The sequence below is a fragment of the Oncorhynchus mykiss genome, chromosome 4, assembly GCF_013265735.2.
Source record: "Oncorhynchus mykiss isolate Arlee chromosome 4, USDA_OmykA_1.1, whole genome shotgun sequence".
Classification (NCBI taxonomy): domain Eukaryota; kingdom Metazoa; phylum Chordata; class Actinopteri; order Salmoniformes; family Salmonidae; genus Oncorhynchus; species Oncorhynchus mykiss.
Window position 1 is genome coordinate 4,927,661 of NC_048568.1, and position 144,179 is coordinate 5,071,839.

Sequence of the window (144,179 nt, forward strand, 5' to 3'; positions counted from 1 at the left end):
TTTAAGAACAAATTGTCATCCAATAGGCTTTGATTAAATTTCCAATATCCCCGTCCGCATTGAAATTCTGTTAGAGTAATATGGAGGCCAATTAGATGGTGGTCCAATCACATTCGATCTCCTATTAATACTTTTTTTTACTTTTGATGCCAACAAGAATGAGACTAGGAAGTAACCAAGACGGTTATCTTGATTAAGCCTCCTCCATGTATATCTCACTAGGTCACGGTTTTTCAGCCTCCATATATCCACTAATTCTAATGCATCCATGATCTTCGTGATCTCCTTAAGTGCTTGAGGGTGATAGTTTGTAGAGTGATTTCCTTTACGATCCATTGAGGTACTTAAAACCGTATTATAATCCCCCACCATAATAATAGATTCATTTGTTGCTTGTGAGCTCAATAGATTATTACTGTATATACATTTTCAAAGAGGTGTGGATCATCTTGATTTGGCCCATATAGATTAATTAGTCAGATCAGTTTTTGGTCAAATAGAATATTTAAAATAATCCATCTTCCTTGAGGATCTGTTTGCACATTCTGATCAAAATTTGTATTAATCAGTATAATCACCCCGTTTACGTTTCTTTGCCCATTCTTTAATCTTTAAGGTAACCACAATCTCAAAACCTCCCAGCAACCTAAAAATGTACGTTCCCAGAACTGGCAACATTTTTACTTCCGTTCTTAGAAAGTAAAAAATGTTTTCCCTATTACCGGTCAGGAAGCTTATGGCTTCGTTCCCAGAACCAATGGGAAACATACATTTAATTACCAACGTTTCGACAGCCAAGCTGTCTTCATCAGGGTATAATGTACAACCACACATAGCACAGGTGCCCTTGATGTGAAATGACATAACACATAAGTACTAAATTACCATTCAATCAAAATGCTATTGTTTAAAGAGCAACAATTTCAACTGTTCTGCCTGCGGCTATGGAACCCTGACCTGTTCACTGGACGTGCTAACTGTCCCAGACCTGCTGTTTTCAACTCTCTGGAGACAGCAGGAGCGGTAGAGATACTCTCAATGATCAGCTATGGAATCCTGACCTGTTCACTGGACAGGCTAACTGTCCCAGACCTGCTGCTTTCAACTCTCTAGAGACAGCAGGAGCGGAAGAGATACTCCTAATGATCGACTATGAAAAGCCAACTGACATTTACTCCTGAGGTGCTGACTTGTTGCACCCTCAACAACTACTGTGATTATTATTATTTGACCATGCTGGTCATTTATGAACATTTGAACATCTTGGACATGTTGTTATAATCTCCACCCGGTACAGCCAGAAGAGGACTGGCCACCCCTCATAGCCTTGTTCCTCTCTAGGTGTCTTCCTAGGTTTTGGCCTTTCTAGGGAGTTTTTCTTAGCCACCGTGCTTCTACACCTGCATTGCTTGCTGTTTGGGGTGTTAGGCTGGGTTTCTGTACAGCACTTTGGGATATCAGCTGATGTAAGAAGGGCTATAAAAATACATTTGATTTGAAATTTGATTTGATTTAAACTTGTTACATGATTTGATTATGAACGTGTTATGTAGTCCCTTTGTAGGGAGGACTCCTCCATTACCAAAGGTTAGCAAAGGCACATACTGAAGATAAAAGCTCTGAAGTTTCCCCTAGGTACAGATCTAGGATCAGCTCCTCCGCCCCTGCCCCCATCCTAACTTTAACCGTGCAAAACTGCCCCCACATCAGTGTCTAGGGGTAACTTCACCCTACACAAAGATGATAAAAGGGCAGTACCTTGTGGAGAGCCTCCTGGCTTTAGTGTCGTATGCCTTCCTCACACTGCCACCACCACTCGTTGCCTTAGAGGGAGACATTAGTATCCATAAAGTATCTTCCCAGCAGGCAAAATTTGTTGGAATGATGTCATTACAACCAAAAACTGTCTGAAAAACTATTATGTCATTACAACCAGTTTTGCGTGCTGCTTTTGTCCTGGTTCTTACATAACAAATGACCAGGTCCTGCAGAAAGCACCTTTTTTCTGTTGTGATGACAACTTGATGATGACGACCATCCGCATCAAGCTTTTGCAGCTTGTCATGGCTGCAGGTTCCCTAACTTTTATATGTACCATTTTTCAATCCAAAAAACCCTAATATTCCTTTGTGAACAGAAGGTTCCCCGTTATCTAAACTAGCAGCGACCTGACTGAGCCCTTCTTTCAAAGAATACTGCCCATCCAACAATGTGGCCACAGCAACTGACGTGGCGCGTGTGTGAAATGTGCACAGATAGGGACTCTGTGTAGGCCGTTCGCCTGCTGTTTACAGCACTTACCTTTGACAGGGCACGAGGCTAGCGCACAGGTCACCACGGCAATCAAAAGCCACCCCATAGTTGTGTTGGTGGGGACAGCACAATGTTATGCGCGGACAGAGGGCACAGCCATTATATGAGGGCAACCTCATTATATGAGGGCAAATCTCATCCACCCAAAACAGCTGAATGACAAAGTCCGGCCCAGTTACAGCAAGCATAAAGGATCGGTCATGGAGCTAGCAGCACAAGGGAACGGACCTCTACACACAGCTTTGGTTCAAGCCATTATTATGGAAGGATATCTGTCTGTCAACAGTTTTGTTTGAATCATTGTTCAGTTCCTATAACGTTTTAGAAGTATGTCAATTCCATCCTCAGATGTTTAACCCCAAACATGAATTTGTACTGAATTCACGTATTTATTCTAAAATACAAACAACTTTATCATGCCCAACAACAAACTTTGACATTGTCCTTATTGGGGTTGGGGGGTCAATTCAGGAAGTGGATTGAAATTCAATTCAGGAATAGAATAATCCTTGTTGAAATGGAATTGACCTCAACCCTGGTCATTACACTTAGGCAGATGACTAAGGAATTCCTAAAATGGTTTACGTAACAGCTGTATATTCAATTGTCATCAACTGCCCAGTGTTTAAAACCTGTTGTCATTATTATGAGTGTTATTCAAGCCATGACAGAAAAGTCAAGTTAAGAGTCACTATAACATATACTCAGTGGCCAGTTTATTAGGTACACCCATCTAGTAACCGGTCAGATCCCCCTGTAGCCAAGGAGGGATGCACCTGGTCAGCAACAATGTTCAGATACACTGTGGCAGTCAAACGTTGCTGAATTGGTATCAAAGGACCCAACGTTCACCAGGAAAACATTCCCCACACCATTACACCACCAGCATGTACCGTTGACACGAGGCAGGATGGGGCCATGGACTCGTGCTGTTAACGCCAAATCCTGACTCTGCCATCAGCATGACGCAACAGGAACCGGAATTCATCAAACCAGGCAATGTTTTTCCGCTCCTCTATTGTCCAGTGTTGGTGATCACGTGCCCACTGGAGCTGCTTCTTCTTTTTAGCTGATAGGAGTGGTACCCGGTGTGGTCTAATCTAATGTTCAATCGAACAGTAACTGAATGCCTCGATTCCTCTTGTGAGAGAAACATTACGTATTCACCTGATTTATTTGATATTAATAGTTAACAATTAATATTTAACTACAGGTGTCTGTGTTTTTATGGTCTCCACTCTAGTTCCCTGCAGCAAATCTGGATGTATGGTTGCTAGAGATGGCTTGAGGTGACAATTTAGTTAAAGACTGCATTACATAGACAAGATGTGGTGGGTGTAACCGAGATAGCCTGCAAGAGTTTAGAATAATCCCTCATTGTCTCAAAATCATCCTTGCATCCGGGAAACTAAGCCAGGGTCGGGTTAAGACAACAACCCAATGCAGATAATGACCGGATGAACACAGAGTGGTTTATGATGCCTCTTGATCTGCATGGAAGGGGTGGAACCAGCCATGACTAAGCATTCTTAGTGTCAGCTATATAAAGAACTCTGTCTTTCTGTAAAGGTTAGGCTACTCGGCCTGACTAGTTTCATTTTTGCAATAATTAATCGATATTGAAGAAATGACAGTCTCTCTCACTTGATTAGAATATTCCACCACACTCTCTGGCTGCTTTATATAGCAAGCCACGGAACTCACTGTCTGTACGAGCTAACCATTTTTGTGAACGGGATGGTGTACCTAAAACTGGCCAGTGTATAGTGAGTGTTCAGGCCAATACAAGGTACACTACCGTTCAAAAGTTTGGGGTCACTTAGAAATGTCCTTGTTTTTGAAAGAAAAGCAATTTTTTAAAGTAACATCAAATTGATCAGAAATACAGTGTAGCCACTGTTCATGTTGTAAATGACTATTTTAAGTGGAAACAGCTGATTCTTTATGGAATATCTACATAGGCGTACTGAGGCCCATTATCAGCAACCATCAGTCCTGTGTTCCAATGACACGTTGTGTTAGCTAATCCAAGTTTATCATTTTAAAAGGTTCAATGATTATTAGAAAACCCTTTTGTAATTATGTTAGCAAAGCTGAAATCTGTGCTGATTAAAGAAGCAATAAAACTGGCCTTCTTAGACCAGTTGAGTATCTGGAGCATCAGCATTTGTGGGTTCAATTACAGGTTCAAAATGTCCAGAAACAAGAACTTTCTTCTGAAACTCATCAGTCTATTCTTGTTCTGAGAAATGAAGGCTATTCCATGCGAGAAATTGCCAAGAAACTGAAGATCTCGTACAACGCTGTGTACTACTCCCTTCACATAACAGGGTAAACTGGCTCTAACCAGAATATAAAGAGGAGTGGGAGGCCCCGGTGCGCAACTGAGCAAGAGGACAAGTGCATTAGTGTACTAGAAAGTCATCAGTAACATTTGCCCTTACTGAAAAGTAACCTTTAGAGTTAAAAAAGTATACAGCCAATGCATTTTTTTTCCTAAGATAATGACTAATGTAAATATACAATGTGCTAGACATTCTAATGTACAGTTTTCAGCTGTGCTAACATAATTGAAAAATTTTTTCAAATAATCAATTAGCCTTTTAATATGATACACTTGGATTAACAAACACAATGTGCCATTGGAACACTGGAGAGATGGTTGCTGATAATGGGCGTCTGTACGCCTACAGTTGATGTCAGAAGTTTACATACACTTAGGTTGGAGTCAATTAAACTTGTTTTTCAACCACTCCACAAATTTCTTGTTAACAAACTATAGTTTTGGAGGTGTACCTGTGGATGTATATCAAGTGCCTCTGTTTGACATCATGGGAAAATCAAAAGAAATCAGCCAAGACCTCAGAAAACAAATTGTAGACCTCCACCAGTCTGGTTCATCCTTGGGAGCAATTTCCAAACGCCTGATTTCCAAGCGCCCTAGGCGCGACCACGTTCATTTGAACAAACAATAGTACGCAAGTATAAACATCATGGGACCAGGCAGGAGTCATACCGCTCAGGAAGGAGACGCGTTCTGTCTCCTAGAGATGAACGTACTTCGGTGCGAAAAGTGTGAATCAATCCCAGAACAACAGCAAAGGACCTTGTGAAGATGCTGGAGGAAACAGGTACAAAAGTATCTATATCCACAGCAAAACGAGTCCTATATTGACATAACCTGAAAGGCCGCTCAGCAAGGAAGAAGCCACTGCTCCAAAACCGCCATAAAAAAATCAGATGACAGTTTGCAACTGCACATGGGGACAAAGATCGTACTTTTTGGAGAAATGTCCTCTGGTCTGATGAAACAAAAACAGAACTGTTTGGCCATAGTGACCATCGTTATGTTTGCAGGAAAAAGAGGGAGGCTTGCAAGCCGAAGAACACCATCCCAACCGAGAACGGGGGTGGCAGCATCATGTTGTGGGTATGTTTTGCTGAAGGAGGGACTAGTGCACTTCACAAAATAGATGGCATCATGAGGATGGAATATTATGTGGATATATTGAAACAACATCTCAAGATATCAATCAGGAAGTTAAAGCTTAGTTACAAATGGGTCTTCCAAATGGACAATGAACCCAAGCATACTTCCAAAGTTTTCGCAAAATGGCTTAAGGACAACAAAGTCAAGGTATTGGAGTTGCCATCACAAAGCCCTGACCTCAATCCTATAGAAACGTTGTGGGCAGAACTGAAAAAGCGTGTGTGAGCAAGGAGGCCTACAAACCTGACTCAGTTACACCAGCTCTAGCCGTTTCCAGCTAGTCATTTACAACATTAACAATGTCTACACTGTATTTCTGAACAATTTGAAGTTATTTTAAATGGACAAAAATTGTGCTTTTATTTAAAAAACAAGGACATTTCTGAGTGACCACAAACTTCTGAACGGTAGTGAATCTCTATAGATCATTATTCATAAACTATAAACATCGATGGTAAAATGCTGATTTTTCATCGACCTGGACCAGTATTATATTGCAGACAGAGCGAAATAGTATGTAGCCTGTTATTTTATTACTTGTGTTGATATCATATTCAAACCAAAGTGAGTACAGAGGACATCATTGTTGTGTTTTGGTGAGTGATAAATCTTATTTGAAACTTCTCATGAAAAGTCTGAATCATTCTCTTAACATCCCATTTTGTTCTTAATATACATACTGGTTCATACATTGAACGTTAGTGTATTGCTATATAAACACGTGTATTCCTCTTTACATTATGCAAAGGGTACATCCTCCGTTGGCAAATTAAATTGGGCACCAAATGGAACAAAACATACTGACACAGAGAGGGACTTGTCATATTACACATTTGTAGATATTTTAAAAACGTATTCCAGTGCGTGCTCCAATGAACACAGCCCAGGAAATAGCATATAAAGGGCGTGGATGTTCTCTTTTTACATCAGTGGTATTATACCCCACCCCATCTTGCTTAAAGTACTGTAATTATGTTTTACCTTGGCACACAGCGTTTCCCATTGCCACCTTACACTCAAATATGAAGATCTGGGGCCAAATGTGTCAAGTGTGTTAGAGTAGGAGAGCAGATCTAGGATTAGGTCCCTCCTGTTTATAATATAGTCTTATTAATTATGATCTAAAACTCTAAACTGATCCTAGATCAGCACTCCTACTCCAAAATAATTATACATACAGGCCATGAGAGTGAATCCATGTATATAACAAAGTCAATAGAAAAAGGCAATGCTTTCTCCTATTGAGTCTTCACATGACACGAAGGGTAACTGGTCCTAAAATGATAACAAAAACATTACACAGTCACCGGAGATTACGAGAGCCTCCATCTCTGTTCCTGTCGCAGTTAAACTTCTGTTTGACTTATCAAACCAAACAGTTTAAACAGGAGAAAATTAAATTAACAATGGTGCCACAAATGTACTACCAATTACTATGTACCTACAATAAGATAATCATGTGTCAATGTAGACCGACTACAAACACAGAGAATAGGCAAATTCTTAAGATATGCTACTCTTTACGGTAATATATTGTGCAGAGAGCAGTGGACAAAAAAATATACATTTCTTCTCTATGTTTGCCGTAAAAAAAAAAAAAGGCACAAAGGGTTAAAGGAACACTCAGAAAGATGACATCATCATACAAAATGGGGCAACTTCCTACTTACAGACAACAGAGAGAGTTACAAATCTGCCAAGACTGACATTATTGGCTATTCCCAATGTGTGTGTGCCACAGGGGAGGATGCAAATTGTTACGTTTGTTTAATAATGGTCATCTTGGAGGCAGATTTGAATTCTGCTGTTGCTGTTGTATAATGTCCTTCTGTTAATGATGTAATCTGCTGAGTGTACCTTTAATTCTTCAGCTGTGTGCACCACTACCAGGCACATACAGTGTAGAGACTGAAGGGTTTCTTCAACCTAGCACTTTTTCAGGATTTGGGCTGTAAGAGAGCATCTATGGTGGGGATCGGCATTCAGCAATATCCCCATAATATTTTCCTTATTATATAGATAAGCGCTCAAGAATCCAACTTTTTGCCCGACCATACCATGGCAGAGCTCAAATGACTGACAAAGTGACAACAATACCGTTCATTACTTGTTCCACTCAAACAAGAAGGCTGCCCAAAGCTCAGCTCTGTTTTGAACTGGATGTCAAATAAATTAGCAAGTTTATGTTTCCTTCATTAATTCAACATAATATGCTAACAAAACAAGTTCCTGTTTGCTAAAAAAATATTTGCACAAAAAAAGCATGCTGGAACAAAAACTTGCTTGATAAAGAATGTTTGCTTATAGAACGTGTTCCCTAACAAATAATTTCCTACAGACAAGGAGATGAAGCTAACTTAGCGTGTGGAGTTCCAATTGCTGCCAATCTCAAATCTGTTGGTTTTGCAAGGTGTGTGTATTGTTTCTGGTATCATATTTGCTGATAAGGAAAGTTGTAACCTTTAAACACCTACATAAAATCCGCAAAGAAAAATCAGAAAAAATATCTGGTAACCACTACCAGAGCACACAAAACAAGACTGTTTAATTTACAGATTGGATGATAATTAAAGGGATAGTTAGGGATTTTGGCAATGAAGTCCTTTATCTACTTCCTCAGTCAGATGAACTTGTGGACCACATTTTTATGTCTAACTTCCAGTATGCAGGAAGTTAGAGGTCATTTTGGGAGCCAAGGCTAATTAGCGTTAGCGCAATAATTGGAAGTCTACAGGAACAGCATATTAGCATATTAGCTGTTCCCATAGACTTCCAGTCATTGCTCTAATGCTAGTAGCAATTGCTCACTGCTGCTCCTCTTCAGCCTGGGGTGGGACCTCGGGCTGAACCTGGTCCTCAGGTTGGGGCTGCTCCTGGGGGGGCCTGGCTGGGGCCGGGAGAGGAGGGGGCCGCGGGGGCACAGCTGGATGCTGTCTCTGGCGGTATGCGATGACAGTGCCCAGAAGCAGGGCGATGACCGTCATGAGGTAGAGGTCCCACTCGGGGCCCAGGAGCTGGTCAAGGTCCACCTGACTGACCAGCTCAGTCATCTGGTGGAGGGGGGATGGAGCGAGGAGGGAGGGGGAGAAATTAAGAGGGAGGTCAGAGGGAGAGGGAGCAGAAAGAGAGAACATTGATTACATTTAACAAACAGTAAAATCCCATGAATCCTGTACAAATGTAGTAAACTACAACTAGCCTAAGTTTGCCTCAAACATTGAGCCTGGCCCCCACGAGTTGAAATAGAAACGACTGAGGAAACTGAATCTCCCAGAGTCACCCGGGTCCAGGAAGCGCTCTGTACTGTACACTCACGTTGAGGTCGTGCATGTACTGCAGGGTGTAGACCAGGCCCAGTTTACACAGAGCCAGGAAGACGGGCACCTGGGCGTCGGGACTGGCCTCGGCAGCCATGTCATAGAAACGCTTGGCCAGGTGGATGTCCTACACCAGGCGGAAAGATAGAGGTTTACATGGTTGTGTGCGTATATTAATGTGTGTGCATGTGTGTGTTTGCCCACCTGTTTGATGCCCAGGCCTTTCTCATGCATGTAGCCCAAGTTGAACATGGCCTGAGCACTGTGCTGCTGCTCCGAGGCCAGCCTATAGTGGATGACAGCAGTCTCGTAGTCCACATCAGTACCATAACCGTAGAAATGGTAGTCCCCAAGCTTTATTCTAGCCACAGTATAACCTAAGTAACACAGTTAGACATATAGTACCCACGTCAGTGCCGTAACCGTACACACATCAATATCATAACCGTAGAAGGGGTAGTCCCCCAGCTTTATCCTAGCCACTGTATAAACTAGGCCCAGTTTTTCAAACCAAATGCTACTCTCTGTTGTTATCATCTATGCATAGTCACTTTAATAACTCTACCTACAGTTGAAGTCGGAAGTTTACATACACCTCAGCCAAATACATTCAAATTCAGCTTTTCACAATTCCTGACATTTAATCCCAGTAAAAATTCCCTGTCTTAGGTCAGTTAAGATCACCCCTTTATTTTAAGAATGTGAAATGTCAGGTTTGTAGGCCTCCTTGCTCACACATGCTTTTTCAGATCTGCCCACAAATTTTCTATAGGATTGAGGTCAGGGCCTTGTGATGGCAACTCTAATACCTTGACATAATATTCCATCCTCATGATGCCATCTATTTTGTGAAGCTCACCAGTCCATCCTGCAGCAAAGCACCCCCCACAACATGATGCTGCCCCCCCCCCCCCCGCCCGCTTCACAGTTGGGATGGTGTTCTTCAGCTTGCAAGCCTCCCCCTTTCCCTCCAAACATAACGATGGTCATTATGGCCAAACAGTTCTATATTTGTTTCATCAGACCAGAGGACAATTCTTCAAAAAGTACGATCTTTGTCCCCATGTGCAGTTGCAAACCGTAGTCTGGCTTTTTTATGGCAGTTTTGGAGCAGTGGCTTTTTCCTTGCTGAGTGGCCATTTAGGTTATGTCAATATAGGACTCGTTTGTTGTTATTTACTGCTGCTCTTTAATTACTTGTCACTTTTATTTATTTTATTTCTTATTCTTATCCGTATTTTTTTAAACTGCACTGTTGGTTAGGGGCTTGTAAGTAAGAATTTCACTGTTTTTTTTGTATTCGGCGCATGTGACTAATACAATTTTATTTGATTTTATATTATATTTATTGTAGCATATAATGTGATATGTTGGAGATTTTCTTCCATTTTGTCACATGATCATTTTAATGTGGATTCAAATGTTTGTTTTTTAACTGGGCCCCTGGGTAACACAGTACACACGTCAGTCCCGTAACCGTAGAAGTGGTTGTCCCCCAGCTTTATCCTAGTCATTGTTTAACCACATTTGAACACACAGTACACATGTCATTACCATACGTTTTAATACCCCAGCTTTATCTTACCTATCCTTGCCAACAATAACTTAAGGGTACAAAAACAAGATGGTTGCTCAGCACAGCAATAAGAGGGGAGGGTAATTTATGAAGGAGGATAGACCAACCCTGTGCTGCTGCTCTGGTCCAATGGAGGAGGGCTCGAGGGTACGTCTCGTTCTCACTGAAGATCCGGGCCTCTGCTTAAAGTGAGAAATACAAACAAACAAAAACAAACAAAAACACACACACACACACACACACACACACACACACACACACACACACACACACACACACACACACACACACACACACACACACACACACACACACACACACACACACACACACACACACACACACACACACACACACACACACACACACACACACACACGATTATCCAATTGTTTCATTCCGAACAGAACCTCAATATTTTTTGTTCCAATAGTGCACTTTTCATATACATGGTAAAATAATGGTTAATAAACAACTCCAAGGGGGGCCCTATAAAATCAGTTTTATATTTTCCTTTTAAAACCGCAAGAATCAGACCCTTAAAAAAAAAAATCCTAAAATGACACCCAAATATAACTGCCTGCAGCTCAGGACCTGAAGCAAGGACATGCATATTCTTGATACCATTTGAGAGGAAACACTTTGAAGTTTGTGGACATTTGAAATGAATGTAGTAGAATATAACACATGAGATCTGGTAAAAGATAATACAAAGACATGTTTTTTGTTGTGTCATCATCTTTGAAATGCAAGAGAAGGGCCATTATATGACTTAAGAATCTAGGCGCAATTTAGGTTTTGGCTACAAGATGGCAGCAGTGTATGTGAAAAGTTTTAGACTGATCCAATGAACAATTGTATTTCTGTTCAAAATGTTGTATCAAGTCTGCCCAAATGTGCCTAATTAGTCAATATACATAACTGTGCACTCTCCTCAAACAATAGCATGGTATGTTTTCATTATAAAAACTAGCTACTGTAAATTGGACAGTGCAGTTCGATCAAAAATAATGTAAGAGGTTCCCAAAGAGGTTTTAATTAATGGCTTTAGAATTTTTTTGTTCATAGAGAAACAACTAAATTAGATGTTCTGAGTCAATGTCAATGCTTAAATCACAGAACACTATTTTCTTTTGGTGTGCAAAACTAACATTTGGGTTTTTAAGTGTAATTCCCCTTTAATTGAGTGTCTGGCCTTTTAATTGTGCTTCTAACAAGTGAGGAATGTGCCGTTTAAGGTGATGGTATATCAATGTATCTGTACTGCTGTTGCTCATTTCATGACAAAGTTTGCAAATAACAAATAATAGAAACAATTCTATAATTTAGGGGTCACAAACCGGTTGATCGCTAAAAGGCAATACTAGTCGATCACCAGACGTTTCTGTAGAAAAGCCATAAATAAAGGATTGTTCTCCTTTTTTATTATTCGTGTTGCGCTGTTGGCGGTATGTGCACTTGATTCAGAAGCCCTGCGCACCGGGTAGGCAAAGTGTTCCCATTTTGAAACATTTAAATGTGTCTAAAAAAAACTAACTCCGCCTGCCCGGTGGACCGGGAGATCTGTTTTTTTTCTTCTCCCTAAAGCGGAGAAGGTACGGTGGGATTCGAGATGGTCAGTGATCTGTTTGTTGACTTGGCTTTCGAAGACCTTAGATAGGCAGGGCAGGATGGATATAGGTCTGTAACAGTTTGGGTCCAAGGTGTCTCCCCCTTTGAAGAGGGGGATGACTGCGGCAGCTTTCCAATCCTTGGGGATCTCAGACGATATGAAAGAGAGGTTGAACAAGCTGGTAATAGGGGTTGCGACAATGGCGGCGGATAGTTTCAGAAATAGAGGGTCCAGATTGTCAAGCCCAGCTGATTTGTACGGGTCCAGGTTTTGCAGCTCTTTCTGAACATCTGCTATCTGGATTTGGGTAAAGGAGAAGCTGGGGAGGCTTGGGCGAGTAGCTGCGGGGAGGGGGGGGGGGGTGTATTGATAGCCCTGTGTGCCAATTTTTAGAGGAATATTTAACTATCTCTGGTCATAGGAACAACATGAATTTGTGCATAAGGCAGATGCGGGGTGACTCGAGTTTCGCCATAAGGTGGAAAACAGTGTCCTCTCTCACTGGTCAGTCTCACTGGACGAAAGGAAGGAGAGAGCCTTGATTTTAATTTAAATTTTACTGGACTGATGGTACCTGTTGCGCTCTCCCTCCCTCCGCTGAGACTAATGCTGTGTTCAAAACAACTGGGAACTTGGAAATCTCAGACATCAGTGCGTTCAAGACAACTGGGAAGTCAGTCTAGGAAAAATAGTTCAACGGTCATCCAACTCTGAATTCCAAGTCGGAAACACTAGCATCTTTTTAGAACTCTTGAATTTCCAACCTGACATCATGACCTTGTTTTTTTCCCCCGAGTTCCCAGTTGTCGTGAAAGCACCATGAACATCAAATGCAGGTATCATCAGTCTAGTAAAATAAAAATGAAAATTATTTGCAAATTATTTACATTTATGCTCAGTTATACCTCACAAGTGCTACACCAACTGATCTATTTTGTCATCAAAGCTTGAGTTTTGAAATATAATATGGTCCTGGGGGAGAAACTTTCACTAGGGACAGGGGGGACATGACCCCCCTCACATTCTGAAATGGCATTTTTGTCACCCCCAGTTTTATTATTGCACTGTGATACAAAACAAAGGACCAGTGTTTTAGGACCATGCGGACGCCTCAGGGCGGCCTGGGTAGGCTGTTTTCCAGGTTCAGCCGGCTGGATTTTAGGACTGCACGGACACCACACCACGTGCGGACAGGCTGTGTGAAGGCAAAGCTTCTGAAAGGCTGGAGTATAGGACCGGCGAGATTAACAGAGGCAGCTGCTGTCTGTGTTGCGTATTTCTCCAAGTTGTAAAAGCAAGCAGAGCAGAAACTGGATACTCTTTAGTTCACATATCTAACTAGCAAGTTAAACTGCTGTTTGACAGAAAACATTTTATTTATTCCCAGTACTGAGCTAGTAGTGTAACTGACATGTTACGTTAGCTAATGTCATGTTTAATCTCCTCTCGACTGGAGTGAATGAACTACTAGCAGCTGGTTAGCTAGCTAGTAGCCACCACAGCCAGTTCAGCTCTAGCTATCTGTCAGTAAGCAGTATCTAACAGCTGTTGTGTGTATGGAAATGTTTTCTAGCCTTTGTTTTGTCCCATTTTAACAGAAGTAAATTTGATGTACCATTAGTTAGAGCTAGCCAAAAGTTGTCCAACGTTAGCTAGCTAGCTCACTAACTAGCTAGCTCTTATTTTTGCCTCAATCACACTAGACCTGAATCAAACGATGAAACCAGCGGCCAAACGTATTGAAGACCGATATTCTGACATTTTTACAGTGCAATGTGAATTTTTATTTTTCAATATAGAAATGTAATGTTATTGATCTGTCAGTTTACCTAGGTATTTCTCTACCTTTCACACTGACACTGTATAAACAGCTCTACACGCTTCACTGTCATGGTGCACTGTTAGTACACAACACTATGCTCATCATGTCTTAGCAGGATCAGATGGTGACAGGTGTCACAGCAGGGTCAGACAGCCAGAGAAGACCAGTCTACAGAGCTCAGGTGAATTTTGCAGTATACAAAAATAATAATAAGTGAATGGATGCAAAGTTCCATCTTGAGTTGATGGGTCCAGTCTGGGATCTGGGAAAATTATCATTTAAATTATTGAACCATTGATTCTATTCTTGGATAATATAATGTATAAATGTACACCAAAGTATGGTCATGCCTCATCTGAACAGGATCAGATGGTGACAGGGATCACAGCAGGGTCGGAGAACCAGGGAAGACCCGTCTCTGACGGCGCAGAAGTGAACTTTTGCAAATACAACACTTTATTCTCTCTGTGCAGTAAACACTGGACAAGCAAGAAGCTTCAAAGACTGAAACTAATTTAAGGCAGTGTGACAAACTTCTAAAGTTGATTTCAAAACTGTATCAAGGGTTGATAGAGGCTTTTTTCGGTGACACAAAACATGTAAAACAAAAATGTGAGGAGGACCTGAGAGACGCTAATGATGATGAATGGATACAGATGTGTTAGAATGCCCAGTCATGTTCATATCATCTCAGACATAAATTACTGCAGGTTAAGACCATCCATAGAACGTACTATATGCCAGTGAAACTGAATATCATGCACTCAGAAATGTACTTCCTAATCTGGAGGTGTTAAACACATAAGGGAACATGTTTCAATATGTTATGGTCTTATGAAGGCTGGCTGAATTCTGGCAAAGAGTCTGTTCTTTTATCTCAATATGTCTACAGATTCTCCCTTTAACCTGTTTTAGTTTGGTTGGAAATGTTGATACTGGATATACTGATACTGTAACCTAGCATTTATAGCAGCTAAGAAACGCAGTGAGTTTAGCTTAAGGCTCTAGGGTAATGGCCCGTGTGCACCGATCCAGGATCAGCTTCACTTACCCTCCCTCATTACAGACCTTAGATCAGTGTTATGGGGCATCTTCATCCCATTTCTCTGGGGCAGAAGCTGATTTAGGTACTGTTGATGTAGGTAGTGTGTGTTAGAAATGTAGATGTTGGGGGTTGATTTTATTCTCTACCAAAGGAGCTGGAATTTGGTAAATGATTATGTGTTGCTGCTCCAGTTTGAACTGTTCTGCCTGCGGCTATGTTTTCAACTCTCTGGTAGAGATACTTTGAATGATCGGCTATGAAAAGCCAACGGACATTTACTCCTGAGGTGCTGACTTGCTGGTCATCTATGAACATTTTGGCCATGTTCTGTTATAATCTCCACTCGTCACAGCCAGAAGAGGACTGGCCACCCCTCATAGTATGGTTCCTCTCTTGGTTTCTTCCTAGGTTATGGCCTTTCTAGGGAGTTTTTCCTAGCCATCGTGCTTCTACACCTGCATTGCTTGCTGTTTTGGGATTTTAGGCTGGGTTTCTGTACAGCACTTTGTGACATCAGCTGATGTAAGAATGGCTTTATAAATACATTTGATTGCAATTCATTGGAAGGTTAGTTATCCTCCCACAATGGATGGAAGAAATGTCAAGTTATGTATAACTAGATTTGATTTATTACAAGATTAAGGGTATTCTGTGCAACTTTCATAATGTAACGGTCGTCGGTGGAAGAAGAGGATGACCAATGCGCAGCGTGGTAAGTGTTCATATTTTTAATAACGTAATGAACACCGAACAAAACAAAATAAAACGACAAACGAACAGTCCTGTATGGTGCTGAAAAAACACTGAACAGAAAATATATCACCCACCCCTCAAGGGTGAAAACAGGCTGCCTAAGTATGGTTCTCAATCAGGGACAACGACTGACAGCTGCCTCTGATTCAGGACCATACCAGGCCAAACACAGAAATACCAAATCATAGAAAAAAGAACATAGACTGCCCACCCAACTCACGCTCTGACCATACTAAAACAAAGACATCACAAAGGAACTAAGGTCAGAACGTGACACATAAGGTCGGGATGCCTTATGGATGCCGTATATGGAATATTGTACAACAAAAGGAGTCTATTGAAAACATGCCCACGTACATGATCAAAAGTATGTGGCACTTGCTCGTCAAACATCTCATTTCAAAACCATGAGCATTAATATGGAGTTGGTCCCCCCTTTGCTGCTATAAGTGCCTCCACTCTTCTGGATGTTGGAACATTGATTACGGGGACTTGCTAAAATTCAGCCACAAGAGCATTAGTGAGGTCGGGCACTGATGTTGGGCTATTACACCTGGCTTGCAGTCGGCGTTCCAATTCATCCCAAAGATGCTCGATTGGATTGAGGTCAGGGCTCTGTGGAGGCCAGTCAAGTTCTTACACACCGATCTTGACAAACCATTTTTGTATGGACCTCACTTTGTGCACAGGGGCATTGTCATGCTGAAACAGGAATGGGCTGCTGGAAGCACAGAATCGTCTAGAATGTCATTGTATACTGTAGCGTTAAGATTTCACTTCACTGGAACTAAGGAGCCTAGCCCGAACCATGAAAAACAGCCCCAGACCATTATTCCTCCTCCACCAAACTATAAAGTTAGCACTATGCATTGGGGCAGGTGGCGTTCTCCCGGCATCCGGCAAACCCAGAGTGAGAGGGGTAACAGGAACAATCTAAGGCGAAACAGCTATTACCTATGTCGTTGCACATTGGCCCAGTAACGATACCAGGATAATTTTACATTGTTATGGAAAAGACAGACCAGTCATATAATATAATATGGGAGTGAAGTGTTAGACTCCTTGTTGAGATACATCTAAGCCGTGTCTAAGGGTAGTGAATGCTAAAGAAATTGACACTATTTTCCAGGGATGGGGGTAGTCTTTTTCTCTCTCTTTGAAATGTTTCCTGAGGCTATGGTCTTGGGAGAGCAGTGAGTGAAATTCTGCAGTGTTGTTAGTATAAGAGCTCAATGATGTCGTGGCAGGTGGCAGCGTGGTAGGCACAGCTAGTTCAATGAATTAATCACAATGAGGATTAGCTGATAACTACGAAATAATATAGAGCAGGTATTCCCAAACGGGGGTACGCCAAATAAAAATGTGATTCACATTTTTAAAAATGGGGCTATACAATTGGGTGAGGGTATTTTCTCGCCCGAGTAGCTTCATTTCACTGCCAAAAATAAAATTAAAACATATAGTGTTCAGTGAAATAACACCACAGTGTCAAATACAGGTAGGCAATGCTGGGGGAAAAGGCCACAAAAAAACTATACAGACAATGCCTTCATCAAACAACACTGTTTCACGACGCATCAGTGACATGGCAGAAGATGTTTTGAAACAATTACTGCTTCGCATAGAAGCCAGGGCCTGGCACAGCTCCTGGTATATGTCCGTTACGTTTATGGGGGGGGGGGGGGGGGTCAATTAAGGAAGACATCCTCTTCTGCAAACCACTGGAAACATTGACAACATGAGAGGATATTTTTAAAGTACTGGACAGCTTTGTGACATCAAATGGACTTTGGTGGTCAAGATGTGTTGGTATTTGTACTGATGGCGCAAAAGCCCTGACAGGGAGACATAGTGGAGTGGTAACGCGCGAGCAAGCAGTTGCTCCCGACACCACTTGGGTACACTGCAGCATCCACTGAGAGGCTCTTGCTGCCAAGGGAATGCCTGACAACTTGAAATACGTTTTGGACACTACAGTGAAAATGGTTAACTTTGTTAAAGCAAGGCCCCTGAACTCTTGTCTTTTCTGTATTACAGTGCCTTGCGAAAGTATTCGGCCCCCTTGAACTTTGCGACCTTTTGCCACATTTCAGGCTTCAAACATAAAGATATAAAACTGTATTTTTTTGTGAAGAATCAACAACAAGTGGGACACAATCATAAAGTGGAACGACATTTATTGGATATTTCAAACTTTTTTAACAAATCAAAAACTGAAAAATTGGCCGTGCAAAATTATTCAGCCCCCTTAAGTTAATACTTTGTAGCGCCACCTTTTGCTGCGATTACAGCTGTAAGTCGCTTGGGGTATGTCTTTTTCTATTGATGCAGTATGGAACCGTGGACTTATCCTTTTTCTATTGATGCAGTGTGGAACTTTGGACTACATGGACGTAATATGGACGTAATAATAGTTGAACTTGGGTATGCCTTCCCATAAAGGAGTGCCCGGGTTTGGCTTGCACTCAGCTCTGGCACAGCCATGGCACGATACAACAGGAATACAACAGGATATAATGTGATGCCTAAGACACATTTTTACTTGGAGTCATTAACGGCCGTTAGAATCGATGTTCCTTTTTTTTGTCGGAATATAACAGTATGGTCTTGCGATATATTTACGTTGTTTTGTCTTAATTTTTTCCAAAAATGTTCAAACAATTGAATCCAATGAACTGAGCAGGATGGGCTGACATGCTTATAGCCTTGCCTTATAGCCTAAAATATTGTGTTGTTATTATTTCTATTAATATTATCTATTATTGATACTATTAAAAAAAATCTGACTGTTTTCCATGTTATTTGGTTAGTTTTCTTAAGCATCCTCATAGATATTCATGTTATCATGGGACTGCCCATATTTCCCTCTGGCCATCGGCAATTGTCGGCCAAGGGATTGCCTTAGGACTTAAAGGTGGGTCATGAGTCAGGGAGATGGTCTGATGACCTTAGTGACAACCGACCTAGATATGGGTGAAGGTTTACAGTGGTTCATCCTTAAAAAGTTGCAGCGAATTCTATGGCACGTTATTTAAGTATGAACCACTGGTACCACTAATGCTAGTTCTTGTTAATTTGACAACCAGAGGGCATCTTTGAGAAGCATTTGATAGCCTTCGATAGTGGCTGTACTAGAGAATTTAAAACCTTTTTTGTAAGAACATAGTATATGGGACTGATTTTAAGAAATATTGAATATAAATATAATTCATTTTATTAATATTATGGTGTTTCCATTCCATGAAAAACAAAAAACCCTCTGGGTTTCCGTTAGGATGGAATGGAAAATATGGCACTGTACAACGTGACGCTCGGGAGTAGGCTACAGTACTGGGCTATTTAGCTAAAGAATCCCCATGCTATGCGGAAACACGGGAGACCGGGATACAGTTCCCCGATGAGGAGGAAGGAGTAGGCTATCCTTGTAAATAAGAATTTGTTCTTAACTGATTCCATGTGTGCTATTTCATAGTTGTAATGTCTTCACTATTATTCTATAATGTGAAAAAGCCTGGATTTAGTAGGTGCGCCCAAACTTTGACTGGTACTTGCTTAATTAATTTGATTATTAGTATGGTGTCTCTATTCCAAGAAAATATTACGCTGTACAACATGACTGCCGGGAGTACTGGGCTATTTAGCTGCAGAATTCCCGTGTTGTGCAGGCACGCAGGAGACAGGGGTTCAACTTGCCGGCGGGGTGGAAGGAGTAGGCTGTCCTTGTAAGTAAGAATTTGTTCTTAACTGACTTGCCTAGTTAAATAAAGGTTACATTTCTACACCCTAATTTTCTAATTCTAGTCTAACCAATTACCAAACGGAGATTCAGTCAAAATTAAAAATCTCAATGATTTATCAAGACCAGTCCCAATGCTCGTCTCAGAGCAGCGTGAAACGGTGCTAAAATAGTTGTAGGCTATTGCTTCAAATCCTATTGCTTCTAACTTCAATATGCTCTTTAAATAAATAAGACATACACCACTTTTAACAGCACATTACACAACACTAGTGAGACTCATGTTGCCTATGGTAGGCCTAGATCGGACTTCTGTGCACGGCTCTGTGGCCCATCCCATGCCCCCCCCGTATCTTGAACTTGGATACAACTGGAGAATTGCAAGGCAATCCCATTGTGCGCCACTCGGGAGCCATGACCAATATGACCAATATACACTGCTCAAAAAAATAAAGGGAACACTAAAATAACACATCCTAGATCTGAATGAATTAAATATTCTTATTAAATACTTTTTTCTTTACATAGTTGAATGTCGAAAAGTGGAAAACCACACTACCAACTTTGATGTAATGTCCTTAAAACAAGTCAAAATGAGGCTCAGTAGTGTGTGTGGCCTCCACATGCCTGTATGACCTCCCTACAACGCCTGGGCATGCTCCTGATGAGGTGGCGGATGGTCTCCTGAGGGATCTCCTCCCAGACCTGGACTAAAGCATCCGCCAACTCCTGGACAGTCTGTGGTGCAACGTGGCGTTGGTGGATGGAGCGAGACATGATGTCCCAGATGTGCTCAATTGGATTCAGGTCTGGGGAACGGGCGGGCCAGTCCATAGCATCAATGCCTTCCTCTTGCAGGAACTGCTGACACACTCCAGCCACATGAGGTCTAGCATTGTCTTGCATTAGGAGGAACCCAGGGCCAACCGCACCAGCATATGGTCTCTCAAGGGGTCTGAAGATCTCATCTCGGTACCTAATGGCAGTCAGGCTACCTCTGGCGAGCACATGGAGGGCTGTGCGGCCCCCCAAACAAATGCCACCCCACAGCATGACTGACCCACTGCCAAACCGGTCATGCTGGAGGATGTTGCAGGCAGCAGAACGTTCTCCACGGCGTCTCCAGACTGTCACGTCTGTCACATTTGCTCAGTGTGAACCTGCTTTCATCTGTGAAGAGCACAGGGCGCCAGTGGCGAATGTGCCAATCTTGGTGTTCTCTGGCAAATGCTAAACGTCCTGCACGGTGTTGGGCTGTAAGCACAACCCCCACCTGTGGACGTCGGGCCCTCATACCACCATCATGGAGTCTGTTTCTGACCGTTTGAGCAGACACATGCACATTTGTGGCCTGCTGGAGGTCATTTTGCAGGGCTCTGGCAGTGCTCCTCCTGCTCCTCCTTGCACAAAGGCGGAGGTAGCGGTCCTGCTGCTGGGTTGTTGCCCTCCTACGGCCTCTTCCACGTCTCCTGAAGCACTGGCCTGTCTCCTGGTAGCGCCTCCATGCTCTGGACACTACGCTGACAGACACAGCAAACCTTCTTGCCACAGCTCGCATTGATGTGCCATCCTGGATGAGCTGCACTACCTGAGCCACTTGTGTGGGTTGTAGACTCCGTCTCATGCTACCACTAGAGTGAAAGCACCGCCAGCATTCAAAAGTGACCAAAACATCAGCCAGGAAGCATAGGAACTGAGAAGTGGTCTGTGGTTATCACCTGCAGAACCACTCCTTTATTGGGGGTGTCTTGCTAATTGCCTATACTTTCCACCTGTTGTCTATTCTGTGTCTCCTGACCCCTCCTGTCTCAGCCTCCAGTATTTATGCTGCAGTAGTTTATGTGTCGGGGGGCTAGGGTCAGTTTGTTATATCTGGAGTACTTCTCCTGTCCTATTCGGTGTCCTGTGTGAATCTAAGTGTGCGTTCTCTAATTCCCTCCTTCTCTCTTTCTTTCTCTCTCTCGGAGGACCTGAGCCCTAGGACCATGCCCCAGGACTACCTGACATGATGACTCCTTGCTGTCCCCAGTCCACCTGGCCGTGCTGCTGCTCCAGTTTCAACTGTTCTGCCTTATTATTATTCGACCATGCTGGTTATTTATGAACATTTGAACATCTTGGCCATGTTCTGTTATAATCTCCACCCGGCACAGCCAGGAGAGGACTGGCCATCCCACATATGCTCTCTCTAATTCTCTCTTTCTTTCTCTCTCTCGGAGGACCTGAGCCCTAGGACCATGCCCCAGGAATACCTGACATGATGACTCCTTGCTGTCCCCAGTCCACCTGACTGTGCTGCTGCTCCAGTTTCAACTCTTCTGCCTTATTATTATTCAACCATGCTGGTCATTTATGAACATTTGAACATCTTGGCCATGTTCTGTTATAATCTCCACCCGGCACAGCCAGAAGAGGACTGGCCACCCCACATAGCCTGGTTCCTCTCTAGGTTTCTTCCTAGGTTTTGGCCTTTCTAGGGAGTTTTTCCTAGCCACCGTGCTTCTACGCCTGCATTGCTTGCTGTTTGGGGTTTTAGGCTGGGTTTCTGTACAGCACTTTGAGATATCAGCTGATGTACGAAGGGCTATATAAATAAATTTGATTTGATTTGATATTCCATTTGCACAACAGCATGTGAAATGTATTGTCAATCAGTGTTGCTTCCTAAATGGACAGTTTGATTTCACAGAAGTGTGATTGACTTGGAGTTAAATTGTGTTGTTTAAGTGTTCCCTTTATTTTTTTGAGCAGTGTATATTGTCCTGCCAATAAAAGGGTTAATAATATATCTGTGAGAATATCCAACGGGCTTTTATATAATTCTAAATGAATTAATTACAATAAAAAAGAACAATATTTTGGAGATGATTTAGTTTTCAAATAACGTAAAATGAGCGAGAAAAAGGCGAGAAAAACACAGGGTGAGACATTGTTACCAATTTGTAAATAAAGCTAGTTTGTTATATAGAATTATTTATCTATGTTTTTAGAGGGAGAGAAACCAAAAACCTAGTCATCTCATGGGTCTCCCAGTCGAGGCCAGTACAGGTATTGAACCGGCATCTGTAGCAACACAGCTTACACTGCTATGCAGTTTCTTAGACTGTTGCGCCACTCAGGCACTGTACAACTTGACCGGTCGGGAGTGGCCTATAGTACTACAGTAAGAGAAAAATAATAATAAAACAACAGTTTTAGTAAGTAATACTGAAGTCGTGCACAATTATCATTTTCGATTTAGGTTTATATCGCCCATTCAATGTCAGTTAGAGACACAGTAGGACCCAAAATAATAATCAGTGCTCTAACTCCCACTTGCGCTGGTCTGGAGCAATGAAGTGGTGACGCAGGATACTGTCCTAAACCACAAATTACCTCTAAGTCCCGCAGCATAATCTCAAAACCTTAGTGGAGCAACCACTGTAGGTCAAAAGAGATTAGAATAAATAAAGGAAATAGAGGAAGTAATGGTGCAGGTAGATGGTAATGGAAACTGTACTATAGAAGCACAAAATATGTTAGAGGAAAATCAAAAGGAATTTGAGTTACTTATTCAAGAACCATCAAGTGCAATGTATTACAAGAATAAAGCGAATTGGTTGGAAAATTGTGAAAAATACACAACATTTTCTTGAATCTTCAACATAGAAATTATACCAAAAATAATTTACAGAAACTCGTTACAAAAAGAGGTAGCAAAATATTTTAAGCATATGTTTTCTTTTCAGTCTCCTCCATTTCCACTGAATGTTGTTAAATGTAAGGATTTCTTTCATAATAATAATAATAATAATAATAATGTAACATTAACACATTTATAGAAATACCTATGTGAAGGCCAATTTACAGAAGAGTAACTTTTTGAGCCAATAAAATATTTTCAGTCTGCAAAAACACCTTGCTTGGCTTGACGGTATACCAGTAGAGGTATATCAGAACTTTTTGATGTACTCAAAGATCCATTATTAGCATGTTCATTGTTAGCATCTATTATTAGCATGTTCATTGTTAGCATCCATTATTAGCATGTTCATTGTTAGCATCCATTATTAGCATGTTCATTGTTAGCATCCATTATTAGCATGTTCAAGGTTAGCATCCATTATTAGCATGTTAATTGTTAGCATCCATTATCAGCATGTTCATTGTTAGTATCCATTATTAGCATGTTCATTGTTAGCATCCATTATTAACATGTTCATTGTTAGCATCCATTATTAGCATGTTCATTGTTAGCATCCATTATTAACGTGTTCATTGTTAGCATCCATTATTAGCATGTTCAAAAATTGCCTTTTTATCTTTATATGGATTACAACTTCTCATTTCCGATTTCCGATTGAAAATGAAATGTTGTTTAAAGTTATCGCCCTTTCTTAAAGAAGCCATACAAAGCTGGTTACAATTTCAGTTTTTTCCTCCAGAAAAGATTGAACAAATATTACAAAAAATGTTATGGTTAAACTCAATGAATATAAACGGAGGAGTTATGTCACATATACAGTTATCGAAAATATATGGGAATATCTGCTCAATACAAATTTACAACCAACTGATTACAGCACTACCACAAAAATGGAGGAGGCAAGTGGAAAAGGGAGAAGGTAGGGAACTTGTTTGCCTGCCATATATTAAAGATACAAACTGGATGAAAGGAAATGGCATAAACAGGAAAATATACCAGTTTAATCTAAGGACAAAAATGACAGCTGCGCCATACAGGTTGCAAAATAAATGGGAGATTTTCGACGTACCAATTCCACGGCATATGGTTTATGGACTAGCTTGCAATTTGTGGATAATATACGATTAAAAAGGTTCAAACATTTTGTAAAATATCACAGCACAGTTGAAAGGTATATGGCACATAGAAACCGAATGAGGGTGGTCTACGGTGATAGGTGGGATGGGCTGAGAGTGCCTTAGGGTTGTGATTTAAGAGCTGAGGTCTATGGTGATAGGTGGGATGGGCTGAGACTGGCTGAGGGGTATTAACTTTCTTATCACGATTATAATTACAGATCAGTATCTCAATGCATTCTTAATCTAAATTACTATACATTTTGCAGTGTATAGACCTCCTCAATCAACCTGATATGCTAATTTTAGTTTCTACAGACGGTGTTATGGGGATGGAAATTGTTATTTCCACCATGCTGACCAATGGGATTATGATCAGTATCACCATGATGATTTTTTTCGAACTTATGGAAAATGTACTCTGATTTAGATTTAATTTCTTAACGATATTTTAATGTTTATATTATTCCCAATTATCATTTTATGTTAAGGTTAAAGGTTTAATGAACCTACGGATGGTCATTTACAATAGTGGTATACGAGTGCAAGGAAGTTTTTTTTCTATATGTTTGTTAAATTGTTGATGCCTTATTTGTTTTCTACGTGTGAATTAATGTTTTAAAATCTTGTAATTTTCTTTTAAGTTGAGAGAATTCTTAAAATGGGGGAATGTGAGAGCGAAATTACAAGATTATGTCATAATACTTCGTCTTCTGAGTTGGGCCTGTGGGGGCTTAATGCTGTCAGTGGATTTACGATGCCTTTGGTGATAAAATCTAAAGAACGCATTCCATAGCATGAGTTGGTGTTTGTGTACTGGGAGGGACCAGGGTGGAGATGGCTCAGGTATGGATAATTATGAGAGGAAGCTTGCTTTGGGGGCTAGACCCTAGTTTCCACACATTGAGAACAGTCTTTACAGCAAATACTGTCTGCTGTGAATTATTAATTTATTTCATACGACTCCTAACCTTGTGACCCATTCCACACATCTGTTGTTTGTCATGTAGACTACGGGGGTGTATCTTTGCTATAAAATATCTTGATATCCTTTGTGTGGGGGCTCTCAACGAATCATCTAAGGGTGGTTCGTCGACCGGCCATCGTTATTGCAGACCACTCACATCATTCACTTGTGTGTGTGGTGTGACATGCTTTCCTTATTAAAAAGTGAATAAAGATTTAGTTTAAGTATAACTCTGACTTGTGTGATAAGTTTGTCTCCTCATTCGATAATAAAGAAATAACCATGACAATATAAACTCAGCAAAAAAATAAACGGCGCTTTTTCAGGACCCTGTCTTTCAAAGATAATTCGTAAAAATCCAAACAACTTCACAGATCTTCATTGTAAAGGGTTTAAACATGGTTTCCCATGCTTGTTCAATGAACCATAAACAATTAATGAACATGCACCTGTGGAACGGTCGTTTTGACCCTAACAGCTTATAGACTGTAGGCAATAAAAATCACAGTTATGAAAACTTAGGACACTGAAGAGGCCTTTCTACTGACTCTAAAAAACACCCAAATAAAAATTCCCAGGGTCCCTGCTCATCTGCGTGAACGTGCCTTAGGCATGCTGCAAGGCGGCATGAGGACTGCAGATGTGGTCAGGGCAATAAATTGCAATGTCCGTACTGTGAGACGCCTAAGACAGTGCTACAGGGAGACAGGACGGACAGCTGATTGTCTTCACAGTGACAGACCACGTGTAACAACACCTGCACAGGATTGGCACATCCGAACAGCACACCTACGGGACAGGTACAGGATGGCAACAACAACTGCCCGAATTACACAAGGGACGCACAATCCCTCCATTAGTGCTGTTGTAAGGCAGGCAACAACGTTGCCCATGGGCATAAACCCACCGTTGCTGGACCAGACAGGACAGGCAAAAAGTGCTCTTCACTGACGAGTCGCAGTTTTGTCTCACCAGGGGTAATGGTCGGATTTGCGTTTATCGTTGTTACACCAAGGCCTGTACTCTGGAGCGGGATCGATTTGGAGGTGGAGGGTCAGTCATGGTCTGGGGCGGTGTGTCACAGCATCATCAGACTGAGCTTGTTGTCATTGCAGGCAATCTCAACGCTGTGCGTTACAGGGAAGACATTCTCCTCCTTCATGTGTTACCCTTCCTGCAGGCTCCTCCTGACATGACCCTCCAGCATGACAATGCCACCAGCTATACTGCTCGTTCTGTGGGTGATTTCCTGCAAGACAGGAATGTCAGTGTTCTGCCATGGCCAGTGAAGAGCCCGGATCTCAATCCCATTGTGCACATCTGGGACCTGTTGGATCAGGGTGAGGGCAAGGGCCATTCCCCCCAGAAATGTCCAGGACCTTGCAGGTGCCTTGGTGGAAGAGTGGGGTAACATCTCACAGCAAGAACTGGAAAATCTGGTACAGTCCATGAGGAGGAGATGCACTGCCGTACTTAATCCAGCTGGTGGCCACACCAGATACTGACTGTTACTTTTGATTTGACCACCCCTTTCTTTGTTCAGGGACACATTATTCTATTTCTGTTAGTCACATGTCTGTGGAACTTGTTCAGTTTATGTCTCAGTTGTTGAATCTTGCTATGTTCATACAAATATTTACACATGTTGAGTTTGCTGAAAATAAGCGCAGTTGACAGTGAGAGGACGTTTCTTTTTTTGCTGAGTTTATATTCAGTTGAAGTCGGAAGTTTACATACACCCTATCCAAATACATTTAAACTCAGATTTTCACAATTCCTGACATTTAATCCTAGTTAAAATTCCCTGTCTTAGGTCAGTTAGGATCACCACTTTATTTTAAGAACGTGAAATGTCAGAATAATAGCAGAGAGAATTATTTATTTCAGCTTTGATTTCTTTCATCACATTACCAGTGGGTCATACATTTACATACACTCAATTAGTATTTGGTAGCATTGCCTTTCAATTGATTAACTTGGGTCAAACGTTTCGGGTAGCCTTCCACAAGCTTCCCACAATAAGTTGGGTGAATTTTGGCCCAATCCTCCTGACAGAGCTGGTGTAACTGACTCAGGTTTGTAGGCCTCTTTGCTCGCACACGCTTTTCCAGTTCTGCCCACACATTTTCTAAAGGATTGAGGTCAGGGCTTTGTGATGGCTACTCCAATACCTCAACTTTGTTGTCCTTAAGCCATTTTGTCACAACTTTAGAAGTATGCTTGGGGTCATTGTCCATTTGCGACCAAGCTTTAACTTCCTGACTGATGTCTTGAGATGTTGCTTCAATATATGCACATAATTTTCTTTTCTCATGATGCCATCTATTTTGTGAAGTGCACCAGTCCCTCCTGCAGCAAAGCACCCCCACAACATGATGCTGCCACCCCCATGCTTCACGGTTCGGATGGGTGTTCTTCGGCTTGCAAGCGTTCCCCTTTTTCCTCCAAACATAACAATGGTCATTATGGCCAAACAGTTCTATTTTTGTTTCATCAGACCAGAGGACATTTCTCCAAAAAGTACGATCTTTGTCCCCATGTGCAGTTGCAAACTGTAGTCTGGCTTTTTTTGGCAGTTTTGGAGCAGTGGCTTCTTCCTTGCTGAGCGGCCTTTCAGGCTATGTCGATATATTTACTGTGGATATAGATACTTTTGTACCTGTTTCCTCCAGCGTCTTCACAAGGTCCTTTGCTGTTGTTCTGGGATTGATTTGCACTATTCGCACCAAAGTACATTCATCTCCAGAAGACAGAACACGTCTCCTTCCTGAGTAGTGTGATGGCTGCGTGGTCCCATGGTGTTTATAGTTGCGTATTATTATTTGTACAGATGAACGTTTTACCGTCAGGTATTTGGAAATTGCTCCCAAGGATGAACCAGACTTGTGGAGGTCTACAAGTTTTGTTCTGAGGTCTTGGCTGATTTATTTTGATTTTCCCATGATGTCAAGCAAAGAGGCACTGAGTTTGAAGGTAGGCCTTCAGATACATCCACAGGTACACCTCCAATTGACTCAAATTATATAAATTAGCCACCAGAAGCTTCTCAAGCCATGACATCATTTTCTGGAATTTTCCAAGCTGTTTAAAGGCACAGTCAACTCAGTGTATGTAAACGTCTGACCCACTGGAATTGTGATACAGTGAATTATAAGTGAAATAATCTGTCTGTAAACAATACTTGGAAAAATGACTTGTGTCATGCACAAAGTAGATGTCCTAACCGGCTTGCCAAAACTATAGTTCGTTAACAATAAATTTGTGGAATGGTTGAAAATGTGTTTTACTGACTCCAACCTAAGTGTATGTAAACTTGCGACTTCAACTGTATGCGCACTGTTTATGTGTTCTTACTCTGGTCCAGGATGAAGGCTACATTGCTCTGGGCCACTTCATAGCCCTGCTCGGCCAGCAGTAGGTACTGCACCAGCGACCCATCCATGTCGCCGTCCTTGAAGCTGCGGTAGGCTGCCATAAGCCTCTCCGACCAGCGCCCACGCTCACACACATTCTTGAAGAGCTGCTCACAGACACACACACACGCAATAAGACACAGACAGAATTCGAGGTAGAAGTCACCCCTAACAACAGGCTTTGGATCAGATTTCACAACCCCTGATTTTAAATTTAACCATTGGGAAGATAAAAATATATCTGACCCCAGTCGTGGATCAATGGCTAAGGTATGGATTGGCAAACAATGACTGATAGTCAGTAGCAAATGGCTAAATGCTTAGCTAATACATGGCTGAATGGCATTTAATGGATGGCAATTAACACGCTACTAAATGGCTAAACGGATGGCCATTTTTTATTCCTAGCAAGAAGACGGCTAATTGGTTTTTCATGCATAGATCTAACAGATGAAGGTTAATCTCAGGCTAACGGATGGTTTATTGATGGTTTAATGCACAGCTAACAGAAAGCTAATTGCTGGCTAATGGAAAATAATGTCTAGAGGCTAGCTCCCAGGTGGCTAGTTTGGCAGTGGTGTGTAATTAAAGGCTAATGAACTGTGACGCGCTGGGATACTGAACTAGCTAATAGCTAGCTAATGGTAAATCCTATAGCTATACAATTCCATAGCAGCTAGTTAACGGCTAGTTGATGGCTAATGCTATTATTCCACATAATGCTATTATGCTAGCCAATTCAATACAGCAGCTATAGCTAATTACTAATTAATAGATTATGCTGTAGCTAGCCAATTATGTACATCCGCTAGCTAATGGCTAACTAGCTCACCTCCACGGCGGTGTGGCAGGAGCGCATAACGCCGGTGCCCGTGGCATGCATCTGGGCCAGGTTGTAGAAGGCCAGGATGTGGCCCGCCTGCGAGGCCAGATTGAAGAACTTGAGGGCCTGCTTGTAGTCACGCTTCACCCCGATCCCATCTGGGGCGGAAGAAGGGGAATGGAGAGACAAAAGTGAGTGAGAGATCCCCAACACAGAGAAGGAGAGGGAGAGGTGGCAAGAGAAAAAAGAATGGTTGAGACTGCAGATTTGGGAGCAGAATTTTGGTGGGCAACTAACTTTTTTTTATTGCACTGTTCCCCAGGAAACCAAAGGGACAAGGCTGTTTTACACTAACCAACAGAAAAAACAGGAGGTCTCTACACACACAGGCCCACAACGCATGCGCACACACTCACTGTAGTACATTGTGCCCAGCTGAAGCTGTCCGTCTACCCAGCCCTGCTCTGCTGCCTTCTGGAAGTATTTCAGTGCCAACTCGTAATTCTGTAGGACACACACACAAAACATAACTATTGTGGAAATCATACAGAAAATACAGACAGTCTACACAGCTGCTGGATTCAATTGCCTATGCCAATCTCTACAAAAGCTCACTTTTGGAATGTAACTACAGTTTGAATCATACAGGCATGCAGCTAAACCGTATTGCATGTGCCAAATCTTTATCTCAACTAAATATGTTTTGGGAAAGGGTTAAGTAGTCGGTTGTTCGATTGAATGCATTCAACTGAAATGTGTCTTCTGCATTTAACTCAACCCCTTTGAATCAGAGAGGTGCGGGGGGCTGCCTTAATAAACATCCACGTCATTGGTGCCTGGGGAACAGTGGGTTAACTGCCTTGCTCAGGAGCAGAGCAACAGATTTTTACCTTGTCAGCTCTGGGATTTGCCAGCACCCGAAACACTCCTACCCGCCAGGCTACCTGCCAAGCTCTTGTAGTGTAGGTGCCAGGTGGCACTGGATGATGGTGGACACTTGCAGTCACTTACCACTGGAACGCCCCTCCCATACAGGTACGCCATGCCCAGTCCACTCTGCCCAACAGGGTTACCCTAGGGGACAAGAACAGTTGGAAAGGACAACAAAAAGAGAGACCCTCTTGAAAACCACATCTATACCGGTTAATTTGACTAATAATATATCCAGTTCAAGTCGGAAGTTTACATACACTTAGGTTGGAGTCATTAAAACTTGTTTTTCAACCACCCCACAAATTTCTTGTTAACAAACTATAGTTTTGGCAAGTCGGTTAGGACATCTACTTTGTGCATGATGCAAGTCATTTTTCCAACAATTGTTTACAGACAGATTATTTCACTTATAATTCACTGTATCACAATTCCAGTGGGTCAGAAGTTTACATACACTAAGTTGACTGTGCCTTTAAACAGCTTGGAAAATTCCAGAAAAGGATGTCACGGCTTTAGAAGCATCTGATAGGCTAATTGACATAATTTGAGTCAATTGTAGGTGTACCTGTGGATGCATTTCAAGGTCTACCTTCAAACTTAGTGCGTCTTTGCTTGACATCATGGGAAAATCAAAAGAAATCAGCCAAGACCTCAGAACAGAAATGGTTGACCTCCACAAGTCGGGTTCATCCTTGGGAGCAAATTCCAAACGTTTGAAGGTACCACGTTCATCTGTACAGGCAATAGTATGCAAGTATAAACATCATGGGACCACGCAGCCGTCATTACTGCTCAGGAAGGAGACGCGTTCTGTCTCCTAGAGATGAACGTACTTTGGTGCGAAAAGTGAAAATCAATCCCAGAACAGCAGCAAAGGAACTTGTGAACATGCTGGAGGAAACAGGTACAAAAGTATCTATATCCATAGTTAAACGATCAAACTTTTTGGAGAAATGTCCTCTTGTCTGATGAAACAAAAATATAACTGTTTGGCCATAATGAACATTGTTATATTTGGAGGAAAAGGGGGAAGGCTTGCAAGCCAAGGAACACCATACCAACTGTGAAGCACGGGTGTGGCAGCATCATGTTGTGGGGGTGCTTTGCTGCAGGACGGACTGGTGCACTTCACAAAATAGATGGCATCATGAGGGAGGACAATTATGTGGATATATTGAAGCAACATCTCAAGACATCAGTCAGGAAGTTAAAGCTTGGTCGCAAATGGACAATGACCCCAAGCATACTTCTAAAGTTGTGACAAAATGGCTTAAGGACAACAAAGTCAAGGTATTGGAGTAGCCATCACAAAGCCCTGACCTCAATCCTATAGAAAATGTGTGGGCAAAACTGAAAAAGCGTGTGTAAGCAAGGAAGCCTACAAACCTGACTCAGTTATACCAGCTCTGTCAGGAGGAATGGGTCAACATTCCCCCAAGTTATTCTGGGAAGCTTGTGGAAGGCTACCCAAAACATTTGACCCAAGTTAACCTTTTGCGTGTAGGGGGGCAGTATTTTAATTTTTGGCTAAAACACGTACCCATTTGAAATGGCCTATTTCTCAGCCCCAGAAACTAGAATATGCATATAATTGTCAGATTAGGAAAGAAACACTCTAAAGTTTCCAAAACTGTAAAAATATTGTCTGTGAGTATAACAGAACTGATATTGCAGGCAAAAACCTGAGGAAAATCCAATCAGGAAGTGCCTCTTATTTTGAAACATCTCTGTTCCTATGCATGCCTAACCTCCATTTAAAGGGATATCAACCAGATTCCTTTTTCTATGGCTTCCCTAAGGTGTCAACCGTCTTTAGACATAGTTTCAGGCTTTTATTTTGAAAAAATGAGTGTGAAAGATCACATTGCAGAGTGAGTTTTGCGCTACAGAGTAAAGCGGCCATTGTTCCACCCGGTGTTATTGAAAAACCTACACACCCGGTTGATATATTATCAAATATATATTTTTAAAACAACCTGAGGAATGATTATAAAAACGTTTGACATGTTTCTGTGGACATTATGGAGACTATTTGGAATTTCCGTCTGCGTTGTCGTCACCGCTCTTTCCTGTGGATTTCTAAACATAACGCGACAAACGGAGGTATTTTGGGTATAAAAATAATATTTATGGAACAAAAGGAACATTTGTTGTATAACTAGGAGTCTCGTGAGTGAAAACATCCGAAGATCATCAAAGGTAAACGGTTAATTTGATTGCTTTTCTGATTTTCGTGACCAAGCTTCCTGATGCTAAGTGTACATAATGCTATGCTAGGCTATCGATAAACTTACACAAACGCTTGGATTGCTTTCACTGTAAAGCATCATTTCAAAATCTGAGACGACAGGTGGATTAACAAAAGGCTAAGCTGTGTTTTGTAATATTGCACTTGTGATTTCATGAATATGAATATTTTTTTAGTAATATTATTTGACTGTGGCGCTATGCTATTCAGGTGTTGCAGACGAAAATGATCCCGCTAACGGGATGGGTAGCGCCAATAAGTTTTTAAACAATTTAAAGGCAATGTTACTAAATACTAATTGAGTGTATGTAAACTTCTGACCCACTGGGAATGTGATGAAAGAAATAAAAGCTGAAATAAATCATTCTCTCTACTATTATTCTGACATTTCACATTTATTTATTTTTTTTATTTTACCTTTATTTAACCAGGCAAGTCAGTTAAGAACAAATTCTTATTTTCAATGACAGCCTGGGAACAGTGGGTTAACTGCCTGTTCAGGGGCAGAACGACAGATTTGTACCTTGTCAGCTCGGGGGTTTGAACTCGCAACCTTCCGGTTACTAGTCCAACGCTCTAACCACTAGGCTACCCTGCCGCCCCATTCTCAAAATAAAGTGGTGATCTTAACCTCTCTAGGGTCCGTGGGATGGTAGCGTCCCACCTGTCAACAGCCAGTGAAACTGCAGGGCGCCAAATTCAAAACAACAGAAATCCCATAATTAAAATTCCTCAAACATACATGTATTTTACACCATTTTAAAGATACGCTTATTGTAAATCCAGCCACAGTGTCCGATTTCAAAAAGGCTTTACCACAAAAGCAAACCAAACGATTATGTTAGGTCAGAGCCAAGTCATAGAAAAACACAGCCAATTTTCCAGCCAAAGAGAGGAGTCACAAAAAGCAGAAATATAGATACAATTAATCACTAACCTTTAATGATCTTCATCAAATGACACTCATAGGACTTCATGTTACACAATACATGTATGTTTTGTTTGGTAAAGTTCATATTTATATCCAAAAATCTGAGTTTACATTGGCGCGTTATGTTCAGTAGTTCCAAAACATGCAGTGATTTTGCAGAGAGCCACATCAATTTACAGAAATACTCATAATAAACATTGATAAATGATACAAGTGTTATTCACAGTGTTATTCACAGAATTGAAGATATGCTTCTCCTTAATGCAACCGCTGTGACAGATTTCAAAAAAACTTTACGGAAAAAGCAAACCATGCAATAATCTGAGTACTCAGACGACAAATCAAGCCAGATTGATATCCGCCATGTTGGAGTGAACAGAAGTCAGAAATAGCATTATAAATACTCACTTACCTTTGAAGATCTTCATCAGAATGCACTCCCAGGAATCCCAGTTCCACAATAAATGTTTGTTTTGTTCGATAATGTCCATAATTTATGTCCAAATTCCTCCTTGTGCGTTCAGCCCAGTAATCCAAATTCATAACGCACGAGCAGACGAAAAGTCCAAAAGTTCCATTACAGTCCGTAGAAACATGTCAAACGATGTATAGAATAAATCTTTAGGATGTTTTTAACATAAATCTTCAATAATGTTCCAACCGGAGAATTCCTTTGTCTGTAGAAAAGCAATGGAACGCAGGTCGCTCTCACGTGAACGCTCGGGACTGAGCTCGTGGCTGCTGGCAGACCTCTGACTCATTCCCCTCTCATTCTGCCCCACTTCACAGTAGAAGCCTCAAACAATGTTCTAAAGACTGTTGGCATCTAGTGGAAGCCTTATGAAGTGCAACATGACCCCATAGACACTGTGTATTTGATAGGGCAAGAGTCGAAAAACTACAAACCTCAGATTTCCCACTTCCTGGTTGGATTTTTTCTCAGGTTTTTGCCTGCCATATGAGTTCTGTTATACTCACAGACATCATTCAAACAGTTTTAGAAACTGCAGAGTGTCTTCTATCCAAATATGCATATTCTAGCTTTTATGGCTGAGTAGCAAGCAGTTTAATTTGGGCACGCTTTTCATCCAAAATTCCCAATGCTGCCCCCTACCCTAGAGAAGTTAACTGACCTAAAACAGGGAATTTTTACTGGGATTAAATGTCAGGAATTGTGAAAAACTGAGTTTAAATGTATTTGGCTAAAGTGTATGCAAACTTCCAAATTCAACTGTAACTGATCGATCCTGAAAAACCATGTTGTCATTGAAAAGCGATGTATAAGAAATGTTTCTGTCCCAGCAGTTTTTGACCACTATGAACACTCTTTTATTGGTAATTCTTACAGGCATATGTACAGGCACTGTGGCCTATGTATAAGATACCCAAATAAGTGAATAGTTTGATAAAAGGACATATTAAGAAAACACAGTTATACAGATATCATTATGGATGTATAACAATCAATGGTTGGACCATAGAAATATGATGTCCACACTAGTGATTCTATTTCTAAGATTTGGACACTCACCAGGTCAGAGGCCTTCTTGAAGTACTGCAGTGCCGTCTCATTGTTCTGAGACAAGTACTCACTGCCATCCGAGTACATCTGACAGAGAGAGAGACCGAGAGTGAGCGAGAGACAGAGAGCGAGCGAGCGAGAGACAGAGAGCGAGCGAAAGACAGAGAGCGAGCGAAAGACAGAGAGCGAGCGAAAGACAGAGAGCGAGCGAAAGACAGAGAGCGGGCGAAAGACAGAGAGCGGGCGAAAGACAGAGAGCGGGCGAAAGACAGAGAGCGGGCGAAAGACAGCGAGCAAGCGAGCGAGACCGAGAGCGAGCGAAAGACAGAGAGCGAGCAAGCGAAAGACAGAGAGCGAGCAAGCGAAAGACAGAGAGCGAGCGAGAGACAGAGAGCGAGCGAGCGAGAGACAGAGCGTGAGACAGAGAGCGAGCGAGAGACAGAGAGATCGAGCGAGTGACAGAGAGCGAGCGAGCGAGCGAGAGACAGAGAGCGAGCGAGAGACAGAGAGCGAGCGAGAGACAGAGAGAGCGAGCGAGAGAGAGAGCGAAAGAGCGAGTGTGAGACAGAGAGCGACATAGCGAGTGTGAGACAGAGAGCGACATAGCGAGTGTGAGACAGAGAGAGCGAGAGACAGAGAGTGCGAGTGACAGAGAGAGCGAGTGACAGAGAGAGCGAGTGACAGAGAGAGCGAGCGAGCGAGAGACAGAGAGAGCGAGCGAGCGAGAGACAGAGCGAGCGAGAGGGAGCGAGAGACAGAGGAAAATAGAATAAAGAGAAGGGGAGACAAGGGAGCATGAGGAGAAACCACTGGAAAGTAACACAGCCACAGAGTAAGGTTTGCGTTACTTATTTCTACACAGTGCTACAGGCCTATAAGATCATGTAATAATCTTACCTTCCCAAGGAAGGCCATGGCGTGTGTGTTCCCCGCATTCGCTGCCTGGTTGAAGTAATCATACGCCCGCTGTCGACAAACAAACATTTCATTTGTGACCAACTCCACACAACAACTTCACATTGAATACAAGAGTGAGCATGACATAGAGCTAGTGTCTGAATAATTTGAAAATGGGTTAGCGAAAGTTTACCTGGTGGTTCTGCTCCACCCCCCGACCACCGTGCAGATGCAGCTGGCCCAGTCCCACCTGTTGTGGACAAAGGGTCATGGCACGAAACATGACGAATGAGTCCCAAATGGCGCCATATTCCCTATATAGTACACTAATTTTGACAGGAATCCACCCTTTCAACCATTACACGCTTACTGATTATCATACTATAGCCGTGCAAGCCAGTGCGTGCAAGCGCCAGAGAGACTTGAAAACGAATAGACTCAGAAAGTGATTTGATTACTTCCTTTAACTCCTGCAAGTGCGAGGAAGTATATAATGTCAACAAAACTAAGGAGATGATTGTGGACTTCAGGAAACAGCAGAGGGAACACCCCCCTATCCACATCGATGGAACAGTAGTTGAGAGGGTAGTAAGTTTTAAGTTCCTCGGCGTACACATCACAGACAAATTGGTCCACCCACACAGACAGCATCGTGAAGAAGGCGCAGCAGCGCCTCTTCAACCTCAGGAGGCTGAAGAAATTCGGCTTGTCACCAAAAGCACTCACAAACTTCTACAGATGCACAATCGAGAGCATCCTGTCGGGCTGTATCACCGCCTGGTACGGCAACTGCTCCGCCCACAACCGTAAGGCTCTTCAGAGGGTAGTGAGGTCTGCACAACGCATCACCGGGGGCAAACTACCTGCCCTCCAGGACACCTACACCACCCGATGTCACAGGAAGGCCATAAAGATCATCAAGGACAACAACCACCCGAGCCACTGCCTGTTCACCCCACTATCATCCAGAAGGCGAGGTCAGTACAGGTGCATCAAAGCTGGGACCGAGAGACTGAAAAACAGCTTCTATCTCAAGGCAATCAGACTGTTAAACAGCCACCACTAACATTGAGTGGCTGCTGCCAACACACTGACTCAACTCCAGCCACTTTAATAATGGGAATTGATGGGAAATGATGTAAAATATATCACTAGCCACTTTAAACAATGCTACCTAATATAATGTTTACATACCCTACATTATTCATCTCATATGTATATGTATATACTGTACTCTATATCATCTACTGCATCTTTATGTAATACATGTATCACTAGCCACTTTAACTATGCCACTTTGTTTACATACTCATCTCATATGTATATACTGCACTCAATACCATCTACTGTATCTTGCCTATGCCGCTCTGTACCATCACTCATTCATATATCTTTATGTACATATTCTTTATCCCCTTACACTTGTGTCTATAGGGTAGTAGTTTTGGAATTGTTAGCTAGATTACTTGTTGGTTATTACTGCATTGTCGGAACTAGAAGCACAAGCATTTCGCTACACTCGCATTAACATCTGCTAACCATGTGTATGTGACAAATAAAATTTGATTTGATTTGATTTAATTGGTATAATTCCTCAAATTCATCATTTATGGAATTTTCCACTTTCCCTGACTGCCTAGCTTTAACTTTGATGATTGTTAGTTCTCAAAGATTACATTATGAAACAAATACGTAAAGGTTTTTATCTTTTCTACATACTTTCAACATAGTTTTAGTGCTTCACGTTTACACTGATTGCTTTTTTCCATCGCAAAGATTTCCTATTCAAAGAAGATCACTAAGAGCAGTGTGCCCCATCTGAACCCTAACCTGGGCCTGGACATCTCCCTTCTCAGCCAGGAACTGGTAGTACTGGATCAGGTCTTCCTCCAGCATGCCGCTGGTAGAGCCTGGGTTCTCCACCTCGTCCAGCAGACGTACCCTCTGCACCGCACTGCCTCCCGTCAGGGACACGTCACTGGCCACTGGAGAGTGGGTGACAGAAAGACAATGTTTCTGCCATAAATTGCTCTGTGAATAAAATATATTTTTTTGAACACAGTTGAGTTGCAGCCTTTGCTTTTGTTTTATCAGTTTGCGGAGAATCTGGGGATTTTTCTATTAAAAGGTCAGCACCTACAAATATGCAATAGACACTTCGCAACAAGAACATCTACTTTTCAAACTCTACTGCACATGCTCGTTTAGGGCTGTTCAGATGCAGGTGTTCTCCATTCAAAACACTGACAAACTGTCATCTGAGATAGTGAAAGTGTTCAATTGGTTGGCAGCAGGTGGCTTCTTACCATGATTGGCCACCAGTCGGTAGTGCGTCAGTGCTGATTCACAGCTCTGGGGCACACCCACACCACCCCAGTATCGGTATCCCTAAAGAGAGAATGGTAGCAAAGGGAGAAAAGGTCAATCATCATACAGTATATATCCATAAGAGAGAAACGATACACATTAATAGGCTTCTCTATTCAAATCTTCAAAAAGCAGAAGTAGCTCACCAGAATCATATGAGCCACCAGGTTTCCACCCAAAGCCCCGAAGGTGTAGTAAACCAGTGCCTGGAAAAGAGTTATGCTTTACTTTACATTCCTGGTTAAGGAGGTAACTCCATATTATCTAAGAAAGCTACCTCTAAACAAATACAGTTTTTCATCAGTATATAGGGTACATGGAAAGAAGGAGAGGCTGGATGTTGGTACCTTTGCTTGACTGGAGTTCACTTCTAACCCAGCAGCGTACAAGAAACCAAGTGCCTGTTGGAAGATACCGGGTGGAGCATTAGAATACCACACAGAGATGCATGAACATAGATTAAATAGTATATGCATATATCAACTATTAGTTTTCGTCAGTCAACATTTCTATTCTAGTCATATACTTTAAAGCAAGTTTTATACGTAAGACGAAGGACATACTGTGCTTATTTTGAAGGACATTCAACTCTGTTCATCAACGGACGACTCTCATTGAAAAACCATCAACTCAATCCGTAATTTTAAGACAAAAGCTGTCTGGCTGTAGCCCTAAGCATCAACAGAGCATGTTTAAAATGTCTACCCCGGATGCATGAAGTTTAAATAGGAATGTTCCATTACCATCTGAGCTTTGGGGGAGCCCTCCAGGGCCAGCTTCTCAAACAGCTCCTTGGCCTTGGGGATGTTCTGGGTCATATAGTCTCCAAACAGCATGGCGTAGGCCACCTTCTCCATTGCCTTGTGGTGGCCTTTCCAGGCCACCTTCAATAGCTTCTCATACAACCTGGTGAGGAAAAAGATGAAGATTGAGAAGTTAAAGGTGTGTGGATGTAGCCTGGGCTGGTCTAGAGGTCTAAGCCTCTCCTCTAGAACACGTGTACTAAGTACTGCTGCAAGCAAGGGTTCCAATCCAACCCACTGACAATATCTTTCCTCCTTCCTTTCTCTCTGTCGATCCTGTCCAAGATAGATAAAGATACAAAATAAGAAAGGAGTAGGACTGCCCCAAATCGGGAAAAAGGTGTTGTGGACCAGATTAGTGACAAGACATATCAAGCATATCAAAGCTTTCAGAAAGTATTTCACACCCCTTTACAGCCTGAATTTAAAATTGCTTAAAAGTATATTTTGTGTCAGTGATCTACACAGAATACCCCATAATGTTATTTTTTTTTATTGAATATCCAAAACATACAATATACTTGCAGTGAAGCAACTTAACTATACCATTCAAGTCATCCAACAGATTCCCATTCACAGTGACACACAGAAGCATCCAGGGTCAATGCCCAGCTCAAGGGCACGTTGACCGATCTCCCACCAGGCCAAAAAACGTGAACCCGAACCCTCCAAAATCCCCCCACAGTTCCCCAATAGCTGTACCTCAACAATTCAAGACTCCTCCCACAGAACCCCCCAATGCACCAACAACCAAGAGAATGAACTAAAGAGAAAAAAGAAAGAAGAAAACGGCAAACAACAATGCAAAAAAAAAAAAAAAAGGATATCAATCATCAATCAAAATAAAATCATAACAGCAATGCCAAATGTATATGTTTGTGTGCATGTCTGGCACTATTACATGTATGTGTGTGTTCTTGTATGTGTTTATTTGAATGAGAGTGTGTGTATATGCATGTGTACAAACACCTGCAATGCATTAGCCACAGCCAACCCGGAATTAGCTGTAAAAACACTGCCCCTCAGTGTCATTCAAACATACTTTGTTGTATTTTGACTTTATTTTTTACTTTTATCTTTGACGATCATTCTCTCTCTCACACAACAACTCCACTCAAACTTGTCTCCAATTCCACATACCAACCCTCAGCCCATCCCATCAACAGTGGGGCAAAAAATTATTTAGTCAGCCACCAATTGTGCAAGTTCTCCCACTTAAAAAGATGAGAGAGGCCTGTACATTTCATTATAGGTACACTTCAACTATGACAGACAAAATTAGAAAAAAAATCCAGATAATCATATTGTAGGATTTTTAATGAATTTTTTTGCAAATTATGGTGGAAAATAAGTATTTGGTCAATAACAAAAGTTTATCTCAATACTTTGTTATATACCCTTTGTTGGCAATGACAGAGGTCAAACGTTTTCTGTAAGACTTCACAATTTTTTCACACACTGTTGCTGGTATTTTGGCCCATTCCTCCATGCATATCTCCTCTAGAGCAGTGATGTTTTGGGGCTGTTGCTGGGCAACACGGACTTTCAACTCCCTCCAAAGATTTTCTATGGGGTTGAGATCTGGAGACTGGCTAGGCCACTCCAGGACCTTGAAACGCTTCTTACGAAGCCACTCCTTCGTTGCCCGGACGGTGTGTTTGGGATCATTGTCATGCTGAAAGACCCAGCCACGTTTCATCTTCAATGCCCTTGCTGATGGAAGGAGGTTTTCACTCAAAATCTCACGATACACGGCCCCATTCATTCTTTCCTTTACACGGATCAGTCGTCCTGTTCCCTTTGCAGAAAAACAGCCCCAAAGCATGATGTTTCCACCCCCATGCTTCACAGTAGGTATGGTGTTCTTCGGATGCAACTCAGCATTCTTTGTCCTCCAAACACGACGAGTTGAGTTTTTACCAAAAAGTTATATTTTGGTTTCATCTGACCATATGACATTCTCCCAATCTTCTTCTGGATCATCCAAATGCTCTCTAGCAAACTTCAGACGGGCCTGGACATGTACTGGCTTAAGCAGGGGGACACGTCTGGCACTGCAGGATTTGAGTCCCTGGCGGCGTAGTGTGTTACTGATGGTAGGCTTTGTTACTTTGGTCCCAGCTCTCTACAGGTCATTCACTAGGTCCCCCCGTGTGGTTCTGGGATTTTTGCTCACCGTTCTTGTGATCATTTTGACCGCATGGGGTGAGATCTTGCGTGGAGCCCCAGATCGAGGGAGATTATCAGTGGTCTTGTATGTCTTCCATTTCCTAATAATTGCTCCCACAGTTGATTTATTCAAACCAAGCTGCTTAACTATTGCACATTCAGTCTTCCCAGCCTGGTGCAGGTCTACAATTTTGTTTCTGGTGTCCTTTGACAGCTCTTTGGTCTTGGCCATAGTGGAGATTGGAGTGTGACTGTTTGAGGTTGTGGACAGGTGTCTTTTATACTGATAACAAGTTCAAACAGGTGCCATTAACACAGGTAACAAGTGGAGGACAGAGGAGCCTCTTAAAGAAGAAGTTACAGGTCTGTGAGAGCCAGAAATCCTGCTTGTTTGTAGGTGACCAAATACTTATTTTCCACCATAATTTGCAAATAAATTCATTAAAAATCCTACAATGTGATTTTCTGGATTTTCTTTTCTCATTTTGTCTGTCATAGTTGAAGTGTACCTATGATGAAAATTACAGGCCTCTCTCATCTTTTTAAGTGGGAGAACTTGCACAATTGGTGGCTGACTAAATACTTTTTTGCCCCACTGTATCTCTTCTGGCCACCCACTTCGTGTTTCTACGCAACATAACATTCAACTATGCTATGATGTTTAACAAACAATTTATCTAATCTAATCGAATAGAATCTGCAGATTGCGTGTTGAAGATAAATACTTTTACTATAAGTATTAACATAATAGTAATTCACTCACCCGATCTCTCCAGATTTCCTAACAGTACTATTTCTAGGGTCAATTTTAGATCAATGCTATGCATTTTCAGCCATTCCTGAACCTGAGACCAGAAACAGGCTACCTGAGGGCAATACCAAAATAAATGGTCTATTGATTCTGTATCCTCACAACAAAATCTGCAGACCATTTATGATCTGCTGTAATCATGCTGTAATCAATTGGTTGTACTCTTGGATTGAGAAGACTTTCCCGTACAATGCTGATAACTCCATGAAGGACATAACTCTACCATTACAATTTACAAAATAATTTAAGAACAAAACACCCTTTTCAAACATCTTTCCCATAAATACAGGTTTTTTATCAGCACATTTGAGTTCAGCCATAATATTTGTTGTAATATTTGTTCTATCTTTTCAGGGGAATGAAATTGTAGACAGCTCTGAGTTTGAGTTTGAGTTTATTTTATTTTTACAGGGACAGTGCACATTAATCAACGTTTCAGTAAAAGTGCCGGTTTTAGCCAGATGGCTAATTTTCAACCGCAGTCCCTGGGCAGGTTATTAAAAACAATTACAATATAGACAATAGCAACATAGGACAAGCAAGATGTAGCATGTGTAGCACGTTAGAAGCATGTGTTTCAGACATAAGGAAGTGGATGGCTGCAAACTTTCTACTTTTAAACTCGGACAAAACAGAGATGCTTGTTCTAGGTCCCAAGAAACAAAGAGATCTTCTGTTGAATCTGACAATTAATCTTAATGGTTGTACAGTCGTCTCAAATAAAACTGTGAAGGACCTCGGCGTTACTCTGGACCCTGATCTCTCTTTTGAAGAACATATCAAGACAATTTCAAGGACAGCTTTTTCCAATCTACGTAACATTGCAAAAATCAGAAACTTTCTGTCCAAAAATGATGCAGAAAAATTAATCCATGCTTTTGTCACTTCTAGGTTAGACTACTGCAATGCTCTACTTTCCGGCTACCCGGATAAAGCACTAAATAAACTTCAGTTAGTGCTAAATACGGCTGCTAGAATCCTGACTAGAACCAAAAAATGTGATCATATTACTCCAGTGCTAGCCTCCCTACACTGGCTTCCTGTCAAGGCAAGGGCTGATTTCAAGGTTTTACTGCTAACCTACAAAGCATTACATGGGCTTGCTCCTACCTATCTCTCCGATTTGGTCCTGCCGTACATACCTACACGTACGCTACGGTCACAAGACGCAGGCCTCCTAATTGTCCCTAGAATTTCTAAGCAAACAGCTGGAGGCAGGGCTTTCTCCTATAGAGCTCCATTTTTATGGAACGGTCTGCCTACCCATGTCAGAGACGCAAAAGCAGTCTCAACCTTTAAGTCTTTACTGAAGACTCATCTCTTCAGTGGGTCATATGATTGAGTGTAGTCTGGCCTAGGAGTGGGAAGGTGAACGGAAAGGCTCTGGAGCAACGAACCGCCCTTGCTGTCTCTGCCTGGCCGGTTCCCCTCTTTCCATTGGGATTCTATTACAGGGGCTGAGTCACTGGCTTACTGGGGCTCTCTCATACCGACCCTGGGAGGGGTGCGTCACCTGAGTGGGTTGAGTCACTGATGTGGTCGTCCTGTCTGGGTTGGCGCCCCCCCTTGGATTGTGCAGTGGCAGAGATCTTTGTGGGCTTGTCTCAGGATGGTAAGTTGGTGGTTGAAGATATCCCTCTAGTGGTGTGGGGGCTGTGCTTTGGCAAAGTGGGTGGGGTTATAGTGTGGTTATATCCGTCCTGTTTGGCCCTGTCCGCAGGTGTCCTCGGATGGGGCCACAGTGTCTCCTGACCCCTCCTGTCTCAGCCTCCAGTATTTATGCTGCAGTAGTTTATGTGTCGGGGGGCTAAGGTCAGTTTGTTATATCTGGAGTACTTCTCCTGTCCTATTCGGTGTCCTGTGTGAATTTAAGTGTGCTCTCTCTAATTCTCTCTTTCTCTCTCTCGGAGGACCTGAGCCGTAGGACCATGCCTCAGGACTACCTGACATGATGACTCCTTGCTGTCCCCAGTCCACCTGGCCGTGCTGCTGCTCCAGTTTCAACTGTTCTGCCTTATTATTATTGGACCATACTGGTCATTTATGAATATTTGAACATCTTGGTCATGTTCTGTTATAATCTCCACCCGGCACAGCCAGAAGAGGACTGGCCACCCCACATAGCCTGGTTCCTCTCTAGGTTTCTTCCTAGGTTTTGGCCTTTCTAGGGAGTTTTTCCTAGCCACCGTGCTTCTACACCTGCATTGCTTGCTGTTTGGGATTTTAGGCTGGGTTTCTGTACAGCACTTTGAGATATCAGCTGATGTACGAAGGGCTATATAAATACATTTGATTTGATTTGATTTAGCATACAGACAGAGCAACATAGAACAAAAAGCAGCAAGACAAAATTCATAAAAGCAACAAAGTGTTTCCACACCAGTTACAGACAACAGACATGGAAAGCGGCAACACACAGCTAGGGATTATGTTCACAAATCTGATTGACCTTTAGCCATGTCTTCAAGCATTTTGTGAAAGTGTGATATGTGGTGCAGTTATGTGTGTCTGAAGGCAGAGTATTCCAGACATGGGAAGCTCTCACAGAGAAAACGGATTTACTAAAGGTGCTTTTCCTTAAGGGAACTATACAGTCACCTCTCAAGGCAAACCTTGTGGATCTGCTGCCATATGTTTGGGTTTTCTGTTTAACAAAAATACTGAGTGGGGGGGGGAGCCAGGCCATTTAGAATCTTGAATCCAAGACATGCATCGGTGTATTGCACAAGATTTTCCCAACTCAGGAGCTCATGCTTTCTGAGGATGTAACAGTGATGATGGCTATTGGGCTTCCTATCAAGCACTTTGAGAGCCTGTTTGTAGACAGACTGAATAGGTCTTAATGTTGTACAGCAAGCTTGGGCCCAACTAGTCAAGCAATATGTTAAGTGGGGGAGTATCATAGATTTGAAGTACAGTTTTGCTACCCCTGTAGTCAAACAATTTCGTATAAATCGGAAATTAGCTAGGTTGAATTTGGTTATTTGAATTACCTTTTTCACATGCTTTTTAAAAGAGAGGTTGGAATCAAGTATGATGCCAAGGTACTTAAAATCAGATACCACCTGGAGCTTCTCCCCTGACACATAGACATCTGGCTCAGTAGCATCTGTTGCCCTCTTTGTGAAGAACATGCAAACAGTTTTTTTCACATTGAGATGCAAACATGAGTCACTGAGCCACGTTGTAACCTGACCATTACAGTAGTGAGTTCTTGTGCAGCTTGTTGTTTGCTCTTTCCATGCACATATATCACTGTATCATCTGCATACATTTGAACTTCAGACCCAGTACAGACAGAAGGCAGATCATTAATGTACAGGCTGAACAGGAGGGGCCCCAGGATTGACCCTTGGGGCACGCCCACATCATAGCTAAGAGTGGGCGACAGCTAATTGCTCACTCTGACACACTGAGTTCTGCCTTCAAGGTATGATTTCATCCATCTCAAGGCATCAGGGGAAAAGTTGAACTTGGACAATTTTGTGATGAGAATCTCATGGTTAACAGTATCAAAAGCCTTCCTTAGGTCCAGAAACACAGCTCCAACAACGCACCCTTTGTCCATCTTGGACTTCACATTTTCCAGAAGAAAGCAGTTGGCCGTTTCTGTGGACTGTTTCGCTCTGAAGCCAAACTGCATGGAGTGTAATGTGAAGGGGCTGTTGTTGAGGTGGGCAATCAGTTGTTCTGCTACACACTTTTCAACAACCTTTGACACCACAGGTAGTATACTAATGGGCCTGTAGTTACTCACGTCAGCAGGGTCGCCTGATTTAAAGATGGCCGTTATTATGGCCGACTTCCATACCCTTGGAAACACCCCGAGACCAATAGATGTGTTGGTGACCTTAGTAATGGGGCCAATGAGTGACTCTTTGTAGTTTTTAAGAAAGGTAGAGTCCAGCCCAAACACATCTTTGGCTTTAGAGTTCTTTAGTGAGCTAATTACCTTTTTCACCTTTGACTCAGAAACCTCCCTTATGATGAAGACAGGTTGAGCATCATTTACTAGCACTGAGCCCAAGAAACCAGTGGAGGGGTTCTGTGTCAGTACCCTGACAGAGTCAATAAAGTAGGAATTGAAGGCTATTGCTATTTCGACTGCATCCTGTGTTAGATTGTTATTCACCATGATGTCTAGCCTTTTTGCAGTGTTACTATGGTCTTTCCCTGTTAACTTTCTTAGATTCTCCCAGATCAGTTTAGAATTTCCCTTTCCCTCACCAATTATGTTAATAAAAAAGTTTGCCTTAGCCTGTCTGATTTCTTTCATCACCTTATTTCTCAACATGGTAAACCTACGTCTGTCATGCTCTAATTTGGATCTTAGGGCTATTTTTAAAGCATAATCTCGTTCTTTCATCAATTTCCAGATTTCTCCATTTAGCCAAGGAAGAGTGCTCTTTTGGCCAGATTTGGATTTGATTTTCTTTAGGAAACCATTTATTGTAGTCTGGATTGTGGATAGAAAAACCTGACTATCAGCTTCCACGTCTGTATAGGACAAGAGATCATTCCAGTTCATTCCCTTAATTGCGTTTTCAAAATAGCTTAATTCACTCTTAGGTATTCTGAGTTGATTCTGCTTTCTAACAGTAGAGAGGTTAAACCTGCTCTTAGACAGCTTTCTGGCTATAAGTGTCAGATTATGATCAGACAGCCCAGTAACCATATTGAATGATTTAGTCACTCTCTCTAGTTTATTACTGAACACCAAATCAATCTGTGTTTTAGAGCAACAAGTCACCCTGGTTGGTCCTTTAACTAGCTGTGTAAGGTCAAAGGTATTAGTGATTCGTTTGAGGGTTTTCCTACTAAACTTGTCTTCTTCTAATTAATGTTAAAATCTCCTGTTAAGATTACCTCTTTCCCAAAGTCACATTCCCTAAGCATGTTATTAAACTGATCAAAAAACACACTTTTGGTGGAAGGTGGCCTATACATTCCAATACGGGTAAAAGACATTTGGGGAGACAGTGTAACGTTCAGGCCAATACATTCCAGTTCATTATCACATGACCACTCAATTTGTTTACATCGGATATGTTCTTTAATGTAAATCATCACACCCCCTCCCTCCTCTTCCTTCAATCCTGTCTCTCCTGAAAACATTGTAGCCAGGCACAATCAAAGCAGCATGTAGAGAGTTGTTATGGAGCAATGTCTCTGAGAGGCAAAGGAAGTCAAGGTTGGAGTCTGTGAGTAGATGTTGAATTTGATCACTCTTTGGAATGACACTACGAATGTTCAAGTGCCCCCTAGTAGTCCCTTGGGCTTAGCTCGTGGGTCCCAGATGACTCGAGAGTGATTGACACATTGAAAAAAGTAAAATGTTCTGTGTTTTCTGACGGCTGGGTTTAGGGTGTTTTGTTTAGTTTTGATTAGGGGCAGTTCGGTAGCGCAATTAACAATCCCTCCCGCCTGCACTGGAGGCGGGGAACTAATTAAAACAGTTGCGTACCAGAAGTAGAGTCAGGGATCGCATATAGCGACTTGGGTATGTTTGAAGAGTCAAAATCTATCCTGGAGCCGGGTGAGTCGAGAGAAACCATGGGACCATAGCACTCACCCACTTCCACAGCAGCGACGATCAGTGGACGAGGCCATCCACCGCTTTCCACTCCGGTGCGTATCGCTGGCTCGGTGATGTTGGGCCCAGGAAGGAGTTGCACATCCCCGGAGAGCAGGAGGGTAGTGAACAGGTAGTTTAACAGTTTCCGATAAATGTTGGACTTGTGTTTGTTACGCCTAAACGGTTCAGTGGAATAGGGAGCGAGATAGACTTGGCCATTATTCAGAACATTATGGTACGCTGTGTACTGTCCGCTCCTGTGGAACGGTGAACCAATGTGTTTGGTGTTGATATTCACCGGCAGTAGATTTGTGCCATCCCAGCAAGGAAGCACTGAGATTATCAGTAGAGCAGCTACATAACTGACAATCATGGCAGAGTACTGGAGATAAAACACATAATTGCGCTTTAACTCTTTGCATGAGTTACTTAGCTGGGGTCGGCGTACACCTGATGGTTTAGATCAAATTACAGCATTCGAATGAGAAGCGGCACCTGCCGCACCACCCTGTCTTCCGTCCGCCATCTTGCCACCGCCACCTTCACAATGATGTCTAACATCTTCAGCAAAGCTTGTTTGAAAAAGAGAGATACTTTTTTTCAAAGTATCATTTTTTTTATTAATCGAAAATGAGACATGGCAATCTGCACAAAGGCAAAAAGGCCATTTTTAAACAATGGATGAGCTTTTCTTAGTTATCTACTTGAGAACCATTTAGGGTTCAAGTAAAAACTTTTGAATAAGTTAAGTTTTTAGGGTGAGGCTTAGTGCTTTTATATTTAATAGGCTCAACCCAAATCCTATTCATTATATAGATAGGCTCGTTTTATTTTGTCGGGTATAGCGGCCCAGATAAAGCGAAATATTTTTGCTCATATGATTTGAAAAACGAATCATCAGGAGTAGGCAGCGCCATAACTAAGTGACTAAACTGAGATATGACTAAGGAGTTAATCAAGGCAATTTTTCCATAAATAGACAGGTATTTATCAGGTATTTATCAGGTATTTATCTCTCCATGGTTTATAAGTTTTCTATTAAAATTCATTGCGGAGAGCTTATTTATATCTTTGTGATATGAATACCAAGTATGTCTACTTCACCATCTGCCCATTTTATAGGTAAACTTCAGGGTAATGTTAAAGTGGTATTAGTTAAAGATCCAATACGTAATATTGTACACTTATCATAATTAGGTTTTAGTCCAGAGAGGATAGAAAAGTTATCTAGATCTTCAATGAGACATTGCAGGGATCTAACTTGAGGACTTCATATAAAACTTGAGTCATCAAAATCCGTTATAAATACCATTCCTGGCTTATTAGATGTTTCATAATGTTCTATTATTTCTAGTAGTTGTCACATATTATCTCCAATGTATCGTCCATGTAAAAAATCTGTCTGAGCAGGATGAAAAATACCTGGTAAAACCCTTTTAATTCTGAGAATTTTAACATTTCGCTAGTATTTTTGCATCACAACACTGAAATGTAAGGGGCCTCCAGTTTTATTTTAGATAGACTGGATCTTTATATTTGCCATCTGGGTCTTGTTTTAAAAATAGAGAAATCCGACCTTCCTGCTGAGTACCTGACAGACTTCCATTTCTATAGGAATAGTGACAAAGCCCTCCTGACAGAGCTGGTGTAACTGAGTCAGGTTTGTAGGCCTCCTTGCTCGCACACGCTTTTTCAGTTCTGCCCACAAGTTTTCTATAGGATTGAGGTCAGGGCTTTGTGATGGCTACTCCAATACCTTGACTTTGTTGTCCTTAAGCCATTTTGTCACAACTTTAGAAGTATGCTTGGGGTCATTGTCCATTTGCGACCAAGCTTTAACTTCCTGACTGATGTCTTGAGATGTTGCTTCAATATATCCACATAATTGTCCTCCCTCATGATGCCATCTATTTTGTGAAGTGCACCAGTCCGTCCTGCAGCAAAGCACCCCCACAACATGATGCTGCCACACCCGTGCTTCACAGTTGGTATGGTGTTCCTTGGCTTGCAAGCCTTCCCCCTTTTCCTCCAAATATAACAATGTTCATTATGGCCAAACAGTTATATTTTTGTTTCATCAGACAAGAGGACATTTCTCCAAAAAGTTTGATCGTTTAACTATGGATATAGATACTTTTGTACCTGTTTCCTCCAGCATGTTCACAAGTTCCTTTGCTGCTGTTCTGGGATTGATTTTCACTTTTCGCACCAAAGTACGTTCATCTCTAGGAGACAGAACGCGTCTCCTTCCTGAGCAGTAATGACGGCTGCGTGGTCCCATGATGTTTATACTTGCATACTATTGCCTGTACAGATGAACGTGGTACCTTCAAACGTTTGGAATTTGCTCCCAAGGATGAACCCGACTTGTGGAGGTCAACCATTTCTGTTCTGAGGTCTTGGCTGATTTCTTTTGATTTTCCCATGATGTCAAGCAAAGACGCACTAAGTTTGAAGGTAGACCTTGAAATGCATCCACAGGTACACCTACAATTGACTCAAATTATGTCAATTAGCCTATCAGATGCTTCTAAAGCCGTGACATCCTTTTCTGGAATTTTCCAAGCTGTTTAAAGGCACAGTCAACTTAGTGTATGTAAACTTCTGACCCACTGGAATTGTGATACAGTGAATTATAAGTGAAATAATCTGTCTGTAAACAATTGTTGGAAAAATGACTTGCATCATGCACAAAGTAGATGTCCTAACCGACTTGCCAAAACTATAGTTTGTTAACAAGAAATTTGTGGGGTGGTTGAAAAACAAGTTTTAATGACTCCAACCTAAGTGTATGTAAACTTCCGACTTGAACTGGATATATTATTAGTCAAATTAACCGGTATAGATGTGGTTTTCAAGAGGGTCTCTCTTTTTGTTGTCCTTTCCAACTGTTCTTGTCCCCTAGGGTAACCCTGTTGGGCAGAGTGGACTGGGCATGGCGTACCTGTATGGGAGGGGCGTTCCAGTGGTAAGTGACTGCAAGTGTCCACCATCATCCAGTGCCACCTGGCACCTACACTACAAGAGCTTGGCAGGTAGCCTGGCGGGTAGGAGTGTTTCGGGTGCTGGCAAATCCCAGAGCTGACAAGGTAAAAATCTGTTGCTCTGCTCCTGAGCAAGGCAGTCAATACCTTGACTTTGCTGTCCTTAAGCCATTTTGCCACAACTTTGGAAGTATGCTTGGGGTCATTGTCCATTACGAAGACCCATTGAAACCAAGCTTTAACTGATGTCTTGAGATGTTGCTCAATATATCCACATAATTTTAATTGTGAAGTGCACCAGTCCCTCCTGCAGCAAAGCATACCCAAAGCATGATGCTGCTTCACAGTTGGGATGGTGTTCTTCGGCTTGCAAGCCTCCCCCTTCTTCCTCCAAACATAACGATTGCCAAACAGTTCTATTTTTGTTTCATCAGACCAGAAGACATTTCTACAAAAAGTACGATCTTTGTCTCCATGTGCAGTTGCAAACCGTAGTCTGGCTTTATTCTGGCAGTTTTGGAGCAGTGGCTTCTTCCTTGCTGAGCGGCCTTTCAGGTTATGTCGATATAGGACTCGTTTTACTGTGGATATAGATACTTTTGTACCTGTTTCCTCCAGCATCTTCACAAGGTCCTTTGCTGTTGTTCTGGGATGGATTTGCACTTTTCGCACCAAAGTACGTTCATCTCTAGGAGATAGAACGCGTCTCCTTCCTGAGCGGTATGACTCCTGCGTGGTCCTATGGTCTTTATACTTGTGTACTATTGTTTGTACAGATGAACGTGGTGAGTGTATGTAAACCTCCGACTTCAACTGTGTGTACATTCGTGGCCAAAAGTTTTGAGAATGACACAAATATTAATTTCCACAAAGTTTGCTGCTTCAGTGTCTTTAGATATTTTTGTCAGATGTTACTATGGAGTACTGAAGTATAATTACAAGCATTTCATAAGTGTCAAAGGCTTTTATTGACAATTACATGAAGTTATAGTAAAGAGTCAATATTTGCAGTGTTGATCCTTCTTTATCAAGACCTCTGCAATTCGCCCTGGCATACTGTCAATTAACTTCTGGGCCACATCCTGACTGATGGCAGCCCATTCTTGAATAATCAATGCTTGGAGTTTGTCAGAATTTGTGGGGTTTTGTTTTTTCACCTGTCTCTGAGGATTGACCACAAGTTCTCAATGGGATTAAGGTCTGGGGAGTTTCCTGGCCATGGACCCAAAATATTGATGTCTTGTTCCCCAAGCCACTTAGTTATCACCTTTGCTTTATGGCAAGGTGCTCCATCATGCTGGAAAAGGTATTGTTCGTCACCAAACTGTTCCTGGATGGTTGGGGAAAGTTGCTCTCTGAGGATGTTTTGGTACCATTCTTTATTCATGGCTGTGTTCTTAGGCAAAATTGTGAGTGAGCCCACTCCCTTGGCTGAGAAGCAACCCCACACATGAATGGTCTCAGGATGCTTTACTGTTGGCATGACACAGTACTGATCTTAGCGCTCACCTTGTCTTCTCCGGACAATCTTATTTCCGGATGCCCCAAACATTCGGGAAGGGGATTCACCAGAGAAAATGACTTTACCCCAGTCCTCAGCAGTCCAATCCCTGTACCTTTTGCAGAATATCAGTCTGTCCCAGATGTTTTTCTGGGGAGAAGTGGCTTCTTTGTTGCCCTTCTTGACACCAGGCCATCCTCCAAAAGTCTTCGCCTCACTCTGCGTGCAGATGCACTAACACCTGCCTGCTGCCATTCCTGAGCAAGCTCTGTACTGGTGGTGCCCCGATCCTGCAGCTGAATCAACTTTAGGAGACGTCCTGGCGCTTGCTGGACTTTCTTGGGCACCCTGAAACCTTCTTCACAACAATTCAACCGCTCTCCATGAAGTTCTTGATGATCCGATAAATGGTTGATTTAGGTGCAATCTTACTGGCAGCAATATCCTTGCCTATGAAACCCTTTTTTTGCAAAGCAATGATGACGGCACGTGTTTCCTTGCAGGTAACAATGGTTGACAGAGGAAGAACAATGATCCCAAGCACCACCCTCCTTTTGAAGCTTCCAGTTTGTTATTCAAACTCAATCAGCATGGCAGAGTGATCTCCAGCATTGTCCTCATCAACACTCACACCTGTGTTAACGAGAGAATCACTGACATGATGTCAGCTGGTCCTTTTGTGGCAGGGCTGAAACACAGTGGAAATGTTTTGGGGGGATTCAGTTCATTTGCATGGCAAAGAGGGACTTTGCAATTAATTGTAATTCATCTGATCACTCTTCATAACATTCTGGAGTATATGCAAATTGCCATCATACAAACTGAGGCAACAGACTTTGTGAAAATTGATATTTGTGGCATTCTCAAAACTCTTGGCCACGACTGTATATGTATATGTATATATATATATATATATATATATATATATATATATATATATATATATACACACACATTTTAAACATGCATCCTGTTTGCAACAAGACACTTAAGAAATACTGCAAAAAATGTGGCAAAGAAATTAACTTTTTGTCCTGAATACAAAGTGTTATGTTTGGGGCAAATCCAACACAACACATCACTGAGTACCACTTTTCATATTTTCAGACATGGTGGAGGCTGCATCATGTTATGGGTATGTTTGTCATCAGCAAGGACTAGGAAGTTTTTTAGGATAAAATACATGAAATACAGCTACAAAGACGGGCAAAATCCTAGAGGAAAACCTGGTGCAATCTGCTTTCCAACAAACACTGGGAGACAAATTCACCTATCAGTAGGACAATAACCTAAAACACAAAGCCAAATATACACTGGAATTGCTTACCAAGAAGACATTGAATGTTCCTGAGTGGCCTGGTTACAGTATTGACTTAAATTGGCTTCAAAATAAGGCAAGACTTGAAAATATGCCAATATTTTGCAATCCAGGTGTGCAAAGCTCAAGAGACTTACCCAAAAAAATCTCACAGCTGTAATTGCCCCCAAAGTTGCGTCTACAAAGTATTGACTCAGGGGTGTAAATACTTATGTAAATTCGATCTTTTGTATATCACTTCCAATGAATTTGCAAACATAAAAAATAAAAAATAAATGTTCTCATTTTAGGGTATTATGGTAGGAAACAGCAGAGGGAGCACCTTGGTTTAAAACAGAGACGTGGGATTTGACTAACTCCTGCTATATGCACCTGAGCCTCATCTAGGCTACCATTTGTATAGCCACATCATGGGTTAGCACATGCTGAGATGATAGGATGGCTATTTTGTGATTTTAGTAAATAAGAATGAATATTTGTATAGGAATGTGTGTGTACATTGTGTGTGTGTACATTGCCTTCAGAAAGTATTCATACCCCTTGACTTATTCCACATTTTGTGTTACAGCCTGAATTCAAAAGGCATAAAATAATATACAAATCAAATCAAATTGTATTGGTCACACACACATTTAGCAGATGTTATTGCGGGTGTAGCGAAATGCTTGTGTTTCTAGCCCCGTCAGTGAAGTAATATCTAACAAGTAATATCTAACAATACACACAAATCTAAGTAAAGGAATTGAATTAAGAATATATAAATATATGGGCGAGCATTGTCAGAGCGGCACTAAGGTACAGTAGAATACAGTATTTATAAATGAGATGAGTAATGCAAATGTGGATACGTCAATGTGGAGGGGTTTCCCAAAACCGGTCCTAACTTTCTCTAGCAACCTAAAGACGGTCTGTCTGCATTTTAAAGTGTGTTTGGTGTTGATCGCTTAAGTGGTTTAAGCGCTAAAGCAAATAATAATAAGAGTAAGTGGAATGTCTAGAATTTTCTTGCTTTCAGCAGGCACACTTATGAACACTAAAGGAGAATGTGAGAGATTAGTGTGTAGGTGAGACAAGGAAGAGAGCTCACTCTTTCTTCTGGCTCTTCCGGTTGGTTCCGTTGATCATGCGGAGGGCAGTCTGGTACTCCTTTTCGGCCTCCTCCGCTACATGCCTCTGCTCAGCCTGCTCCTCCGCTACAATACAACACAATTTGATTTATTCACAATTTGTTTCAGCCTCGTAAGTGGTGGGTGTGTCCCTCTCTATGGGGTGTGTCCCTCTCCAACGCTCTAACTACTAACTACTACACACATCCTTGGGTCACTCGTCTTCTCAGTTCGCCGCAGCTAGCGACTGGAACTAAATGCAACAAACACTCAAACTAGACAGTTTTAGGAGGGAACGAAAAGAGACAGAAAAATTGCTGTCAGCTAAGGTTCACGCAAATGATTGGTCAGTCTAGGCCAATTCCAAATTTGTTCCTCACTGAGCTTACAAGTTTTGCAATAGCTCACAAATTAAACCAATATATTCACTCACTGAATAATATTAGAATATAACAGTAACTAACCTTTGAGTTTCCTCAAAGTCTGAAATGCCCATGTCGACTTACTCTCACAGAAACCCCATTTCTTGTCCCTGTCGTAGTCGTAGGTTGTGGCGCACCACAGGCGTTCGTCCCCCCGTCCATCGGTGGTACAGTCCGAGTACTCCTTCCCCAGGAAGAGAAAGGGGAACAGACAGGGCTCCCTATTGGCTGTGCCCCCATTCACCACAGGAACTGCATCAAACATAAATCACAAATGGGAGGGGAGTTAGTATGTTCAAGCAAAAACACATACAGAAAGCAGATGGATGATGATAACTGTGTGTGTGTTTCAAACATGAACAAAAGTACATAAAAGTAAGATCAAATACGAATCAGGGTCTTTGCCCTGGTTTGCCAAATACCTCTCTCAAATAGTGCAGTGTATAAAGTCAGAACATCTGCTGTCTCAGCCACTTATTTACAGACAACCACTGCCTGTCACCAAGGAAGTACCCCAAGGCTTAATCCTAGGCCTCATGCTCTTCTCAATTTACATCATCAACATAGCTCAGGCAGTAGGAAGCTCTCTTATCCATTTATATGCAAATGATACAGTCTGATACTCAGCTGGCCCCTCCCCGCATTTTGTGATAAACGCTCTACAACAAAGCTTTCTTAGTGTTCAGGGGCAGAATGACAGGTTTTTACTTTGTCAGCTCTGGGATTCGATCTAGCAACCTTTCGGTTACTGGCCCAACGCTCTAACTACTAGCCTACCTGCCGCACCAAAAGGTCCCTAAAGCACACACATCCTTGGGTCGTCCGTCTTTTCAGTTCGCCGCAGCTATTGGAACTAAATGCAACAAACACTCAAACTGGACAGTTTTATCTCAATCTTTTAATTCAAAGACTCAATCATGGACACTATTACTGACAGTTGTTGCTGCTTTACGGGATGAATTGTTGTCTCTACCTTCTTGCCCTTTTGTGCTGTTGTCTGTGCCTGTTTTTGCCCTGCTACCATGTTGTGCCGCTGCCACGTTGTGTTCAAATTAAATCAAAAGTTATGTCACGTGCCGAATACAGCAGGAAATGCTTACAGTGAAATGCTTACTTACAAGCCCCCAACAATGCAGTTAAGAAAAATAACAACAAAAAAGAGTAGCAATAAAATAACAATAGCGAGGCATACAGGTTGTACCAGGAACAGAGTCAATGTGCAGGGGCACCGGTTAGTCGAGGTGATTGAGGTAATATGTACATGCAGGTAGCTATTAAAGTGACAATGCATAGATAATAACAAAGTAGCAGCAGCGTAAAAGAGGGGGGGGAGGGGTGCAATGCAAATAGTCTGGGAAGCCATTTGATTAGAAGTTCAGGAGTCTTATGGATTGGGGGTAGAAGCTGTTTAGAAGCCTCTTGAACCTCGACGTGGTGCTCAGGTACCACTTGACGTGTGATAGCAGAGAGAACAGTCTGACTAGGGTGGCTGGAGTCTTTTTTAGGCCTTCCTCTTGGTCTTGATCACATTGAGGGAGAGGTTGTTGTCCTTGCACCACACGGTCAGGTCTCTGACGACCTCCCTATAGGCTGTCTCATCACTGATCAGGCCTACCACTGTTGTGTCATCGGCAAACTTAATGATGGCGTTGTCATATGTTGCTGCCATGCTATGTTGTTGTCTTACGTCTCTCTTTATGTAGCGTTGTCTCTCTTGTCGTGATGTGTGTTTTGTCCTAGTTAAATGTGTTTTCATTTCCAATGAAGGCCAACTTTTACACTGAGATTGAGTTCAAAAAGACATCACACTGTTGCTATACTACAGAGCAAGATCTACTCAGGCTTTCATAAAGATAGCCAGCTTCAGTTAGCTTCACATTCCAGCTCAGGCTTCATCCGTACTACAACGGTGGATATTGCTCGTCCACCTGCCCGCTAACTAACAGGCTTGTAACTGCACGCGCATGTCGTACATTGCTCGTCAAACGCCAAACGCCAAACAAGCACCCTTTTCCCACTCCTATCGTTCCTTCAATCTGTGGAAAATCTTGTAGCCATAGAAGGGTTTTTGGACTGTTAAACTCATGGGTACATTAGCAATGGCTGCCAGTCTTGACTTGAATGCGAACTGCCATCTATATATTAAACACAGTGTACAAAAGATTAGATACACCTTCCTAATATTGTATCCAATGCTTCCCACAGTTGTGTCAAGTTGGCTGGATGTCCTTTGGGTGGTGGACCATTCTTCATACACACGGGAAACTGTTGAGCGTGAAAAACCCAGCAGTGTTGCAGTTCAGAGGGTACTGCATACAGCCCAGTATACCACTGGGGCCAAGCTTCCTGCCATCCAGGACCTCTATACCAGGCAGTGTCAGAGGAAGGCCCTAAAATTTCTAAAGCATCCAGACACCTTAGTCATAGACTGCTCTCTCTGCTACTGCACAGCAAGCGGTACCGGAGCGCCAAGTCTAGGTCCAAAAGGCTCCTTAACAGCTTCTACACCAAAGCCATAAGATTCCTGAACAGCTAATCAAATGGCTACCTGGACTATTTGCATTGTCCCACCCCCATATTTCCATGCGTAGTCACTTTACCTCTACATGTACATATTACCTTAACTACCTCAACTAACCTGTGCCTCCCCACATTGACTCTGTACTGGTAATCCCTGTATAAAGCCTCGCTACTGTTATTTCATTGTTAACCCTTAATAATATTATTTTTTTTATTTCGGTTTATTTTTGTAAATACTTTAACACATATTATTCTTAAAACTGCATTCTTGATTAAGGGCTTGTAAGTAATCATTTCACTATAAGGTCAACACCTTTTGTATTCGGCGCATGTGACAAATAAAATTTGATTTGATTCAAGTCCAGGATCCAGTTGCAGAGGAGTTGTTAAGTCCCAGGGTCCTTAGCTTAGTGATGAGCTTTGAGGGCACCAAGGTTGTTGAACGCTGAGCTGTAGTCAATGAAAAGCATTCTCACAAAGGTGTTCCTTTTGTCTAGGAGTGAAAGGTCAGTGTGGAGTGCAATAGAGATTGCATCATCTGTGGATCTGTTGAGGCGGTATGCAAATTTGAGTGGGTCTAGGGTTTCTGGGAAAATGGTGTTGATGTCAGCCATTACCAGCCTTTCAAAGCATTTCATGGATACAGACGTGAGTGCTACGGGTTGATAGTCATTTAGGAAGGTTACCTTAGTGTTCTTGGGCAAAGGGACTATGGTGGTCTGCTTGAAATATGTTGGTATTACAGACTCAGACAGGGAGAGGTTGAAAATGTCAGTGAAGACAATTGCCAGTTGGTCAGTGTATGCCCGGAGCACACGTCCTGGTAATCCGTCCGGTCCTGCGTCCTTGTGAATGTTGACCTGTTTAAAAGGTCTTACATCGGCTGCGGAGTGTGTGATCTCACAGTCGCCCGGAACAGCTGATGCTCTCATGCATGTTTCAGTGTTACTTGCCTCGAAGTGAGCATAGAAGTAATTTAGCTCATCTGGTAGACTTGTGTCACTGGGCAGCTCTCGTCTGTGTTTCCCTTTGTAGTCTGTAATAGTTTGCAACTCCTGCCACATCCGACGAGCATCAGAGCCGGTGTAGTACAATTCAATCTTAGTCCTGTTTTGACGCTTTGCCGGTTTGATGGTTCGCCGGAGGGCATACCAGGATTTCTTATAAGCTTCCAGGTTAACCTTGGTGCGGATGTTGCCTGAAATCCATGGCTTCTGGTTGGGGTACATACGTACAGTCACTGTGGGGACGACGTCATCGATGCACTTATTGATAAAGCCTGTGACTGATGTGGTGTACTCCTCAATTCAATCGGAAGAGTCCCGGAACATATTCCAGTCAGTGCTAGCAAAACAGTCCTGTAGCTTAGCATCTGCTTCATCTGATGACTTTAATATTGACTAAGTCACTGGTGCTTCCTGCTTTAATTTTTGCTTGTAAGCAGGAATCAGGATATAATTATGGTCAGATTTGCCAAATGGAGGGCGAGGGAGAGCTTTGTACGTGTCTCTGTGTGTGGAGTAAAGGTGGTCTTGAGTTTATTTTCCCCTGGTTGCACATTTAACATACTGGTAGAAATGAGGTAAAACAAATTGAAGTTTCCCTGCATTAAAGTCCCCAGCCACTAGGAGCGCCACCTCTGGATGAGCGTTTTCCTGTTTGCTTACGGACATATACAGCTCATTGAGTGCGGTCTTAGTGCCAGCATCGGTCTGTGGTGGTTAAGAGACAGCTACGAAGAATATAGATGAAAACTCTCTAGGTAGATAGTGTGTTCAACAGCTTATAATGAGATACTCTACCTCAGGCGAGCAAAATCTTTTTGCTCGCCTTCCTTAGATGTCATGCGCCAGCTGTTGTTAACCAATATACATAGACCGCCACCCCTTGTCTTACCAGAGGCTGTTCTATCGTGCGGATACAGTGTATAACCCGCCAGCTGTATGTTATTCATGTCGTCGTTCAGCCAGGATTCGGTGAAACATAAGATATTACAGTTTTTAAATGTCCTGTTGGTAGGATATACGTGCTTGTAGTTCATACACTTTATTATCCAGCGATTGGCCAATAGCACTGATGGCAAAGGCACATGAGCCACTCGTCACCGGATCCTCAAAAGGCACCCCAATCTCCATCAGCGATACCTCCGTCTCATTTTTATTTATTTTATTTCACCTTTAATTAACCAGGTAGGCCAGTTGAGGACAAGTTCTCATTTTCAACTGCGACCTGGCCAAGATAAAGCAAAGCAGTGCGACAAAAGCAACACAGAGTTACAGTCAATAACTAAAAATAGAAAAATATAGGTACAGTGTGTGCAAATGTAGAAGATTAGGGAGGTAAGGCAATAAATAGGCCATAGAGGCGAAACAATTACAATTTAGCATTAATACTGGAGTGACAGATGTGCAGATGACGATGTGAAAGTAGAGATACTGGGGTGAAAAAAAGCAAGAGGTTAAGTAATATGATGGGGGTGAGGTAGTTGGGTGTGCTATTTACAGATTGCCTGTATACAGCTACAGTGATCGGTAAGCTGCTCTAACAGCTGATGCTTAAAGTTAGCGAGGGAGATATGTCTCCAGCGTCAGTGATTTTTGCAATTAATTCCAGTCATTGGCAGTAGAGAACTGGAAGGAAAGGCGGCCAAAGGGGGTGTTGGCTTTGGGGATGACCAGTGAAAAATACTTGCTGGAGCGTGTGCTACGGGTAGGTGTTGATAAGGTGACCAGTGAGCTGCGATAAGGCGGGGCTTTACCTAGCAAAGACTTATAGATGACCTGGAGCCAGTGGGTTGGGTGACGAATATGTAGTGAGGGCCAGCCAACGAGAGCATACCCGTCGCAGTGGTTGGTAGTATATGGGGCTTTGGTGACAAAACGGATGGCACTGTGATAGACTACATCCAGTTTGCTGAGTAGAGTGTTGGGGGTTATTTTGAAAAATGACATCGCTGAACTCAAGGATCGGTAGGGTAGTCAGTTTTACATGTATGTTTGGCAGCATGAGTGAAGGAGGCTTTGTTGCAAAATAGGAAACCAATTCTAAATTTAATTTTGGATTGGAGATGCTTAATGTGAGTCTGGAAGGAGAGTTTACAGTCTTAACCAGACACCTAGGTATTTGTAGTTGTCCACATATTCTATGTCAGAACCGTCTAGAGTAGTGATGCTAGTTGGGCGGGAGGGTGCGGGCAGCAATCGGTTGAAGAGCATGCATTTTGCTTTACTAGCATTTAAGAGCAGTTGGAGGCCACGGAAGGAGAGTTGTATGGCATTGAAGCTTGTTTGGAGGTTTGTTAGCACAGGGTCCAAAGAAGGGCCGGATGTACACAGAATGGTGTTGTCTGCGTATAGGTGGATTAGAGAATCACCAGCAGCAAGAGTGACATCATTGATATATACAGAGAAAAGAGTCGGCCCAAGAATTGAACCCTGTGGCACCCCCATAGAGACTGCCAGAGGTCCGGACAACAGGCCCTCCGATTTTACACACTGAACTCTGAGAAGTAGTTGGTGAACCAGGCGAAGAAGTCATTTGAGAAACCAAGGCTATTGAGTCTGCCGATAAGAATGCAGTGATTGACAGAGTCTAAAGCCTTGGCCAGGTCGATGAAGACGACTGCACAGCACTGTCACACTCAAACTGGTGCGCCTGGCACCTACTCTGTTCAAAGGCACTTAAAACTTCTTTGTCCAAAGTAAACTGCCTGCTACTCAGGCCCAGAAGCTAAGATATGCATATTATTAGTAGATTTGAATAGAAAACACTCTGAAGTTTCTAGAACTCTTTGAATCATGTCTGTGAATATAACAGAGCTTATTTAGCAGGTGAAACCCCGAGGACAAATGTTCAGTTTTTTTGGGGGGGGGGGGGGGGTCACACTTTTTCAATGGGTTTTCATTGGGAATCCACTTCCACTGGATGTCAACAGTCTTTAGAAATTGGTTGAGGTTTTTCCTTTGAGAAATGAAGTAGTAGCACTGTTCAGAACGAGGGTAGAGGGAAGTGTACTCTTTGATGGAGGCGCGTGACCTGAAAAGCACGCTACACTTTGTTTTCCTCCGGTATTGAACACAGTATATCCCGTCTTAAATTTTATCGATTATTTACGTTAAAAAATACCTAAAGTTGTATTAGGAAAGTAGTTTGAAATGTTTGGACAAAGCTTACAGGTAACTTATGAGACATTTTGTAGTCATGTTGGGCGAGTTGGAACCGGTGTTTTTCTGGATCAAACGCGCCAAATAAATGGACATTTTGGATATATATCGACGGAATTAATTGAACAAAAGGACCATTTGTTTATGGGACATATTGGAAGAAGAAGCTCAAAGGTAAGGCATGAATTATATCTTTATTTCTGTGTTTTGTGTCGGGCCTGGAGGGTTGAAATATGATTGTCTGTGTTTGTTTGCTGGGGTGCTACCCTCAGAAAATTGTTTGACTTCGCCGTAAAGCCTTTTTGAAATCTGACACGTTGGCTGGATTCATAACAAGTGTAGCTTTAATTTGGTGTATTGCATGTGTGATTTCATGAAAGTTAAATTTTTATAGTAATTTATTTGAATTTGGCGCTCTGCATTGTCACTGGATTTTGGCCCGGTGGGACGCTAATGTCCCACCTGTCCCAGAGAGGTTAAATATTTTTTATTCTTGCCCATTCCAACTCTGAATGGCACACACACACAATCCATGTCTCAAGGCTTAATAATTATTCTTTAAATGTATCTCCTCCCCTTCATTAACACTGACTGACGAGAAGTGACATCAATAAAGGATCATAGCTTTCACCTGGTCAGTTGATGTCATGGAAAGAGCAGGTTCCCAATGTTTTGTACACTCAGTCTATGTCTAGGGTCTGTTGCAGCTATGAATTTGCTTTTCGCAAATTTTTAAATACAAATCGCATGAAAAAGCTAATGCTGTCATTACTAAATGTGTAACATGATAGGTATTGAAACATGATTTATTTATTTTTTCAGACCCCAAAAAATTACAACAATAATTCTAATCAGTTGTCTTCCTCAAATGAAGGGGATAATGACAATGTATTTGAGAGGGGGTTTATTTGATTTCAATGGTCTTCAACTCGTGACTCGGACACTTAATTTAGGATACATGGAGTTGCCCTGAGTTATACTGCCCCAGAGCAGGTTAGTTCTGAAGGAATCGTTACCATTAAAATGTACTTGTCTAAAAGGTGAGCCACTTTCGTGGTCCCTGTTATCCCAAGTTGAACTCAGAGTTGACTAAAGTTCTCTCGCCAACTCCTCAAACCCAATTCATAGAATAGGACTTAGGTGTCTGCAAAGGTCAGGTTGCACTTATTTCTCAAATGTTTCCTCAATGTTTTCAGCTAAGATAGTTTACTAAACAGAAACATGTTTAGAGTGACTAAGTCCCAGTTCTGGAGGAGTGAATTTAGGGGTAGTTGAAATCTACTGGGTGAAACGTTCAGTTTCAGAGGTTCTTTATTTTTAGTATTTTCTACATTGAAGAATAATAGTGAAGACATCAAAACTATGAAATCACACATATGGAATCATGTAGTTACCAAAAAAAGTGTTAAACAAATCAAAATATATTTTATGTTATATTTGAGATTCTTCAAAGTAGCCACCCTGTGCCTTGACAGCTTTGCACACACAAATCAAATTATATTTTATATTTGAGATTCTTCAAAGTAGCCACCCTGCACCTTGACAGCTTTGCACACTCTTGGCATTCTCTCAACCAGCTTCATGAGGTAGTCACCTGGAATGCATTTCAAATAACAGGTGTGCATTGCTAAATGTTAATTTGTGGAATTTCTTTCCTTCTTAATGCATTTGAGCCAATCAGTTGTGTTGTGACATGGTAGGGGTGTGTCCTGACCTTCCCTCCTGGGTGTGGATCAGAGAGAGCCTTGAAGTTGGCCGTTTTATGACGGTCGTAAATACCTTGCAGGAACTCTCTCTCCCACTCTGCAGAAATGGAAGTGAAAAATCCCTTTGTTACAACTGATTTTGTAGTACTGTAACATCCAAGATTGGATAAAGAAACAATATTTCTGTAATCCAAACATTTGGAATGGTTTGTGGGTATTTATAGAATAATCATGTCCAACGTTTATTGTTTGGTGATCATTAAAGACGTTATAATGGAAACATGTGTCACTTTAAGAGCTTTCACAGTATATATAAACAGATTTACATCTAAATGTTGTGGAACTTATATGATTAAATGTGATTTTAGCCTTCTTAATGAGAGAATGGTTTTTCATTTAAAAAAAAGTTATACCCAGTCAGTGACCACACCCACGTGAGCACAGACATTATATTGGCGTCATGGAAGGCCTTCTTTTGCCAGAGTGGATAAAACTCCTCGTGACGACATTAAACATTAGACCAAGCAGACTACGGTGTAAGCCGGATCATCGCGAGCGGAATACGTCACAAATGGTTAGGAACTCTCGACAAGTGAAGATTAAGACTAAACATTCAGTCTGCAGCTGTATATATAAAATAGTATAGTAAACTCAACCGAAGAGGAGAAAAAGGTTGGTAGACCTCTGGAAGATTCGTTCTAACAGACACTCTGAGACCAACCTACCACAACTACAGAGGACATGGTGACCTCTTGTGGACAACCAGAGACTCACACAACCAGAGAATTCTGATGAATCTCTCTCCATAGATGGACCGGTTGATTTCAGAGACGACAAGGACATAGAAACGTAAATATGTGTTGCATTTCTAAATCCAAATGAGCGGTTGTTAGGGTGCTAAATATCCATATTTACGATTATGGTATTATTCAACTACGTACAATAGTTGAATTCCTTTGTCTCTCATTTTCCCGCTCTTTCTTTCCCCACCCCTTTTCATTGTGTACCAAGCTGTCATGTCAGGTTAGCCCACCAGGGACTTTTCATTGCATTGTAAGTAATCAATGTATAATCTATCCTGTGCGTGTTTGCGTAATTCTGTGTGATTATTTAGTTACACAAATTGGCTTAATTATTTATTTATCGCTGATTCATCATGGAGTTTAGAGTTCATGCAGATTTGAAGTCAACCACGTTCAGAATGAGACTGATAATAATGATAATTAATGAAGACTGGTATAACAATATATTTCTTTAGAGTTCAATAAATCATAAAACAAACTTTTCCCATGGTGCCCCAAGATTGCTAAGAGTTAAGTGTAACAAGAGTAATTTAAAGCATCGTAATAATTAAACATAGTTAATTGAGTTATTAAATAATCGTCATCGCATTAATGGTACCAACGACAACATATTGATGCCCCCGTACGAGGAATCTAAAATAGAATGAGGCCTTTATGTTGCATTCAGCCTATATGAAATTGAAAAGCAGATTACATAATTTACACCCAGATTGTTATACACCATCAGAGTTGTAGACAGGAATTGTTGGTTGTGTGTGTTGCCATTTGAAAAATAGATAGAGGTTGCCTCCGTGTTGTTTCTCTGACAGTCAGTGTAGGGTTAAGTACGGAATGCTACGAACCAGGCCATACATAGGGGCCGCCCGGCTTAGGTATTCTGAGGAATAGAAGCGTCGGGCCAAATGTACTATTTGTCTCTTGCACCTCAGGAGCGAGTAGACTGTCAGTATTAATTTCTTGAGCAGGACATAGGGCCAGCCGATTTAAATTTGAGTAGATATATTATCTTAAGCGAAGCAGGTAATTATCTCTCCATCCCTTGTGTTTCGGTAGAGCGAGTAGAATAACTGTATTTACATGACAGAGGAACTCTGCCTAGAAGGCCAGCAGCCAGGAGTCGCCGCTTCACTGTTGACGTTGAGACTGGTCTTTTGCGGGTACTATTTAATGAAGCTGCCAGTTGAGGCCTTGCGAGGCGTCGGTATCTCAAACTAAACACTCTAATGTACTTGTCCTCTTGCTCAGTTGTGCACCGGGGCCTCCCACTCCTTCTATTCTGCTTAGAGCAAGTTTGCGCTGTTGTGTGAAGGTAGCACACAGCGTTGTACGAGATCTTCAGTTTGTTGGCAATTTCTCGCATGGAATAGCCTTCATTTCTCAGAACAAGAATAGACTGACGAGTTTAAGAAGAAAGGTATTTGTTTCTGGACATTTTGAGCCTATAATCGAACCCACAAATGCTGATGCTCCAGATACTAAACTAGTCTAAAGGCCAGTTTTATTGCTTCTTTAAAATCAGACCGTTTTCATCAGTGCTAACATAATTGCAAAAGGATTTTCTAATGATCAATTAGTCTTTTAAAATGATAAACTTGGATTAGCTTATGTCATTGGAACACAGGAGTGATGGTTGCTGATAATGGGCCTCAGTACGCCTATGCAGAAATTCCATTAAAAATCTGCCGTTTCCAGCTACAATAGTCATTTACAACATTAACAATGTCTACACTGAATTTCTGATCAATTTGATGTTATTTTAATGGACAAATCTTTCAAAAACAAGGACATTTCTAAGTGACCCCAAACTTAACAGTTATGTGTGTGTGTGTGTGTGTGTGTGTGTGTGTGTGTGTGTGTGTATATATATATATATATATATATATATATGTCTAATACGTGTTTTGAAATAATCCTCACTTTAGAAAGCGCTGTCCATTTCGTTGTTAGGCTTTGAAACAACAACCATATTTTCCATTCAGTTTCAACCTGTTGAACTTTTCTTCAAATTGATCATCACAGTGAGGTGTGTTTTAAAAGCAATATACTGTTGTGATAATACTTTTTTGTTGATAAGTGTTTGTGATTTTAGATTGCATTTGCATTGACGTCAGTGGTAAGAGCAGGCCTGGGCAAATATTTTCAATGGAGGGCCATATTAGAATTTATTTTGCCATCGTGAGCCAGAATCATACACTGCCCAAAAAAATAAAGGGAACACTTAAACAACACAATGTAACTCCAAGTCAATCACACTTCTGTGAAATCAAACTGTCCACTTAGGAAGCAACACTGATTGACAATAAATTTCACATGCTGTTGTGCAAATAGAATAGACAACAGGTGGAAATTATAGGCAATTAGCAAGACACCCCCAATAAAGGAGTGGTTCTGCAGGTGATAACCACAGACCACTTCTCAATTCCTATGCTTCCTGGCTGATGTTTTGGTCACTTTTGAATGCTGGAAGTGCTTACTCTAGTGGTAGCATGAGACAGAGTCTACAACCCACACAAGTGTCTCAGGTAGTGCAGCTCATCAATGCGAGCTGTGGCAAGAAGGTTTGCTGTGTCTGTCAGCGTAGTGTCCAGAGCATAGAGGCGCTACCAGGAGACAGGCCAGTACATCACGAGACGTGGAGGAGGCCGTAGGAGGGCAACAACCCAGCAGCAGGACCGCTACCTCCGCCTTTGTGCAAGGAGGACCAGGAGGAACACTGGCAGAGCCCTGCAAAATGACCTCCAGCAAGCCACAAATGTGCATGTGTCTGTTCAAACAGTCAGAAACAGACTCCATGAGGGTGGTATGAGGGCCCGACGTCCACAGGTGGGGGTTGTGCTTACAGCCCAACACCGTGCAAGATGTTTGGCATTTGCCAGAGAACACCAAGATTGTCAAATTCGCCACTGGCGCCCTGTGCTCTTCACAGATGAAAGCAGGCTCACACTGAGCACGTGACAGACGTGACAGTCTGGAGACGCCGTGGAGAACGTTCTGCTGCCTGCAACATCCTCCAGCATGACCGGTTTGGCGGTGGGTCAGTCATAGTGTGGGGTGGCATTTCTTTGGGGGGCCGCACAGCCCTCCATGTGCTCGCCAGAGGTAGCCTGACTGCCATTAGGTACCGAGATGAGATCCTCAGACCCCTTGTGAGACCATATGCTGGTGCGCTTGGCCCTAGGTTCCTCCTAATGCAAGACAATGCTAGACCTCATGTGGCTGGAGTGTGTCAGCAGTTCCTGCAAGAGGAAGGCATTGATGCTATGGACTGGCCCGCCCGTTCCCCAGACTTGAATCCAATTGAGCACATCTCGGATATCATGTCTCGCTCCATCCACCAATGCCACGTTGCACCACAGACTGTCCAGGAGTTGGTGGATGCTTTAGTCCAGGTCTGGGAGGAGATCCCTCAGGAGACCATCCGCCACCTCATCAGGAGCATGCCCAGGCGTTGTAGGAAGGTAGTACAGGCACTTGGAGGCCACACACACTACTGAGCCTCATTTTGACTTGTTTTAAGGACATTACATCAAAGTTGGATAAGCCTGTAGTGTGGTTTTCCACTTTCATTTTGAGTGTGACTCCAAATCCAGACCTCCATGGGTTGATAAATTTGATTTCCATTGATAATGTTTGTGTGATTTTGTTGTCAGCACATTCAACTATGTAAAGAAAAAAGTATTTAATAAGAATATCATTCATTCAGATCTAGGATGTTTTATTTTAGTGTTCCCTTTATTTTTTTGAGCAGTGTATTATAGGTGTGTATGACTATGTTGACAGATATATCTACTGTAAATCACATCCAGATATACTACTTATTTTACTTTTTTAACATACACAGAAATAAACCACATCCATGTTCTCCTTTTGGTAGGTATGGTCATTATTAAACATGCAATGAACTACACGGAGGGAAAAGTACACTGTGCATACTGCACCATGGACAGAACTCTTGTTAACGGGTTTCACAAAAACACAAAGAGCTCAACATTCAACAGGGAATTCTCTGATGGGCATAGACTTGTGCATTAAAGCCAGGTATAGTTTGACGTCACTAGGCGCAGGATTGCTGAGAGGTGAGAGTCAGTAAGAGATTATCTGTGCCTTGACTTGTTATATTTCATCACTGAAAATGTCTGTTCACATATATAGGTTGACCCAAACAGTACAAACATCTTCTGAGCATGACTCCTAATCTTTGGAAAGTTTTGTTCATCGAGAGATGCATAGAACCTTGTCAGTGACATTGTTTTGAATAGTTCTCCAATCACTGCATCAGACTGAAGATCAATAAGCTCAATTTGTAGGTCAGTGGGAGCGTTATCCACATTGAAGGTGAAAGGAGAGGAAACCAACAGCATTTCAACACTTTGAAATACTAAAAACGACAAGAAAACTCACGGTTCAAAGCACGCAGCAGATATGTATACTTCTCCCGTTGGTCATCTAATAGGGAACAGGCCAGTAGTGCCGGAAGGTGGGTGAGATTGTTGGCTTCTACTTGGAAGGTCAGGAGGTAATTTTCCCTTGAAGGCTTTGACAAGGCTGTACATCTGATGTGCAAAAAGGCCCTTCCCTTGTAGTTTGGAATTCAGTTAATTAATGAAGGCTATGATGTCCACGGTGAAGGCAAAATCAGCCAACCATTCTTTATCTTGCAGTTGAGGGAAATCCACATATTTTCCTTTCATTTGCAAAAACTCAGCAATCTCCGACTTCCGGTCCCACGCCCTTTAAAGAACCTTCCCCAAACTCAGCCATCTCACGTTTGTGTGGTAGGGGAGATCTGCATGACCCGACTCTGTCTCTTCCAACAGTGAGAAAAACTGCCTGTGGTTTTAAGATTCTGCTCTTATGCTCTTAAGTTTATCACTTTAGTGAATGTATCCAGAACATGGCTCATTTACAGAGCACCTCCTGATGAATAATGCAATGCAGGAAAATAATTCTGATCTGGGTTCAGCTCAGCTACTTGATCTCGTATCCTTTTAAAAAGGCTAACATATGTTCCTGTCAAGTTTGGGCACCGATCAGTGGTCACACTGGATAACTTTTCAAAACTCACTCACACTTACAAACCTCCTCCAATAAATATTTCCCTGTGGTTGTGCTCTTCATTGACTGCACTGAAGCAAGCTCCTCTGTAATTTCAAAGTCTGGGGTTATGCAACTGAGAAAGCAACACTTTTGATGCACTTGCCCTCTGCTCAGAAGACATATTCCTATATGTCTCTGCATGATTTGCCTGGAAGTGTCGGGACAAGTTGTACTCTTTCAAGACAGTGATGCTCTGTTTGCACACAGCTTTCCCTGATACCTCAATAAAGACATATTTCGATGTCCACTCTTGCTGGAACACCCTACATTCATTGTCTACTTTACTTTTCTTTGAAAAACTCATTTTTGCACAATTTCTAGCTAGTAAGTTTTTGTAACTGTGACGTGTCTCTCAGCCTGTCAGTCATGGTCTGTCCTCGTGCAGTTATTTATAAGTTCTTTCAAAATAAATGTCACAAGCGGTGGGAGTTAAACCATTACACAATGGCGAGTATTATTTGGGCTTTTAATTTAAATAACAAATAAGTTTTTCAAAACTTTACTAATCGCAAATTCTTGATGTGATCGGAGCATGATTCCGCGGGCCGTATTGAAATCAGGTCGCCAGCCGCAAACTAAGATTGAATCCTACTACGCCAGGTCTGACGCTTGTTAGATGTGGCAGGGCTTGCAAACTATAATGGATTACAAAGGGAAACCCAGCCGCGAGCTGCCCAATGACGAAAGCCTCCCAGATTAGCTAGATTCCTATGGTCGCTTTGAGGCAAGCAACACTGAACCATGCATGACAGCACCTCCGTAGTCAATGTGAGTAAGACCTTAAAACAGGTAGGCATTCACGAGGCCAGACATATTACCAGGACATGTACTCTGAGCATGCACTGACCAGCTGGTAAGTGCCTTGACTGAAATGTTCAACCTCACCTTGACCCAGACTGTATTAAATTTCAAGCAGACCACCATAGTCCCTGTGCCCAAGAACCTGTCTATTGCCCTGTAGCACTCACATCTGTAGCCATGAAATGCCTTACAACACCACCATCCCAGACACATTACAATTTGCCTACCACCAACAGATGACGCAATCTCTATTGCACTGCCCTTTCCCACCTGGACAAGAGGAACACCTACGTGAGAATGCTGTTCATTGACTACAGCTCAGCGTTCAACACCATAGTGCCCACAAAGCTCATCACTAAGCTCAGGACCCTAGGACTGAAAACCTCCCTCTGCAACTGGATCCTGCACTTCCTGATGGGCTGCCATCAGATGGGGATGGTAGGTAACAACACATCCACCACACTGACCCTCAACACAGGGGGGTCCCCTCCTGTACTTTGTTCACCCACCACTGCGTAGCCGCGCACAACTCCAACAACATCAATATGTTTGCTGACGACACACTGGTGTTTGGCCTGATCACCGACGACGATAAGACAACCTATAGGGAGGTGGTCAGTGACTATGGCAGTGTGGTGCCAGGACAACAACCTCTCCTTCAATGTCAGCAAGACAAAGGAGCTGCTTGTGGAGTTCCTCAATGTCTATATCACAAAGGAATGATCATGGTCCCCACACACAGCTGCACCATTGAGAGCATCTTGACTGGCTGCATCACCGCTTGGTATAGCAACTGCTTGGCATCCGACCACAAGGCGATACAGAGGGTTGGACGTATAGCCCAGTACATCACTGGAGCCGAGCTCCCTGCAATCCAGGACTTCTATACCAGGCGGTGTCAATGGAAGGCCCTACCGAAGTCAGACTATTCTCTCTGCTACCGCACGGCAAGAGGTATCGATTCAGAAAGTCTGGAACCAGCAGGACCCTGAACAGCTTCTACCTCGTACCCCTGCACGTCGACTCAGTACTGGTACCCCGTGTATATAACCAAGTTATCGTTACTCATTGTTTATTTATTCCTTGTGTTATTATCTTTCAATAACTTCAGTTGTTTTCTCCTCTAGACTGTTGGGAAGGACCAGTAAGTAAGCCTTTCACTGTTAAGTCTACCCTAGAGTTTCCGATAGATGGAAATTACCAACTTTTTGGTCGATAAAAAAGAAATGAAAAACTGATTAAACCTTTGCTGGCTAAATTGACTAGGATACATTTTTTAAATACCAGTCAATGGAAATACATTTGACCATCATGCTTATTGGTTTACAGGTACATTTGCGTAATTTTGTGATATTAAATTGGCCTGTGTGTATTTTCATTAGTCATCATGCATCTTACTTATCGAACACAACTATCACATGCGCACAGCATACAGAGCCTATTTTGAGCAGGATTTCTCCTGCAGCTCCTCAGGCATGTCTTACCTTAGTTCAAAGTAGCCTATAGGCAAGCTTAAAGTGGGGCAAAAAAGTATTTAGTCAGCCACCAATTGTGCAAGTTCTCCCACTTAAAAAGATGAGAGGCCTGTAATTTTCATCATAGGTACACTGCAACTATGACAGACAAAATTAGAAGAAAATAAATCCAGAAAATCACATTGTAGGATTTTGAATGAATTTATTTGCAAATTATGGTGGAAAATAAGTATTTGGTCAATAACAAAAGTTTCTCAATACTTTGTTATATACCCTTTGTTGGCAATGACAGAGGTCAAACGTTTTCTGTAAGTCTTCACAAGGTTTTCACACACTGTTGCTGGAATTTTGGCCTATTCCTCCATGCAGATCTCCTCTAGAGCAGTGATGTTTTGGGGCTGTTGCTGGGTAACACAGACTTTCAACTCCCTCCAAAGATTTTCTATGGGGTTGAGATCTGGAGACTGGCTCGGCCACTCCAGGACCTTGAAATGCTTCTTACGAAGCCACTCCTTCGTTGCCCGGGCGGTGTGTTTGGGATCATTGTCATGCTGAAAGACCCAGCCACGTTTCATCTTCAATGCCCTTGCTGATGGAAGGAGGTTTTCACTCAAAATCTCACGATACACAGCCCCATTCATTCTTTCCTTTACACGGATAAGTCGTCCTGGTCCCTTTGCAGAAAAACAGCCCCAAAGCATGTTTCAACCCCCATGCTTCACGGTAGGTATGGTGTTATTTGGATGCAACTCAGCATTCTTTGTCTTCCAAACACAACGAGTTGAGTTTTTACCAAAACGTTCTATTTTGGTTTCATCTGACCATATGACATTCTCCCAATCTTCTTCTGGATCATCCAAATGCTCTCTAGTAAACTTCCAGACAGGCCTGGACATGTACTGGCTTAAGCAGGGGAACACGTCTGGCACTGCAGGATTTGAGTCCCTGGCGGCGTAGTGTGTTACTGATGGTAGGCTTTGTTACTTTGGTCCCAGCTCTCTGCAGGTCATTCACTAGGTCCCCCCGTGTGGTTCTGGGATTTTTGCTCACCGTTCTTGTGATCATTTTGACCCCACGGGGTGAGATCTTGCGTGGAACCCCAGATCGAGGGAGATTATCAGTGGTCTTGTATGTCTTCCATTTCCTAATAATTGCTCCCACAGTTGATTTCTTAAAACCAAGCTGCTTAACTATTGCACATTCAGTCTTCCCAGCCTGGTGCAGGTCTACAATTTTGTTTCTATTGTCCTTTGACAGCTCTTTGGTCTTGGCCATAGTGGAGTTTGGAGTGTGACTGTTTGAGGTTGTGGACAGGTGTCTTTTATACTGATAACAAGTTCAAACAGGTGCCATTAATACAGGTAACGAGTGGAGGACAGAGGAGCCTCTCTAAAGAAGAAGTTACAGGTCTGTGAGAGCCAGAAATCTTGCTTGTTTGTAGGTGACCAAATACTTATTTTCCACCATAATTTGCAAATAAATTCATTAAAAATCCTACAATGTCATGTTTGAAGTGTACGTATGATGAAAATTACAGGCCTCATCTTTTTAGGTGGGAGAACTTGCACAATTGGTGGCTAACTAAATACTTTTTTGCCCCACTACATTTTATTCTACCATTTCTACCATTCTGCATGCCAGTTACTATTTTCATATGCGCATTTTCGTGGAACAGTTTAATTTCAATAATAACATTTTTGTTTCTCAAAATCATTGTCATGCAGTTAATCATAACAATCTGAATTAAGATGATAAAAATCTAAAAGTTAAAAGTCAACTAATGAGAGATCACCAGCCTCTGCCATATGGACACTTTGATACACCGTGAACCGTTGGCGGCTAAAGTAATGAGCACATGGAACTCATTGCCTATAGTCCAAAGCAGCAGCAGGCCGATAACTTCCCTTGCTCTTTCAAACTTGGTGATTATCGAGGATTTTTTTATTTTCAAATAGCTTACTGTGAGGAACTATAGTTATAATATATTAGCATTTGTAATGGATGTTAAAAAAACACTTTGCTACAGTTCGCAGAGCAGGCCAGGTACTTCGATGCGTGCGCTCCCTCAACGTCATCAGGACAGAGAAACCAGACATGCTCATTGCTCACATGGAACACTTCAAACAAAAGAATGAAAAAAATGGACAAATCTCAAATGATGGTTATGAAATAAACCAAAACTTGTTTCTCACAAGCGTAGCAGGTTGTGAAATCTGCAAATAATGTTTCCACTCCAAGAATGACAAAGGTACATGACTAATAACTGCATTATCAGAAATTAATGTAACCAAATGATGGAGATTAACAGTATTGATTAAAGAAAAAAAATCAAAAGGGCAAACCATTCACACAATGAAACAATTAATGAGAAAGAACTGGCGGGAGACAGCTGAGCCATTCTGGAGAGACTTGCCTATATCTTCGACTCACCTCTCCCCTTCTTCAACATTTTAAACTATAGTAACATTATCTTTACACATATTTTAGATGCTTTTCACTGACAGCAGTAACTCAATAATCAGCTAGGCCTATTGCCACACATGCTGACTAAACTGCGGGCTTCCCAAACGAGCTTGTGATTTGAAACAATCCACAGCTATTTTTTTTAAAGAAGCTAATGATCTTCCATTCCTCTGTGGCTAAGTCATGCTCTCTGGTGAAGAATTTATGATTTGAATTCGTTTTGAATCATTTTGGCAAATGTATTTCCATTTACTTCCCTATTGGACCCACCGCTGGTGCCATTTCTCTCTTGTTTTATTGGTTTTCATATCAACTTTATTTTGTTGTCCAGAAGCCAAAGGCACAAGCCTAGTAATATTAGCAACCCATGCTAGTTGTATCTTTAGATCTCTACGTTTCTAACAGAGATACCTGTCACATATGGGACTGATATCAGGTGTGCTGTTTAGAATGGCATTTTCCTGCGAATTGCATTTTGGCAAATGTTTGGAAATTACGTTTTATTGGCTGCTTTATTACATGACTTAAGAACCATTACCATAATCTAAATGTGATTTCTGTCATTCTGAGCACAGTGGGTGGACTACCTAACCCTTTTCCTTTCTTAATAGGTTATGCAAACAATGTAAACTCAGAAAAAAAAGAAGAAATGTCCCCTTTTCAGGACCTGTCTTTCAAAGATAATTCGTAAAAATCCAAATAGCTTCACAGATCTTCATTCATTGTAAAGGGTTTAAACACTGTTTCCCATGCTTGTTCAATGAACCATAAACAGTTAATGAACATGCACCTGTGGACGGTCGATAAGACTAACAGCTTAAAGACGGTAGGCAATTAAGGTCACAGTTATGAAAACTTAGGACACTAAAGAGGCCTTTCCACTGACTCTGAAAAACACAAAAAGAAAGACGCCCAGGGTCCCTCTGCGTGAACATGCCTTAGGCATTCTGCAAGTTGGCATGAGGACTGCAGATGTGGCCAGTGCAATAAATTGCAATGTCCGTACTGTGAGATGCCGAAGACAGCACAAACGGGAGACAGGACGGACAGCTGATCATCCTCGCAGTGGCAGACCACATGGAACACCACCTGCACAGGATCGGTACATCCGAACATCACACCTGCAGAACAGAAACAGCACAAACCCACCATCGCTGGACCAGACAGGACTGGCAAAAAGTGCTCTTCACTGACGAGTCGCGGTTTTGTCTCACCAGGGGTGATGGTCGGATTCGCGTTTATCGTCAAAGGAATGAGCGTTACACCGAGGCCTGTACTCTGGAGCGGGATTGATTTGGAGGTGGAGGGTCCGTCATGGTCTGGCGCGGTGTGCCACAGCATCATCGGACTGAGCTTGTTGTCATTGCAGGCAATCTCAACGCTGTGCGTTACAGGGAAGACATCCTCCTCCCTCATGTGGTACCCTTCCTGCTGGCTCCTCCTGACATGACCCTCCAGCATGACAATGCCACCAGCCATACTGCTCGTTCTGTGGGTGATTTCCTGCAAGACAGGAATGTCAGTGTTCTGCCATGGCCAGTGAAGAGCCCGGATCTCAATCCCATTGAGCATGTCTGGGACCTGTTGGATCAGAGGGTGGGGGCTAGGGCCATTCCCCCCAGGAATGTCCGGGAACTTGCAGGTGACTTGGTGGAAGAGTGGGGTAACATCTCACAGCAAGAACTGGCAAATCTGGTGCAGTCCATGAGTGGGAGATGCACTGCAGTACTTAATGCAGCTGTTGGCCACACCAGATACTGACTGTTACTTTTGACCCCCCCTTTGTTCAGGGACACATTATTCAATGTCTGTTAGTCACATGTCTGTGGAACTTGTTCAGTTTATGTCTCAGTTGTTGAATCTTGCTATGTTCATACAAATATTTACACATGTTAAGTTTGCTGAAAATAAATGCAATTGACAGTGAGAGGAAGTTTTTTTTTTTGCTGAATCGACTGAATGAGCCCCAAAACGTGCTATGATTTATTGATTTTGATGATATTAGTGAAATTGTGAAAATTAGTTTGTCCTGGCTGTACTTACTCTCTTTGGACCTTTCCTCAACGGGAGGAGGTTGGGTGGGCAAGTCCTCCTTCTCTTCCCCCTCTTGCCCACCCTCCTGGACCCCACCATCAAGTCTTCTCTCCCCCTCACGCTGCGGGGCCTCCCTGGCGGAAGTCACCATTGCTGCTACAATCCTGGAACCTACTGGGTCCTCTTCCTCCTCAGAGTTGGGGTCATGGTAAGACTAGAGGGGGAAACAACCAAATTGAGATGGTGGAGGGGAAACAAAGGCATTCTAAGTCACGTCATGTTACATGATGAAATATAACTTATTCTACTGTCATTAGCTTGATGGTTAGTGGGTGAGTGTAACACCAACGCTACACAAATCTGCTTTGGTCAGTTCTTTGCTAAACAACCATACCATGAGACATCAATGTCTTCATCACTGGAAAAGATAAATGGTTAAGATTGATATAATTAGAAGCTTATAAACAGGGTTGTAAAATATTTTTATTTTTTTATACAAATTGTCATTTTAACCATCAACTCAAATGATTTTCATATTCACAGATGTTGCAGCTTAAATCATCTGAGATTTTCGTGTTGTGCCCACCATCAGTTGAGACATGACCTTGAATACAGGATGCCATGTTTTCACTGATAAATGTACTAAAATGGGAAGAGAATTGAAATGTCTACTTCCAAATGGTACCATAAAGATGGTTGGAGGTCCAGATATCAGAGAATGTTTGACAAATGGGAATATCTGTTGTTTTAAATTATACAATCCTCCATAGAAAACCTATTTAAATCATAGAAATATAGATAATTGTATAGACATGACAATTTGAGCTGACATTCAACGGTGGGTGGACCGTTGGCCATCTTTGTGGTAGTAATTAGAAGTTACAATTTCAATGGTGTACCTGATAGAGCGCAGTGGTCTAAAGGGATAGGTCCATTCTGTTGCTATGATTGAAATGACACCCACCCTGTATTCAAGAGCATGTTGTCTCAACCGACGGGAGGCACAACACAAAAAACTTAGATGACAAAATAGGATCTAAGCTACAACATACGCAAATATGAAGTTCGCGTTTTTAGATAGACGTTAAATCATTCCGACCTCTTCTTCTATGAGCAAAACCAGTTTTGTTTAAAACAAAAGGCATGCTGTCAAAAAGAGATTGAATTCAAAAGGATTAACCCCTTTGACTGGGCTGAGCGGGAGCTGACCTCCAAGTGACCAGAGTTGGCTAATTGGGATGTAGGGTTTGCGCATAGCCTGAAGGTAGCAGTTCTCATTGCTGCTCAGTAGGCAAGCACCACGGATGTAATGATGTGAGCTTTGACTGGAAGCCAGTGGAGTGCACGGAGGAGCAACATGAGGGGTGACATGAGAGAATTTAGGAAGGTTGACACCAGATGGGCTGCAACGTTCTGGATAAGTTACATGGATTTGAAGGAACAAGTGGGAAGCCCAGCCAACAGAGACTTGCAGTAATCCAGACGGGCTTTGACGAGTGCCTGGAATAGGATCTGCGCCGCTTCCTGTGTGAGGCAAGGTTGTACTCTACGGATGTTGTAGAGCATGAACCTGCAGGAGCGAGTCACTGCTTTGATGTTTGCAGAGAACAATAGGGTGTTGTCCAGGGTCACATCAAGGTTCTTTGTACTCTGGGAAGTGGACACCGTGGAGTTTTCGACCGTAATGGAGAGGACTTGGAGAGGGCAGGCCTTCTCCGGGAGGAAGCAGCTAAGTCTTGTCGAGGTTAAGCTTGAGGTGCTGGGCTGACATCAAAGCTAAGATATCTGCCAGGCACTGAGAGATGCGTGTCGCCACCTGGGAGTCAGAAGGGGGAATGAGAAAAGTAGTTGAGTGTCATCCCAATAACAATGACAGGAGAGACCATGAGAGGATGTGACAGAGCTGAGTGACTTGGTGTGTAGAGAAAAGAGGAGAGGGCCTAAAACCAGATCAGGAGCAACCCGCCAGGTAGGATGCATTCCAAGTGTGTGGAGAGCCTGAGACGCCCAGCTCTGAGAGGGTCGAGAGGAGGATCTGGTGGTTCACAGTGTCGAATGCAGAGGATAGATCTAGGAGGATGAGAACGGAGAGAGATTCAGCTTTGGCAGAGCGGAGAGTGGTCAGGGATGAGTTGATGAGGGAAGTGAGGAATGGGAGAAGGTCTCCAGAGATAGTCTGGAGAAGGGAAGAGGGGATGGGGTTGAGTGGACCAGTTGTCGGGCAGAATTTCATCTGGAGAGAGAGGGGAGAAAGAGGTCAAGGCGTAGGGTAGTTCTGTGTGAGTGGGACCAGTGGCTTTAGTAGGCTGAGTGAATGACGATGTCTTTTTTTTTTTTTTAATTACAAAGTCATCTGCAGAGAGGGAGGTGGTGGAGGATTAAGGACGGATGAGGTGTCGAAGAGTTTCCAGGGTTGAGTGATAGAAAGCAGCTTCAGCAAAGGATACACAAGAGAAGGTAGAGAGGAGGGTGGAAGGATGATAGGTCGCCTGGAAAGTTTAGTTTTCCTCAAGTTTTGCTCAGCTGCCTGCAGCCCTGTTCTGTGAGTCACTCAGCCAAAGAGCAGAAGGGGAGGGTTGAGCCGGCCAGGAGGAAAGGGGACACTGGGAGTGAAAGTAGGTGGAAAGAGATTAGGGTTGAAGATGCAGAGTCAGGAGACAGGATGGAGAAGGATTTTGTGGAAGGAAGAGATGATAGAATTGTAGAGAGAACGAAGATTGCGACGACGTAATGAATCTATCCAGTCTATCAATATATGACATGTCCATTCGGGAAGTATTTAGACCCCTTGACTTTTTCCACATTTCGTTACAGCCTTACTCTAAAATGGATTTTGAAAAGTACAAAAAAATCTCATAAATCTACACACAAGACCCCATAATGACAAAGTGAACAGGTTTTTATACATTTTTAAAAATGTATAATTAAAAAACAAAAATAAAAACTTAATTGAAATAAGTATTCAGACCCTTTGCTGTGAGACTCATCCTCGACATGTTTCTACAACTTGATTGGAGACCAACTATGATAAATTCAATTGATTGGACATGATTTGGAAAGGCACACACCTGTCTATATAAGGTCCCACAGTTGACAGCGCATGTCAGAGCAAAAACCAAGCCATGAGGGTGAAGGAATTGTCCATAGAGCCCCGAGACAGGATTGTGTCGAAGCACAGATCAGGTACCCAAAAATGTCTGCCACATTGAAGGTCCCAAGAATACAGTGGCCTCCATATATCTTAAATGGAAGAAGTTTCGAACCACCAAGACTCTTCCTAGAGCTAGGCGCCCAGCCAGACTGAGCAATCAGGGGAGAAGGGCCTTGGACTAAGAAGGGCCTTGGATCAAGAACCCAATAGTTACTCTGACAGCTCCAGAGTTCCTCTGTGGAGATGGGAGAACCTTCCAAAAAGACAACCATCTCTGCAGTGGCTCCCGTCTAAGGCACTGCATCTCAGTGCAAGAGGTGCCACTACAGTACCAAGTTCGAATCCAGACTGCATCATATCCGGCCGAGATTGGGAGTCCCATAGGGCGGCGTACAATTGGCCCAGCGTCGTCTGGGTTTGGCCGTCATTGTAAATAAGAATATATTCTTAACTGACTTGCCTAGTTAAATAAAGGTCAATAAATAAAAATAACCAATCAGACCTTTATGGTAGAGTGGCCAGACGGAATCCACTCCTCAGTAAAAGGCACATGACAGCCAGCTTGAGAAACAAGGTTCTCTGGTCTGATGAAACCAAGATTGAACTCTTTGAATGCCAAGTGTCATGTCTGGCGGAAACCTGGCACCATCCCTACAGTGTGGCAGCATCATGAAGTGGGGATGTTTTTCTGCAGCAAGGACTGGGAGACTAGTCAGGAAAAGATAAACGGAGCAAAGTACAGAGAGATCCTTGATGAAAACCTGCTCCAGAACACTCAGGACCTCAGACTGGGGTGAAGGTTCACCTTCCAACAGGACAATGACCCTAAACACACAACCAAGACAACCAAGGCTTCGGGACAAGTCTCTGAATGTCTGAGTGGCCCAGCCAGAGCCCGGACATGAACCCGATCTCTGGAGAGACCTGAAAATAGCTGTGCAGAGACACTCCCCATCCAACTTGACAGAGCTTGAGAGGATCTGCAGCAAAACATGGGAGAAACTCCAAATATAGGTGTGCCAAGTTTGTAGTGTCATACCCAAGAAGACAATCGCTGCCAAAGGTGCTTCAACAAAGTACTAAGTAAAGGGTACTTATGTAAATGTAATATTTCCTTATTTTTGTATAAACATTTGCTAAAATCTGTTTTGCATTGTCATTATGGGGTAGATTGTAGATTGTGGGGGAAAAACTATTTAATCCATTTTAGAATAGGGCTGTAACATAAAAATGTGGATAAAGTCAAGGGGTGTGAATACTTACCAAATGCACTGTATATATATTGCTTGTTACATCAAGGTACCTATTTGAACCTAGCACTAGTGAAATGTGTTTATAGCTACCTTCAATTCAGGAGCATGATCATGATTCCCCTGTAGCTCTTCATCTGTAGAAAGACAAAGAAAATGTAATTGATTAGGCATTGTGCATCAGCTGACAATCCAAACATTTTTCGTTCAAAAAACACCACTTCGTAGAAAAAGAAAGTACTTTCCTGCACAGTATTGGTAGTTAGCGCCTCTAAAAACTGTCAACAAGCTTACTACTGCTAGCGTTACAGAATCTGTCAAATTGTATCAACTATGACATCTACCCAGCTGACGTTAAGACTTACCAGCTGCTGTTCCGTGTGAGAAAAATACAAGGAGAACGACCAGGGACAAAACCATCCTCGAAGTCTTGAATGACCCTTTAAAATCCATTTCGATTACAAACTAAAGACTGCTAGCCAGCTACTTTAGTTAACGAAGTTAACTCCGTGGCCAATGTTAGTCATCCACGTACAGGTTTCTCCTCTTGCATACGCTGCTAACTAACATTCACGAGCACAAAGCCCACCAAATACATATTTGATAGCAGCATAGGGTAGGTACACTGTTTGTTTAACTAACGATAGCTAGCTCATGCTTTTTTTTATACTGCTGACATGGAAGATATTTAGCAGGATAGCTAGCATGTTAGCTAAAAAAAATATATACATATAGTTTCGTTAGCTAGGTACGCGTTCCTGGTCTTTGAAGCCCGTTGATAAATTGCAACGATGTGCTGTTATACCGTTCGCAGTTTATCAGACAGCTGGCTAAACTACCGTTGACCGCCACTTCCTGGTCTCCCCGATAAACCTATCCTAGCACGCGTTGGCTGACATTGACCAACGTAGAGGACGTCATCCAATCCGGTGTGTAAACACACTACGTTCCTTGCGTGCACTGGGTCGCAAAAAATGTTTCCGCCTGTGGTTCTACACACGTTGACAGACGAAACGCTTTTGACATAATTCGTGTACGTTTGTGTTGCATAACATGTATTTGGCACGCCAAAAAAAGTCATCAGTACTAGTCTTAGCATAATTAAGTAATTTAGCAGACGTTATCCAGAGCGACTGACAGGTTTAAATTCGTAGTTCAAGGGCACATCGACAGATTTTCCAGTCGGCTTGTGGATTCAAACCCGTCGATTACTAGCACAATGCTCTTACCCGCTTGGCTACCTGCATAATGGGTATGGTAAACTGTATACCCTTGGGATAATATATTGGAAATATAATTCAAAACCTTTTGTAATTAAATGTACCTCTTGTTGTCCATATTTCATTTGCACTGCAATTTGTTTTGATGTCTGTTTGTAAAATCTCTTAAGAATATCAAGCGTGAGCAACCTTTTTTCAAGAGAAACATCACTGGACATCGGGTAGCCACTAACCAGTAGTCTTGCACAATAAGTCATCATTAAACCCACAAGACATAATTCAGTAAAAATCGCATTTATTTCAGCACGACACACTTCAAAATGTGCAGAATTGAATAGAGAATACTGATCATTAATTCCAAATACTGTCAGCACGTAAATATACTGTCATTCGAGTGATTGTTTCTACATCTCCTTTGCTTAGACTCAGTGTGGTAAGCAGACCTCAAAGGAAGCCTTGAACCACTGACCCTTACACTGCAAGCCAGTCTTCCAAGTGGAAAGGGCACCGTTTGTCTACGCACACAGTATGGCTAGTGCTACAAGAGACAGTGCCAAAGAGAGTATTCATTCACATTAAATAATCAGGTTCTCTTTTTTGTTTTGTTCATGACTTAGAGTCAATCTCAATAGAGTCGGGCCCCGAATCCAAAAGTTTGTTTGATGGCTTCAAAGTAGTATCTCTTCCAACCCTCCTTCGTCCTATCCTCTTCTCCAGTAGGGACATCTTTACATTCCAGCTTCAGCTCAGTCTCATTGCCTCGATCCTTCATGTTTAGAGTGATAGTCGCATAGTGCTCTGGAAGAGGGAAATCAGAGTGAGTTGTTGCAAAAACAATATATCCAAGCCATTTATGTTACTATCCAGGGTCCCTCAAGTCCAGTCATGGGTCTCCAACAGGGTATGCAGGCTTTTGTTCCTGCCCAGTTTCAACACACCGGATCCAACTATAATCATCAAGCCTGTGATCAGTTTAATCAGGTATGTTAAAATCAAAATGTATTGGTCACGTCAGATTTACAGGTTTTACAGATGCAGCAAAATGCTTGTTACTAGCTCAAACAGTGCAGTTGAATCATATTTTTAGAACTAAACCAAGATGGAATCGACAAGCTGTGGTCTAACGGGAACAAATGAGTGATAGTGGGCAGAACAAGCATAGAGGCAGGCAGAGCCAAGCACGCGCTAGCGATATCCTATTGGCGCGTTCCAGTATACAACCGCATATTTCCGTTAAGGAAGTGTACAATAACTCAATTTGCTTTTGCACTCCTAAGCAGCGCATTTTTAAAAAATATATATATTTTTAATACTTTTGCGAACGGTAAAGTGCACAAAACTCTGTCCATAACAGATTCTACTTTTAGGAACAGAAAACTATTGATGAGAATTTACAAAATGTCAGCCAAAATCCATCTCGTTCCATCTTCTCCCACTGCCCGCCAGTGAGCTTGCTATCGCTTCCATAAAATATTTGGTTGTGAGCGGAAACGCCAACAGGATGCTTCACATTTATACAATCAGTGAGATATCGGTCTATCAGTGGTAGAATGTCTAGCAAATACCAAACAAATACACAGAATCAAAACAAGAAATGTCAGAACGTGTCCAATTAACAAATCCAAAGTAGATATATCACGGGAGCAATGTCAGAATCCAGAATATAAATACAATGCTTCAGAAAGTATTCACACCCCTCGACTTTTTCCACATTGTTATTGTTGTTACAAAGTGGGATTACAATGGATTTGTCATTTTTTGTAAAAGATCTAAACAAAATACTCTGTCAAAGTGGAGGAAAAATTATACAAATTGTAATAAAAAAAAAATTAAACACTAATACTGGATCTTGATTAAATAAGAATTCATCCCCCTGAGTCAATGCATGTTAGAATCACCTTTGGCAGCGATTACAGCTTTAAATCATGCTGGGTGAGTCTATAAATTTTGCACACCTGGATTATACAATATTTGCACGTTATTCTTTTAAAAAAATTCTTCAAGTACTGTCAAGTTGGTTGTTGATCATTGCTAGACAGCCATTTTCAAGTCTTGCCATAGATTTTTCAAGACAATTTACATCAAAACTGTAACTAGGCTACTCAGGAACATTCAATGTCATCTTGGTAAGCAATTCCAGTGTATATTTGGCCTTGTGTTTTAGATTGTCTGCTGAAAGGTGAATGTCTCCCAGTGTCTGTTGGAAAGCATACTGAACCAGGTTTTCCTCTAGGATTTTGCCTGTGCTTAACTTTAAATTTATCCTTAAAAAAAAAACGACCTAGTCATTGTCGATGACAAACATACCCATAACATGGAGCCACCATCATGCTTGAAAATATGTGTTGGATTTGACCCAAACAAAACACTTTCTATTCAAGACCAAGTTCATTCTTTGCCACAATTTTGACAGTTTTACTTTAGTGCCTTATTGCAAACATTTGTATTCTGTACAGGCTTCCTTTTCACTCTGCCAATTAGGTTGGTATTGTGGAGCAACTACAATGTTTCCTCCCATCACAGCCATTAAACTCTAACTGTAACTGTTTTAAAGTTCCATTGGCCTCATGTTGAAATCCCTGAGCGGTTTCCTTCCTCTCCAACAACTGAGTTAGGAAGGACGCCCGTATCTTTGTAGTGACTGGGTGTATTGATACACGATCTAAAGTGTAATTAATTACTTCAACATGGTCAAAGGGATATTCAATGTCCATATTTTTTCTGATTCTACCCACAGGTGCCCTTCTTTAAAAGGCATTGGAAAACCTCCCCGGTCTTTGTGGTTGAATCAGTGTTTGAAATCACTGCTCAACTGAGGGACCTTATAGATAAGTGACAGTTTGATAACCATGTAAATCTCTCTCGACCAGCTGACGTCAATATTTTCAGCTCTTTTTACTCTTAGCTTCTAAAATGTTATTAGCGTCAAAGTAGACATCACGCAAGACTACAAATCCCTGCAAGCTCCTTCATGTCATCTCTAGCTGGCACCTTTGCTAACAGGTAGTGTCAATTTAAAACTTGCACAAGACAGTTCACAGAATTGTCCATTTAAAGAAATGTAGCCAATTTATTAATTACTAAATTTAGCTAACAGATGGCTCTGATTCTCTGGATTAACTGTCTCGGAAGGGAGAATAACAATGATCAAGTGTCCTCTCTCCCCATGGAATTTCGGGAGAATTCTCCTCAGATTTCCTTTGTTAAAGTCCTCAGCAACAATAAATGTGGTTTCCAGTTTGCTCTATGAGTGTTATCCTTAGTTCTAGGATGAAACAAAAGTCTGCAAAACCTGTGGGTCCCCAGCAGCTAGTTGAGAAAGCAGTTAGTGTTGTAGAGATTACCTGTAAGAGAAATACCTAAGTGGAGACATGCTGAAATTAAAGTTGATATTGAAAGATACTGAGGTTAAAAGGAGCACACACAAAATCAAGAGGACAACTGGGCAAGGTGGGGAAACCTACCACATGGCCAGGTCTTGAACCTCCATTTCATAACAATCTTCTCATCTGGGACCTAAGAAGTGGAAACAAAAACTACAGTTATATTTGGACATTCTTCCACAATGGGTTACGATTGATGGATAACACACATGATCTCAAGAAGGCACGTGTCCTCACCAGCTCTGTAAACTCTCCGTTGACACTACCCTCTAGCAGCTGAAACTTCCCTCCCTTTTCTCCGTCGACCACAGCTGCAGCATGGGTGAACGCCTGGACCATCTGCATTACCAGAGAGGAGACCAGAGGAGTCAAATCTATGATTCCTACAAGCTGTCAGCCAATTGTAGTCATGATTCAAAAGAGTTATGGGCCACCAATTTCAAAGTAGGTGGACATTATCTTACAATAGGCAACATTTCTGAACCGGAAGTAATCTACAGAGTTTAAGTCTAGTTGCTCCTCATTCCCAATTGAAAGCAACAGTAAAATCCAAGAGTTAATCAAAAATGTTTGCACTGGTGAAATACCACAGGGGAAAAAAGGATAAAAATGATGGGAAAACCCTTTCTTTAGAAGGCAAACTAGCACATGCACTCAATGCTATTCTTACTCTACCTGAGCTTGTTAACAAGGAAAAGACTACTTGATCACTCACGTTTTGGTTGATAAAGGTTCTGTACAGCTCATCAGGTGAGGTGAGGAAGGTCTCCTTGAGACTAAACTTGCAGGTTGAAATCTTGACCCCTGTGCTGGATGGTGGAGCAGAAGAAGAGGGACCAATCTGTGGACATACAACAGACAAGCATGATCATGAAGTCCCAGTATTTGTACTTTAATACTCGATAAGCCTGAATACTAGATATCCAAAACTTGGAAGTTGAGTAAATTAATTTTGGAATGGATTGTGGCGCTTTACATTGTATGAAGGGCGGTGGGGATGAACTTCAGTTACATTTTTGCAGATAAAAAAAAAAAAAAGCACAAATGTCTTTATTTTCTTTTGCTAATTGGCCTCTTCTTGAACACAACATGTATGGAACATTCCTTACACTGTTATTGCTAGTTGGGTTTTATATCATTACCCCCTTGATACATTGGCTGCGTCCCAATTCTTCTCCGTTCTTCTGTTTGTATTGGATTGATGTAAACATTAGCTGGAAGTTTCCACCATTGTTAAATCCATAACGGTAGAGATTGAGGTTAGAGAATTAAGGCGTAAGGTAAGAAGGAAACTGCTACCCACCTGGGTTTTGTCAACTTTGACCTTTGTCTGCGATGGCTGTGGCTTGCTCGCCGCCCCATTCGCCGTGGGCAGGATCATGCCCTGAGTGAACTCTGCAATTATCGGAAACGTTCAAATTCAACTCGTATCAAGCTGAACTATCGCCTATAGAAATATGGCTATGAACAGGCAATAGAGTTAAATAGATTTGAATAATGGCCTCACCTGATTTCAGGTGGCCAACATAGCTCCCCAGGGCAGCTCGCACTTTCTTTGCTCCCTCCTTCCTCATGAGTTCGGTGAGAGGTGTATTGGGTTCATCCTTGCAAAGAACCACACTGATCTGTGCCCCCCCCCAAAAAAGAGCACAAAGACAAAACATAGTTATGTTAGGTGTGGTCTTGTTCTACCCATATAAAGGAAATAAATAAACTTAACTCCCTTTGGGCCCACTGATATCGACTAGATGTTGTTGGTGCTCCTATTGGAGAATGGTGTTGGTGCTACAGTTGGAAGTTAGCAGTGATGTTGCCATTACCAATTACTATCATTACAATTTCTTGAATGTTTAGTTTCTTTCCATCATTGTTCATTTTCTTTTTTATTTACTTTTTTGTGATGTCCTTGTATGAAGCCTTGGTGGGGTGAGAGGGAGGGATGGATGGGGGGGAAAGGGACTAGGGATGTTGTACTGTTTTCAATGTCTCTCTGTTCTCATATCTGAAAATTGTTAAATAAAGTAGAAAAGAAACAAATGTAACTTTTTCAAGAGTAACTAAAATTACAACCAACAGTTAGCAGCTGTCGATTAGCCTGAAAGAGCATGGCATTCTGTCATAACCTACATCTAGGTCATCCATGTCATTTTCATCAGAGAGGTTGGGAACGTCAATGTTCCCTTTGTACTTGATTCCGGTTTTTGATGTTCCTGGGGGAGAAAGAAAGATCAGGAGATGTCATGAAGCCTACTTTGAAGACAGATACTATGACAACCCACCCACATCTCACTGAACCCCTGGGTCTTTGTGTACGGGATAATAAAGTTGTCACCACCGATAAATCTAAGCTAATCGAGAATTTCAATAAGCATTTTCCTACGGCTGGCTATGCTTTCCACCTGGCTCCCCTACCTCGGCCAACAGCTCTGCACCCCCCACAGCAACTTGCCCAAGCCCCGCGTCTCTTCCACCCAAATCCAGATAGTCAATGTTCTGAAAGAGCTGCAAAATCTGGACCCCGACAAATCAGCTTGGCTAGACAATCTGGACCCTCTCTTTCCTAAATTATCCACCCAAATTGAAAAAAATCGAATCAAATGTTATGTTACATACACATGGTTAGCAGATGTTAATGCGAGTGTAGCGAAATGCTTGTCCTTCTAGTTCCGACAATGCAGTAGTAACCAACGAGCAATCTAACCTAACAATTTCACAACAACAATTGTTGCCACCCCTATTACTAGTCTGTTCAACCTCTTTTGTATCGTCCGAGATCCCCAAACATTGGAAAGCTGCCACGGTCATCCCCCTCTTCAAAGGGGGGGAACACTGTTTTAGACCCATACTGTTAAAGACCTATATCTATCCTACCCTGCCTTGCTAAAGTCTTCGAAAGCCAAGTTAACAAATCACTGACCATTTCAAATCCCACCGTACCTTCTCCACTATGCAATCTGGTTTCCAAGCTGGTCATGGGTGCACATCAGCCACGCTCAAGGTCCTAAACAACATAACCGCCATCAATACAAAGACAGTACTGTGCAGCCGTCTTCATTGACCTGGACAAGGCTTTCGACTCTGTGAATCACTGCATTCTTATCGTCAGACTCAATTGCCTTGGCTTCTCAAACGACTGCCTCGTCTGGTTCACCAACCACTTCTCAGATAGAGTTCCGTGTTTCAAATTGGAGGGCCTGTTGTCCGGACCTCTGGCAGTCTATGAGGGTGCCACAGGGTTAAATTCTCAGGTCGACTCTTTTCTGTATATATCAATGATGTTGCTTTTGCTGCTGGTGATTCTCTGATCCACCTCTACGCAGACGACACCATTCTGTAAACTTCTGGCCCTTCTTTGAACACTTAACTAACATCCAGACGAGCTTCAATGCCATACAACTCTCCTTCCGTGGCCTCCAACTGCTCTTAACCACTCAATATGATTGGTCATATAAAAACCTTGGGACCCAAATGCATAAATGCAAGTAAAACTAAATGCATGCTCTTCAACCGATCGCTGCCCACACCCACCCGCCCGACTAGCATCACTACTCTGGACGGTTCTGACTTAGAATATGTGTACAACTACCTAAGTGTCAGGTAAGACTGTAAACTCTCCTTCCAGATTGACATTAAGCATCTCCAATCCAAAGTTAAATCTAGAATCGGCTTCCTATTTCGCAACAAAGCATCCTTCACTTATGCTGCTGCTAAACATACCCTCGTAAAACTGACCATCCTACCGATCCTCGACTATGTCATTTACAAAATAGCCTCCAACATTCTACTCAGCAAACTGGATGTAGTCTATCACAGTGCCATCCGTTTTGTCACCAAAGCCCCATATACTACCCACCACTGCGACCTGTATGCTCTCTTTGGCTGGCCCTCGTTTCATATTTGTCACCAAACCCACTGGCTCCAGGCCATTTATAAGTCTTTGCTAGGTAAAGCCCCGCCTTATCTCAGCTCACTGGTCACCATAGCAACACACACCCGTAGCACACGCTCCAGCAGGTATATTTCACTGGTCATCCCCAAAGCCAACTCTTACCGCCATTCCTTCCAGTTCTCTGCTGCCAATGACTGGAACGAATTGCAAAAATCACAGAAGCTGGAGACATATCTCCCTCACTAACTTTAAGCATTGGCTGTCAGAGCAGCTTACCGATCACTGTACACAGCCAATCTATAAATAGCACACCCAACTACCTCATCCCCATATACCCAACTACCTCATCCCCTCATCCCCATATTATTTATTTTGCACCCCAGTATCTCTACTTGCACATCTATCACTACAGTGTTAATGCTAAATTGTAATTATTTCACCACTATGGCCTATTTATTACCTTACCTCCCTAATCTTTCTACATTTGCACACACTGTATATATATATATATATTTCTCTATTGTGCTATTGACTGTACGTTCGTTTATTCCATGTGTAACTCCGTTGTTTTTGTCGCACTGCTTTGCTTTATCTTGGCCAGGTCGTAGTTGTAAATGAGAACTTGTTCTCAACTGGCCTACCTGATTAAATAAAATAAATAAAAGTTAGTCTCATCACCATGGAAACGAGTGCTAAGCTGCACTTAGTTTAGCTCAAAACCCTCTGTTTCAATCAAAATGTGTGGTACTTTTTGCAGAAAACATCTTACTATATGTTCAACATGAGTTCCATACAGAGTGGTGTGTGAGAGTGTGCTGCACTCACCGGTCCACGTCGCCTTGACATTCCACTCATAGAAGTAGATGAGCTTTCCCTTGCGGTTGTTGATGGACGCCTCGCCGTCCAGTTTCGGGACGTCGGTGACCTCGCAGCTCCCCTCGGGGCCCTCCACGCGCAGCCCCAACAGGAGCTCCTTCAGCTTGTCTGTCGACCAGCCTGTCACATCACGCTCCGTCCTGTAGGGACACGCAATGAATTCATATATTCAACTGGGTTGTGTTCATCAGGGCACACAGTCACCCAACAAAGCATTCTGTAACAGAAACAAGCATTTGTTACTGAGAACTTCCCCGTGTCAGACCGCTCATATTTTGTGCCTTGTGTAATGAACTAGTAAAACTGTGATATGGTCATTTAGCTGTCAACATTGGCACAGTGACATGTTCAGTATGTGTGGCCCGTGCGGGTGTCAAACCCACAACCCAGGTGTTGCTGGCACCATGCCAGTAAAGCTCCATTGTAGCAGTGTGTGCATAGCCCTAGATGGACTCAAAAGAAAGTAATCCATTTCAATAACCTATCCTTAGGCAAGTGAATTTTTCCTTCAGAAATATAGTTCAATTGGGTTTATTTACATAATAATAAATATACATTACTTTCTGAAGACAATCACACCCCTGGACCTTTTCAAGATGTTGTTCAGCTACAGCCTGAATTTAAAATGGATTCAATTGACGTGCTTTTGTCACTGGCCTACACACAATACCCCATAATACCCCACAAAGTGGATTAAAAACCAACAACTAATGAATAAATTTAAAAAGTATTCAATCCCTTTTATGTCAAGCCTGAATCTTGATTAACAGCCACATACTAAAATGCATGGACTCTGTGTGCAATAAGAGCTTAATATGAGTTTTGAATGACTAACTCATCTCTGTACCCAACACATACAGATAATTGTAAGGTCCCGCAGGGGAGCAGTACATTTTAAACACAGATTCAACCACAAAGACCAGGGAGATTCTCCAATGCCTCTTAAAGAAAAGGGGACCTATTGGTAGATATAATTGCACAGTGAAGTTAATTACACTATGGATGGTGTATCAATACACAGAGTCACTACAAAGATACAGGCGTCCTTCCTAACTCAGTTGTTGGAGAGGAAGGAAACCGCTCAGGGATTTCAACATGAGGCCAATGGTGACTTTAAAACAGTTACATAGTTTAATGGCTGTGATGGGAGAAAACTGAGGATGGATCAACAACATTGTAGTTACTCCACAATACTAACCTAATTTACAGACTGAAAAGGAAGCCTGTACAGAATAAACATATTCCCAAAAAAAGCATCCAGTTTGCATCAATGCACTAAAGTAATACTGCAAAAAATGTGGCAAAGCAATTCACTTGCTTTTTGTACTGAATACAAAGTGTTCAAATCCAACACATTACATAGTTTCACTCTCCATTTTTTCAAGCATAGTGGTGCCTGTGTGTTATTGACCGGGGAGTGTCAAGATAACATGTTTTTAAAGCAACGGAACAGAGCTAAGCACAAGCAAAATGTGGAAAATCTGGTTCAGTCTGCTTTCCACCAGACACTGGGAGATGAATTCACCTTTCAGCAAGACAACCTAAAACACAAGGCCACATCTATACTAGAGTTGCTTACCAAAAAGACAATGAATTTTCCTGAGTGGCCAAGTTACAGTTCCAACTTAAAATCTACTTGAAAATCTCTGGCAAAACCTGAAAATGTCTGTCTAGCAACTACCACTTTGACAGAGCTTGAAGAATTTTTTAAATAATCAAAAATAATGGGAAAATGTTGCGCAATTCAGGTGTGGAAAGCTCTTAGAGAACCAGACAAGAGATATTCTGTTTTTAATTTTTAAACTGTCCAAGACAGTTCACAAAAGAACATACCAGAGCGGCATCATTTACTAGGATCACCTCGTTACCGCCAGTGTTGAATACATTGAGCTCGTTGACAAATCAAACCACGGGACGCTTTTTCACATATTTGCCAAAAAGGTCCACGTTGGGTCTGTGTAAGCTAATATAAATGTATTGGGAGACAGGTTTATGGCAGTGAATGTCATTCATTTACAGCTATAGTATTTCTCAGTTAAGTAACATAAGTAGGCCTACAGTATCACAGAGAGGTCAAACAGGTAGTGTGTGTGTGTGTGTGTGTGTGTGTGTGTGTGAATATCCTGTGTCCACAGCAACATGATTGATTATTCTCTAACCCCAGTGCATGTGGTGTACAGTGGAGAGGGTAAAAACCTTCAAGTTCCTCAGCGTGTACATCACTGACGACCTGAAATAGTCCCCTCACACAGAGAGTATGGTGTAGGGGGCTGAAGACATTTGGCTTGGCCTCTAAGACCCTCACTAACTTCTAAGGATGCACCATTGTGAGCATCCTGTCGGTCTGCATCACCGACTGGTACGACAATTGCACTGTCTACAAATGCAGGGCTCTCCAGAAGGTGGGCCAGCCAACCCAACACATCATTGGGGGCACACAGCCTGCTCCCCAGGAAATTTACAGCACCTGGAGTAAAAGGCCAAGAAGATTATCAAGGACCTCAGCCAGGAGGAGGAGACAGTACAGGTACATCAAAGTCTGGAGGAAACCATACGGTGAAGCATGGTGGCGGCATCATGCTGTGTGTATGTTCTGCCGCGGCAGGGCCTGGGAGACTAGTCAGGATCGGGGCAAAGATGAACAGAGAAAAGTACAGAGATCTTTGATGAAAACCTGCTCCAGAGCACTCAGGACCTCAGACTGGGGCAAAGGTTCACCTTCCAGCAGCAATAATGCTATACAGAGTAATCTACTCACGTTCGCATACGCCGATTCGTGGTCCGTCTATATCCGGGTTGCATACAGTTTATACCATAGACATTAAAACCAGTAGATAGGAATACTTGGAATGTCAGCGCTATGGAAAACTCCCGATGTCACATGAAGCCGGACGTATTTATTGAAACAATAACAATATTACACATCAATACAGGGACATTTCTGTGAATACAATGAACAAATGGAAGTATTTGAATATGAAGCGCATGTAATATTCAGAGATGCAAACTGGCGAGGGCCCAAAAAGGTGTTTTTTTTGTTTTGTTTTTTCACTGACACGCAAACACGGGGATCCTTTTTTGTTGCTTTAATTTTCTAGTGACTTTTAGGCTGGAATCCCTTCTTGAAATGCAGGTTAACTGTACTAACTAAACAACAAATAACATGATCAGTCTCGATTGTTGCAGTTAGCGATGACAGCCTTTATAATAGAACGCTTGTGACCACACACACACTAAATATTGCACTAGAATGAAACAAACAAGCATTCTATTTATGCTCTATTATTGTGGCCACTATAGTAGACATGGAGTAAGTGCACAAGGTTACATGTGTGCAAAAGTAATGTTCACGGAGTAAAACATTTAATAATCCCCCCTCACGCACACGAAAGTGTTACAGTACGGTCAAGTTCAACACAGCAAAAGCAATATCTTTGTGTTACACTGCACATTATACACTTTCTGCCTGTGTACACCTGTTCTACAATGTGCCAGCAGCAGAACATGAGACCCTTTGTTGGCATAATTGATCTCTTTCGGGCAGAATACGTACTCCTTATTGAAAGAGGGAAAGTGTGTGGTGTTCCTTTTCACCTCTATTGGCATCCAGCTTAAAGCCAGGCCCAGCTCCACTTGATCCCTGAATCCCTTTGTTTAACAAGCGACATCTAATTTTCACCTAATTCTCCCATTCTGAAAATCAACCAGAGGGAAAACATTAGTTCATTAGCTAGCTAACATTTCACACAGAATGCCAGGGTCCAGTGAGCAACTAACGTTATTTAAGGAGCGGCAAGGAGTCGTATAACCAGTTAATAATATAGACAATTGTTTCCTCGAGCTAACGTCACCTCATCTGATGTTGAAACGTTCTTTTACCTCATTTTCACATCATAAACTAAATGATTTGATCAGCTAAGTTAGCGTAAATGTTACTCAACATTTTTCTGGCTAGCTAACAGAGAATTCGATCCAGCTACTGTAGCAAGATACTTAAAAATGCTAGTGTTGTAACTGGCAAACTGCCTTTCCAGAGCACTCGCTGATGCTGGAACTAGCTATTTGGTTGGCTCTTCTCTTCAGTCGCGCATATATATATATATATATATATATATATATAAAAATCGCTAATGATGTAAGTGGCAGTAACTAGCAAAAGATCATGCTCAATGTGGTCATTAACACCCTGCCTGAGAGAGTCAACCTTAATGTCTATGGCATAGGGATCCACCGACTTGACATTTTTGGGCGATACCGATATTTTCCTTGCCAAAAAATCTGATACCGATACCCGATTAAAAATATTTTGTCCTTAAGCATTCTAGTACAGTTAAATATCACACACACACTGACCAAGAAGTTATTTTGTAATTTACGTATATGTCCCCATCACCAGTAAAACCTATTTCTTTCACTTACTTGCTGTGCTGTTTCGTTGTTCAATCGTTTCATTCTCAACCAGGATTTCATCATACATGTCAAGCAGCTTTCAGCTCTGTCTGTCCGTGGCCTCTTCTGTCGTGGGTCTTCCTCCTCGGGGGGCACTGTCACTGTGTCCCTTTCCATCTTGTCCAGCTGTGTCTAACATTTGACGTAAACCCTATTTCTAGTCTGCATCGAAGTAGCAGTAAAGAGGCTCAGAGAGAATGCCACTGAATCGTTTGATCACAGCCTCTAGTACTTTTCCAAGTTAACCCAACAGTCTGTGTTGGCATTTTTGTTGAGCAGGCATTTCAATGCCATGACAGGGTATCACGTCTGCTGCAAACGCAGTTGAGCTTATTTCTCCAGTCAGTTGTTTGAATGGAGCTAGGAGTGTTCGTGCTTCAAACATGTTCTCAAATGCCATTGAAATGGCAGCAGCGGTATGAGAACCAGCACATTAATGAGCATGCAATACGGCTTTCCTCAGTATGAAATCCTTGTCGACCCACTGGGCTGTCAGACTTGGCATGCTCATGGGGCTGACCACTGATCCAAATGTCAGTCGTGAGGCTAATAGCAGTGAGTAGCATGGATGTTCATTTCAAAAATACTGTGTAACTCCGGTAGGGCAACATCTGAAAAAAATCACCTACTTGGTAATGTGTACTGGGGCTCGACCAGTCAAGTGCAATGAATACCATTATCTTGGTGTTAATGGATTTCGTTGCATGATTTCGTTGCACGTTGCAACGTTGCATGTGGTATTTTTGTTATCTTCCTTTGAAACTGAAAATTAGATCCACACAACACATTGTGGGCTAGGTTGGGAATGCTGTGTTGCACGTGCAGCGCTGGATTCTCCGTGGCGTCATTCGTCATCTACCTACGTTATATAGGTATGAACGTCAGCTTTGACATCGGTTTTGCACATTGGCGTTAAACTAGACATCGGGCCAATGCAGATGTTGGCATTTATAGCTAATATCGTCCGGTTCCTATATACTTACCGATTCATCGACCAATCCCATCGTGATTGGTCTGTCAGCACGGTCCTGTATGACGACAAATGTAGTCCTCAGAATGTAGCAAATGTTCAAATAATTCACTGTGGGGACGGAACTTGATCATCATAAACACATTATAGAGCCCAAAACGGGCGTCTAAAACGTTTTAGTTTGGCAGTTCTGACGATCGTAATTTACATAGGCTTCCTCAGACAGACCTGGCATTTTGGCAGCGCTAGGTTGCTATGCAGCAGCAGAGCTCGTGACTTCACGCTCCAGACCAGACACTGGGGGCGTGGTTTATATATGGACCAACATCACACGCACAATGAATGTTTTATACCAAGGCAGTTGTGTTAAGTACTTAAGTGTACATTAAAGTACTACTTAAATAGTTTTTGGGGGTATCATTACTTTCTTTATATTTGACAACTTTCACTATATTCCTAAAGAAAATTATGTACTTTTTACTCCATACATTTTCCCTGACACCCAAAAGTACATTATATTTAGATGTCTTATTTAACTAGGCAACTCAGTTAAGAACAAATTCTTATTTACAATGATGGCCTACCCCAGCCAAACCCATAACCTGGACGACGCTGGGCCAATTGTGCTCCGCCCTATGGGACTCCCAATCACGGCCTGTTGTGATACAGCCTGGAGTCGGACCAGGGTCTGTAGTGACACCTCTAGCACTGACATGCAGTGCCTTAGACCGCTGCGCCACTCAGAAGCCCAATGCTTAGCAAGACAGAAAATGGTCCAATTCGCACACTTATCAAGAGAACATCCCTGGTCATCCCTACTGCCTCTGACCTGGCAGACTTACTAAACACAAATGTTTTGTTTTTAAATGATGACTGAGCATTGGAGTGTGACCCTGGCTATCCGAAAATTTGAAAAAACTATTGTGCTTTTAATTATCCACACTTTTCCTTTTGACACTTGAGTATATTTTAGCAACTACATTTACTTTTAATACTTAGGTATATTTAAAAACATACTTTTAGACTTTTACTCAAGAAATATGTTAGTATTTTACTGGGTGACTTTCACTTGAGTATTTTTTTTATTAAGGTATATTTACTTTTCCTCAAATATGAGAATTTAGTACTTTTTCCACCACCGCCCAAAGGTGATGACTAACGTGTATTTTTAGGCATTTTCCACTGACTTCTCTATGTGGGAGTCTGGGCCGGGCGTTAATTAAACTGCAGTGCAGTACCGAAGCAAAACTGTTGTGGGAGCAGTCTAAACCGTGTTGCTACTTCCGGAACCCTTGCCTTGGTCTGATAATAGCTTGCCAGTGAGCAGGCCTTTCCAATCTCGAAAGGCAGTGTGCTTTCTTCAACTAAGCTAACGTTACTCACCAATGCCAGTTGTTGACGTTTGTTGCGTCGGCTCTCTCCTCCACGATCCAGCGTGGATCCCCTTCTCCCCATTTAGCCATGACGACAGTAGTAACTTACTATCAAACAAGCTGTACAATTGCGTCCCCGAAGCTTGCTAACGCCAGCTAACTAGCTAGCTAAATTAATCGCAAATGCCGGCACCGAAAGGAACGAACGTGATGATTAGCTAACTAACGTTAGCAAGCTAAACCGATTAAGTAAATAAGTCGACTATTATCTAAAATTGCGTTATGGCCGTAACTATGTTCCTGAGCGACGGTTTTCCTCTTGGTTTATGACCCTGGTCTTTCTAGAAAAGTCGTTTTGACATGCAAGGAGCTTTCGCCATTACCATATGAAGGTGGTGTACAGCTACAGACGGAAGTGACGCATTTACCCCTCCCCCCCCAAAAAATGCAGCAGCAGAGTTCCTTCTTCGTCTGTAGACTTTTTTATGGCAGTTGGCAACCAACTTTAAGTTGCATTACCGCCACCAACTGGATTGGAGTGTGGACCAGAGACAGTGAAGGTCTAAATCATGTTCACTTAGAACTGAATCTACTCCTTCCTCAACATCTCTTACCATCTCAAACATCCCTAGATCCCTCCCAAGCAACACCATCTTGCTCGCCATGTCATTGCCTATCCACCCAAAGCTTGTACTCAGATTTCATTCATTTTCCCAGCACTATAGGAGTACCTTTTTGTAGGATGTGGATGTAAGGATGTGACCTTATGTTCTTGTACATTTACCCAATATGTCATGCTAACTATTGTCTTCCTCTCTACCTGTATCGCTGCCAACAGGGAGGTATTGAGTGCTCGATTACATCTAGCTTTTTGAAAAGATGTCTGAGCTGCTGATCCATATGCTACACTTCCATAATCCAGTGATGACCTATATATAGCATTTTTGATGCCATGCTATCTTACCGCCACTCCATTCCAGACAAGCAACACATCACATTCAACATTTTCTTTCTTTTGACAACTACTCTGCGAACATGCTCCACCCATGCCCAGATTTATTCCATAAAACCTCAAGTGTATTTCTTTACTTCTAGGGGGGAAAAAAACGGTGTTTTCTCAACTGAAAACTTATAGCTAAACTTCACTAATCGCTTCTTGAACTCTTCTGGCTGTATGGGTAATATTTCTTCCTTTCTTCCCCAATGCCCCATCATCCGCAAACAATGACCTCCCAGTATCAGGCCTCACCTGGGAGAATACATTGTCAATCATAATGTCACACCCTGATCTGTTTCACCGGTCTTATGCTTGTCTCCACCCCCCTCCAGGTGTCGCCCATTGCCAGTTCGTCTTGTCCCGTATGCCTGGTTCTCTCTCTAGTCCCTGTTTTCTAGTTTTGACCATTTTGTTTGCCATTCTGTACCTTGTGACACTGCCCTGGATTACTGACCTCTGCCTGCCCTGACCCTGAGCCTGTCTGCCGTACTGTGCCTTTTGGACTCTGATCTGGATTACTGACCTCTGTCTGCCCTTGACCTGTCGTTTGCCTGCCCCCTGTTTTTGTAATAAATGTTTGTTACTTTGAACTGTCTGTGTCTTGGTCTTATGCTGAGGTCTGATACATATTGGAGAACAACAAAGGCCTAATTACACTTCCCTGGGGGATACAATTATCTACCTCAAATCAAATTGTATTGGTCACATACATGGTTAGCAGATGTTAATGCAAGTGTAATGAAATGCTTGTGCTTCTAGTTCTGACAGTGCAGAAATATCTAACAAGTAATCTAACAAATTCACAACAACTACCTTATACACACAAATGTAAAGGGATGAATAAGAATATGTACATATACATATATGGATGAGTGATGGCTGTGTGTATTTATATTGCCCTTCTTACATCAGCTGATATCTCAAAGTGCTGTACAGAAACCCAGCCTAAAACCCCAAACAGCAAGCAATGCAGGTGTAGAAGCACGGTGGCTAGGAAAAACTCACTAGATGGTGTAGGATACAGTATATACAGTATATACATATGAGATGAGTAATATGGTGAGGATATGTAGACATATGTAGACATTATTAAAGTGGTGTTATTTAAAGTGACTAGTGATACCTTTATTAAATCCATTTATTAAATGTATTAAAGTGGCAAGAGATTTGACTCTATGTTAGGGGTGGCTGTTTAACAGTCTGATGGCCTTGAGATATAAGCTGTTTTTTGTAGCTTTCTGAAATAGAGCTCCCCACCCTCACTTGTATTGATCACCAAAAAAGAAAATCCTTTATCCAGTTAAAAACCCTTCTTCCAACCCCCATGTTATCCAGCTTGATAAGTAGGCCTTCATTCCACATCATATGCCATCTCTACATCAAATAAAATGTCTACCACCACCCCCTTATGTGCCTGTTCCTTCCGTATGACCGACTCAAGGCACAGTACAGGATCCATCATTCCCCTGCCTTTCCTGAACCCACTTTGATCTGGTGACGTTAATCCTCTACTCTCCAGGATGTACTTCAGTCTTTCTGCTATGATCCATTCCATAAATGTACATACGGTGCCTTGCGAAAGTATTCGGCCCCCTTGAACTTTGCGACCTTTTGCCACATTTCAGGCTTCAAACATAAAGATATAAAACTGTATTTTTTTGTGAAGAATCAACAACAAGTGGGACACAATCATGAAGTGGAACGACATTTATTGGATATTTCAAACTTTTTTAACAAATCAAAAACTGAAAAATTGGGCGTGCAAAATTATTCAGCCCCCTTAAGTTAATACTTTGTAGCGCCACCTTTTGCTGCGATTACAGCTGTAAGTCACTTGGGGTATGTCTCTATCAGTTTTGCACATCGAGAGACTGACATTTTTTCCCATTCCTCCTTGCAAAACAGCTCGAGCTCAGTGAGGTTGGATGGAGAGCATTTGTGAACAGCTGTTTTCAGTTCTTTCCACAGATTCTCGATTGGATTCAGGTCTGGACTTTGACTTGGCCATTCTAACACCTGGATATGTTTATTTTTGAACCATTCCATTGTAGATTTTGCTTTATGTTTTGGATCATTGTCTTGTTGGAAGACAAATCTCCGTCCCAGTCTCAGGTCTTTTGCAGACTCCATCAGGTTTTCTTCCAGAATGGTCCTGTATTTGGCTCCATCCATCTTCCCATCAATTTGAACCATCTTCCCTGTCCCTGCTGAAGAAAAGCAGGCCCAAACCATGATGCTGCCACCACCATGTTTGACAGTGGGGATGGTGTGTTCAGCTGTGTTGCTTTTACGCCAAACATAACGTTTTGCATTGTTGCCAAAAAGTTTAATTTTGGTTTCATCTGACCAGAGCACCTTCTTCCACATGTTTGGTGTGTCTCCCAGGTGGCTTGTGGCAAACTTTAAACAACACTTTTTATGGATATCTTTAAGAAATGGCTTTCTTCTTGCCACTCTTCCATAAAGGCCAGATTTGTGCAATATACAACTGATTGTTGTCCTATGGACAGAGTCTCCCACCTCAGCTGTAGATCTCTGCAGTTCATCCAGAGTGATCATGGGCCTCTTGGCTGCATCTCTGATCAGTCTTCTCCTTGTATGAGCTGAAAGTTTAGAGGGACGGCCAGGTCTTGGTAGATTTGCAGTGGTCTGATACTCCTTCCATTTCAATATTATCGCTTGCACAGTGCTCCTTGGGATGTTTAAAGCTTGGGAAATCTTTTTGTATCCAAATCCGGCTTTAAACTTCTTCACAACAGTATCTCGGACCTGCCTGGTGTGTTCCTTGTTCTTCATGATGCTCTCTGCGCTTTTAACGGACCTCTGAGACTATCACAGTGCAGGTGCATTTATACGGAGTCTTGATTACACACAGGTGGATTGTATTTATCATCATTAGTCATTTAGGTCAACATTGGATCATTCAGAGATCCTCACTGAACTTCTGGAGAGAGTTTGCTGCACTGAAAGTAAAGGGGCTGAATAATTTTGCACGCCCAATTTTTCAGTTTTTGATTTGTTAAAAAAGTTTGAAATATCCAATAAATGTCGTTCCACTTCATGATTGTGTCCCACTTGTTGTTGATTCTTCACAAAAAAATACAGTTTTATATCTTTATGTTTGAAGCCTGAAATGTGGCAAAAGGTCACAAAGTTCAAGGGGGCCGAATACTTTCGCAAGGCACTGTAGGTGTGTTGGCCTGTTGTGATTTGTGGTTTCTGGAAGGGTTTACCTGATTCTGATTTGGACATGTGGCTGAAGAATGTCCCTTTTGGCTACACTTCCAACAGAACATGGGAGGGGTCTTGGCTGGAGACTCTGGCTGTTGTTGATGGTCTGGCTTGGGTAACTGTTTGGGTGTTTCTTTCTCTGTTCATATTGCTTTTGGCATTCTCTGTCCTTCTCGAACTGCTGTCTCAGTCGTACCAGTCCATCAACAGTGGTGACTCCCTCTCGGAGTTGACTGGCTAGTATAGGGTTGATGTTCTTCAAGATCAACATAATGACCTCTTCCTCCTCATTGCCAGGTTTCTACCTTCTGCACAGGGAGTGGTAACTGTATGCAAAGACGCATATACTCTCTTTGCACTTGATTCCCGACTGTCTGCCAGCTCATCTGTGTAGTCCTCCGACAGAAATGCAGAGGACAACTTGGCCTCAGTCAGTCCAGTAGGTAGTGGTGAGACATGCCACATCCCACCAGTCTCAAGCTGTCCCATGCAACACATTCCTTAATGTGGCAAGGAATTCTTCATCAGCCAGGGGATTGAGGGCAAGAAAGTCACAACATCTTTCCAGATACATTAGCGGCTCAGGACTGTCAACCGTTTTCCCCAAAGGTTGGAAATTGCAATTTAATGGGCATCGCCCCCACATGACGTCTACTCAAATCACCATGACCAAAAGAGCTAGGAGGGATTGAGGAAGTAGAGGGTGAGGGAGTTATCAGACCATGAAAATGAACACCAGGATGCATGGTGGATTGCATCCTGCAAGGGGTGGCTGCAGCATGGCCTCGTCTTGGGTGTTCTGAGTGTGGTGATGTTCCAGGCACCACTGAGCTCTGTCAGCCTGTGGGTTAAAGTGCTCAGTGAGTATCTGAATTATGTTGCACTCTGTTGTTTCTCTTCACTCAGACATTTTAATTTATGGTGGATTAGATTTTGGAGATGTTGTTGAGTCTGACAAATATCAAGGATGTCACCATGAAGTTTAAGACTACAACCTCTGGAGATAAACCAGACAATGGAGGAAGGTTGGGTGTCAGAGGGAGGGCTCAGTACCTCTACACAGGTCCATGTCAGTAAGAGAGTTACTAGTTAGATCTCCTGTGGCCTGTGGTCCAGACTGAGCCTTGAGATTCCCAGGGCTCTGGCCCAAATCAACTCCATTTACATTATGATTTGTATTGTCTGCTCAACGGTCAGAATGAGCCTGTGTGTATTCCCATTGACAGGTATGACTTGGATGAGCACAATTTCCATTTTTTCAATTTCACACAAAAAAATTGCTTTGATTATTTTGCAATGTTGAGGTCGCATCTGGGGTGCCATATTTTATGTAACGGTTTTGACTTGAGGTTATTATTTATAGAGGTGCCAGGTAGGTTGTGCCTACCAGAGAAAATATTGGTTTCTCCTTTTGGTTTGGGAAGGAATGAGTCCCATCTGGTTTACACCAATACAAAAGACTCATGTAAAAGTCAGGATGGACATTCGCTTTTGATGAACCCTTAAAACATTGGAAATAACTTCAAAAACAGCTGTATTCTTTTGGGTGGGTTGTATTACCAACATAAATGATCACACACACATAATAATAATAATAATATAACAAATTATTAAATCTGGTTCCTCTAGAGAAGTCCTGTAACTCGAGCCTAAAAGAGTCCAGTCCGGTAAAGGAGTTCAGGGAACTCAAGGGACCTTAGTCACGCAATGTTTGTCCATTCATAAAAGTGTAGAGTAAACCCAGTCTCAATCATACAATCAAAATATAAACTATTTTACCACACAACCATAAAGAGTATCACATCTCAATAAGTCTTCAACTAATCACATGTTAAAGGAATTTCATTCCTATATGTTCATCAACCAATTTAATTAAAATACTTTGCCCATTTCTAAGAATTTGTAAGATACTTATTTGCATAAAATGGACAGAGACCAGTCTCAAAATCAATCAATAGCGTTTATTCTCGAGAGTACTGAATATAATACAATGTACATTGGTTTATATACATCACATTTCATCATAGCATTTTGAATGCTGCTCCTCCTTCTCGCCGATACAATTGCAATACAGTTCACAAGCCTTCCCACATTGTCTGCCACCTGTTAAACAATCTACTACTAGCCCAAGGTCTCTCCCCTCCTTGGGTAGAGACAGGATGTCCTGTAAGGAACACAGCATTCCAGCCAGTCTGACGATAGCTCCATTAGTTTCTAACAAGGAACAGAAAGTCCTTCTAATTCTTGACGAAAACTACACTTCAGTATTATGATTATAATAAGATTCATACATACATACAGTAACATAGTAGTATTCTGTTCAGTTATAGTTCTGATTTAAATGTATACATAATTTAGTCATTATTCATAAAAATCCCTTAACACCACATAAATCATCAAGGTATACATCCCACCAAAACAAATGAAATACCGTATACAAAAAGGTTGTAGTCAGTCAGACAATCCAATATGCCAACAGAAGAGAAGAGCCATGAAGAACAAAGAGGATGTGTAGACCAACAGAAGAGACGGGCCACGTAGAACAAAGAGGATGTGTAGACCAACAGAAGAGAAGGGCCACGAAGAACAAAGAGGATGTGTAGACCAACAGAAGAGAAGGGCCACGAAGAACAAAGAGGATTTGTAGACCAACAGAAGAGAAGGGCAACGAAGAAAAAAGAGGATGTGTAGACCAACAGAAGAGAAGGGCCACGAAGAACAAAGAGGATGTGTAGACCAACATAAGAGAAAGGCAACGAAGAACAAAGAGGATGTGTAGACCAACATAAGCAAAGAGTGGGTCCATTTCCTAAACTTGCTATTAGGCAACAAAGCACACTTTACCTTGCAGAGGTTGATGTTGTTTGGTATTTACCACGCACAGGTTGATTTTGATGTTGTTTGGTATTTACCATGCACAGGTTGATTTTGATGTTGTTTGGTATTTACCATGCACAGTTTGATTTCAATGTTGTTTGGTATTTACCATGGACAGGTTTGATGTTTTTTGCTGTTTACCATGCACAGGTTGATGTTGTTTTGTATTTACCATGCACAGGGTGATGTTGTTTGTTATTTACCATGCACACGGTGATGTTGTTTGCTATTTACCATGCACAGGTTGATGTTTTTTGCTATTTACCATGCACAGGTTGATGTTCTTTGCTGTTTACCATGCACAGGTTGATGTTCTTTGCTATTTACCATGCACAGGTTGATGTTGTTTGGTATTTACCATACACAGGTTGTTTCGGGGCCTTCATGAAGTGAGGAAGACCCCAATGGAACAGAAGCAGGATGACAATGGCTGCCACAATCTGAAACAAAGACTGTCTGATCTAGGATTAGTAGACATTGACATTGATGAATGCCAGGTAGCTGACCAGTGGAAGGAAAAGCTTGTGAATACCATCACAAAATATGAAGACATCTTCTCAAGACATAATCTGGACTGCGGAGAAGCCATGGGTTATGTTCACAGTATCCACCTGGTTGATGACAGACCCTTCCGGCTACCATACAGAAGAGTTCCGCCTGCTCATTACCTGAAGCTGAGGAAGGTATTGACAGATATGGAAGAAGTAGGTCTTATACGCAAGTCAGTTAGTGAGTATGCCTCCCCTTTAGTCATGGTATGGAAGAAAGACAGGAGTCTGAGGTTCTGCACTGACTTCAGGTGGATGAATGCACGAACGGTGAAGGATGCTCATCCCCTTCCTCATCAAGCAGATTGCCTCGCAGCCCTTGGTGGCAGTACATTTTTCAGCACCATGGACTTGACCTCAGGATTTTATAACATTCCAGGTCAAGAAGAGGACAAGAAGTACACAGCCTTTACCACACCGATGGGACTTTATGAGTACAATCGCATGCCACAAGGTCTGTGTAACAGCCCGGCCTCTTTCATGAGAATGATGTTGAGTATATTTGGGGACCTAAACTTCTCAAATCTCCTTTGTTACCTAGATGACTTGTTGGTCTTTGCACCCACCGAGGAACAGGCTCTACAGTGACTTGAAGTTATGTTTAGCCGTCTAAGAGCCAACTGTCAGGTGCGTGAATGAGGACCCAAAAGCGAATTAACAAAACAGAGTTTCTTTAATGACGAAACACACGTAGGCTCAGATGGACAGGCAGATTCCGACAGGACAGGACAAGGTTAGATGAACAGGCAGATTCCGACAGGACAGGACAAGGTTGCAGCAAACACGACGATAGTCTGGTTCAGGCATGAGAAACACAAACGAGAATCCGACAAAGACAGAAGCAGAAACAGAGAGAGATATAGAGACCTAATCAGAGGGAAAAAGGGAACAGGTGGGAAAAGGGGTGAACGAGGTAGTTAGAGAAGACAAGGAACAGCTGGGGGAAAGAGGGGAAGAAAAGGTAACCTAATACGACCAGCAGAGGGAGACAGGGTGAAGAGAAAGAACAGGAACAGGACACAACATGACAATACATGACACCAACAATCTCAAACTAGCACCCAAAAAATGCCACTTTCTACGAAGAACAGTGAAATTCCTCGGACATATCATTAAAGAGGACGGTGGATCCTGAGAAGGTGGAGGCCATTGCCAAGATGAGCCAAGCTCAGCTGATGGAGGCAGATGGATGCACTCTGCTCGGAGGCTGAAATCCTTTTTGGGTATGGTATTATATTACCAGCACTTCATTCCTGACTGTTCTGCTATAGCCAGACCTTTGTTTGCACTCACTGGGGGTCAAAAGAGAAGAGGAAGAGATGGGAAGAAGGGCAACAGTGGGATTTTTCCGAAGCTGATGCTATCGGATTGGACTGAGGAGTGTGTCGTTGCATTCCAGAAGCTGAAGGATGCTCTTTTGAATTGTGTCGTGCTAGCTCACCCAGATTTCGAGAGGCCGTTCATTCTGTTCACTGACGCTTCCTTGGATGGTCTTGGGGCTGTGCTTTGCCAAGTACCTGAAGGTGAAGATAAGGCAAGGCCCATAGCATTTGCGAGCAAACCCTGAGTAAGTCGCAGAGAAGGTATCCGGCACACAGACTTGAATTTCTAGCACTGAAATGGAGTGTGTGTGAGAAATTCAGTCACTGGCTTAAGGGGCACGAGTTCACTGTCTGGACAGATAGTAATCTGTTAACGTACATCATGACAAAACCCAAGCTGGACGCTTGCGAGCAAAGATGGGTTGTCAAGCTGGCACCGTACAACTTTGATTTGAAGCGTATCCCAGGCAGCAAGAATACAGTAGCAGATGCACTGAGCCGCTACCCCTTTGCAGTGACTGTCACGCAGAGACTGATGAGGGAGTCCTACCTAGCACTTCTGTCTGAGGCTGTTGGGACGCTGAATGATGATGTCCAAGATGCCTTCCGTTGGGCTTCTTATCCCCAGGAGATAACCTCTTTGACCACTGCTGAAGTGAAGGACATATGTCAGCTCCATATTGACTGGGAATGTTCAACGGAGATGCAAGCAATCCAGCTTGGTTCCAACACCCAATGGCTGCTTTCTCCTGGTATTGACACTTTGCCTGAACTCTCGCATGAGGAACTTCGAGATCTCCAGCTGCAAGACTCTGTGACTTCCAAGGTCATCCCTTTCGTCTTCAATAAGAAACGGCCCACCAGACGAGATCGATGCAATGTTTCTTCTAAAGTGTTGTTGCTGATGAAACAGTGGGATTGCTTGATCCTAAGAGAGGGAGTTCTGTATCGTGTCATTAAGGAGAGTCACACAAACCGGAGAAAGTTCCAGTATGTCTTGCCAGAGGTGTTGAGACTCAAAGCGATGACTGGCATTCACAACCTTGCAGGACATCAAGGCCAAGCTAGAACTCTAGCTCTGGCCAGACAGAGATTTTTCTGGCCTGCAATGGAGCTAGACATCAAGGAGTATGTGCGCTGCTGCCAGAGATGCGTTCTAGCAAAGACTCCAGAGCCAGCGGCTAGAGCCCCGTTAGAGAGCATCAAAACTTGCTCTCCCATGGAGTTGGTGTGTTTGGATTTTTGGACAGCGGAAGACAGTAAGAAGAACTCAGTTGATGTTCTGGTGATGACTGACCACTTCACTAAACTTGCCCATGCATGGCCATGCAGAAACCAGACAGCCAAGCAAGTAGCTCGTAAACTGTGGGATCATGTCTTCTGTGTCTACGGCTTTGCATCAAGGATCCATACTGATCAAGGCGCAAATTTTGAGAGTGAGCTAATAGCAGAACTGCTTAAGCTCTCCGGTGTCCAAAAGTCAAGAACCACAGCATATCACCCAATGGGGAATGGAGAAACTGAACGCTTCAACAGGACTTTAGGTAGCATGCTCAGGAGTCTGCCCTTGAAAACCAAAGAACATTGGCTTGAACAAATCCAGTCATTAACATTTGCCTACAATGCCACTGTTCACGAGACTATGGGCTATGGTCCATTCTTTCTCATGTTTGGTAGAATCCCTCGGCTACCAGTGGATGTTATGTTCCGCAATGTTTTGGACGACTCCAGTGTTGTGGATTGCAACAAGTATGTTGAGACTCTGATCACTGGGCTAAAGGAAGCTATGAGTGTTGCCCAAAGGCACACTGACAAGCAACAGAGACGACAAGGTCGGGAGTATGACAAGCGGGTTAAAGGCATCGGTTTGTCCATGGGGGATCGTGTCCTCATCGCCAACAAGGGTGAAAGGGGCCGCCGCAAGTTGGCTGACAAGTGGAACCCCGAGATTTTCACAGTGACTTCAGTCAATCCACAAACTCACACATACATAATCCAAGACCGTTACAGCAGAGAGAAAGTGGTTCACAGGAATCTACTGCTGCAGGTGAATTTCCTGCCATTTGAAATTGATGATTCAGTGCACTTCAATGACAGTGATGCTGCAGGGCCTTCAATCAATGTAGATGCAGGAGAGGTCACCCACTCCGGCGATGGACTGGACAGGGAAGACATGGAGGACTCTGGGGAGGAAAGTGCATCCTGGCTGGCGGAGGATTCAAGCGATTACTCCGAGCTCTGGACATCGGATGGAAAGTCAGAGCCAGAAGAATCTTGTTTCTTGAGGAAAATGACCGGGGAAGCACCTCTGAGATTCTGGAGCTGATTCCTTCAAACCCACCTCTGATTAATGATCTAAGGCCGGAGCAACTGTTAGTTACCATGGCCCCTAGCCCAGTGGCAGGTCGCACAAGGGCGGGGAGGGTAGTTAAACCAGTAAAGAGACTAATAGAGTCAATCCACCAGAAGGTGTAAGTTTAACATAGTACAGAGAGATGATCCCAGTCCCTCCTATTGTGCATCTGTTGTAGAAAGAGGCAACGATTCTCAGAACATATGTGCTCTACAAATGTTTTATTTCCTTTTGGATGCTGATGCAGGATGCAGAGAGTGAGTTCTGCTTGATTAAAACTACCTGATCTCCAAAGTCCATGTCTATAGTTTCAATCAACAACACACAACGCAGTATAGCACCGGCTACACATGCACAGGTTGATGTTGATGTTGTTTGGTATTTACCATGCACAGGTTGATGTTGATGTTGTTTGGTATTTACCATGCACAGGTTGATGTTGATGTTGTTTGGTATTTACCATGCACAGGTTGATGTTGATGTTGTTTGGTATTTACCATGCACAGGTTGATGTTGATGTTGTTTGGTATTTACCATGCACAGGTTGATGTTGATGTTAGTTGGTATTTACCATGCACAGGTTGATGTCATTTGCTATTTACCACGCACAGGTTGATGTTTGGTATATCTTTTTTTCTATTTTTCTAAACCTCTACTTCAAAATACAACCAGCCTCACCCAATGTGGTTTGGATCTGTTTTTTCTGTATTTTAATTTTTTTATTATTTACTTCGGAACCGGAATCCCCCATCAGAAGCTAGCCAGCTCACTAGCTACTAGCTAGTAGTCAGCTAACCACTGCTAGCGGTCTACAGCTAACCTTTAGCTCGGGAAACTCTCTCCAGTTTGCACAACGCAATTCAAACCATAGCATACCGGACCTATTTTCGCTCCATATCCCCAGATTCCTACCACAAGCTCTGAACCTTTTCACCAGATCATCGCAGCTAGCTAGCTGCAACTCGAGTGACTACTACTCTGGCTAACATCTGTTCCGAAGCTAGCAACAATTAGCATGGAGCTAGCCCATGCCAGGCCCATTCTCCCGGCTAGCTGAAGAGGTCCATCAACCACTTCTGGGCTACAATACCCGGACCCCTTCTACTGCTGGAACGGGGCACGGAACCCAGCCGATCCTTCATGACTGGACTACCGACGGAACCTGCTCGAGGGGATACTCAACTGGCCCCTACGCCGCGACGTCCCCTGAATGCCCATCTGCTAGCCTGCTAGCTGCGGCCCACTAGCTGTTAGCCACGACCCGCTTGCTGTGGAGCATATTGGACTGTTTGCTGAATAGATCCATCGGCCAATTTCTTGGGCCACCATACCTATTTTGCCAATTGGTTTGGACCCCTCTGCTACTCTGAACCCTACTAATCCATCATGACTGGTCTATCAACGTCACCACAAGCAGAGGCTATAACAGACTTTCCTCCATCCCAACGTCCTTCTAAGGCCCCTCTGCTAGCTTGCTAGCCCCGGCCTGCTAGCTGTCTGAATCACTGTGTCTCCAGCCAGCCCAACCACTCACTGGACCCCTATGATCACTCGGCTATGCATGCCTCTCCCTAATATCAATATGCCTTGTCCATTACTGTCCTGATTAGTGATTATTGTCTTATTTCACTGTAGAGCCTCTAGCCCTGCTCAATATGCCTTAACCTACCATTTAGTTCCACCTCCCACATATGCGGTGACATCACCTGGTTTAAACATCTCTAGAGACAATATCTCTCTCATCATTTTAATGCCTAGGTTTACCTCCAATGCACTCACATCCTACCATACCTTTGTCTGTACATTATGCCTTGAACCTATTCTATCACGCCCAGAAACCTGCTTATTTTACTCTCTGTTCCTGATGTACTAGACAACCAGTTCTGTTAGCCTTTAGTCGTACCCTTATCCTACTCCTCCTCTGTTCCTCTGGTGATGTAGAGGTTATTCCAGGCCCTGCAGTGCCTGGCTCCACTCCTATTCTCCAGGTGCTCTCATGTGTTGACTCATGTAACCGTAATAGCCTTGGTTTCATGCATGTTAACATTAGAAGCCTCCTCCCTAAGTTTGTTTTATTCACTGCTTTAGCACACTCTGCCAACCCGAATGTCCTAGCCGTGTCTGAATTTCTGGCTTAGGAAGACCACCAAAAACTGAAACTGAAATTTTCATCCCTAACTACATCATCTTCCGACAAGATAGAATTGCCAAAGGGGGCGATGTTGCAATCTACTGTAGAGAGAGCCTGCAGAGTTCTGTCTTACTTTCCAGGTCTGTACCCAAACAATTCGAGCTTCTACTATTAAAAATCCACCTTTGCAGAAACAAGTCTCTCAACGTTGCCGCTCGCTATAGACCACCCATCTGCCCAAAGCTGTGCCCTGGACACCACATGTGAATTGATTGCCCCCCATCTATCTTCAGAGCTCGTTCTGCTAGGTGACCTAAACTGGGACATGCTTAACACCCCGGCCATCCTACAATCTAAACTTGATGCCCTCAATCTCACACAAATAATCAATGAACCCACCAGGTACAACCCCAAATCTGTAAACACGGGCACCCTCATAGATATCATCCTAACCAATTTGCCCTCCAAATACGCCTCTGCTGTTTTCAACCAAGATCTCAAACACTTCAGCGAGCAGGCCTTTCTAATCGACCTGAAGGATATTGACCTCATCCCATCAGTAGAGGATGCGTGGTTATTCTTTAAATGTGTCTTCCTCACCATCTTAAATAAGCATGCCCCATTCAAAAAATGTAGAACCAGGAACAGATATAGCCCTTGGTTCTCTCCAGATCTGACTGCCCTTGACCAATACAAAAACATTCTGTGGCGTTCTGCATTAGCATCGAATAGCCCTCGTGATATGTAACTTTTTAGGGAAGTTAGGAACCAATATACACAGGCAGTTATAGCAAAGCTAAGGCTAGCTTTTTCAAGCAGAAATTTTCATCCTGTAGCACAAACTCCAAAAAGTTCTGGGACACTGTAAAGTCCATGGAGAATAAGAGCACCTCCTCCCAGCTGCCCACTGCACCGAGGCTAGGAAACACTATCACCACCAATAAATCCATTATAATTGAGAATTTCAATAAGCATTTTTCTACGGCTGGCCATGCTTTCCACCTGGAAGGCTGGCCATGCTTTCCACCAGGAAGAAACCTAGAGAGGAACCAGGCTATCAGGGGTGGCCAGTCCTCTTCTGGGGTGCCGGGTGGAGATTATAACAGAACATGGCCTAGATGTTCAAACATTCATAGATGACAAATAGGGTTAGATACTAAAATTCACAGTGATTGTAGAGGGTGCAACAGGTCAGCACCTCAGGAGTAAATGTCAGTTGGCTTTTCATAGCCGATTACTCAGATTTAGAGACAGCAGGTGCGATAGAGAGAGAGAGTCCTTAATTTCAGGCCTGGGACAGGTAGCACGTCTAGTGAACAGTTCAGGTTTCCATAGCCACAGGCAGAACAGTTGAAACTGGAGCAGCAGCATGCCCTGGTGGACTGGGGACAGCAAGGAGTCATCAGGTCAGGTAGTCCTGAGGCATGGTCTTAGGGTTCAGGTCCTCCGAGGGAAGAGAGAGAAAGAGAGAGAGAGAGAATTAGAGGGAGCATACTTAAATTCACACAGGACACCGGATGAGACAGGAGAAATACTCCAGATATACAGTTGAAGTCGGAAGTTTAAATACATCTCTGCCATTTACATTTTTCACAATTCTTGACACTTAATCCTAGTAAAAATTCCCTGTCTTAGGTTAGTTATGATCACCACTTTATTTTAAGAATGTGAAATGTCAGAATAATAGTAGAGAGAATGATTTATGTCAGCTTTTATTTCTCATCACATTCCCAGTGGGTCAGAAGTTTACATACACTCAATTAGTATTTGGTAGCATTGCCTTCAAATTGTTTAACTTGGGTCAAATGTTTCAGGTAGCCTTCCACAAGCTTCCCACAATATGCTGGGTGAATTTTGGCCCATTCCTCCTGACAGAGCTGGTGTAACTGAGTCAGGTTTGTCAGACTCCTTGCTCACACATGCTTTCTTAGTTCTGCCCACACATTTCCTATGGGATTGAGGTCAGGGCTTTGTGATGGCCACTCCAATACCTTGACTTTGTTGTCCATAAGCCATTTTTCCACAACTTTGGAGGGATGCTTGGAGTCATTTGCGACCAAGCTTTAACTTCCTGACTGATGTCTTGAGATGTTGCTTCAATATATCCACATAATTTCCCTTGCTAATGATGCCATCTATTTTGTGAAGTGCACCAGTCCCTCCTGCAGCAAAGCACACCCACAATATGATGCTGCCACCCCCGTGCATCACGGTTTGGATGGTGTTCTTTGGCTTGCAAGCATCCCCCTTTTTCCTCCAAACATAACGATGGTCATTATTGTTAAACAGTTCTATTTTTGTTTCATTAGACCAGTGAACATTTCTCCAAAAAGTACGATCTTTGCCCCATGTGCAGTTGCAAACCGTAGTCAGACTTTCTTTAATGGCGGTTTTGGAGCAGTGGCTTCTTCCTTGCTGAGGACATTTCAGGTTATGTCGATATAGGACTCATTTTACTGTGGATATAGATACTTTTGTACCTGTTTCCTCCAGCATCTTCACAAGGTCCTTTGCTGTTGTTCTGGGATTTGCACTTTTCATACTTCTTTTTCTTATTCTTATCTGTATTTTTTTTAAATTGCATTGTTGGTTAGGGGCTCGTAAGTAAGCGTTTCACTGTAAGGTCACCTGTTGTATTCGGCGCATGTGACTAATACGATTAGATTTCATCCGATGTCCTGACAGTTCTATGTAGACTCAGGACAACTGAGTTTTGGAGAAATAGGCATACTCAAAGGGGTCTCTAATCTGCTTTCTAACGATCATGATCTTTTCATCAAAGAAGTTCATCAAATTCATCACTGCTGATGTGACGTCCATGCTCAATTGGGGGATGTTGCTTTGCGACATTATCAAAAATAAATCTTTGATTATTTTTATTTTCCTCAATTAGTTTGGAAGAGTAGGCTGATTAAGCAGCAGTGAGTGCTTTTCGATAATGCACTGTTCTGTCCAAGCTAGTAGGAAGACTTCCAATTTGGTGGGGAGCTTTCCGTTCCAAATTTTTGGAAGCTTGTTTCAGGGCTCGGGTTTTTTCTGTATATCAGGGAGCTAGTTTCTTGTGACAAATGTTTTTTGTTTTTTGCGGTGCGGATGCATCTAGGGTATTAAGCAAAATAAATGTTCAGATCCTCGGTTAGGTGGTTAACTGATTTTTGTACTCTGACGTGGCTTGGTTCAGAGGTATCTTCTATCATCCACCGGAGGGCAGAGAGGGGGGTTAGCGCCTACTCCAACTGCAGCAGGAAGACCAGACTGCTCTCACCTTCTGGACAGTAGCAGCATCCAGCGGATGGAATGAGCCGGCGCTTCATACGCTATTCATAAGACGATTGTGCGAGGAGGTTCCGAAGGAACTGGCCTGTCAAGATGACAACCTCTCCTTGAACGCAGACATGACTATGGTCATTCGTTTTGATAACCTTCTTTGGGAGCATCGGCACTCTCATCGCTTCTCTCCCTCCCTCCGTGAACACTTTGGATCAGAGTCTGAACCCATGGAGGTAGGGGTTACATGACTCCTAGCGGACATAGCGACGCAGATGGGATTATTGTGGTCAAGGAGGGCACCAGTTCCAGCAGTGGCAGATACGTCCCAACTCGGGATCCACGAGAACAGAGGGATGGTCACGTGATCTTCCATCTCCTGGGGCAGGTGTGGGTATTGTGAATACTTGGTGATGCCATTTGTCTTAGCCAATGCTCTCTGTGCTCCAGGCATTCGTCAACGAGGTGTTCTGGGAAATGCTCTGACGCCAGGTGGTCGTGTATATTGATGACATCCTGGTCTACTTGGTTACCTTGGAGGATCACATCGCTCACGTCCGAGTAGTCCTGGAACGCCTCCTGGCTTACCACCTGTTTGTCATGGCTTATAAGTGGCAGTTTCACCAGGAGGCTGTCTCCTTCTTAGGCTACCAAATCAGCCCTCAAGGAGTGAAGATGGACATCAAGATGGAAGACGCGGTCAGGTCATGGCCAGTCCCAACCACCATAAAGGGGTTACAAAATTTTTTGGTGTTTACCAACTTCTACTGCCATTTCATCAGGATCTTTAGCTCCATCGCCACTCCTCTCACCTCTCTCCTCAAGGAGAGGTTGGTGTGGAGTCCAGCAGCCCACAAGGCCTTCCGTCTACTCAAGGGATGTTTCACCTCCTCCCCATTGCTCAAACACCCAGATCCCACCATATCCTTTGTGGTGGAGGTGGACGATTTAGTGGTGGGTGTGGGGGCAGTTCTGTCTCAACGACAAGGTAATCCACAGAAATTGTATCCATGTGCATATTACTCCTAAGAAACTGTCCACTGCAGAGACGTCCATGATCGAATGCTCCCGGCGGTGAAGTTGGCATTAGAGGAGTGGAGACACTGGCTGGAGGGCGCCAAGGACCCATTCGTCATCCTCATCGACCATCGGAACCTGGAGTGTATACACGGACAGCGAAGAGGCTGAATCCGCGCCAAGCAAGTTGGGTCCTTTTCTTCACAAGATTTTACTTCACGCTGACCTATCGCCCAGGTTAAAAAAACACCAAAGCCGATGCCCTGTCCTGTCTCTACGATTTGGATGAGGGTCCTGTCAGGAATGCACCTATAATCCTTTCCTTCTCGAGTCAGAGCCCCTGTGGTCTGGGACGTAGATGTGGACATCCTCCTGAGTGCGTCTACGTTCCCACAGGAATAAGGGATCAGATGCTGACCTGGGCGCACACAGCTGTCGTCACTGGACATCCAGGTATTTCTTGTACTGCCCAATCTATCTCTGAGATGTTTTGGTGGCCAACCTTGGCACAGGACATTAGTTGCTGCATCATCTCCTGTTCCGTTTGTGCTCAAACCAACCAACTCTTTCCCGTGCCTCAGCGTCCCTAGTCTCATCTATCCATTGACTTTGTCACTGATCCCCCCCCTCTGACGGTTTCACCACCATTTTGGTGGTTGTGGATAGATTTTCCAAATTTAATTTAATTTCATCCCTCTCTCGGGTCTCCCTACTGCCCTCCAGTTTGCTGAGGCACTTTTCCAGCAGGTTTTCCGGCATTATGGCCTTCCGGAGAAGATTGTCTCTGACCGTGGGCTCCAAAATATAAATTCACATCACGGATATGGAGAGCCTTTATGGAGAAGCTCGGGGTCACGATCAGCCTCACTTCCAGGTATAGGCCTCAGTCCAACGAGCAGGTGGAGAGGATGAACCAGGAGCTGGGGAGGTTCCTGAGGAGTCACTGCCAGGTCCGGCAGGGAGAGTGGGCCCGATTCCTTCCATTGGTGGAGTACGCCCATAATTCATTACGTCACTCCTCCACCGGGCTGACTCCCTTCCGGTGAGTTCTGGGTTTTCAGCCGACTGTGTGGACCCCGGGACAGACTGAAGCTCCTGCGGTTGATGAGTGTTTCAGGCGCGCAGAAGAGGTGAGGAGTGAGGCTCACATGAGACTCCACACAGTGAGCCATTCACCATCAGACGGAGCAGGCAGACCGCCACCGGAGAGAGACCCCCGTGTTCCATCCAGGGGATCGTGTCTGGCTCTCTACCAGGAACCTCCCACTCTGCCTGCCCTGCAAGAAGCTGAGCCCCTGGTTTGTTGGACCGTTAAATATTCTCCGTAGGTTACAGCTTCCCAGTGACTACTGCATCTCACCTTCTTTTCATGTCTCCCTTCTCAGGCCGGTGATTCAAGGTCCCCTGGCTGATGCTGTCACCCACAACACCCCTCAGCCCCCACTGGATGCCGCGGGAGCTCCCGCCTATGCCGTCAGATCCCTACTGGACTCCGGTCATCGTGGGGGTCGGCTCCAGAACCTGGTGGACTGGGAGGGGTAAGGCCCAGAGGAGCGGTGTTAGTTACCGGTGGAGGACATTCTGGATCCCAACATCCGTGATGTCTATCTTCGCCTCCTGAACTGGCCCGCTCCTCATCCTCGGGGCCGTTCCTATGGCCGGCATCGTCCTGTGGCAGGAGCCGCGCGTCAGAGGGAGGGTGCTGTCATGTTACTCCCGTTCCTCCCCTCCTGGGAACCATCATCACGCGCACCTGGTATTCATCATTACGCACTACTGCGCTTCATCATTAGACACACCTGGACTCCATTACCTCCCCTTTATCTGGCACTCCCTTAGGTTCTTTCCCCTGGTAGTATTTTTTTCTGTTGTTCATGTCTAGACGCTACTCCTACGTTGTATCGATCCATGTTTCTTGTTATGTTCAACTTGAAGGAAAAAGGAAACCGCACACTGCTCTTGATAGTATCACTGATCTTTAATAAGCTTACATATCGGCCTTCGTCAGAGTTTATTTTTCCTTCATCTTGTTCAACTGTTACTATGCACCTGCAAAAAAGATTGCCTAGATGTGCGAGTGCCTTTTGAATTTTGTTATATTAAACTTACCACCTGCTTCTCGACTGCCAGCGTCTACGTTACACTGCTGTTTTGTACACTGAGTGTAATTTTTTTTAAAGAACACCTTCCTAATATTGAATTACCAAATATTGAATTCTCAAGCTATAATTTTGCTAGGACTGTCTAGGAGTGGAGAGGGAGAAACATAAAACTAGTTGTTATTGGCAGAGAGGTTTGGAACTGGCTTTGTTAGTGGTCATTTAACCATTTTACTGCCTGGTGATGTCCCCAGGCAAGCTGAAACTTATTAGAAGGTCCTGAGTAGACCATATTTTCAACCAGCAACTATCAGGGAATAACACTGATCACATGTTTTACACCTATACAGTGTTAGTCTCGTCAGCTGTTGTACAATATGACATAAAACATACTGAATTCTATATTTATTTCATGAGCATGGACTTAATTCTATTACAGCATATTGGATGACTCGCATTTATATTCCATTCAACCAGGTCAATGTAACAGCGATAGGTTTAGGCTACTACATGATAGTCGTAATTTTCATTATACCCATCATGAGGTTGCTAAAACCTAGCATTTAAATGAAAGCTTACAGAATAGGTGCACACAGGTTGAGAGACACAGACAGTGACATCCAATAACGCATTGCACACTTTTGCCTGCATCTAGCTGATATAGGGTGTAATCATTAGTCCAACAGCTGCAAATGAGAGTTTCTATTGAACAAATTCAGGTATGGTTATCCCCGTTTTGTTCTGTTTGCTTCCGTTTAACGTTTTTTCTAACAGAATCGGCGGAATAATTACACCCCTGATCACGCATAAACACAGTTCACTGTCATAGCAGCCACTTTGTATTCATTGTCGCGTCTATCTTCTCCTCTCACTTCTTAATTTTGCTTGTATGTGATCAGGTGAAAAAACCTTTCCAAGCCAAACTGCTACACACAGCCTACATCGTTATCACTATATTAGCTAAAGTAACATCATAGTCAGCATTGATAATAGAACTAATGCGTTAGTAAACTCACTACAATTATGCAGTAACGTTACAGTGTACAGTCACTAAGCAGTTACACCAGCGTGCCCCGGTGACAATAAATTAGTAATACCAAAATCTTACCTTGACTTGGAAGAGTTCCAGTGTTGTGATGGAAAGTCATAGCATCCCTCTGTTTGAGCAGGGTGTTTCAGTAGGTGAAACTAGCTAGTTACATTAGATAGCTAAGTAAGTGAATCAGAAAATGAAAAGAAATTACGAAATCTCTCTCTATTTTTCTCTTGCTTCTCCTTCATTACGGTTTAAATGAATATGTTCAAAACTTTTCAACTCTTGTCTTTGTCTCCCCTTGAGTCAATTACTCACCACATTGTATACACTGCAGTCCTAGCTAGCTGTAGCTGTAGATTTCAGTGCTAGATAATTCTCTGATCCTTTGATTTCATGCTGAAAGAGCTCTGATAGGCTGGAGGACGTCCTCCGGAAGTTGTCATAATTACTGTGTAAGTTTATGGAAGGGGGTGAGAAGCATGAGCCTCCTAGGTTTTGAATTGAAGTCAATGTACCCAGAGGAGGATGGAAGCTATATGTCCTCCGGCTACACCATGGTGCTACCCTACAGAGTGCTGTTGAGGTTACTGTAGACCTTTGAAAAATAGTGTGTTATAATCAATTATTTGGTGATGTGATTATATTTAGTATAGTTTTATCTAAAAAGGATAACTTTTTAAATGTTACAATTGTTTAAAAAAAATGAAATTCACTGAGGAGGAGGAGCCTCTACTGGTCAGCACACACAAAGGGCAATGACAGCCGAGGCACAGACAAGGCTGAGGAGGCAACACTAGAGCAAGAGAGACAGCTTGTGTGGGATGCTCCTGATAGCAATAAATATACACTGAGTGTACAAAACATTAGGAATGCCTTCCTAATATTGAGTTGCACCCCCTTTTGCCCTCAGAACAGCCTCAATTCGCCGGGCATAGACTATGCAAGGTGTTGAAAGTGTTCCACAGGGATGCTGGCCCATGTTGACTCAAATGCTTCCCACAGTTGTGTCAAAATGGCGACATGTCCTTTGGGTGGTGGACCATTCTTGATACACATGGGAAACTGTTGAGCGTGAAATATCCAGAAGAGCTGCACTTCTTGACACACTCCAACTGGTGCGCATTGGCACCTACTACCATACCCCGTTCAAAGGCACTTAAATATGTAGTCTTGCCCATTCACCCATTCTCAAGGCTTAAAAATCCTTCGTTTAACTGTCACCTCCCCTTGAAATGGATTTAACAAATCAAATCAAAGTTTATTTGTCACGTGTGCCGAATACAACCTTACGGTGAAATGCTTACTTACAGGCTCTAACCAATAGTGCAGAAAATATATTAGGTGAACAATAGGTAGGTAAAGAAATAAAACAACAGTAAAAATACAGGCTATATAGAGTAGCGAAGCTACATACAGACACTTTAGATATGGTTAAAGTGTCTATGCATATTATGATGAACAGAGAGTAGCAGTAGCATAAAAGAGGGGTTGGTGGGTGGTGGGTGGCGGGTGGCGGGACACAATGCAGATAGCCTGGTTAGCCAATGTGCGGGAGCACTGGTTGGTCGGCCCAATTGAGATAGTATGTACATGAGTGTATAGTTATAGTGACTATGCATATATGATAAACAGAGAGTAGCAGCAGCGTAAAAAGAGGGGTTGGGGTGAGGCTCACAATGCAAATAGTCCGGGTAACCATCTGATTAACTGTTCAGGAGTTTTATGGCTTGGGGGTAAAAATGGTTGAGAAGCCTTCTGTCCTAGACTATGACTGGGGTGGCAAGGGTCTTTGACAATTTTTAGATCCTTCCTCTGACACCGCCTGGTGTAGAGGTCCTGGATGGCAGGCAGCTTAGCCCCAGTGATGTACTGGGCCGTACACACTACCCTCTGTAGTGCCTTGCGGTCGGAGGCTGAGCAATTGCCGTACCAGGCAGTGATGCAACCAGTCAGGATGCTCTCGATGTTGCAGCTGTAGAACCTTTTGAGGATCTCAGGACCCATGCCAAATCTTTTTAGTTTCCTGAGGGGGAATAGGCTTGGTCATGCCTTCTTCTCGACTGTCTTGGTGTGTTTGGACCATTCTAGTGTATTGTTGATGTGGACACCAAGGAACTTGAAGCTCTCAAGCTGCTCCACTACAGCCCCGTCGATGAGAATGGGGGCGTGCTCTGTCCTCCTTTTCCTGTAGTCCACAATCATCTCCTTAGTCTTGGTTACGTTGAGGGACAGGTTGTTATTCTGGCACACCCTGGCCAGGTTTCTGACCTCATCCCTATAGGCTGTCTTGTCGGTGATCAGGCCACTGTTGTGTTGTCTACAAACTTAATGATGGTGTTGGAGTCGTGCCTGGCCATGCAGTCATGGTTGAACAGGGAGTACAGGAGGGGACTGAGCACGCACCCCTGGGGAGCTCCCGTGTTGAGGATCAGCGTGGCAGATGTGTTGTTACCTACCCTCACCACCTGGGGGCGTCTCGTCAGGATGTCCAGGATCCAGTTGCAGAGGGAGGTGTTTAGTCCCAGGATCCTTAGCTTAGTGATGAACTTTGAGGGTACTATGGTGTTGAACGCTGAGCTGTAGTCAATGAATAGCATTCTCACATACGTGTCCCTTTTGTCCAGGTGGGAAAGGGCAGTGTGGAGTGCAATAGAGATTGCATCAGCTGTGGATCTGTTTGGGCGGTATGCAAATTGGAGTGGGTCTAGGGTGTCTGGGATAATGGTGTCGATGTGAGTCATTACCAACCTTTCAAGGCATTTCATGGCTACGGACGTGAGTGCTACGTGTCTGTAGTCATTTAGGCAGGTTGCCTATGTGTTCTTGGGCACAGGGACTATGGTGGTCTGCTTGAAACATGTTGGTATTACAGACTTAATCAGGGACATGTTGAAAATATCAGTGAAGACACCTGCCAGTTGGTCAGCACATGCCCGGAGCACACGTCCTGGTAATCCATCTGGCCCCGCAGCCTTGCGTGTGTTGACCTGTTTAAAGGTCTACTCACTTCGGCTACGGAGAGCGTGATCACACACTCGTCCGGAACAGCTGATGCTCTCATGCATGCCTCAGTATTGCTTGCCTCGAAGCGAGCATAGAAGTGATTTAGCTCATCTGGTCGGCTCGTGTCACTGGGTAGCACGCGACTGTGCTTCCCTTTGTAGTCTCTAATAGTTTGCAAGCCCTGCCACATAAGACGAGCATCGGAGCCGGTGCAGTATGATTCAATCTTAGCCCTGTATTGACGCTTTGTCTGATTCATGGTTCGTAGCAGGGCATAGCAGGATTTCTTGTAAGCTTCCGGGTTAGAGTCCTGCACCTTGAAAGCGGCAGCTTCCCTTAGCTCAGTGCGAATGTTGCCTGAGGCTTCTGGTTGGGGTATGTGCGTACAGTCACTATGGGGACAACGTCCTCAAAGCACTTATTGATAAAGCCAGTGACTGATGTGGTGTACTCCTCAATGCCATCAGAAGAATCCCAGAACATGTCCCAGTCTGTGATAGCAAAACAGTCCTGTAGTTTAGCATCTGCTTCATCTGACCACTTTTTTATTGACTGAGTCACTGATGCTTCCTGCTTTCATCTTTGCTTGTAAACAGGAATCAGGAGGATAGAGTTGTGATCAGATTTACCAAATGGAGGGCAAGGGAGAGCTTTGTACACGTCTCTGTGTGTGGAGTACAGGTGATCTAGAATTATTTTCCCTCTGGTTGCACATTTAACGTATTGATAGATATTTGGTAGAAGTGATTTAAGTTTCCTGCATTAAAGTCTCCGGCCACAAGGAGTGCCGCTTATTTCCTTAAACAGCTGACTGAGTGTGGTCTTAGTGCCAGCATCTGTCTGTGGTGGTAAATAAACAACCACGAAAAGCATTGCTGAAAACTCTCTAGGAAGGTGTCACGTTCTGACCATAGTTCTTTTGTGTTTTCCTTGTTTTTGTGTTGGTCAGGACGTGAGCTGGGTGGGCATTCTATGTTGTGTGTCTGGTTTGTCTATTTCTATGTTTGGCCTGATATGGTTCTCAATCAGAGGCAGGTGTTAGTCATTGTCTCTGATTGGGAACCATATTTATGGTTCTCCTCCCCGCACTCGCCCTGAGGTGCGTGTCCTCGGCCCAGTACCACCAGTGCCGGCACCAGAGCTGTCCAGAGCTGCTAGAGTCTCCCGCCTGTCCAGAGCTGCTAGAGTCTCCCGCCTGTCCAGAGCTGCTAGAGTCTCCCGCCTGTCCAGAGCTCCTAGAGTCTCCCGCCTGTCCAGAGCTGCTAGAGTCTCCCGCCTGTCCAGAGCTGCTAGAGTCTTCCGTCTGTCCAGAGCTGCTAGAGTCTACCTTCCAGAGCAGCCAGTCAGCCAGGATCTTCCAGTGCCGCCAGTCAGCCAGGATCTTCCATAGCCGCCAGTCAGCCAGGATCCTCCAGAGCCGCCAGTCAGCCAGGATCCACCAGTCAGCCAGGATCCTCCAGAGCCGCAAATCAGCCAGGATCCGCCAGAGCCACCAGTCAGACAGTTTTCCTTGAGCATTCAACCAGGTAAGGTTGGGCAGGCTCGGTGCTCAAGAGCTCCAGTGCGCCTGCACGGTGCGGTCTATCCAGTGCCACCTACACGCACCAACCCTCCGGTGGCAGCCCCCCGCACCAGGCTTTCTGTGCATGTCCAGAGCTGTTTCTCCTCCCCGTACTCGCCCTGAAGTGCGTGTCCTCGGCCCAGTACCACCAGTGCCGGCACCACGCACCAGGCCTACAGTACGCCTCGCCTGTCCAGAGCTGCTAGAGTCTCCCGCCTGTCCAGAGCTGCTAGAGTCTCCCGCCTGTCCAGAGCTGCTAGAGTCTCCCGCCTGTCCAGAGCTGCTAGAGTCTCCCGCCTGTCCAGAGCTGCTAGAGTCTCCCGTCTGTCCAGAGCTGCTAGAGTCTCCCGCCTGTCCAGAGCTGCTAGAGTCTCCCGCCTGTCCAGAGCTGCTAGAGTCTCCCGCCTGTCCAGAGCTGCTAGAGTCTCCCGTCTGTCCAGAGCTGCCAGAGCTGCCAGTCTGCAAGGAGCTGCCAGAGCCGCCCGTCTGCAAGGAGCCGCCAGAGCCGCCGGTCTGCAAAGAGCCGCCAGAGCCGCCAGTCTGCAAGGAGCCGCCAGAGCCGCCAGTCAGCCAGGATCTTCCAGAGCCGCCAGTCAGCCAGGATCTTCCAGAGCCGCCAGTCAGCCAGGATCTTCCAGAGCAGCCAGTCAGCCAGGATCTTCCAGAGCCGCCAGTCATCCAGGATCTTCCAGAGCAGCCAGTCAGCCAGGATCTTCCAGTGCCGTCAGTCAGCCAGGATCTTCCATAGCCGCCAGTCAGCCAGGATCCTCCAGAGCCGCCAGTCAGCCAGGATCCTCCAGAGCCGCCAGTCAGCCAGGATCCACCAGTCAGCCAGGATCCGCCAGAGCCGCAAATCAGCCAGGATCCGCCAGAGCCACCAGTCAGACAGTTTTCCTTGTTTTAGTGTTGGTCAGGACATGAGCTGGGTGGGCATTCTATGTTGTGTGTCTGGTTTGTCTATTTCTATGTTTGGCCTGATATGGTTCTCAATCAGAGGCAAGTGTTAGTCATTGTCTCTGATTGGGAACCATATTTAGGTAGCCTGTTTTGTGTTGGGTTTTGTGGGTGCTTGTCTCCTGTCTTAGTGTTTTCTGCACCAGTTAGGACTGTTTCGGTTTTGCCACGTTTATTGTTTTGTATTATGTTCATGTTGAGTTTTCTTATTAAAAAACATGAACTATAACCACGCTGCGTTTTGGTCCGCCTCTCCTTCCCAGGAAGAAAGCCGTTACAGAAGGTTGTGTGGCCTGCAATTTATCACATTCTACTCAGGCGTTCAAAAACTAGAGACTTCCTTAGATTCCGTGCACCAGCTGTGGTTTACAAATATGCACAGACCGCCCTCCCTCGTTACCGGAGTGTGCTGTTCTATCTTGCCGGTGCAGCGTATATCCCGCTAGCTGAATATCCATGTCGTCATTCAGCCACGATTCCATGAAACATAGGATATTACAGTTTTTGATGTCCTGTTGGTAGGATATTCGTGATCGTACCTCGTCTAGTTTATTGTCCAATGATTGCACGTTGGCGAGTAGTATTGACGGTAACGGCAGCTTTCCCACTCGTCTTCTCCGGGTCCTGACCAGGCATCCGGCTCTTTCTGACCAGACAAAGCTATTTGAAAAGGAATCCTGAAATGTCAGCCTGTTAAGGTGGGATGGAGTTTTGGCCTACCTGACCAGGGGGTACATTTGTTAATAGACAAATAAGAGCGTTCCAAACCTCTCTACCAATAACAGCTAGTTTTCCCCTCCCCACTCAGACCACTCCCAGGCAATCCTAGCAAAAATCTTGTTTGAGAAATTGCTCTTTGCTTGTTTCTTTGAAGAACTTTGAAGAACCCTTTTTGGTTCCAAGTAGAACTCTTTTGGTTCCCCGTAGAGGGTTCTAGAGTACATCAAACTCAAAAGGGTTCTACCTGGAACCAAAAGGGTTCTACTTGGAACCAAAAAGGGTTCTTCAAAGGATTCCCCTGTGGTGAGAGAAATAACCCTTTTAGGTTCTAGATAGCACTTTTTTTTTAAGAGTATAGGGTACTTAATTGTTACCCAGACATTATTTGAGATTGAGATAACAAAATAAACAGCTGCATTGCACTTTTAGCACCCTTTTGATTAGCACTATTATGCTCACCCATAAATGTGGCCCAGGAAATCTATCAGGAATGACACAAACGTCAGTATGTATATTCTCATGTGGATTTGAAATAAAATATTTTGGCTTTTTTGTTGTCTACTTATGACATATGAGTTGTGTTGGTGTTTATTATCATCATTACAATTTGTATTGTCTATATAAATTATGCTTGTGTGAGACCAATCTACACATGGCTTTGGTGGTAGACATTCTGCCAAAATCCCTTTACTGAAAACCTAATTGGTTATACACATGTTACGTCAGTGGCCATTGAGGATAATATTTAAATGGATCATAGAGAAAGAAAAACTTGGAGAAAGTCAAGAGTTGTATGCATTGTATATGATGATTGGTCTAAGGCCAATTTCAATATAAACTCTGACACCTTTTCAATAAAAAAAATCGAATATGTGGGATATTGTAAATAAAGACACAGGTCTGATAATTCTTTAGGAATAAAACAAACCCACTGTTGTCAAATGCCAATACAGCAAAAAACGCAACACAAGGTATTTAAATCTAACCTGAACTTGAGCTCAACAGTAGCTACTTCTGCCCCAACTTGTCAAGAGCATTCCAGAAAAATACCAGCAGCTGAATAAATACAGTTGAAGTCGGACGTTTACATACACTTAGGTTGGAGTCATTAAAACTCATTTTTCAACCACTCCACAAATGTCTTGTTAACAAACTATAGTTTTGGCAAGTCGGTTAGGACATCTACTTTTTGCATGACACAAGTCATTTTTCCAACAATTGTTTACAGGTAGATTATTTCACTTATAATTAACTGTAACACAATTCCAGTGGGTCAGAAGTTTACATACACTAAGTTGACTGTGCATTTAAACAGCTTGGAAAATTCCAGATAGTGATGTCATGGCTTTAGAAACTGCTGATAGGCTAATTAACATAATTTGAGTCAATTGGGGGTGTACCTGTGGATGTATTTCAAGGCCTACCTTCAAACTCAGTGCCTCTTTGCTTGACATCATGGGTAAATCAAAATAAATCAGCCCCAAAAAACTGTAGACATCCACATGTCTGGTTCATCCTTGGGAGCAATTTCCAAACGCCTGAAGTTACCACGTTCATCTGAACAAACAATAGTACGCAAGTATAAACACCATGGGCCCACCAACCGTCATACCGCTCAGGAAGGAGATGCGTTCTGTCTCCTAGAGATGAACGTACTTTGGTACGAAAAGTGCAAATCAATCCCAGAACAACAGCAAAGGACGTTGTGAAGATGCTGGCGGAAAGGTACAAAAGTATTTATTTTCACAGTAAAATGAGTCCTATATCGACATAACCTGAAAGGCTGCTCAGCAAGGAAGAAGCCACTACGGTTTGCAAAAAAAAAGCCAGACTACGGTTTGCAACTGCACATGGGGACAAAGATCGTACTATTTGGAGAAATTTCCTCTGGTCTGATGAAACAAAAATAGAACTGTTTAGCCATAATGCCCATCGATATGTTTGGAGGAAGAAGGGGGAGGCTTGCAAGTCGAAGAACACCATCCCAACCGTGAAGCACAGGGGTGGCAGCATCATATTGTGGGTGTGCTTTGCTGCAGGAGGGACTGGTGCACTTCACAAAAGAGATGGCATCATGAGGAAGGAAAATTATGAGGATATATTGACATCAGTCAGGAAGATAAAGTTTGGTCGCAAATGGGTCTTCCAAATGGACAATGACCCCAAGTATTCTTCCAAAGTTATGGCAAAATGGCTTGAGGACAACAAAGTCAAGGCATTGGAGTAGCCATCACAAAGCCCTGACCTCAATCCCATAGAAAATGTGTGTGCAGAACTGAGAAAGCGTGTGTGAGCAAGGAGGCCCACAAACCTGACTCAGTTACACCAGCTCTGTCAGGAGGAATGGGCCAAAATTCACCCAACTTATTGTGGGAAGCTTGTGGAAAGATACCCAAAATGTTTGGCCCAAGTTAAACAATTTAAAGGCAATGCTACCAAATACTTATTGAGGGAATGTAAACTTCTGACCCACTGGGAATGTGATGAATGAAATACAAGCTGAAATACATTTCTCTCTCTACTATTATTCTGACATTTCACATTCTTAAAATAAAGTGGTGATCCTAACTGACCTAAAACAGGGCATTTTTGCTAGGATTAAATGTCAGGAATTGTGAGAAACTGAGTTTAAATGTATTTGGCTAAAGTGTTTGTAATCTTCTGACATCAACTGTACATGTCGGAATATGTCCGAACAAGTTTGACAAGTGTTTGCCTGAGTTGGTTACTATGCATTTTTTAAATGTTGATTTGTGTGCACTTGCTGTCTATGTGTGCCTCAGACTCACAGTAGTGACTCGTGAGCCAACTAGAGGAAGTTAGTCAGCATTTGCGCTACTTACTACACAGCGTTACCAAGGCAGGAGTTGCTATACCTCTCTACTAGTACCACTTCAGTAGCCGAATGATTAGTCTCAATGGAATGTCTGAATGGCACCAAAGGGACTATTCACTCCCTGTTGGGTTTGAAACATTAGTGAAAATGTCACCGTTTTCAGCACAAAGTATTTGAGGTAAACAATGTATTGGGGAGCCCAACTTCAACGTTACTCATATATTCCGTCTATAATTACAGTGGTGGTAGCGTGTCAGAAGAGAAACAGCACAAACTCTGAAATGAGAGCAAACCACTTAGTCATGAGTTTCCGATTTGCCATCTGTGTGGCATGATAGAACAACTTAATGTACATTCTCTTCAACTCAGCAGACATAGATAATTGTTAGAGACCTCAAAACAGGGGAAGGATCAACAGTTACCCCAGCTGGACAGAAGTAATGTTTTGAATGTACTTTCTACTGACAGGTTGGCTATAATAACTACAATTACAATATATACCCATCCATTCACCCGTTATCCATCTGTCCATCCATCCACCCACCCAGTCATTTATGTTTGTGCGTGTGTGTTTGTGTCTGTTTTTCTGTCTGTCCATGCATAATCTGTTGCCAAGGATTTGCCAAGGATTTTTTTTCGTTAGGTGACCTTCTAGAAACAAAAACCTGCACACCTTGTTGTTCTCCAGGACCAGGTTTGAAGAACATAGGTCTACCACCACCATGGATATCATGGTCAACACGTACTGGTACTGCTTGTACCTCAGTTAGCCAGCAGGGGGAGACACAGGTCCATAAAACAACAAAACGTGTACATTTGTTTGACCCAATTTTCTACTCTTCCCAGAGACTATTGGTATCTCTGTTTTTCATGTAAATGCAGACAATACATGCAGGTTGCAGAAAGCAGCTGCAGGTTAAGGTTGCCCCATAACCACAGCTCTGGGATTTGGGTTGGCGTATGTTTCCCGTAAAATTCTGGATGTAAAATGCAAAACTGAGCAAGAACACGAAGTTAGTAACTGGTGGTCCCCTCTAACTATGTATCCTTCCCGCACCTATCTTATTAAACAACTTTTTATCACTTTTGTCTGTGCCCTTTTTGCTATTTATGTTGAACAACAGAAATATAAAAAATTATTGAAATCTTTTGTTTCCTCATGCAATGACTGCATTATCTAAAGTGGGATAATAGTCTATGATATACTGTACCTGAAGCATAATATTTCACATATTGATAGTATCAGCTTTTTCAGGCTTTCCTGAGATCCAGTACATTTGGGGAATCATCCTTTGGGGAAGGGAGAAGCTTTTCCCAAGGAATGCTGGAGGATCCAAGTGTGAGATTGTGTTTCCTGAGGCTAAAGTCAGTGGGAGTCAACCCTTATTTGTGCATTAATAATTTACGTCTTTCAGGAAAAAGGAAGATATAAAGGGCAGTGCCATGAGAGAGCGAGAAGCAGTAGAAAGAACAAAAGAAAGAGCCTCAGAGACTAGAGAGACCAGACAGTGTAGAGAAGGAGGAAAAGAGAGAGAATGGAAAACAAACTACCTTGGTAAACTGACAGATTTGAACTCAAACAGCAGAGAAGTGGGTCAGTGTGAAAAAGCTGTAATTCACAAACGTAATTCATTTGCTCGCTCTGCCCTCATATTTAGCCTCACATTGAAATGTTTATCATGAAAGCAGGGCTTCAAGTAGAAGTAGTACAGAAATGGTTTGCTCAGTGGCAAATTAATATCAGGCTAGTCAGTGACAACTGTGTGCAGTTTGGAGTTTGTGAGAGCCACTATGAGCTCATTGCAGTGACATAGACACTATGTCCTGGGATTTCCTGTTATCTTCTATGTAGAAGAACATTGTAATGACTTTTGTGTGGCTTGTGAGCACCATAGAGCAAAACAGATTACATGTGCGTGTTCGAGAGTCTCATCTTTTCATAGTGGGGTAAGATGTTTTTGTAAGAAAAAACATTTCCGGGATCAAAACACCGCTCTAGTTCAGCTAATGGTTGGTATTGGTGGATGCAGAAGAAATAGAAAAATACAATGCAAAAACCCAGAAGTCTGTACTTCAAACACACAATGTTCAAAAGGGGTTAGAGGCACTAAAAGAGGCCGGTGTTACCGTGGGAGACTCAAAGCGTTTAAACACTCTTCCCAGCACGCCATATACTGTAAATAGCTACTTTAGAAACCTGTTATTTTTCTAGTGTATGAATATGTTTTCCATATGTGTCATACTACATAGTAGTCTTTTGAACCATCATCAAGCCCTTGACTTGTCTAAGTGCTGGATTGGATGACGTGCACTCCTGTGGGTCCCTATGGCGAAACCCTGCTTTAAGAATTCCACCATTGCTTAATTATAATATGATCAAGCCAAGATTGTGCTCTTTATCATGGACTGTTCTGTGCAACTGTTGAAACAGGTCGAGATTAATAAAATTGTCCCTTTTGAACTCAAGTCTCAAACTAAGAAGCCATGTTATACTGTATGTCTATTCAGTAACAGTTCCATACAACTAATCAACAGAACTTGTTCTGCCTCAATTCCTCTTTTTTTCAACCCAGAACTCCCACAGAATAATTTCTCACACTGACACAACCAGAATACACAGACCTCAGAACTGTTAGGACTGTTTATAGACGTTTCCTCTGCACACTTCCTCTTGATCATTTAGTTTAAATCTCTCTCCTTTATGGTCTGACTTGGAGAATCAGTCACCTACAATGTGATCAGTACCAGACAGAATCCTAACCACACCCTGGACAGTAGTGCACATCTGAAACGATTGGATAGATAGAAGGAAAATGGTGGAAACAGAACCAAAGGGCAAGGATGTGCGTGGGCCTTCAACGACATTGCTTATTTCAGATCTACACAAGTCTGATCTGTTCAGGCTGTGTATAATTAGTATCATATATATGTTAAGGCTGTGTAAGGGAGGCGAAGTCAGGTGCAGGAGAGCAGAGTAGAGTAAACAGGCGCACTTATATTCCGTTCAACAATAGGCACAAATAATGATATAAGTGCCCAAACACACGCACGTGAACATACACCATTAACAATGAACAATTACACACAAAGACATGATGGGGAACAGAGGACTAAATATACGATTGATTGGGGAATGAAAACCAGGTGTGTATGGAACAAGACAAAACAAATGGACATATGAAAAATGGAGCGGCGATGGCTAGAAAGCCGGTGACGTCGATCGCCGAACACCACCTGAACAAGGAGAGGAGCCGACTTCAGTGGAAGTCGTGACTTCATCAACCATTTAATTAGCCGAATCAGGTGACTTACTGCTGGGAAAAAGCTAAAATGCTCTAGGGAGTAGGGAGGCTAGCGCTTGATTTGTGATTGGGCGTAAATTATCAGACTTTGGCAAGGGGACAACTTTCAAACTTTGGAATGAGATACTGTCTGATGAGATACTGTTTGTGTCCCAAATGGCACCCTATTCCAATTATTATTAGTATTATAATTAATAGACATTTTTGTAAGGGTTGACTATTTGTCAAAGTGGAAATTACAAACTTCAGAAGCATTTTTGAACCTCAAATACACTACACATTTAATATTTTCTGCATTGCAACAGGGTGATATATTAAGATCCTACATCTGAATGTAGTACACGACTTTTAGTGTACTACTTTTGAACAGAGCCCAAAAGCCACTGTCTGCCTCCTGTATCACTCAGCTCACCCACTCACTTTTCACTGACCCTTCTGAACCATCTAACATTGTCAAGTCAAATGTATTTATATAACCCTTCTTACATCAGCTGATATCTCAAAGTTCTGTACAGAAACCAGCCTAAAACCCCAAACAGCAAGCAATGCAGGTGTAGAAGCACGGTGGCTAGGAAACACTCCCTAGAAAGGCCAGAACCTGGGAAGAAACCTAGAGAGGAACCAGGCTATGAGGGGTGGCCAGTCCTCTTCTGGCTGTGCCAGGTGGAGATAACAGAACATGGCCAAGATGTTCAAATGTTCATAAATGACCAGCATGGTCAAATAATAATAATCACAGTAGTTGTCGAGGGTGCAACAGGATAGCACCTCCGGAGTAAATGTCCTTTGGCTTTACATAGCCGATCATTAAGAGTATCTCTACCACTCCTGCTGTCTCTAGAGAGTTGAAAACAGCAGGACTGGGACTGATAGCACGTCCTGTGAACAGGTCAGTGTTCCATAGCAGCAGGCAGAACAGTTGAAACTGGAGCAGCAGCATGGCCAGGTGGACTGGGGACAGCAAGGAGTCATCAAGTAGTCCTGAGGCATGGTCCTAGGGCTCAGGTCCTCCGAGAGAGAGAGAGAAAGAAAGAAAGAAAGAAAGAAAGAAAGAAAGAAAGAACGAACGAAAGAAAGGAAGAAAGGAAGAAAGAAAGAAATAAATAGAGAATTTGAGAGAACATACTTAAATTCTTAAATAAGACAGGAGAAGTACTCCAGATAAAACAAACTGACCCTAGCCCCCCGACACAAACTACTGCAACATAAATACTGGAGGCTGAGACAGGAGGGGTGGCCCCACTGTGGCCCCATCCGATGATACCCCCGGACAGGGCCAAACAGGCAGGATATAACCCCACCCACTTTGCCAAAGCACAGCCCCCACACCACTAGAAGGATATCTTCAACCACCAACTTACCATCCTGAGACAAGGCCGAGTATAGCCCACAAAGATCTCTGCCACTGCACAATCCAAGGGGGGGGGGGGGGGGGGCGCCAACCCAGACAGGAAGATCACGTCAGTGACTCAACCCACCCAAGTTACACACCCCTCCTAGGGACGGCATGGAAGAGCACCAGTAAGCCAGTAACTCAGCCCCTGTAATAGGGTTAGAGGCAGAGAATCCCAGTGGATTCAGTTGCTCCAGAGCCTTTTCGTTCACCTTCACACTCCTGGGCCAGACTACACTCATGACCTACTCAAGAGATGAGTCTTCAGTGAAGACTTAAAGGTTGAGACCGAGTCTGCGTCTCTCACATGGGTAGGCAGACCATTCCATAAAAATGGAGCTCTATAGGAGAAAGCCCTGCCTCCAGCTGTTTGCTTAGAAATTCTAGGGACAATTGTGACTTCTTGTGACCATAGCGTACGTGTAGGTATGTACGGCAGGACCAAGTCAGAAAGATAGGTAGGAGCAATCCCATGTACTGCTTTGTAGGTTAGCAGTAAAACATTGAAATCAGCCCTTGCCTTAACAGGAAGCCAGTGTAGGGAGAATAGCACTGGAGATATATGATTAAAAAAATGGTCTAGTCAGGATTCTAGCAGCTGTATTTAACACTAACTGAAGTTTATTTAGTGCTTTATCCGAGTAGCCAGAAAGTAGAGCATTGCAGTAGACAAAAGCATGGATGAATTTTTCTGCATCACTTTTGGACAGAAAGTTCCTGATGTTTGCAATGTTACGTAGATGGAAAAAAGCTGTCCTTGAAACAGTCTTGATATGTTCGTCAAAAGAGATATCAGGGTCCAGAGTAACGCCGAGGTCCTTCAGAGTTTTTTTTGAGACGACTGCACAACCATCAAGATTAATTGTCAGATTCAACAGAAGATGTCTTTGTTTCTTGGGACCTAGAACAAGCATCTCTGTTTTGTCCGAGTTTAAAAGTAGAAAGTTTGCAGCCATCCACTTCCTTATGTCTGAAACACAGGCTTCTAGCGAGGGCAATTTTGGGGTATCACCATGTTTCGTTGAAATGTACAGCTATGTGTCATCTGCATAGCAGTAAAAGTTAACATTATGTTTTCGAATGACATCCCCAAGAGGTAAAATATATAGTGAAAACAATAGTGGTCCTAAAACGGAACCTTGAGGAACACAGAAATATACAGTTGATTTGTCAGAGGACAAACCATTCACAGAGAAAAACTGATATCTTTCCGACAGATAAGGTCTAAACCAGGCCAGAACTTGTCCGTGTAGACCAATTTGGGTTTCCAAAATAATGTGTGGGTGATCAATGGTATCAAAAGCAACACTAAGGTCTAGGACCATGAGGACAGTTACAGAGCCTCGGTCTGATGCCATTAAAAAGGTAATTTACCAACTTCACAAGTGCAGTCTCAGTGCTATGATGGGGTCTAAACCCAGACTGAAGTATTTTCTATACATTGTTTGTCTTCAGGAAGGCAGTGAGTTGCTACGCAACAGTTTTTTCAAAAAAAAATTGAGAGGAATGGAAGATTCGATATAGGCCGATAGTTTTTTATATTTTCTGGGTCAAGGTTTCGCTTTTTCAAGAGAGGCTTTATTACTGCCACTTTTAGTGAGTTTGGTACACATCAGGTGGATAGAGAGCCGTTTATTATGTTCAACATAGGAGGGCCAAGCACAGGAAGCAGCTCTTTCAGTAGTTTAGTTGGGATAGGGTCCAGTATGCAGCTTGAAGGTTTAGAGGCCATGATTATTTTCATCATTTTGTCAAGAGATATAGTACTAAAACACTTGTGTCTCCCTTGATCCTAGTTCCTGGCAGAGTTGTGCAGACTCAGGACAACTGAGCTTTGGAGAAATATACAGATTTAAAGAGGAGTCCGTAATTTGCTTTCAAATGATCATGATCTTTTCCTCAAAGAAGTTCATGAATTTATTACTGCTGAAGTGAAAGCCATCCTCTCTTGGGGAATGCTGCTTTTTAGTTAGCTTTGCGACAGTATCAAAAAGAATGGTATGGCGCCATTACCGTTCCAATTTTATGGAAGCTTGCTTCAGAGATTGGGTATTTTCTGTATACCAGGGAGCTAGTTTCTTATGACAAATGTTTTTGGTTTTTAGGGGTGCGACTGCATCTAGGGTATTGCGCAAGATTAAATTGAGTTCCTCAGTTAGGTGGTTAACCGATTTTTGTACTCTGACGTCCTTGGGTAGGCGGAGGGAGTCTGGAAGGGCATCTAGGAATCTTTGGGTCGTCCGAGAATTTATAGCACGACTTTTGACGATCCTTGGCTGGGGTCTGAGCAGATTATTTGTTGCGATTGCAAATGTAATATAAAGGTAGTCCGATAGTCCAGGATTATGAGGAAAAACATTAAGATCCACAACATTTATTCCACGGGACAAAACTAGGTCCAGAGTATGACTGTGACAGTGAGTGGGTCCAGAGACATGTTGGACAAAACCCACTGCGTCGATGATGGCTCCGAAAGCCTTTTGGAGTGGGTCTGTGGACTTTTCCATGTGAATATTAAAGTCACCAAAAATTATAATATATCTGCCATGACTACAAGGTCCGATAGGAATTCAGGGAACTCAATGAGGAACGCTGTATGTGGCCCAGGAGGCCTGTAAACAGTAGCTATAAAAAGTGATTGAGTAGGCTGCATAGATTTCATGACTAGAAGCTCAAAATTCTTTCTTCAAAAGAATTTTCTTTTTTTTGTATATTGAATTTTGCTATCGTAAATGTTAGCAACACCTCCGCCTTTGCGGAATGCACGGGGGATATGGTCACTAGTGTAACCAGGAGGTGAGGCATCATTTAACCCAGTAAATTCATCAGGCTTAAGCCATGTTTCAGACAGGCCAATCGCATCAAAGGCTTGGAGCACAGCTATCCTCACCATAAAGCGATAGTTTTCCTGTATATTAGGAGTACAGCAACTGCAATTAGAAGGCATCATGTTAATGTTACTACTTAGCTTCGGCTGTTGGAGGTCCTGACGAACGATGTCCAGATAAAACGTCCGGAGTGAAAAAGTTGAATGAAAAAAAGTATAAACGGTAATTAAAAAGTAAAAACCGTAAAGTTGTCAGGTAGCAAAGTAAGGTTGGCAACAAAACGCACAGCAACACGTAAACAAGTCTGCAAGTTGTGACCAGACAAGCACTCAAAACTATTTAGAAACAGGACAGGGGAACATTGTCAACAACTGTTCCCTCCTCACTCTTCCTCAACCCAAGTCCACGCCACACCCTTTTCCAGTCAGCTCTGCTCTGTTTATCTCTCACCCCCATACCTTGCCTAGCCTGCCTGGAGACAGGGGTTACGAGAGGGTAGGACTGAACAGTGTAGTCAGGTGAATGATGCATAAATGGCCACCAGCTGAGATTGAGGACCCCTCAAAGCCCCCGTAGGCCATTAGGCTGTCCAGACAGTTGCCAGTGCCACTGTCACTGCCACCCAGCTCTCAGACTCAGACAGACGGGTACAGTAACAACAAACACCAACCGGACCAAGTAGAAGGCTGGCATTGTAGATGGCTGGCACCAAGTAGATGGTTGGTATTGGTGGATGCAGAAGAAATAGAAAAATACAATGCAAAAACCCAGAAGTCTGTACTTCAAACACACAATGTTTAAAAGGGGTTAGAGGCACTAAAAGAGGCCGGTGTTACCGTGGGAGACTCAAAGCGTTTAAACACTCTTCCCAGCACGCCATATACTGTAAATAGCTACTTTAGAAACCTGTTATTTTTCTAGTGTATGAATATGTTTTCCATATGTGTCATACTACATAGTAGTCTTTTGAACCATCATCAAGCCCTTGACTTGTCTAAGTGCTGGATTGGATGACGTGCACTCCTGTGGGTCCCTATGGCGAAACCCTGCTTTAAGAATTCCACCATTGCTTAATTATAATATGATCAAGCCAAGATTGTGCTCTTTATCATGGACTGTTCTGTGCAACTGTTGAAACAGGTCGAGATTAATAAAATTGTCCCTTTTGAACTCAAGTCTCAAACTAAGAAGCCATGTTATACTGTATGTCTATTCAGTAACAGTTCCATACAACTAATCAACAGAACTTGTTCTGCCTCAATTCCTCTTTTTTTCAACCCAGAACTCCCACAGAATAATTTCTCACACTGACACAACCAGAATACACAGACCTCAGAACTGTTAGGACTGTATATAGACGTTTCCTCTGCACACTTCCTCTTGATCATTTAGTTTAAATCTCTCTCCTTTATGGTCTGACTTGGAGAATCAGTCACCTACAATGTGATCAGTACCAGACAGAATCCTAACCACACCCTGGACAGTAGTGCACATCTGAAACGATTGGATAGATAGAAGGAAAATGGTGGAAACAGAACCAAAGGGCAAGGATGTGCGTGGGCCTTCAACGACATTGCTTATTTCAGATCTACACAAGTCTCATCTGTTCAGGCTGTGTATAATTAGTATCATATATATGTTAAGGCTGTGTAAGGGAGGCGAAGTCAGGTGCAGGAGAGCAGAGTAGAGTAAACAGGCGCACTTATATTCCGTTCAACAATAGGCACAAATAATGATATAAGTGCCCAAACACACGCATGTGAACATACACCATTAACAATGAACAATTACACACAAAGACATGATGGGGAACAGAGGACTAAATATACGATTGATTGGGGAATGAAAACCAGGTGTGTATGGAACAAGACAAAACAAATGGACATATGAAAAATGGAGCGGCGATGGCTAGAAAGCCGGTGACGTCGATCGCCGAACGCCACCTGAACAAGGAGAGGAGCCGACTTCAGTGGAAGTCATGACTTCATCAACCATTTAATTAGCCGAATCAGGTGACTTACTGCTGGGAAAAAGCTAAAATGCTCTAGGGAGTAGGGAGGCTAGCGCTTGATTTGTGATTGGGCGTAAATTATCAGACTTTGGCAAGGGGACAACTTTCAAACTTTGGAATGAGATACTGTCTGATGAGATACTGTTTGTGTCCCAAATGGCACCCTATTCCAATTATTATTAGTATTATAATTAATAGACATTTTTGTAAGGGTTGACTATTTGTCAAAGTGGAAATTACAAACTTCAGAAGCATTTTTGAACCTCAAATACACTACACATTTAATATTTTCTGCATTGCAACAGGGTGATATATTAAGATCCTACATCTGAATGTAGTACACGACTTTTAGTGTACTACTTTTGAACAGAGCCCAAAAGCCACTGTCTGCCTCCTGTATCACTCAGCTCACCCACTCACTTTTCACTGACCCTTCTGAACCATCTAACATTGTCAAGTCAAATGTATTTATATAACCCTTCTTACATCAGCTGATATCTCAAAGTTCTGTACAGAAACCAGCCTAAAACCCCAAACAGCAAGCAATGCAGGTGTAGAAGCATGGTGGCTAGGAAACACTCCCTAGAAAGGCCAGAACCTGGGAAGAAACCTAGAGAGGAACCAGGCTATGAGGGGTGGCCAGTCCTCTTCTGGCTGTGCCAGGTGGAGATAACAGAACATGGCCAAGATGTTCAAATGTTCATAAATGACCAGCATGGTCAAATAATAATAATCACAGTAGTTGTCGAGGGTGCAACAGGATAGCACCTCCGGAGTAAATGTCCTTTGGCTTTACATAGCCGATCATTAAGAGTATCTCTACCACTCCTGCTGTCTCTAGAGAGTTGAAAACAGCAGGACTGGGACTGATAGCACGTCCTGTGAACAGGTCAGTGTTCCATAGCAGCAGGCAGAACAGTTGAAACTGGAGCAGCAGCATGGCCAGGTGGACTGGGGACAGCAAGGAGTCATCAAGTAGTCCTGAGGCATGGTCCTAGGGCTCAGGTCCTCCGAGAGAGAGAGAGAAAGAAAGAAAGAAAGAAAGAAAGAAAGAACGAAAGAAAGGAAGAAAGGAAGAAAGAAAGAAATAAATAGAGAATTTGAGAGAACATACTTAAATTCTTAAATAAGACAGGAGAAGTACTCCAGATAAAACAAACTGACCCTAGCCCCCCGACACAAACTACTGCAACATAAATACTGGAGGCTGAGACAGGAGGGGTGGCCCCACTGTGGCCCCATCCGATGATACCCCCGGACAGGGCCAAACAGGCAGGATATAACCCCACCCACTTTGCCAAAGCACAGCCCCCACACCACTAGAAGGATATCTTCAACCACCAACTTACCATCCTGAGACAAGGCCGAGTATAGCCCACAAAGATCTCTGCCACTGCACAATCCAAGGGGGGGGGGGGGGCGCCAACCCAGACAGGAAGATCACGTCAGTGACTCAACCCACCCAAGTTACACACCCCTCCTAGGGACGGCATGGAAGAGCACCAGTAAGCCAGTAACTCAGCCCCTGTAATAGGGTTAGAGGCAGAGAATCCCAGTGGATTCAGTTGCTCCAGAGCCTTTTCGTTCACCTTCACACTCCTGGGCCAGACTACACTCATGACCTACTCAAGAGATGAGTCTTCAGTGAAGACTTAAAGGTTGAGACCGAGTCTGCGTCTCTCACATGGGTAGGCAGACCATTCCATAAAAATGGAGCTCTATAGGAGAAAGCCCTGCCTCCAGCTGTTTGCTTAGAAATTCTAGGGACAATTGTGACTTCTTGTGACCATAGCGTACGTGTAGGTATGTACGGCAGGACCAAGTCAGAAAGATAGGTAGGAGCAATCCCATGTACTGCTTTGTAGGTTAGCAGTAAAACATTGAAATCAGCCCTTGCCTTAACAGGAAGCCAGTGTAGGGAGAATAGCACTGGAGATATATGATTAAAAAAATGGTCTAGTCAGGATTCTAGCAGCTGTATTTAACACTAACTGAAGTTTATTTAGTGCTTTATCCGAGTAGCCAGAAAGTAGAGCATTGCAGTAGACAAAAGCATGGATGAATTTTTCTGCATCACTTTTGGACAGAAAGTTCCTGATGTTTGCAATGTTACGTAGATGGAAAAAAGCTGTCCTTGAAACAGTCTTGATATGTTCGTCAAAAGAGATATCAGGGTCCAGAGTAACGCCGAGGTCCTTCAGAGTTTTTTTTGAGACGACTGCACAACCATCAAGATTAATTGTCAGATTCAACAGAAGATGTCTTTGTTTCTTGGGACCTAGAACAAGCATCTCTGTTTTGTCCGAGTTTAAAAGTAGAAAGTTTGCAGCCATCCACTTCCTTATGTCTGAAACACAGGCTTCTAGCGAGGGCAATTTTGGGGTATCACCATGTTTCGTTGAAATGTACAGCTATGTGTCATCCGCATAGCAGTAAAAGTTAACATTATGTTTTCGAATGACATCCCCAAGAGGTAAAATATATAGTGAAAACAATAGTGGTCCTAAAACGGAACCTTGAGGAACACAGAAATATACAGTTGATTTGTCAGAGGACAAACCATTCACAGAGAAAAACTGATATCTTTCCGACAGATAAGGTCTAAACCAGGCCAGAACTTGTCCGTGTAGACCAATTTGGGTTTCCAAAATAATGTGTGGGTGATCAATGGTATCAAAAGCAACACTAAGGTCTAGGACCATGAGGACAGTTACAGAGCCTCGGTCTGATGCCATTAAAAAGGTAATTTACCAACTTCACAAGTGCAGTCTCAGTGCTATGATGGGGTCTAAACCCAGACTGAAGTATTTTCTATACATTGTTTGTCTTCAGGAAGGCAGTGAGTTGCTACGCAACAGTTTTTTCAAAAAAAAATTGAGAGGAATGGAAGATTCGATATAGGCCGATAGTTTTTTATATTTTCTGGGTCAAGGTTTCGCTTTTTCAAGAGAGGCTTTATTACTGCCACTTTTAGTGAGTTTGGTACACATCAGGTGGATAGAGAGCCGTTTATTATGTTCAACATAGGAGGGCCAAGCACAGGAAGCAGCTCTTTCAGTAGTTTAGTTGGGATAGGGTCCAGTATGCAGCTTGAAGGTTTAGAGGCCATGATTATTTTCATCATTTTGTCAAGAGATATAGTACTAAAACACTTGTGTCTCCCTTGATCCTAGTTCCTGGCAGAGTTGTGCAGACTCAGGACAACTGAGCTTTGGAGAAATATACAGATTTAAAGAGGAGTCCGTAATTTGCTTTCAAATGATCATGATCTTTTCCTCAAAGAAGTTCATGAATTTATTACTGCTGAAGTGAAAGCCATCCTCTCTTGGGGAATGCTGATTTTTAGTTAGCTTTGCGACAGTATCAAAAAGAATGGTATGGCGCCATTACCGTTCCAATTTTATGGAAGCTTGCTTCAGAGCTTGGGTATTTTCTGTATACCAGGGAGCTAGTTTCTTATGACAAATGTTTTTGGTTTTTAGGGGTGCGACTGCATCTAGGGTATTGCGCAAGATTAAATTGAGTTCCTCAGTTAGGTGGTTAACCGATTTTTGTACTCTGACGTCCTTGGGTAGGCGGAGGGAGTCTGGAAGGGCATCTAGGAATCTTTGGGTCGTCCGAGAATTTATAGCACGACTTTTGACGATCCTTGGCTGGGGTCTGAGCAGATTATTTGTTGCGATTGCAAATGTAATATAAAGGTAGTCCGATAGTCCAGGATTATGAGGAAAAACATTAAGATCCACAACATTTATTCCACGGGACAAAACTAGGTCCAGAGTATGACTGTGACAGTGAGTGGGTCCAGAGACATGTTGGACAAAACCCACTGCGTCGATGATGGCTCCGAAAGCCTTTTGGAGTGGGTCTGTGGACTTTTCCATGTGAATATTAAAGTCACCAAAAATTATAATATATCTGCCATGACTACAAGGTCCGATAGGAATTCAGGGAACTCAATGAGGAACGCTGTATGTGGCCCAGGAGGCCTGTAAACAGTAGCTATAAAAAGTGATTGAGTAGGCTGCATAGATTTCATGACTAGAAGCTCAAAATTCTTTCTTCAAAAGAATTTTCTTTTTTTTGTATATTGAATTTTGCTATCGTAAATGTTAGCAACACCTCCGCCTTTGCGGAATGCACGGGGGATATGGTCACTAGTGTAACCAGGAGGTGAGGCATCATTTAACCCAGTAAATTCATCAGGCTTAAGCCATGTTTCAGACAGGCCAATCGCATCAAAGGCTTGGAGCACAGCTATCCTCACCATAAAGCGATAGTTTTCCTGTATATTAGGAGTACAGCAACTGCAATTAGAAGGCATCATGTTAATGTTACTACTTAGCTTCGGCTGTTGGAGGTCCTGACGAACGATGTCCAGATAAAACGTCCGGAGTGAAAAAGTTGAATGAAAAAAAGTATAAACGGTAATTAAAAAGTAAAAACCGTAAAGTTGTCAGGTAGCAAAGTAAGGTTGGCAACAAAACGCACAGCAACACGTAAACAAGTCTGCAAGTTGTGACCAGACAAGCACTCAAAACTATTTAGAAACAGGACAGGGGAACATTGTCAACAACTGTTCCCTCCTCACTCTTCCTCAACCCAAGTCCACGCCACACCCTTTTCCAGTCAGCTCTGCTCTGTTTATCTCTCACCCCCATACCTTGCCTAGCCTGCCTGGAGACAGGGGTTACGAGAGGGTAGGACTGAACAGTGTAGTCAGGTGAATGATGCATAAATGGCCACCAGCTGAGATTGAGGACCCCTCAAAGCCCCCGTAGGCCATTAGGCTGTCCAGACAGTTGCCAGTGCCACTGTCACTGCCACCCAGCTCTCAGACTCAGACAGACGGGTACAGTAACAACAAACACCAACCGGACCAAGTAGAAGGCTGGCATTGTAGATGGCTGGCACCAAGTAGATGGTTGGTATTGGTGGATGCAGAAGAAATAGAAAAATACAATGCAAAAACCCAGAAGTCTGTACTTCAAACACACAATGTTTAAAAGGGGTTAGAGGCACTAAAAGAGGCCGGTGTTACCGTGGGAGACTCAAAGCGTTTAAACACTCTTCCCAGCACGCCATATACTGTAAATAGCTACTTTAGAAACCTGTTATTTTTCTAGTGTATGAATATGTTTTCCATATGTGTCATACTACATAGTAGTCTTTTGAACCATCATCAAGCCCTTGACTTGTCTAAGTGCTGGATTGGATGACGTGCACTCCTGTGGGTCCCTATGGCGAAACCCTGCTTTAAGAATTCCACCATTGCTTAATTATAATATGATCAAGCCAAGATTGTGCTCTTTATCATGGACTGTTCTGTGCAACTGTTGAAACAGGTCGAGATTAATAAAATTGTCCCTTTTGAACTCAAGTCTCAAACTAAGAAGCCATGTTATACTGTATGTCTATTCAGTAACAGTTCCATACAACTAATCAACAGAACTTGTTCTGCCTCAATTCCTCTTTTTTTCAACCCAGAACTCCCACAGAATAATTTCTCACACTGACACAACCAGAATACACAGACCTCAGAACTGTTAGGACTGTATATAGACGTTTCCTCTGCACACTTCCTCTTGATCATTTAGTTTAAATCTCTCTCCTTTATGGTCTGACTTGGAGAATCAGTCACCTACAATGTGATCAGTACCAGACAGAATCCTAACCACACCCTGGACAGTAGTGCACATCTGAAACGATTGGATAGATAGAAGGAAAATGGTGGAAACAGAACCAAAGGGCAAGGATGTGCGTGGGCCTTCAACGACATTGCTTATTTCAGATCTACACAAGTCTCATCTGTTCAGGCTGTGTATAATTAGTATCATATATATGTTAAGGCTGTGTAAGGGAGGCGAAGTCAGGTGCAGGAGAGCAGAGTAGAGTAAACAGGCGCACTTATATTCCGTTCAACAATAGGCACAAATAATGATATAAGTGCCCAAACACACGCATGTGAACATACACCATTAACAATGAACAATTACACACAAAGACATGATGGGGAACAGAGGACTAAATATACGATTGATTGGGGAATGAAAACCAGGTGTGTATGGAACAAGACAAAACAAATGGACATATGAAAAATGGAGCGGCGATGGCTAGAAAGCCGGTGACGTCGATCGCCGAACGCCACCTGAACAAGGAGAGGAGCCGACTTCAGTGGAAGTCATGACTTCATCAACCATTTAATTAGCCGAATCAGGTGACTTACTGCTGGGAAAAAGCTAAAATGCTCTAGGGAGTAGGGAGGCTAGCGCTTGATTTGTGATTGGGCGTAAATTATCAGACTTGGGCAAGGGGACAACTTTCAAACTTTGGAATGAGATACTGTCTGATGAGATACTGTTTGTGTCCCAAATGGCACCCTATTCCAATTATTATTAGTATTATAATTAATAGACATTTTTGTAAGGGTTGACTATTTGTCAAAGTGGAAATTACAAACTTCAGAAGCTATTTTGAACCTCAAATACACTACACATTTAATATTTTCTGCATTGCAACAGGGTGATATATTAAGATCCTACATCTGAATGTAGTACACGACTTTTAGTGTACTACTTTTGAACAGAGCCCAAAAGCCACTGTCTGCCTCCTGTATCACTCAGCTCACCCACTCACTTTTCACTGACCCTTCTGAACCATCTAACATTGTCAAGTCAAATGTATTTATATAACCCTTCTTACATCAGCTGATATCTCAAAGTTCTGTACAGAAACCAGCCTAAAACCCCAAACAGCAAGCAATGCAGGTGTAGAAGCATGGTGGCTAGGAAACACTCCCTAGAAAGGCCAGAACCTGGGAAGAAACCTAGAGAGGAACCAGGCTATGAGGGGTGGCCAGTCCTCTTCTGGCTGTGCCAGGTGGAGATAACAGAACATGGCCAAGATGTTCAAATGTTCATAAATGACCAGCATGGTCAAATAATAATAATCACAGTAGTTGTCGAGGGTGCAACAGGATAGCACCTCCGGAGTAAATGTCCTTTGGCTTTACATAGCCGATCATTAAGAGTATCTCTACCACTCCTGCTGTCTCTAGAGAGTTGAAAACAGCAGGACTGGGACTGATAGCACGTCCTGTGAACAGGTCAGTGTTCCATAGCAGCAGGCAGAACAGTTGAAACTGGAGCAGCAGCATGGCCAGGTGGACTGGGGACAGCAAGGAGTCATCAAGTAGTCCTGAGGCATGGTCCTAGGGCTCAGGTCCTCCGAGAGAGAGAGAGAGAGAAAGAAAGAAAGAAAGAAAGAAAGAAAGAAAGAACGAAAGAAAGGAAGAAAGGAAGAAAGAAAGAAATAAATAGAGAATTTGAGAGAACATACTTAAATTCTTAAATAAGACAGGAGAAGTACTCCAGATAAAACAAACTGACCCTAGCCCCCCGACACAAACTACTGCAACATAAATACTGGAGGCTGAGACAGGAGGGGTGGCCCCACTGTGGCCCCATCCGATGATACCCCCGGACAGGGCCAAACAGGCAGGATATAACCCCACCCACTTTGCCAAAGCACAGCCCCCACACCACTAGAAGGATATCTTCAACCACCAACTTACCATCCTGAGACAAGGCCGAGTATAGCCCACAAAGATCTCTGCCACTGCACAATCCAAGGGGGGGGGGGGGGGCGCCAACCCAGACAGGAAGATCACGTCAGTGACTCAACCCACCCAAGTTACACACCCCTCCTAGGGACGGCATGGAAGAGCACCAGTAAGCCAGTAACTCAGCCCCTGTAATAGGGTTAGAGGCAGAGAATCCCAGTGGATTCAGTTGCTCCAGAGCCTTTTCGTTCACCT

At 42.9% G+C, this 144,179-nt stretch overlaps 2 protein-coding genes across 3 annotated transcripts; both read right to left on the reverse strand.

Moving 5' to 3' along the window:
* Positions 1–6,314: 6,314 nt before the first annotated feature.
* LOC110521981 (protein sel-1 homolog 1) lies at positions 6,315–81,597 on the reverse strand. Of its 2 annotated transcripts, none has more exons than XM_036975504.1 (21): positions 81,083–81,597; positions 80,811–80,854; positions 76,326–76,530; positions 55,339–55,506; positions 54,814–54,919; positions 39,309–39,471; positions 38,913–38,966; positions 38,712–38,771; positions 38,505–38,586; positions 38,029–38,183; positions 36,392–36,448; positions 36,199–36,267; positions 35,311–35,388; positions 30,679–30,741; positions 30,084–30,171; positions 29,677–29,825; positions 28,786–28,951; positions 10,804–10,875; positions 9,325–9,497; positions 9,119–9,247; positions 6,315–8,853 (listed from the first exon to the last, which is right to left on the reverse strand). In XM_036975504.1, exons 1-21 carry the CDS (start codon positions 81,168–81,170, stop codon positions 8,608–8,610), a joined length of 2,415 nt encoding a protein of 804 aa, XP_036831399.1. In that variant the 5' UTR covers positions 81,171–81,597; the 3' UTR covers positions 6,315–8,607. The 2 variants fall into 2 exon arrangements, with proteins under 2 accessions (XP_036831399.1, XP_036831398.1); XM_036975503.1 differs by having other exon boundaries at positions 10,804–10,878.
* A 618-nt stretch (positions 81,598–82,215) lies between these two features.
* On the reverse strand, positions 82,216–97,330 carry LOC110521982 (activator of 90 kDa heat shock protein ATPase homolog 1). Its single transcript, XM_021600006.2, has 9 exons — positions 96,888–97,330; positions 90,035–90,225; positions 87,448–87,530; positions 86,828–86,945; positions 86,624–86,715; positions 86,036–86,161; positions 85,558–85,659; positions 85,402–85,453; positions 82,216–82,735 (listed from the first exon to the last, which is right to left on the reverse strand). Exons 1-9 carry the CDS (start codon positions 96,965–96,967, stop codon positions 82,563–82,565), a joined length of 1,017 nt encoding a protein of 338 aa, XP_021455681.1. The 5' UTR covers positions 96,968–97,330; the 3' UTR covers positions 82,216–82,562.
* Between the last annotated feature and the right edge of the window lie 46,849 nt (positions 97,331–144,179).

Excerpts from the sequence above, each read along its gene's own strand:
- LOC110521981 (XM_036975503.1), bottom strand. The coding sequence starts at position 81,170 with ATGGATTTTAAAGGGTCATTCAAGACTTCGAGGATGGTTTTGTCCCTG. Across the intron at positions 76,531-80,810 it reads ATCATGCTCCTGAATTGAAG|TCTTACCATGACCCCAACTC; the intron begins GTAGCTATAAAC and ends TTCCCCCTCTAG. Across the intron at positions 38,184-38,504 it reads CCGACTGGTGGCCAATCATG|TGGCCAGTGACGTGTCCCTG; the intron begins GTAAGAAGCCAC and ends CCCACTCTCCAG.
- LOC110521982 (XM_021600006.2), bottom strand. The coding sequence starts at position 96,967 with ATGGCTAAATGGGGAGAAGGGGATCCACGCTGGATCGTGGAGGAGAGA. Across the intron at positions 86,162-86,623 it reads TCAAAGTTGACAAAACCCAG|ATTGGTCCCTCTTCTTCTGC; the intron begins GTGGGTAGCAGT and ends GTATGTCCACAG. Across the intron at positions 85,660-86,035 it reads GAACCTTTATCAACCAAAAC|ATGGTCCAGGCGTTCACCCA; the intron begins GTGAGTGATCAA and ends CTGGTAATGCAG.